Here is a 144179-nt window from a genome sequence, read left to right on the forward strand (position 1 = left end):
ATTATGGATACCATGCACACATGCATGTAATATGATGTAGGAAATCACATTCTTAAATTTTAAGAAGAGTAAATGCATTTCTATTAAAGAAGAACACATTGCAGCACAGCCCTTTTTTAAGGTAAGAGGAAAATAGACAGGCTTTATTATCATGAAAAGGTCACAAGTGAAAAATTGGAGTCATGTGTCAAAGCGGCCTTTAACACACCAGTGTCCCTTTACCTGCCCAGTCTGCTAGGTCATTCTTGATAACAGCACCTGCTCTATTCTACATTATAATGAAATCCCTGTGCATTGAAATTTGCATCATAATAGTCTATAAATGAAGCTTTATGAATTAATTTCTCACTTTAGTTCTATTACTATTGAATCTCTGCTGTCAGAGCTCATTTATTTATAGTCTCGGCAGAGGCGGGGGTTATGTGATCGCTGGCATTGGTCCGTCCGTCCATCAATCTGTTTTTTAGCAAGATAACTCAGAAAGTTCTGAACGGATCTGGATGACATTTTGAGGAAATGTTGGAAATGTTACCAGGAACAGGTGATGAAATTATGCTGATGATCCAGAGGAGATCCTGGATTCTGAATCACTAGACATACAGCTATTTATCGATCTATTTATCTACTTAGAGAAATAGAAAAATGGACAGAGATGGACTGACATGTGGAAAGATAGACATGCATCTGACATGACATTCTGAAATCATTGAAATATAAGTGTTTGATCATCATGTGCTTATGAATGAATTTGGCGAAAGTGTTTTTTTTTTCTACTTCAATCAACTTTATTTTCTTCAGGTATGTGTAGCTCTGCCTGTGTGTGTGTAAAATGTCCCCTTAAATTTGCATACGTTTGTGTGCATATTTGCATGCCAATAAAGACAGTGGATCAAAGGCCCGCTGACCTGCCTGCAGACGCGTTGACCTGTGTGATGATCTGTCAGAGGTCTGAATAATCCAGGGCAAAAATCTGACTACGGACCCTTCAGAGAGGGTTTATTAGCATGAAGAAATGCATGCACGCATCAACCTGTAGGGGAGATACGACTTACAGTCAATTCATATCTTCCCAGAAGCTTTTGTTAAGAAAGGCACCAGAGAAAGATGAGGTGACTTATTAGTGCTTTGAAACATTTATTTCCTGTGGAAAATAAGTTTTATATAATAGTTTTTAGTGGAACCCTTAGGTAAAGGCATTTCCATATAACTCTCAATTGATCATTTTATATCATCTACTTCAATTGAATATATTCTGAGCCAATTGCTCCCTTGGGGCTCAGTTTTGTCATTCAGCTGTTAATTATGCCCTCTCAGATGGGGCATGACTTGAATCGATCAGAAGGTTTAATTAAAGCTCTGCATGGAAAAGCTAGTTTGTTCTCTGTTAATGCATCACATGTGCATTCGGCGTTGGATTAGTCCAGTCCAGTAATGGCATTATGGGTTTGCTTTCATCATGCAATATGTGCCGAATCCAAAGTAGGTAACATGATAAGATTGAGAGTTTTGTAAATTTACAAGGCAGGAATTACGGGGTGACGTTTTTAAAATAATTGATGTAGAGATCATCATAATTGATCTCTACACCCGTAAGACTTTACCCTGGTGGATCGTATGCTCTTCCTTCATGCTGCTCATGCTTGTGGATGCTGTGGGGTTTTTCAGACAGCTTGTATCAGGCCTAGAATTATAGCTGCTTTGAGAGAAAAGGAAGGGTAAAACAACTACCTGGAGCGCTCCCAGCTTTCACAGCACATAAAGATACATCTCATAAACTACTGCTGGTTATTGCCAAGATGCCTGTTTCCCAGGGACTTTCAAGAGCAATATGTTTGTCTGGTGTGTGTGGTTTGCCATCAGGCTAACAGACTCTCTGATTTAATCAATCAGAGAGTCATGTACGAAGGACTTTCAACGGAAACAAGCCCGCAAGGGCTTTTTTGAAATGCTCCTCTTAGACAGGATGTTTGACGTTATTTGTACTGTAATACATGCTACTGTTTGACTGTACTTGTACTGTAATACATGCTACTGTGTGACTGTACTTGTACTGTAATACATGCTACTCTGTGACTGTACTTGTACTCTAACATTCTATCTAATAAATATATTCATTCATTCAGGTGGAAGAGGTGGTCACTTGGGAGGTGATTATAGATACTGGATGTTAGAATATTCTTTTTTCTAAACAGTTAACAGCATTTACAAGCGGATCACTTAGAATACAATTCCTAAGAGAAACCGATCAAGAAGCCCGCCAGTGTCAGTACAGTCAAAGTACCCACTGACCAGAGACTTAACATATCAGCAAGTATCCGGTGGCTTCCCTGAACAATCTCGAAACAACTTATTCACCCTCGACTCTTTATTCTAACTATCACTAACAAGTACTTCGATTTAGTACCAAAATAGTCACGAAAATAAATGACATTGCCATTTATTTTTTTAATGTTTAGCATATGTTAGCATAATATGCTACAATGTAAGATGATTATAAACAGTAGACCAGCAAACATACTCTTAAGCATAAGGCAACATGAGATGAAGCAACACAGGGTAAAATATCAGGTGCTGGATGAACGAGATAAACATTGCAGCTGGTCGATGCTGTGGGCTGGATTGGTGTAACAGGGTGGGGGGGGGGGGGGGGCATAGATCAATGCCCAGCTGGAACAAACTCTCAAAGTGTGGAGGAAGAGCCAGGGCCCTCATAAGTCGATGAATCAACAGTACTTTCCAGTCTGACCAAGTGGTCATCAGTTTTTAACGACACGAGTCAGCGGTCTATGAGGCTTCTTCAGTTTGGAAATGAGAGCGAGAGAGAGAGCTCAACATAACTCGCACTCACCTATTCACACTAACATTTACACAGTGGTAGCAAAGGTACTGGGAAAAGAGCCACCTGCTTATCAGCAGCAAGCACCACTGACACAGCAACGGACCATCCATCGAGAGCAATGTGGGGCTCAGCGTCTTGCTCAAGGAGTCTTCGTGTAGACTGCAGGGATCTGCTTGCAGGTATAAATACGCCTGATCTCCTGAACCACTTCCCTGCAGGTTATTGCAAATGAGCTGCCAGAGGACAGGTGTGGAGTTCAACCAAGTGCCAGGTATCAAAATCAATGAAGCACCTGAGTCCAAACCGGAGCTGTGACACTGGGAATGAAGGCGTATGTTCACGAGCATTCAGCTCACAGTGCCGCTGTGCCATTCTGTAGCCTCAGACAGTAGACTCCCATCTTGTGTTCATGATTCAATAAGGCAGCCACTTTGTTTGTGTGTGTGTGTGGGTAAAATGGCAGAGCGTACTTAGAGATGCCCCTCACAATATCCCAAAGGTGTGTGTGTTATTGTATCAAACTGCTTGTCCTGACCGGAAAACCTGCAGAGAATCTGTCATCATTGTTATTTAGGAATTGTTTTGAATTAACACTCAGACAAATGTAATAATTACAGAATAAGCACCATAGTGAACTTTCATCCATCTGATATAAATAGCTTTCTTCTCTGTTTTTCAAATTGAACATGCTACACCTGCTTCCGCTGAGGTGAGCTGCTCTGGACTCTTTGGGTCAGCAGCTTCAATCAGGTGAGTTCATCTTGATAACAGGGCTGAATGCTGCCTGACAAGCTCCAGCAAGGTATGCAAATAAGACCTTTGGTAAGTGCACACCAGAGATGAGCTGCAGCAAGGTATCGTTAAAAGTAAGATGCGTCTCACTTTTGGATTTGTTGAATATCATTACAACGTTTTGACATTTCCCTAGTGGGAAATTCATCCGTTTTATTTATTTATTTATTTTGCCCATGCGCCTCGCAACGCGGGGTGAGCTGCAGCCTTCGCAATAGATTCCAGGCACAGGTACTTTACAGTATTTTCATTTGTCATTTTAAGTCTGAACAGACTCCCACCTCAAAAGACATAGGTGTGAATCATGCTGCTTAATTGAGCAAGATTATTGAGATCGCCTGTCAGCCACTCATGCCACAGGATAAAGAACTCAGCTTGTGTGAAATGAGGCTGCAGTTATGGCCGCCAGTGGCAAGTCATCCGCCATTGAACAGCCTGGATAATCTCCTGTCTCCCACATTTCCCAGCACACATCCGTCATCTTCAGGATGTAATCATCCCTCTGAGGACACCACTTCTACGGGATCTCAGGAATTAACTCATGTGCATCCAAAATTCCGCAGGTTAATTGCTTAGCATGCATCTACAGTAACTCTGTCCCTCCCAAATCACTTTTCCCACCAGAACCGTAAAGCAAAGATGAAGGCTTTTGTTTTGGGATGATTTCCTGTGGGTGAAGTCTATTGAATGCTGCTCAGCCATGTCTAATGTGTCTGGGAAGGTATTCTAGAAGTGCTCAAGAATGTTACATGTTCATGTTTAGTGGCTTGTGAACAGATACTTTCATCTGCTGAATTTATCCACGGCCCCAGGATTATTTTGTTGATGAGAAGTTATGCTGCCCATGTCCCCCGGTGCGCTTCAAGTCATTTCTTTATTATTCCTTATGCTGCTGGATGTATGAAAAAATGTTTTTGTACATGTCTTAAAAGAAAATGAACAATGCATCAGGCTGTAGGAGCTACATCTCTCTTAAAGGGATTTTCCTGAAAAGGTTCCTGTGTTGTTCCCCCATCTCTAAAATTGAATTAGTTCAAAACACAGCACGGCAATCTGAGTATCAGTATAGCAATTATCGATCAACCTTGCCTATCAATATTATTTGTCTGTGGTTGCTTCCAGCCAGTCTCCATCGATGATGGGAGTTGTGCACAATACAAATATGAAATGCACAGACATTTAAGAGAAGAGATACCATTCAGTGCAGGGTATACTCATCTATTTTGTCTCTGACATGGCATGGAGTCAGCCTGTTTTTGTGTTGTGACACATCCACAGCCAGTCCCTGCTGAAGCATTAACATGACAATGGCCGTGATGCGAGGAGCCACTGGGTAACATCTGTGATTGTTTACACTACAGCCTCCCAAAATTGCAGTGCAGAGTGTTTCACTAATAAACACCCAAGGCGCTCTATGCCCGTTTACAGCTCCCTGCTGCTGCACCATTAAGCAAAACTCCCTTTCTGGATTATACTATACATGCCAAAGGCCTGAAAAATGTCTTCACCATCCACCATAATTCTTGCTATAATTGGCTGCTCTGTGACCAGCTTTTAAATTGACCTAAGTCATGTTATCATGCACCAATTTTTTTATGTAGTGGGAGGCAATGAATGTGAGTGAAAATGTCGAATGTTGGCACTGTGACCGGTGACTTGTGTACCCCACCTGATGCTCAGTCAGCTGGGATAGACTCCAGCATCCTCACAATGCTATAAGCAGTTATTGTAAATGAATGAATGAAAGAATGAGTGCTATAAATGAAACATGATCAACACAATAAACATGTTGTTGATAGGTGAGTCGTGAAAAAGAAATACAGTATACAGGATATAGATATACAGTACTCAATCTTGTGTATTAGACATTTTTAACCTTTAAATAAATTTCAAAATAGACTCAATCAATTTTTCCTTCACATAATTTTTTTTTTAATCAAGTTTCAGACACACACACGAATACAAAATAAGGTATTTTTGAGACAAGTGTTTATTATTATAAAAGGTCAGTTTCCTCCCCCAGTTGGAGACATGAGCCATTTTAATTTTGAAATAAAAGAATAAAACCCAAAAGAAACTGCTCTGGTTAAGCACACATTGTTTCTTGGCTTCTGGACTGAACTGTCCCTCACCAAAAATGCTGTGAACTAAAAATAGGTCCATATCAAACACCAACCAAAGGCCTCCTTGACCTGCTCCCTCATTTGGAGGAGAAGAGGCCAAAGTGAGCGTCCCACTTTGCTCAGGTCACACTGACAAACCTCTTGTTACCTTGCCTTGCTCAGGATGTATGCTGAATGGTCTGCTCCAATTTCAGAAAGGTTTTGCAACATCTTAAGTATTCCAACTTTACACTAAGATCCCAGGTAACAGGAAGGTTTCTATCAAACTGGCTGACATAATTAGTTTAGGGTTCAAAAGGGTGAATGGAACTCATCCTTTCCAACACATTTTAAGCATCCACTGGAGAGTGACAGAACGAAGCCAGTAATAGATATTGTGAAACCTCAGACACAGCACCTACATAATAGAGTACTACAAGTTCCATTGTTACATTCTGTTAAAGCTGCACAAAGCAAACAGGAAGCAGTGTCCATAGACGTGTGATTTAATCAGACGACTGCCCAAAGCAAAGGTACTCATCCCACTCAACCAACATGAAACGCCTGAGATTGGATCTATTCCCTCGCTGAACCATCCTGCAGATACTCTGTGAGACTGTGAGCGATAGTTCTTCTTATAAATCCACAAAGCTCCATAAAAAGTGGGTCATCTCAACCTGGATCTGCACTAAGCTGTGAGTCTGACATATAAATCAAAAAGCAAATATCCCAGTCCTTCCAGATAGCAGCGGCTCTGATTTTAATGAGTGTGCAAACCTCTGGCAGAGATCCACCACTGCTAGTCAGCCGTCTGTGCTATAAGGCTTGCTGCATGTACCACACTTAAACATACAAATGGTACAATTAATTTAAATCCTCTCTAAGGAGGTACGAAAGCATGTCATTGGCTTTCATTCTTTTTGTTAAAGAAAAATATCAGTTTCATCGTAGGTCACGTTCTGGACACGTAATCACACCCAACAATGTAACATATAACAAACTGACTCAGAGAAGTTGACATCAGTACATTTTACAGTATATCTTAAGTCATCAGTATGATCACTTATACATTTATGTCTTTTCTATTTTTACTTCGATTGTTATCTAATTTTATCTTAGACTATGAGGTAGAAATACGGGAAGAATTTCCATCCAGAGATACTTTCAAAAGAGGTCAACTTCACCATGTGGCAAATGCACTGCACCTGTTTCCACTGTCGCCATCATAATCCGTATCACAATGGTGAATGTTAAGATCAAACCTACCTGCATTGTGGCAGACCACACACAGATCAGATTAGTAATCTGTCCTTGTCCTCTTTCACAGCAGAGGTGCATATTAATACGTAATTGCATCTCTTCAGCGGCGAGCTTTTCAGTATCAACCTGCAGGAGAAGGAAGAGAGGAATATATTTTAAGATCCTGGCCTGCAGCTTGATTGACAGGCATGGGAAAACAAACAAAGCTATGCAGTCAGACTGACGGAACGGGATGCATTATGGAACACAAACAAAGAATGCGTGGGATCATGGAACCCCACAGGGTAACGTTGCTTTATTGCAGAACAGCAGGCAAAATATTAGATAGTGCTTTTTGTTTTGTTGTGATAACAGTGCCTTATAATTTGTGCCTTATATGTCCCGTAATTGTGTCTTACGTGTCCGTTATATGTTGTGGAAAAAGTGTGTATATGCTGTAAAAAAAATTGCCCTCCGAGGGACAAGTAAATAAAAGTGAAGTGAAGTGAAGTGAAGTTTTAGAGTAACTTCTGTTTTGCATGGCTGATGTGTGTAATGTAATATCAGCCACACACTTTCATGGTGTCATGAAGGTACCACGTAAATGTATAGAGATCATATAGAGGACAAGTGTCCTTCTTAGTCATTAGAACTCTTAGACCAGAGGAATCCATCCATGTTCTTGTAGATCGTCTCATCGACAGCAGTTTTTCTCTTTTTCATTTGTTGTGTCCATCGAGGAAATGTCCGGATGTTTCAAGGGATGCTGTTTTTGTCGCAGTTGGTACCCCCACCCCTTCCCAGCACAGTGGTAATACAATATGGGAATACTAGTTGGACAAACAGCAAAGAACTGTTTAATAAAGATGAGAACACTGTTAGTTTAGAGGGGAAACAAACAGAACTCCTACATGTTGACTAATGCAGTGGTAACTCACTGTGTAAAAATAGAGGATTAACATAGACATTGATATTCACAAGAGACGTGCTGTGATGAGTTTTGTTCAGATTCTCATCAGAGGACATTTATGTAGCGTTGCCCTCAAGGATAGCTTTGATATATTCTCATAAATATCCTGATGATTGTTTTGCTGGCCCCTGCTGTCAAGTCATTTCCAATAATACTTGAAAAATCGTGAGCTAAGATATTTTCAAAAGGAAACTGGGCATTTGACACGTCTGGCACAGCACGCCAAACATCTGGGCTGCACAGCAGCTACTGAAAGCACCAATGTTCACTGACATCCCCGTGACTGACACACATGAGAAGGCAGTTTGTTTCGAGGCTCGCTGTCTGTTGATGGTTTATTAATTCGTTAATTCGTAACTTATTTGGTTTTAATATTTATGTCTGTGAGCGGTTTTGTCTTTTATTTATGATGTTTTTAATTTGTCCTGTACAGCACTTTGGCCAGCTGTGATTATTTTAAAGGTGCTTACAAATAAAATTGGATTGGATAAAGTGGAGAAGCAGACGTCTACAATTTCGGATAATCATGACAAGCCTATATCAAGCCAATGGTCGTCATTTGTCACTGCGGCGCAGTTCTTTTCTTTTACCCATTATATGTATTTCCACAGCCATTTGACTGTAGGCCGCGTGGCCTAATGGATAAGGCATCTGACTTCGAATCAGGGGATTGCAGGTTCGAGTCCTGCCGCGGTCGTCCTTTAAGGACCCTCAATGGAAACAAGACCGCAATGGTTTTTTTTGAGATGCTCCTCTTCGACAGGCTGTTTGACTGTACTTGTACTGAAATACATACTATTGCTTGACTGAACTGTAATACATACTATTGCTTCACTGTACTTGTACTCTAACATTCTATCTAATAAATATATTCATCATCATCATCATCACTATCACATGATAAATAAGAAAACCTGAGCAGAATCTTCTGCATAAGTCCCCCCCCGGTAAGCAATCTGCCTGCACAGGCTACTGAAATGACTATTTGTACCCTACAAGGTGCTAAAGTACAGGATTAGCTTTTTAAAGGGTGTCAGTGACAGCAGCTGTATAAAGCTGGTGAATGCATCTTAAACCAACGATGATGTGGGTCATGCTCAGCAACCTAAATTACATGCCAACTCTCACACATCACATGTCTTTGTAATGCCTGCATGTACTCTTTCAGCACCTGAAATATTCATATCACATCCTTCGTACACTTAAATGTGAGACCGTGTACACAACAGTATGTATATTACAGACTTCATATTGCGCAAGCTGGAGCCGTCCTATTTTTTCTTGTTCCAGGAACTGGTTTTGTGAGAATTGGGAACCAAACAGACCAGAGAGTAAACTAAGGACCATCTTAAGCCTTTTAACCATTAATGCGTGATTGTTTTTCTTCTATGGAAGCTTTTATGCATGATGCACTCCTTAAACGGATTAATGTATTGGCTGTGAGATGATATTATTCTAAAGTGCAAGGAAATTGCACTGGTCAAATTTCCATCTGTACGCCCAAAGTGCAGCGATGAGATGACAGGATTACAGGAGAGAAATAATTGATTTTGTTTTCATCTCAAAAGCATCTCCCAAGGGCCCGTCAGGGTTCAACTCTGATCCGTGCGCTGCCACTCGCTCAAGGCTGTGAGTGTGGTGCTATTAAAAATAAATATTGCTTCATAAGAAGAGCCAGTGTGCTGCAACAATGACTCCGGTTAATGCAGACTGTTGCTGTCGATGTCTGGGATGGGAAATTGGATTCTGTTTTCATGCATTGTGTGATTAGAAACGCAGTTTATGTTAAGCATGAGAACTCATGACCCCGAATGTCAAAAGAGATTCAGAGACCCTTCGGAGAAAAATGTTGCTGTTGCTGTTTCGAAGATTTCACCTCAAGGATTTCTGTGTGAATTTAGAACACTGCGCAGTGGAGGGCAGAACATCTGTCGGAAAGCAGTTCACAATAAGAACTGTCTCTGCAGTGGCCATCTGGACAAAGGGCAGTTCACCCTTCAGGGGGCAGTTCACCCTTCAGGGGGCAGTTCACCCTTCAGGGCTTCTTGCATATACAACACTGACCTGAGGGGCTTTCTGGGGAACAGTCTGAATGCTAAATTCGTGATTTATTTATTTAGTAATTAAAGTAATTTTAATACATTTGGTAATTTCATCCATCCATCTTCTTCTGTGCAGGTCACATGATTCGTTGGAGCCAATCTCACCTACCTTGCTATGGGCGAGTGGCGGGACCACACACAGAGACGGACACACACACACGCACACACTCACGCACACACTCACACACAATTTGGAGTAATCAATTCACCGAACCTGTTTTTGGAGCTGCGAGGAAACCGGAGAAAACACGCGCCGGGACATTCAAAATCCGCACATCTAGGATTCGAACCCGATACCTTCTAGCTGTGAGGGAATCGATCCGTTTTTTAGTCTGCGGATTTGAGTCAATCTGAGTAGAATACACTCAAACTTTAGAATAAACACGTTCCCATGAGCCACAGTGTGTTATTTATTTAGAGTAGCGGTCTCTCTGGAAACGAGAGGAACTTCTGTTATTAAAGCCATTTATTATTCTTATATTAAGAGCGTCGCTACACATTTAGTAGCTACAAAAAGCACCAGAAGTATTCAGCCCGATGGGAACGCCGCTCATTCCTCTGATAGCTGCGGTGGATTCACGCACCGGTGACTCGTGTTTACATGAGTGAACAGCCGGAGTTCCACAAGTCCGGTAGGTGGCGGTGAACGTTGTCAGGTAGGGCGGGCAGGTTGCGTGTGTGTGTGTGCGTGTGTGTGTGCGTGTGCGTGGGGGCGCGTTCCTCTTGCGCAACAGCTCCCGTGTTGCGTAGTCTGGAAACCTGACGTGGGAAGCAGCCGAGCAGAGAGTGACAGAGTTACGAGCAGGGTGGACGAGAAAGTGCTTGTGACCGCCCCCCCCCCCCCCCCCCCCTCGGCGCGCACGCTTCTTTACGCACGGACGGAATCGCACGACACGCCGGTCGGCTGTTCCGCCGGTGACCCGAGGATCCCACTTTGACGCACAGACTCGGGCTCCGCCGTCAGGAGAGGCGGGACTCGGACTCCACTCACCCGGACCTGAGAGCGATGCGCTGGCAGCATGGCCAAGTGGTTCAAGGAGCACCTCGGATTCAAGACGACCAGAGCAGCCCCCCCGGCGCTCCCGAAGCCGGACTACCGGTACTGCCACACCGGGGTTCCCGGTGCGCCCGGTGCGCCCGGCGCGCCCGGCTACCAGCAGCCGAGCTTCCCGAGCTCCGCTCCGCCGGACATCCTCGCTGCCTACAAGCTCCAGAAGGAGCTGGACTTCGAGGACCCGTACAGTCCCGGAGGGAACGTCCCGTTCGGCCCCGGCCTGAACGCGGTGTCTTCACCGGACATCAAGTACGTGTCTCCGAAACACCGACTGATCAAGGTGGAGACCGTGGAGAAGAGCAGCGCGGCTCCGGGCGGGGGGGTCGCCGTCACTCAGGCTGCTGTTAAGTCTCCGAGCTCCCCCCCCGCGGACCCCGACAAGGACAAGGTGGGTCAAAGTTCACCTTGAGACATAAAACAAATACAATGTTGTTCTCTCAAACTCGCTCAGTTTGCCTTTTAGCTTCGTGAGACAAAGTCGCACTAACTAGTCTCTTTGTTTAATAACTTGGTGTTTAATAACTAGTCTCTTTGTTTAATAACTAGTCTTGGTGTTTAATAATTAGTCCTGGTGTTTAATAACTAGTCCTGGTGTTTAATAACTAGTCTCTTTGTTTAATAACTTGGTGTTTAATAACTAGTCCTGGTGTTTAATAACTTGGTGTTTAATAACTAGTCTTGGTGTTTAATAACTAGTCTCTTTGTTTAATAACTAGTCCTGGTGTTTAATAACTAGTCTCTTTGTTTAATAACTAGTCCTGGTGTTTAATAACTAGTCTCTTTGTTTAATAACTTGGTGTTTAATAACTAGTCCTGGTGTTTAATAACTTGGTGTTTAATAACTAGTCTTGGTGTTTTTAAGTCGAGGACTCGAACGCGTTCTCCTGAACCACGTGACCTGCTCCTGTTGTGAATGACTCGTTACAACCGGCAGGACTTGTTGAGTTGCGACACGCGGACACGGCCCCTCCGTCTAACGATGACTAACCTCCTGCAGGAAGTGGAGGGAACGTTCAGTGTGTTGCGCGCGCGCGCACGGACACGCACACACACTAGGTATAAAAACTACAAATGTGTGATCTTTTCCATACTTTGTGCAGCAATGTGATCCAGACTTATTTATAGTTCTGAATACATTTTCGGTTTTACTGAATCTTCTTTTTGCTGCATAAGGAATATTTATTTGTGATGGGTTTATGAATATAGGGCTCTAATTTGAGCCAGAGATTCCTGATTACCACTTCATGTGATCTGTGTGTTTCTATTCCACATCGTGTCAGTGGATTTGTGCGCTGTTGTCTCACAGCAAGAAGGTCCAGGTTATAGCCAGGGTTTGCACCACTTTGCGCCACCCCGTGCGTGCGTGTGTGTGCGTGTGTGCATGCGTGGATTCCCTCTAGGTGCTCCGGCTTTCCTAAAAAACATTTGTGATACGTGAATTGATTACTCTGTGGTCGTTCGTGTTGATCCTCTGATAATCTGGTGACCAGTTTTGGGTGTAACATCTGGATTGGGTGTAACATCTGGTTGAAGACTTTTATTTTATTTCTGTCTCACACCATCTGCAGCCTGCAGCAGGAGTTTAGGTGTCGAGGAAAGAGCACACGTTTCCACCGTCCTTCACTCAGAGCTCATGAAGCAAATGCAAAGCTCATTAAGCTGTCTCCCGCACAATTGCTTGTTTCTCCAAACTGTCATTTTTCTCTGTCCGACGGCCTTCACGGACTGGGTGTGCAGGTTTACTATATAATCCCCTACTTGTCATCACTAATTCGAATGCAGAGCAAGAGCTGACAGTCTTTTTTGGCTGCTGCAGCTGTTCAAAGCCAATTTAACAGATTATTGGTTGTCTCGTGTTAATTTGAATTTATTTTGAGCTCCACTGGCAGGAATACAGTTGCATCTGCCCCTCCTTTTCCTCTGTTCATGCATGTGGCTTAAACAGACAAGACCGCACAGCTAACGGTGTGAGCGATGAGCTAAATGACTGCACCGCTGGTGGCCTTAAGCGACATGTGGAGATAAAGGGTTTAAAAGGGTCTAGTCGAGCGATGACATTGATTTAGTATCGGAGAGAGAGGGTTGATAATGATAACATGTGCTCCTTTTTATATTGATCATCTCGGGAAGATTTACCACGTGGAACGCACGAGGCTTCACCCTTAAAGTTTCTGCCTCTTTACTGACAGAGAACCATGACTTGATTTTTGGGGTCTGTGCAATAATAATTCTTTGCTGTCGTCAGTTCATCCTTTTTAGGGTTTGTAAAAGTTTCTGTTTTACACTTAGAGGGCCAAAATCAAGTTTGCAGCATGACTTGGAAAGTCTCCTGGCTGATCACCTCAAATTATGTTTCCAATGGTGAAATGAGAGGAAGAATTCAAAATGCCTGCTTCTCACCTTGGAAAAGAGAGAGAGAGGCCTTACACATAGCTGTAGTTCGCATCACAGAATTCAGACTGCGCGTCTTTCAGGCTTCCTCTCACTGTTTCTCGGAGGACGTCGTCAGGCGGTTTTCCAGAATGCCCTGGGACACATCTGTTCACGTTGCCTAAAGAGTTCGGTCACGACTCTGAATGTGGTCTGAGGGATCGAGTGTCTTCAGTGCATCGTGGATGAATGTACGCCTCCACTCACCCTCTCACTGGACGTGAGCGTGAAAGTATCTGCAGCCTCTTTCTGGGACACAGATAGAACGCTGACTCCTGGAGACTGGAAAGTGCACATAGGTGTCTTAACAGCACTGCTTGGTCACATTGATGTTTTAATTACTTGACTCATGAATGCTAATTATATCACTACTTACCCAATGCCTGGAACGCCGATACTGGCATCAAGTGAATTTTCTCTTGTCCGTTTTTATTCACCTGATTGTCAGCAAAGACAAAAACCAAACAAAAGAAACAGATGTTACACATCTGCTGCGGCAAACGTTTCTGATATTTAAAATAAGTGTATAATTTCACGCATTTCAAGGCTTTGTGATGTGTTTTGTCTTTATTGATGCAGAGCCCTTTCACGGTAGAGTGAATTGAGGGAGATGATCAATTATCATTCTGTCTTGGAGCTAATTAAAGGCCTCGTCTTTCAGCTCATTGCTCCACTCAGCTCTCGCCCAACTTCTCTCAAGGACGCAGGAAAGTGATGACAAGCTCAACTCGGGAATGTGTAAACAAAAGCAGCAAAGCGTGGTGACAGGTGGTAGCAGTCATGGCCCTCCCTCATCAGGCTCTCTTTGTGTACCTGGGTACCTGGTCCAATAGAACTCTGGCTCCCTGTCTGGTTTGGGGTGCAGCTTTGACTCAGAGAACCTGATCACTATCTCTGGAAACGGATCGGATGTCTAGCCAGCGGATGGGAAGTCAACGGAGGGATCAGGATCCACACATTTCCTGTTTTGTTCCCCCACATCTCTTACATGCATCATTGAGCAGCATCTTTATTGATTATGCTGTAGGTAGAAAACCCTAAAAAAAAGATTCCACCACAACAGTTTTATTTTTGATCCGGTATGAAAATGTGTTTATGTAATTCAAAAAAAAGTTGACATTATAGAATGAAATTCAATTAAAAGTTAGACCTCAGGTTAAGGAAGATCTTTCTTGGATTGTATTTTTATTTTGCCACCACAAAGCACTTATGAGGCTGATGCAGTTATTTATGTTTCCAACATTCTGATTGAGTCCTAGAAACAAACTTGTTTCTGAATATAAGACCTACTCTTTGTCGGTTAGAAACCTTTCTAGGCGTCGTTAACTCGTCTCAACTTCCATGGCTGCTTTAAGGATTTTAGATTTTGTGTTTAATTCGTGAAGTCAATTCTTCTTCTACTTGAAAAATCTAGACAACCGTTCCCAGTAACGAAGCATGAAGACATTTTCAGCCATGGGAAAATGCTTTCATTGCCATACCAAGCTCAAACGTTTAGAATAATGATAAGAATTATGCATGGCCTATTGATCAGTTTAATGACCAATTAAATAGAAACGATTTCCCCAAACTGGAAGATCAGTGCGTCTGATATTATTTTATTTTTCCAATGAGTAAAATGTACTTTATGTCTTTTTTGTATTTGCTAGTGATTATATCATCGGGGCCAGTATCTGAAATGTTCCCTGAATTCGATGGAGGCTGGCGGTGTTGCTCTATGGTTATACCAGCCTGATTTATGTGGTTTAATAATTATAATAAATTGTGAAAAATTAAATGTGTTGCTATGGCTACTCTTACTTGTGAGAACAAGACTGTTATTTCGTTGCAGGACCATGATTGTGAAATTTTTATTTCCTGTTTTATCCACATTGATTTCCATGACTGCTTACTTAAAGGCTAAAGCGTTTTGTCACCCCAGACGAGTGAAGCCGAGATCTTTTGATTTAATTTCTCACTGGCCAGAATGCAAAAAAATGTGCTTTGCATGCCAGACACTTTTGTTGTTGTTTTTTTTCAAGCCTTACTGTCCGTAACAAAAAAGCAAAACAATGGATTCCTGTGACATGACAAATAATCCTGGAAAGGCTCTTTGAAAGGAAGGAAGCACCAGCATGTTTAAGCCGCGCCTCTCAGGGATGGGGATGAAGTCATCCTGTCGTGGCGGACACACTGGAAGTCATAATGTAATGCTGATTTAATGGCATGCAGAAAGGTTCAGCCTCTCATCAAGATATCGTCTTTGTGAATTTGCACATCCGATCACATTTACATGACAGCACTGTCATCCAGTTTCATTGAGTGTGGCCAGGGTTGGGTCTTATACACAACCATTCTACCGCATGTGGTTGTAAGTTACAGGTCTTTGAAACGATGGCCTTTAGTCATTGTTTGCTTCCCTTCTTTTTGCCATCCATCTGGGGTTTATCTTTGCCATTTACAGACTCCCGATGGGTTTTTGTTGTGTTTGCTGCTCAATTTGCTTTTTTTTAGCTTTTTGTGCAGGAACATCGGTCACATGATTCGACCAGGTCACAATAGGCCTGCAGACGACTGCTGCAGCTCTGGTCCCAGGGGTGTAGTGGACACATGGATCTGTTTTGTGTAATGACTGTGTGTGTGTGTGAGAGGGTCTAAAAGGAAGCAGCGCTGGTGGAGAGGCAGATCGTGACATACTGATTAGAAGGGAACAAATTGAGCCCCAAGCCTAAATGACATGATAAGCAGAAATCGTGTTGAATAGTGTTAGAATGGGAGCTTTTGTTTTGTGCCACACTGCAGGAGGCCGCCAGACTTCCGTCTTGCAAACAGAGCTGGCCTCTAATCTGAAAGCACTCCAGGAAGCCGGGCACTTCAATTTATTTTTCAGTTAGAATCCAAACTCGCATTTCATTTCATTCTGTGAAATGAGTCCAGCAAATCATTTCCTGTCTGTTTTAAAACATCTGCGATTTACAAGAGGTCATATTTTGTATTTATTTTTCACAACTAACATAACCTGTTATTTTGGATGGTACGTGAGAGAGAGAAAGAGAAAGCTACTATCTGCAGTTGTGTGGTGGTAAAATAAGGAATGGTTTGGTTGCTCCAGGATTAAGGAAGTGCTCCCTTCCTGACAGGAAGTGTTTACAACTTGGTGACATTCCCGCTTAAACTTGACATGTTTGTGCTTGCCCCTATTGGCCGGTTAACTGCTTGCTTGCAGGGTTATCAATGTAATCATACAAGGCGTTGGAATTCTGCTGACATGAAGCAGTTGGTATTCCATTGAGAACTCTTTGTGGACTCCTGCCGGTCCCTCACTCCTCCTGCTCAGCTGTGTACCAGCTGTGTACCCTGTGGGACGCCACCCCGAACACTTGCTCTGTTGTTGGTGTGTAGACGACATGCAGGGATCCCGGCCTGTGCATCTCCACCACGTGGAGCCTTCCCGAGAGTTCAATATGTTTTTGTCCTATAAATTGCCCTTCCACCTTAATGGTGCTCCTCAGGCTGTTTCAAGAAGCTCTCCTTCTCTAAGAGTGTCATAAAACATAGTATTTGCCTGTGTGTTATTGTGGTAACGTGATACAGGAATGATGTGCGAGTATGTGTCTGCATATTTTTTGTAGTTTCACTCTAATAACTCGCAAGTAAAAATAACAGAAGTGCATAATAATTGTAAATATATTGACGAGGCAAGCTGTTGCAGGAAAATCGCTCTTTTACATCTGCTTGAGATTTTCATTATTGTAAAATTACAATGCTGTGTGGTGGCACCTAAACTACTCTGAACTCTTGTACTGCACCACTAACCACGTTTAGCAGAAACACTGCCAATAAATCTATCAAATGGGGATTGGGGCAGAGGAAGGAAATTGGATTTGGTCAAGCGTGTCCTAAAGTAGTTAATCTTGAATATCTGTTGCATATAAAGAACACCTCCATAGGGTGCAGCACACTGGCTCCTCCCCTTTCTCCACTGGAGGTCCAGCTGTGTGGAATGTGTTTCCATGACTTGGTACTGATGCAGTGAACCCATTTGGACACAAGGGCAGTGGAAAAAAATATGAAAATGGTTAAAACCGCAAGGTGATTTGTTTAGTCACAGTAAAGACACTTTCACATTGAAGGTCCAAACCTTATTGACTACATTTGATCTGTTAATTCTTTTTGGCTTCACCTTGTAATTTTGAAAGTTCTCCGGAGGAAATGTTCCTGTCATAGAATACAAGGCTTGATTATGAATAATTGATTGTTTGGCAACATTGTTATCATCATGTTCCGTGGTTTTTAATCAGTGTAAGCCATGTTTTAGTGAAGTATTGTTGCAGTATGACATTAGATCGGTTCGGGTTTAGCAGTGAACCAATGGGCTTCTTTTGAAATGTTTTCTGTCTGTTGATGTTCCTGAGGTAGAATCGGGGGGAGAGTCCAGACTTTATTACTCCAGGATTTTCTGCTTTTCGGATGTCCCACTGAAGTGCAGTGCAGGGTATCAGTCGGGCTGTTGCTGCATCTGGATGCATTCCTATGCAAACTGTGACCAAACAGTCTAAATCAGTTGTTGCCAAAAGAACTGGCTTCAGCCCAGCTGCCCAGCAGAAGCCGACCCACATGGAAACAGTGCAGGGATCTAAAGATCCAGCATTTAATGTGGTCTGAAACTTAAAGGGATGTGTGTGTGTGTGTGTGTGTGCATGTGTGTCATTCTTGCTTAATTAGTTGCGCTTCGGGGGCATTTTGCTTATGTTCTTTATCGAAAATGATGGCCAAGTAAATAGCACACAGCAACCATCCATCCGTGTTTATAGACAAAGATAAAATGGAGGCGCGATCAGCGGCAGCACTTCAGTGATGCTCAATTTGCTGTGTTTGGGCTTTCATGAACTTTTGAACATCTTTTCATCCATCTGGAGGAGTAAACATGTTTTATGATTGGCCGCTCTGTCTGTCCTCTCACTTTGTTGGTTTCCTCTTTTTATTCAAGAGGCTTTCAGTTCTCACTGTTAGTGGCATGTCTTTTTTTTTTTTTGGTTACACTAAAGAACAAAAGAGCAGTAGCAGCAAAAAAAAGCCTTTCGAACGGCCTTAATGCAATTGAGCTGCTAAGCACTGGATTGTATTAGGTTATCAGTGGCTGCAATCCCTTGTGGCGTGAGACATAAATCACACACGTCAGTCCTCTTTCCTTTTTTCCCTCCTCCCTCATTCGACAGCATGCCGACTTTTCCAGCCGTCTCAGGGAGGCTTCAGCCTTGACATATTGAATCCCTCCTGGACCAGCCGTGGCAAATAATATTATGTTCCTGTCTACACTAATCAGCAGGAAATCTGATTTTTGTGTATTTTCATTTCTGTGTATGTCTAACATGTTTGTCTAGTTAATATAAATGTTCTGTTTTAATATTTGCTTAAGGTTGTTTATTTCGGTAAAATGCCAACGCCAAACGCGTGGCTCGCTCAATATGTGTAAAAGCAGAATGCAGCTAACCATTTTCCAATTATCATAACTAAATTTGCGTCTATGCTACAATTTCAAATAATGCAGTCTTTGAAATTCTCAGAAGCAAAAAGAGCACCTGATTATGCGAAGACCTCGCCGAGCATATTCCCTTATCCGTTAAGCGTTTAAAAGGCGCTCGTCTTAGAATGTAATCCTGCAACCTTCGTGATCTTCGACGCCGCTGTGGCAGGCGCTTTTCTCTGGGCCAATGTTCCCTGCTGTTCTCACTGATTTGAAGTCATTGCCTGAGAGCTGCATTGCATTTCAAGAAGTCCGCTGCCAGATGCCAGAGACGTGGCTCAACTGGGAAAGAAAGTTCCGGACCTAATTAATACGGAGCCATGGCCTAAGCCTGATGCGACATTCATATTTAATTTTAGCAATGACGTACTGAGGCACTGCAGTCTTATGCTGAGGAGGAATTTTGCTTTCATGGCAAGCATACCTTGGCTGCAGTTCTGACACACCCTTGCATGCCAGCAGGCAGATGGTGTGTCCCCCCCCAGGCAAATGCAGCCTCTCTCTAGCACCCCTCTCCTCACAACCGCCAAGCACTTCCTGTTGTCAATTAGTCATCGGCTCGGTGGGACAGAAAGGACACATTGGAACAATTTGGCTAGATTAACCACACCCTCCTCCTTTGAATTAACCAAGCTGCAGCAGCTGGGTGATGACACCTTCCGGGGGGGGGGGGGGGTGCTCGAAGTAGCCCCGACGCCTAGGAAGGCTTTGTGTCGGCAAAAAGTAATAAGATTAATGAATGAATGAATTTTGCCTGCTAATGTGTGACAATTCCTACTGTGGATTTACACATCGCTGAGAAGTTATGAATGTGATCCTTCGGGCGGAGCGCTTCATGACCTTGAGGCTCAGGAACTCTCCCCCCATTAGAAAGCTTCACTGTAGCACATTTGCATCGTCGTGCTGCCATGACAGACATGCTTTTGTTGTACTGTACATCATTCAAATGTTGTTGGGCAGGTTATTGGTTCTTCAATTAGCGATCAGAACACCAGCCAGGTGCTTAAAAGCGTGTTCAACCCGTGACTCAGAGTCTGCAAAATGTTAGATTTTGAAAAGCTTGTCAGGGACTTATATTCTAGTGACATAGGCTGTGAATAAGGCATAAGAGAATGTGATATGCTGTATTCGGCGTGTTTCAGCTCATTTGTGGTCTATGGTCTCAGACCTCGCGCCTCCCTGCCTCCCAGACCGCATTGAAATGCGCTCTGGCTTTAAACCCTCCCATTTAGGTGATTCATGTTTGTAAGGGATATTTATTCTCGGGTTTAAGCTGTGTTGACAATGACTGTATCCGAGGTAGGTTTGGCTCACGTGACTACCGATTGTTGCTGTTTTATGAAACACGGTTTGCAATGGCAATGGCACTTTGGCTGCGATGGACTATTTGCGGAGTTTTGTGGTTGGGTTGGATGCTGCCTGTCTGACTTTTATGATTCTAATTAAACTTGCAAGAAAAATCGGAATAATTGGGATGCACGAAAACAATCAGGACAGTGTTTGTATTGGAATTTTCCCCCCTGCATCACAGAAGCAAAACATTCAAGCAACCTATAATTACGCTGCGGCAGAAAAAAAAAGTTCTATTTTTTTCCCGAAACAGATGGACAAGGACTGTTGAAAACGGATTTAGTATACAGTAGCTGCCGTGGAACATGTGTTGTTCTGAATTCCTTTGCTCCTACTGCACAAATATTTCATCGTGGAAATCTTCCATGTAGGAATTTGATTACACTAAACATCATAGAAATGATCACCTTTATGGGGACTATCCAGAATTTATTGCACCACATTATTTGTATTTATTGAGTTATTTTTTTCAATCTCAGATAAGAGGGTGAGATATAGTCCAGCAAATCTCACAAACAACTGTCTTCACCAGCCTTTGTACACACAGTATGGCGATCGCGGTATCGAGTTAGGCCTTTCCTAATTTTGAACTTTCTACAAATTATTATTTTTTGTGTAGTTTCCATAGAATCCTGACTTTTAAGATGTTGCTAAGCGGCGCTCATCTTCTCTAGACTAGAGCATGGCAAATAAACTACCGGTAGATATTCTACCTTTTTTCATGTTAAAAACAAAACAAAACAAAACAAGATATTTCTTAATATTCTCAACTGGCCTATATCAAAAACAGTACACTTCTTTATGCTCACCAAATAAATTGTATTTAAAATGTATTTTCTGTATTTTCTGTTTTCTGTACAGGTGTCCTGGGGATATGCCGTCATCTCTGGATGATTGTTGTTTCATTGTTTGTCACACTTGTCCTTGATCAGTATTGTAAAATGATTTACTCTTTTCCAGCCAAAGAGAAATCCCCAAGTTGAAAGAGAGTATTGGTTTCCATTTGTCTTGCTTTCCTGAGGCTTGGCAAGTGCTTGTGGGGACGTCTGTGTGTGTGTCTATGGCGCTCTCATGGGTGGCCCTGCAGTTAGGGTTTGCCGCTGGGAAGCGGAATCTCACTGACGGACAGACGGACAGCGGTTCCTTACAGGATAGTTGGCTGAGCGGAGGGATGACGAACGCTCAGCCGATCTCTAGACTGCCCCACCCAATCCCGTCAGCCAGACGAGTGATTGTGTGTTTACACATGACTAGAAGGGTGTAGTGGTTTGCTTGCTCTTCTAGGTGCATTCTTAATCATTATCTTATTTGTCTGAAACCTGTTTCCTAAAATGTGCTTTGCTCTTTTCCTCCTCCCACTGATTGGCAAGACTAGACTGTCAGGAGAGAAAAAGTTATTTCAGTCCGTCTCACTCCCTCTTCAGATCAAATGCCCAGGTGGGCAGATTGCCCGCATGGGAGTTAATGTTCTGCCAAAGAGACAATCTTTACTGTTGAATTGGTGTCCTGGCAGATGACACCAACAATTCAAGAAAGAAATACCCCCCTAAGGCCCCACAGACAGGCACTGCTGCTCCACTCCCGAAAGGCTTGAGCTGTGTTTCTGGGTCTTAGTACATCCATCTAATTGCCATCTTCTGCGCAAAATGCTCAAAAGAGCAAGACTGCAATTAGCCGTGGCTCACTGCCAGTTCAGTATAAATGTGCCAAATTGTTTCTCCTCAGAAAGTTGTGGTCTTTTTTTTTTCCTGCTTTTGAAATCTAGGCCTGTCACTTGGCTATCATGTAATTAGACAGGCCAGCAGGAGCAGAGGGGGGTGCTGTAAGGCTCAGTACGGAGGCATTATGGTGGTGTGCTGAGGCATGCAGAGCTAAGGTGATATAGTTACGTGTTTCTCCCTTTATCTCTCAGCATGCCTCGGTATCGCTTTGTCCCATCCTGAGCAGCATCAGCCACAGGTTTCTATTGACACCTTGCCCGTGTTGTTGTTGTGTTCAGCAGAGCAACAAAATGAATCCCCCTTCTTGCTTGTTCCCTTTTTGTTCCCTTCATCTCACCTTTCCTCATTTTCTTCTCCCCCCTCTGCAGCTCATTATCCTTGAAGACTATGCGGACCCTTTCGATGCTGAGCAGGCCGGGGGCACTCAGACCAGTACAGAAAAAGTGACGACAGAAAATGACGGCTACATGGAGCCGTATGAGGCTCAGAAGATGATGGCAGGTAGATACATTTTTACGTTTTCCAGCTCCTCCTTGCCACATTTGCTTCTTATTAATGACAGGTTTCAAGTTCAAAATGATTGATCTGTCGCTTTGGATTGTGGATTGTTAAATATTACAGTGTGATGTGGTCTGTATTTTAAAGATTGGCTCAAATGTAAGCAGCTCATGAAAGGCATAGGAAAATCCAAATCATGACCTGTGTGCCATAAAAGAGATCAAAATATTTTCAAAAACAGTAACTTGGCTCCGAGACATTATGCACGTCCACAAACCTGTAATTGTATTTTATTTTACTGCTTAATTGTGCACATGTGGAGACAAAGTCTTGTGATTTCCAGGACGTTTTTCCTTTTTGGAGACGACAATAGCTGCACGCTAACATGAGCTGAACCACATCCTCCACACAGTTTTGAGGCTAAGGGGAAACATCAGAGTGACATAGAGCAGAATTTCAGTTTGACCTAGTTTGATGGAGTGGATCTGCCTGTAGTTCATTTCTTATTTTAGCATTTAAATTACACTTATTAGTTCTTTACCTCATTTTAGTGTATAATTAATGCCCTCTGCGTATGCAGACATTCAGTTACCTCTCCTCTTTCTGATTTTCTCTTTTTGTGTCTTCTCTGTTGACCATTTCGCCCTTTAGCAGTATTTAAGTCACATAATAAAACACAATCGCATTGTTTTCTTGTTTTCATTCTTGATTCTATTTTCACCACAGCAGACAGATCTTGTGAAATGATCAAAACCAACTTGGAATGTCAAACAACTTGCAAGCTTGAAACCGTGGCACACAGATCCACATTCAACAGGTGGATGTCTCCTAGGTCTTTCGCTCATGCCGTAACAAATGACTTACAGGAAACCCCTCAATTTGCTGAGGCAGCGATGAGAGGTGGACATTCCTCCTTTAAAACCTCGTCTAATTAACAGAAACAGACTATGAGACCACAAATGGGTGTTTCTGGGTTTTAGGTGACAGCAAGATATCAGTATTTAAGGTTTGATGCATTGACACCGGGGTATTGTCGAACATATACTCACCCTCCTGCACACGTTGCACTCTGTTCTTATAAACATACATTTTCTCCCTTTACTCCCACAAAGACATAAATATCTGTGTCTTTCCTCAGCAATTTTCTTTTAACAGGGCCCCCAGACAATCTCTTTCTTTTTTATCTGTTGTACGGGTCTGACCTCTGGCCCCAGCCATTGCCTTGGCTCGGTGCAAAAACCCAAGATTTATTTCCTCTCTTAGGTTGAAGAAAGAAAAAAGCAACAACCCCATGTGAATGACTTTTATGTATCGATTCAATCTTGGACTAATTCCAAGTTCTTCTGTCCTCTTCACATTCAGTTTCATTCAGTTCTGCACTTTACTATCCTGCCATGAAACCTTGCTTGCAGCAGTTGTTATCTTGATCTATTGAGGTGTCTTTTTTTTTTTCCTTGTTGTTTTTGGTTGCTTTTGTCTTTGATATCTGATACGTGGTATCATTTACAGGCTCCCTATCCATTTTACTTAAATGACAGGACTTTATTTTTTTATATATAACTTTTATTGGAGTCCTTTTGGCTTATCACAAGCATGGTCCATAAATTATTTCACAACCATGAAATAATGCACATCATTTAACACAAGCAGTGAGGTAACGCCTATGTCAGGCTCCGGCTGCCTTTTGGCTTTTTTAATTGTGATTCTACCCCAACCATAAATAGAGAAAACTTGTTTGGCACTTGGGTTGGTACTGATGTTCGGCCCAGTTTACCCAGTAATGTGGCATTAACAGATCTAGTCATAAACCACTCCATCCGCTTGCAGATTAATCCGGGCAAACCCAGTTAATGTCAAATATGTTTGATGTTATATATCAGGGGGGATTTTATTAGTGCTGGTTGAGCATGAAGACAAAGGAAGCTAACACTATCTAGCGTGACACTTCATCCGGACACAGCTGCTGCTGTTACATCTTGTCAAGTTAAATTTTATTTACATGTACTTCCTAATGAGATTTCATGAATGATCACTCCCATTGACACACAAATCTAAAATGATGACAATGTAATCTTATAACATCCTTTAAAAAAAAACATTTGTGGTGATTTTGTTTTAAATTTGAAAGATAAAAATCTGTGAAGCAAGTACATTTCAGATTGGGATTTTAAGCTATTTCATTATAAAGTAGTTTCTATTTCACTGATGTGCTGGGAACAGGAATGCTGTGTTGAAACAATACCTGCTCCAACTTTGCATTGCAGCACACTTTGGCACTTGAATGGAGCGCAGTTGAGCCACATCTGCATCTAATTCTGAGAGAGCATTGGTCAGGCCGATCTGCACTCTAAAAACCAAAGAGAGGAACCTTTCAATCTGCCCCAATAAACAAAATTCTAATTCTAGACTTTTGCCTATCTCTCTGTTGTATTCTGTCACTTTCATTTTCATTTTCTGTTTCATTCTCAAGACATGGTTTCATGTTGATTTAATTACTTTGTTTTGCATCATAATTTATGGAGATTAAATGCGGATGAGTCAGTGGGTGTCCTGTTGTTGCATTTATGTCATTTAGCTTTTCCGTTAATCATTTCTTGGATTGAAAATTCTCCACAAGATTGCCAATTATTTGATACCCTGAAGGCAAATATCTTGAGAGAATTACATCAGTATAGCATGACATAAATAATCATTGAAGGAGTCACATCACTAGCTTGCATGATTTACATGCTCTATTAAATTTTTGCTGTTTTTGGTCTGAGTTCTGTTTCTCCCAACACTTTCAGACAAATCACTTACCAAAAGATAATTTCATTAACGGCTGACACTCACTCATGAGAATAGAACATTCTCTTCAGTGAATAACCTTGCTTGTAGGAGATCCTTTTACATCGAATTACTGCCGTAGGTCATGCGAACTCTTTGGAATGCTAATTATTTAATTCAAACTTGAATATAAAGTAGCTCAACTGTTGTGCATGAGTGATGGTGCGTTGTCACACTCCTCCCAACTGTAGTGCATTTTGCATTTTACTAGCATCATGTCATTGCAAACCTGATTGATTAATGATTGCTTTTCTATTAACAAAGAAGTTACAGGAAGACCATTCCTTTTCTATGGAGATGATGAGCTGACAAAAAGCATGTTGCACAAGAAAAGCCTCTATTTTACATGGCCTGCAACCGTACCGCCTCTATATGATATATTTTATTCCTTTCTTGGAATTTATATTCTACAAAGTCTCATTATGTATAACAAGAAAGTCCACAGAGGAGATTAATTTCAACATATGTTTATTACTCACTTTGATCTGTGTTCTGAAACACTTCTCCCTTTAATTAGCTGTTTATTTTGAAAGCCTCCAGACCAGTAGATGCCATAAAGCTCCACTCACACACCTACATACTGGTATACAGTATGCCAGTATTTATACCATAAAGTTGCAATTCCTTCACTACACAAACAGTCACACCTTAAACACACAAACACATGCTCCCAAAGTGTGTGAGGGGTGTTGCATGGAAGGGACTGAAGTGCCACAGCTGTTTACACAGCAGAGTGTGCATTCCTGGTGTGTGTATGTGTGTGTTGCTAGGCATGCCATGTGTTTGTATGTGACTTTTTTTGTGTCTGTTTGAGGGGAACTTGCTGGTGCCTATGGCCGAGTGTGTGTGTTTTTTGTGTGTGTGTGTGTGTGTGCTGCGTCCTCCAGGCCTTTCTGTCTCAATAGCCATTCTTAGCGAGGTTGAGCCGGCTGATTTATGGGCCCGCTGGAGGGGCATGTCACGACTTCCTTAACCTGCAAAGCCAGCCCCACCTCCTCTAAGCCGCTCCGCTCTGGCTCCCGGTTGGTGTTGACTGCACCACCTGCACTTGTGTGAAGACATACGTGTGTGCAGTCGGACCGTCTACTCTGTGTGTGTGTGTGTGTGTTTCCAGAGTGCCTCGAATGCTTGTCATGTCCACACGCGTCAGCCATTGCATGTGCTATCTTTGTATCCGTGTGAGCCAGCCGAAGTAACAGCTGGCGTGCTGGCATGTTGAGTTATTGTCTTGAGGGTGTGTATCTTGATTGTGGGCGCAACTATTTTAAAACTATGCAAGGTCACACTGATATGTGACCTTGCATAGTGAACACCCCCCCCCCCCCCCCCCCCCGCACATGCAAACACACACCTCCGCACACTTCAACACAAGGAGCAATACCTAATCACAAGAGGAGCTGTCAGACGGAAGAATGGAATCGTGAACTTTATATTTTCGTCCCTGTTCCCTCATACATTATCACAGCTTCAAGCCGTTTCTTAATGAACCCTCCCTCCCTCATCATGCATCCCCTGTCGGCGAGGCGGGGACATGAGCGTGGGAGAGATTTCCCACGGTGCAATGGAGGCTTGTTGTACAAATAGCTTACATGATTAACTTCTCTTCAACAACTGCACTTCAGCCTCCTCCACACTCTGCTCCACAACGCCTCTAGCATGTGGCCTCATGACCTTAAAATGTTACTTTTGTACTCATGATGGCTCAAATAATTGTTCATAATATATCCATATATGACACACATTGTAAAATTGTAAGCTCAGCCTTGTCAGGTCGTGATGAGGATTTATTTAGAGACGAGACGGTTGTGCAACAGGACCAAACTGCCCGGAGGAAAAATCCCAGTTTTCCGTAAGTGCTGACTCATGTACGATGGGTGTTACATTTTCTCTCTCTCCGTTTGGGAAGTGTGTTGAGAAATATGTCCCAGCCCGGGACCTTCAGCACTGCATCCTCAGTCATGTTGAGAGTAGCATCCAACGCCAAGGCGATGAGTCATTAGCAATGGAGTTGATCATTTCAGTTGCTCATGATAGTGTGGTGCTAAGCTTTGCTGGCTCCACAGTGTAAATTCCAGGGGCATTAACAGTTTGATGGTAGCAGCGAGAGTGCACATTCAAAGGGTGGGAGACTGAGGGAGGGATGACGAAGTGGTAAAGTTGAGAAAGAGGATACAATAAAATAAGCATGACAGAGAGAAAAGCTGAACAGTAAAGAGTGGCTGGAGAGAGACTCGGAGGCAGTGACAGTGAGAATAAATTCATATTACAGCCCCCACGGGCTACTTCATGGGGGTAATTTAAGAGTGAAGAATGGGGGGGGGCATGGTGTTCTGAATAGCTTCCATGTCATCCTCATAGGGGTGAATATACTACCCCAAGCAGTGGCAGGTAAATGTGGCAGCACTTTTCTTGGCCTGTAACCTTGGTTTTATTACCCTGAGTGTAACTAGAGTCGTGGAAATCTATAATATCCAGGGCTTGCAGAGGTATAGTGCCATTTGTTACAGATTTAAAAAACAGTTTTGCCATTAATTGTGATAAAAAAAAAAAATCTGGATTGTTTCACAATAATTTGATCTGGGGTTTTATACACTTTACAGTATGTCCCATCTAACAATGGTAAAAAAATATACTTATTTATTGTTAGCATTGGCGCTATTGTTGAAGACGCACTTTAACATTTGAAATTTATCAAAGTGCACAGTGTAAGAGATGCATGGACATGATTCTACGGCAGTTTGGTGTTGAGAATTTTGTGATTTCAGTAAATCATAATTTCCTGACCAAGTTATGAAGTGCAGCCTGATATCAATTATGGAAGGAACTAGAGAAAAGTCAAGCAGTTTCCATGAACTATTTGGATATTTTTTGTTCTTGCTGTACTAGAAAATACCACTTTAAAGAGAAGAGCTAGGACGTGTATTTAAGCTTAGTGGCTTGAACGAGAAGGCTGACGTCGTACAGAACAGATTCAGCTTCTCTGTTTTGCTGCAGAACAGAATATTCTTGGCAAAAATGTTCCCTGGTTTAACTGACGGCTCAGAAATGGTTTGTGTTGTTTGTGGTTTATCTTACTTTGAACTATTATTGGAAATGTAATACAAGCACACACACGGTCATTCAACGCTGACATTATTATATCATTGTATGACATCAAGTCTCATCCATGTATTGAAATAAACTTGACAAGCTCTGACTCCTTTCCTCTATACTGAGTCTTTGTGTTTTTTCTAACAATCTTTAGAGTGCAGCTGTTGGACACATAAGCAGCAGATTCAGGTGTGATGTGTACTGGTAGGATCATTATGGGGTTAAGGGAAGGACTCGCCACTTGGCAGTTATTCTGGTGCGGGTTGGAGGTGCTGAAGTCATTAATTTTGAAGTTAAGATTAATAGAACCATTTATCCCATGCAGTCTGGGCAACTGCAGGGGAGGGGAGGACAGAATTCATGCCTGCTGCTGGCTGCCCAGGAAACATAAATAAGATAGTAGATTGAAGACTTGTAGGTTATTGATCTGATTTTACTGGTTGGGAAAAGGTAGAGAACTAGGCTGAGCAAAAGAGATTATGTCAGTGACAGCCGGAGATGCACCTTGCACCAATATGATAATAATCCTGTTTTTTTTCTGTCTTTTTTTCTTTGTATTTTTGCAGTGGCTAATGTCAAGCTGGTGTGGCCTGTTTAGACTCTGGCGTGAGCGAAAGCTTTTTAGTTGTGTGAGTGTGAGGCTCGTATTTTGCAACCATTGAAGGACATGACAGGAGCAGATGGGCATCAAAAAAATACACAGGATCACCAGATGAATACACACAGGGACACCAACACACCCAATCAAGTGGAAATCAGATTTGACTATGATGTGTGGTAGTTTAAGTCACGAAAGGCTTCATTACAGTGACTTGTCGAGGCATCGTTACATGTCAGCTGAAGGTTTTGGTTGCATTAGGATACTGTACTTAATTTCTGAACTATTCATAATCTATGTATAAGAAAACAATGTGCCTTTTGTGCACTCTTAAATAAGAGGGTTAGCTGTGAAGGTATCAGGATCAATAGATCTGTTTAAAGTTTAAATATCAATCATGTAAGACACTACTTCACATCTCCGGATTTAATAACAGAAACCAGGTTTCACATTTACATGACATTTAAGAAATCATGCATCCATCGTCTTACTTGAGATGATGGATGAGCTTTAACTCATTATTGAGGTGAATGTAATCAGGCAGACTAACAAAGAAAGAGGAATAAAAAAACTGACAGAATCTGAGAAGGACTTCAATATTAATTTTAGATTACCGGTATCTTTTATTTAAATTAAAGGTAAGATAGCTTTGTCTTTAAGACGTCATTCAAACTTGATCCATGATATAATTGCCAGGAAAATATTTTTTTTGGAAAATAAGGTCTCAATGGAACCTTCTGACAAAAAAAAAAAAAAGAATATATGTGCTTTAATTTGTATAATTTGTTTTACAAAATACAGAATTCTTTCACATGTAATTCTCAGATGCATGTGTCTGATACTTCAGGTTTTTCAGTGAAAAAATATCTCGAAAAAATATCCTTAATATGACATACTTCTGTCACAATGATCAATTAAATATTAATATTTACAAGCTAATCAATCAGTCAATTTGATCTGAGTCACAATTGATATGTAGCCAAGTGCATGTCTGTGTTTGTTACCGTTCATGTCTATCTGTATGAACTATAGCACACAGCAGTCCAAGGAGAGTAAGTTGTATTTATTGTTGCACTGTGAGTAATGCATCGGGGCAGGCTTGTTTATCATATCTTTATTTGCCGGCGTTCTGCTTCTAACTCCGCACTTCCACCTATCTCCATGTATTTTCTATATAATCGAATTTTCTCTTCTGCCTGAATGTGTCTTTCTCTTCGTGGATTTCTGGTCAGCCATTCTAGCCAGGAGGCAGTAGTTCGGGGTATTCCTGTTTGCAGTGTGATAGACTATAGACTACCGGTAAGCTCTTTTATGTGAGCCTTGTTGTCTTGTAAAATAAGCCAGAGGTCTTTTTCTCTCTCTGTTGGAACCAATTTATTGGTGACAATTATTCAGGAATGACCTCCTCTGGGTTCGTCTACCAGAGACACACAGCGTTATCTCTCCTTGCACTATAATCCTACTATTATTGTAGCTTTTTTAATGTCTGTAGACATGTCTGCTACAATGAAGATTACTCGGATGCATTTTATGACTTCACTGCATCTGCTTGCCCATACTGTCGGGGTTCACACCTTTATCACATTTATTATTGAATGCTAATCTTAAAGTTAAGGTGACTAATTAATTAAATAGTGAGCTAGAATCAGAAGGGCACCTGGGAGATTTTAACCTTTTCCAAGCATATTTAGTAAGCATTTCAAGATTGTCAAGATCCAATTACCCAGATGGATGGTTAAATTATAACCGTCTCAGCTTTGCATAAATTTTCTCCAAGCAGCCTGTTGAGAACCTGTACAGACATTTTTGGTCGTTTCCTCTGCCAAAAATATAAGAATGTATAACCATTAAACATAATAATTTGACATCCAGCTTTCAAAGAGAGAGAGAAAGATATGTCCAGATGACCTTTCTGTATTGTATTTTTAGTATTTTAGTCTTAGTCTATTGGTCTAGACTAGAGACCCTGAGAGTCTGACAAAAAGCACGTTTGCTATACTGAATAGAAAATGGCTATTTTTCATCCATGCAATCTAACTTCTTCCCTCCCATTACTTATTCCATCAAGAGCATAACTACTCACAAGGAAGGCTTATATATTTTATGTTCAGTAACAATTCAGATGTGCATAGAATGCTTTTAATTTAGGTCCTTTTATCTTTGACTATCCTTGTCCTATCTCTTCTTCTGTCGCCTGCCCTGCTGTCTTTGTTTGCATCACGTCCTATCAGTCACAAACTATGATCGCCAGTGCAATGAGGTGAGGCGCTGGTCTGCCTGCGGCCTGGCTGGGTGGTAATAGGTTGGTGCAGCCTGTTAATTTGATACGGTGTGTGGCTGAGGAGCCTCGTTAGGAACGGCATCTCACAGAGGGGGACTTGGCTTTCCATCACCGCCCAGATACCACTGGCAAGAGCCAAATAGGATGGAGGAGCTGGAAGGAAGGTGATGGAGGACGGGAGAGGATAATTTGGAGGGAGGTGGAAAATAAATGTGAAAAAAACTACAGTTTTGTCATCATTGGTCAGTGGATTAGGGGACTGAGGGCAAAAGGAAATGAGCAACAACAAACCAGACGTAGATGTGTAACTTTTTTTTTTGACCTGAATAAGGCGAACCTCTGCATCACGTGGCGTCATACATTCTCCTCCCTGGGTAATTGACTTGTCCACAGTATTGACTTTCTGGTCGGGGTGATTAAGGGTGCCTTGGCCAGAGCGTAGCCCTAAGTATGACTCTTCAGGGTGGCTCATTGGACCTCAATGTGAGCATATCCTAGGAAAACTTTGTTTAGAACATGGATCACCACTTACTCCTATCTCAGTGACATATTTGAAAACTCATTTATGTTTTGATGTGGGTTATAATGCGTGTGTGCTTTTCTGTCTTACTGTTGCTTCATTTTCTCCTTATGCCAAATTTATGTTTTTTTCTCATATGTGGCATTTATTCAGTGTTCAGAATCAATGTGAGGCTTTGTAAAAATGACATATCATTAAGTTTAGAGGTTGGTATGGTGGCGCAGTGGTAAGCACTTAATTAAAAATAAATCCTTTGGAGCCTCTAAATGTGATGCCATTACTCCATTACTCTCCAACCCTCCACCTTGTGGTTGACCCTCTACTGCCCCACACAAGCACCTTGCTTCACCCTCGTTGCTATGCCTGCAAGTCCACATGTCTCCGTCAACAGGCCAACTGCAGGGTATCTTGGCTTGGATAACAAGGTTATCAATAATGCCCAGGGTGCCCTGAGGTGACCCACAAGCTAACTGCGCTGTCAGGCCGTGCCCATCATAGGGTTGAATGTAGATGGATGTCCAGAGAAGAAAGACTGATGGGATAGTTCTGCCCAGATTCAAGCACATTGCCTTCCCAGTTATCTGTGAGCCTCACAGTCACCGCTGAATGGACCCTCTCATAATAAAAAGCACTGTAGTCAGTCTGTGTCTGTCCTTCTTTCTGGCAGAGCCTCGCAGCTCAGGCAGGCTCTGGGACACCACAATGAATGGACAACAGCCGGCCGGAGACTGAGCAGACTGTTGCCCCACAGGAAACGGTCTCCATGTCCTTCCATCCTCTCAGCTAGGTCATCAGCACCCACAAGCACATAGAGAGGACTTGGCTTGATGTCCTTATCTTCTCTTTCCACTGTCTATTGCTGCCAATGTGTCCCCTGGCCGGCTTCTTTTTTTGGCTTGAGCAAATGCAATCAATGGGACAGGGTAATTCTCTGCGCTTCTCAACACCAAAATCTATGTGGGGTATTGTACATTTCTTTTGAGTAGAAGTGAGAACTCACATTGTGCGTGCGATTTGAAATAATTTGTGAGATAGCTTCTAACAGTCAGTGAATGGAGAGGGTGAATTGTGGACAATCCGTCTTCCCTTTGTTACTTTACATTGTTAATTAGTCTGCTCAGAGTCTCTTCACAATGTGTGTAGGAATGAATGAAGTGGACTAATGTGATTACACTAATCGAACAAGAAAAGAGACTGACAGCAAACGTCTAATGCTGTGGTTGTTTGAGCCGCTATTAGAGCATCTGGCCAATTAAGTTTGACTTCTGGTTGTGATGCTCATTTAAGGATGCATGTGCATTTATTATGTGCGATGTATTCGTTTCTCTTTGTTCTCTTTTTCTCTTTGTTTTTACATGGCGGAGTTACCTTATAGGCTGTCACAGCTGCTGCATTGGTGTTTAAAGCTTTTTTTTTTTTGACTGATTTGGTGAACAAAGTAGCTGAAACAGAAGAAGAGTTCTTGGTTTAACATTTTATTCTGGTGTGATACATGGCAGGTAGCAGATACAACCCATTCTTCTTTACATTGAGGGTGGTCATCCTTCCACATAAGATAAGGAATGCGGACCTCTGGAATAAGCCAGGAAATGTTGGTTTCAATTTACCCTCCACAGGGCAGGGCAAGATTTTGATGGACAGGTCTCATTTGTCTGGTGGAACCCTGAGTCACACAATGAATACCTTCGGGTCCTCCACCAGGAACTGTATAGAAAAGAGAGAGGAGCCCCCATGGTTCCTTTAATTAACTTTCCAGGCCCTTTAGTCCAAAAACAGAAGAATTGTATGTGTATGTGTGGCACACATTTTCTAGTCTTTTTATGCAAGTTGCTGCTGGAAAACACTGTACTAGGGTTCTGTGTACGTCTCAACTGAGAGAGGGTTGTCAGTGGAAAAATGTTTCTATGGTTTTCAGCATTCTGTGGTGTTTGCTGTTTCTAGATGAACTATTGTAGATTTTTACTATTTTTCTAAAACATACTTTGCACACGTAATTCTATGAGGTCACTTCAGAGAAAACCTCTTTGCTGTGATGCTGAGCAGCATTCTGCTGCAGTGTATTTGCTGTTTCATTTTGAGTAACTGGACTCTTTGGGTTTTTGCGGAGCGATGGCGTGCCATGCACAAAATCCCAAGACGAGCAGCCTGAAGCCTATTTCAGACTAGTCTCGACTTGCATTTCCACAAGTGGTTATGCATTCTGAGGCTATTGCGGCGCCTTGGACAAGGTTATGTTCAGCGATCACATCAGTTTTACTTTTTTGGGTTGCTTCACACATGTTCTTTGTTCGGTGAAAGACATGGAATTGTGATGTCAAGTGGACTGATTGTGTGTCAACCTGCTACCTGGCATGATCAAGAAAGCCATGTTGACAATGTAACAATGCTAAATAAGTAAATGACTGATGGAAGCAGTCTCGTTCTCTCTCTTCCACACTCCTATCAGATGAAGGAAAGCTACTCACTGCTTCAGGTGGTGCCACACACTTGAGAGGATCGTCCTTCCTGCACGTCTTTCATTCCTTCCTGTCTCCTTCACCTCATCCCTGTGGCACTGAGCCTCAGTGTTTTAAGTGTGATTGCATAAATGTTGGGCTCCTCTTCCTCCTCCGGTTTAACTTTTGTAAAAGTAGGTTTGACTTGTGTAAAGCCTAATTTTCACCACACAGTTCGGTTCATTTGAGTTCAGTTTGTTGCATATTACAATTGATATTCTTATGTTTCTATTTCAAATTGTTTATGGTAAGGTGGAATTGAAAATCTTGCAGACCACTGATTGCGTTTTTTGCTTCAGCAAATTATATTCTCCTTGTAGTCTTTTTTTTTAAAGTTGCATTTCTATGTTGCCAATTTGGCAATGATGCAATGTAAAAGATGCTATGGGCCACGTGTCTTGATACATGATGGAAACACAAAACAGATGTCGAATACATGTCCATTCATTATGGTCAAAGACATTCAACCAATGAGCAATTGGCTGAAGTGCACACTGCTGTCATTACACCAGACATTTCAGTATACAAACAACTCAACACAAACACATATCTATGACTAATGATTTATTCAGAAGGCACTAAAGGCCTTACAAGGTTAAGAGCCACAAAATCAAAAAGCCCATTCTGCATATTAATTGCCTTTGATCAGTTGTTGATGTATAATTAAAATGGCATTAGCGAACTAAGCCGAACCCTAAAAGGGTTTGAATCAGATAGATGCTTTTGCACAGAGAGCAATATCGAAATTCTTTACTAAAATATCAATTAGATAAGAGAGCAGAGATGCGAAACGGACATCTGGATACTTTTATTCCTTGTTTATGAAATTATTATAAAATTCAGCACTCACTGTTCAGCAGGTAATAAATGTTCATGACATTTACTGTATTTTAACTCAGTTTGTCGTGCTACTGTTACCCTTGTGCATTCAGCTCCCTGAATATTCTAGTATTTAATGAAAAAAGATCAATAACATTTTGTAATAATATGATAAATAAAGATTCTGTTCACACTACAAATCAAGCTTTTTGTTGACAAGAGTGTTAAACGAGGTTTTTCATGGTTGAAAAATTTTATTTGATATAATTCTTTTGTCGAACTGAAGTGAACAGAAAAGTTAAATCATGTAAGTCAGCATTAAACACATCTACATGGTTGAAGATGACATCTCCCCATTTAGTGCTGCATTATTGTGCTAAAATGTTGCCTTTGTTGACTTTGCCTGACATGCAGCTTGTATGTCAGGCAAAGTCTTCACTTTAGCTTAGGTAAAGGGTGCAGTTGAATTGGCTAAGGTAATGTGACTCATCTATTATTTTACTTTGCTGTACTTGCACAGCATATTGAAGGTATCTATCTGTATTCTGTTCTTAATATCCAGTTTGGTAAACTTAACTGGATTCAATAAGCATAATAGCAACAAGAGCAACATGAGCAGGGATAGCAGATCATCTTTGTAAGACCACATCTGAATATGAAAGGTGTCACAGCAGAGCAGCAGGGCTGTTCCATTTCAAAGCCTCTTTCAAATGTTGCCCAACATGCAGCCTTATTAGCAAAGGCTTTGAGGATCTGTCAAGTGGATCCTTTGGGGCTCATTCTATCCCACGATGCATTGTGCAAGGATGATGATTGCGTGTTTTTTTCTTCTTCCCCAAAACAACATGAACTAGCATAATGGATTTCCCGTAGCAGTCAAGAAGTGAAGCTGAAACATCTCAAATTCCTTTAATAATTGGCTATTATTGGCACTTGATAAAAATGCAATAAAAAAAAATGTAAAAAATGTAATTATGTTGCATAGTTTGAAGGTTGCTGCCTCTGAATTGAATATAGCTCTACAATGACCCCATGAGTTGACCTCACCCTGGGTCATCAATGCGCTTTAGTGCCATAACTACGTGTAGACTTGTGGCAGTAGTAGCCTTGAATCCGAAATGGAAATTGTTCTTTCATGCTGATATATGTGCTCTTCTGATAACCAGAAGTCAGAAGTAAAAGGGTGTAAGTGCTCTTATGCGGTCCTGAAACAATGGATGGGCGCATCCCGCTCCCTCTTCACTATGTGAACAGTCAATTCTGCTTGTTGATTGGCAGCTCTTCTTCATAGTTGATTTATATTCATTGGGTTTTTCTCGCACGGCCCTGACATGACCTTACACTTCAACTTCAGATTGTCTCTCTTGTAGAGAAGCAGACCACCGATCCCTGTGCTTGTTTAATGTTGTTAGGCCAGTGGTCCCCCATGCACTCTGATGTAACAAGCATATTAATAATGGAATACACACTGCAGATGCTCTAAATTAATTAAGCTGACCAATGGAGTCATTTTCCCTTAACTTTTTGTGCCCAAGCCTGATCAGCATTTTCTGACCAATTGAAAGTAAGAAAGTCACAATGTTGTTTTCTTGATCATTTCCCCCCAAAAACCCTAAAACTAAAAAAAATCTATAAATACCCAGTTAGAATAGTGAAGCAATGCAAAGCAGTGGGGTTTTTTTTTCTTCTTCTTCTGCTCTTGACAGTGTTACCAGATACAGCTAAGTATTTGTGGAAGGACAGAGGCAAAACAAGTTGGTAGAAATACATCAGTTTGTCAAGGATGATGACAGCGATGTCCCCCATTCAAGGCAAAAACTTCCAAAATCCCACTGATGTGTTTCCAGAGATCTTTGTATCTACCCAGTCAGACTCAGTCATTCGGAGTCAAGTCAAGACATTTATGATTTCACATCTGACTGTTCTCTAGGAGTTGTTTGTTTCAAGAACTGATGAAAGTTACTCGCTCTCTCTCAAATGACTTTATAGAAGGAATTTTTATGTGTCTTTGGAACTATTGATATAAGAATGATTCTCTGCTAACGTGACATTTCATCCTCAGAGGAAACTGGTATGAAAGCACCACCATCCAGCCTGGCTTTGTTTATCTCTACCAGATTTGCATCGCTCAAAATGCATGCGGAGTAAACAGACCACGGGACACTATCATCCTTTGTGGCCGGGTAATATGATAAACCATTTTGGAAATCAAGTAGGTTAAAGACCAGCCTGCAGATCAGCACGGCCTGTTTTTATTTGTTTACATGAATTAAATGGACATTACAGAGGACTGTTTTTCTTCAAGAGGCTCTGGTCACAAATTGTCTGGAGGAAGGCTGGACTGTGCGTGGCAGCAGGCTGGATGGACAGGCTCGGATGGACTGATGCAAATGAATGAAAGTGCATGCGATTCTGGACAATCGGGAATCACCTTGTTGGACTGCAGGATGTAACCGTGTCCAAGATCCTTTGTCCCCACAGCTATCAGATTATATGACCTCCACAGGAACAGTTAAAATTCTCACTTCCCCACACCCTGCTTAACCACCCCTCCGGCAACAATGCTCAAACACATTTTATTGTTCCTCTTTCAACTGTATTTATTTATTTATGATGATCACTTGTGTTTATTGTTCCCAACTCTACTGTGAACTCTACTAATTATGGGTGGTAAACACAATTTGCTATCCAAACCTCACACCCCTAGGCTGTCTGACCACCTCGACGGCTTGTTCCATCACTACAGGCGTCTGTTTGCCGCTTTTACTACGTCTCCGGTTCGCTTAGAAGTAGCGGCATCCATTCCACCTTCTAAACTTTATGCATAAAAATGAGGCACAATACAGGCACAGTGGTACCAACAAAAACACTATTAATAGAAGCGGCACATCTTTTGGGTATCAGATTTCAAACAGCAGTTGATGAAAGCAGGCTTCTGCATTCTAATCTTTAATCCCCAGTTTTGCTTTTTTTGAAATAATGACGGTTGCAAATTGTATCAACTGGCATGAAAGTACAACTCAACACGATTCATGTAGAAAGAAATCATTCTATTTTATGCTTTTTGTACGACAAGTAATCATTGAAATTGCATTGGGTACAATATCTTGGGTAATGAGTAAAGTGGAGACACTTAAGTGACGATTTCGTTGCATTCAGTAAGGAGCAGTGTAATGTTATTAGAACCAGTCCAAAGGTTGACAAAGCGTGCACTCTTGGACGGACTGTTTGTGAGGTGGTCAGTCGGCAGTGACACACATGTCTTCTGATTGCATTCAGTTTCTCCTCCCTGCATTTCTTTAGACCCAACCCAGACTGCACCCCAGCTGCAGTTTGAGGTTTAGTGACACCTCCCACTAACCAGCTCACAGCAGGAACACACGCCCTCCCATTGCCGCTAAGAATCCGACTACCTTTAATTATTGGCTGCTCCCTCCACCTCCTTTGTCCACATCCTGCAGGCACAGTCTCCTGTACTGTTACGCTGCAGTTATGCCAACTGAGACCTATTTAATCAAGACTTTCTTCAAAGGAAATGTTATTAGTGCACAACAATATTCTGATTTTACTAGTGCCATAGTCAAATGGATCATGACAATTGATTTGTTACAAGTTGGCATTAAGAAAATTAGCAGTAGTAAAGTTGCGTAAAAGTAGCGATCATGTATTCTTGGTATTGACCTGTTAATATTTTAGTCCTGAGATGCATGTGATTTAGATTCTGTACATTCAGATGGATATTAAGAGCTCTATTTGATTTCTGTTTTTTTTTCACTCGGGATGAGGAACAGCCTGTTGCAGCTGCGAGGTCGAGCAAGCAAAGCTTGTAGAAACCTCCTACCCTGCAGGTGCTCTCTGCCGCCAGCACATTGGCAATTATTCTGTTCATTGTTTAAACGCAATGCTAATGAGTTGACATACATATGACAGCTTTTCTCATGATCACTTGTGTGACATTAGGTGCCTCTTTCATAATTGCGTTTTGTACAACATTAAAGGTTTTAGTTTTAGCATTTTTTTTTTTCTTTTATAAAAGGTAACCGTGGATTATCTGTCAACGTCCATAGATTGCAGTAATGGTGTTCATTAGCAGTGTGACAGGACGATAAGACACCGGGCTGTGGCGAGCAACGCGCCGCTGTTTGGCATACAGTCAAGCCGCCATATCTGTGACAAAGATGACAGCAGAACCGAGACGCAGCTGCCCCTGTCCATTACTGCAATCAGCAAGTCTGTGAATGTGCACATGTGTGCGCACTTTTCATTCTCTGAAACATTTAGCGGTCTGGCTTTTGTTCTAATGGAAAAACGGGCTGAGCTTTTTAAAGCGCTCAATTAAACCCAATTGAGAGAGAAGGAGGGAAATCAGCATGTTACTTAGTGAGTGTCAGGAGACAAGTAATTATGACATGTCTGCAGGATGTGACTGGCATGAACATGAGCTGATCCAGACTAATATATTAGTGAGAATGAAGTCATCTTCAGGATGTACCCAGCTGTGGAGCATGACTTGTGAATGGAAATGAGCTGATTTATATGGTCTTTGCTGCAGCAGAGTGAGATGGTAATTTGAGAGGCTCCCATTTAAGCAGAAGGTCACAGGTTTGACCGCTGCAAACGGTAGATCAGTAAGAGCTTCAGAGAATGTCCTCTTAGAATTGCTTACATGGTTTTATATGCATGGAGAACAAGTTTAAAATTCAATACAAAAATGTTCATGCAGTGCACTCGGTTTAATATTCACTCCTGCCTAACAGCGGCTACCTTGTACCTTTAGCTACACTGAATGTAGAGAACTGACCTGCTTTAGGTGTGTTTTTTATTAGTCCATAGTTTCTTTTGATTTTTATTCTCCCTCATGGAATCAAACAGTCAGACTTTTCCACTGCTGCATCAGTGAAGAGAAATAATATGCATCTGTGTGATATCAGGATCAACGTAGTTAGATTCTTGGCCAATGGAATAGAACCATTCTAAAAACAAAATCCTCCACTTCTCTCTCCTGCTCTCTTTCTTTTAAGAATCTTCACTCACCAAGTCACCGTTTTTCCAAGGTCATAAATTCTAATGATTAAAATTTGTCATCTTACCTTTTTGCAAAGATATGAGTGGAAGTAATAATTTCCCACTCAAAATGTCAAAATCAAATTATTCTGTTTAAATCCATAATAGTAGGTCTGTATTGATTCACCTTTGAAAAGGCAGCAGAGCTAGTAACAATCAGACATCTGTATGGATGCAAGCTGGAGAGCTGCTAACTGAATATGCAAAGGAGATGGCGTGAAGTCCAGGAGCTCCTTTGAAGCAGATGATCAGAAGATGAGATCAACTGATGTGTAACAACAAATGTAAATCATTGTTTTTACCATGGCGTCTCCTTATTTAAGAAACTGCTGCGGAGACATATGTAAAACACCACAACGCATCCTGTCGCAGTTAACCTGACACCAACAACTCTCTAGCAGAGTCTGAAATGGAACGGGGTCCCTCCTTCCGGCTTTCATCTAACCCCCCTTGGTGTTCATTAGTTTTGTTTGTGGACCACTGAAGTTGGAGATGACTGTTGGCCCACTTAGACATCATCTCTGTCCCAGTGCCAGCCATCAGACTTGTAAACAGAGTGCCGCTCCCTGCCAAAAGCACTTCCACAGATGGCTCAATGAAGCACTCTGCCTTGGTGTTCCTGTTTATTCAGCATTGCTCATTCCCATAATGAAATAGCTTCATTATAGCAATTTGCACTCACTCAGCATTCTAGGAGAGTGTGCAGAGGCTCAAGTTGCAGTGGTAAGCACTGAGGAAATGAACTAGCCCCGCTCCTTAAGAACAACGGTGTCATTCAGATGACACGGGGAAAAATAAAATCTATCTAATATTGGCAAATGACGTATTTAGGCAGCCGGTGGCGTTGCATTTCAGTGATCGTCTCCGGATCCAGCAGCAGTCACTGGCTGGTTGCTCAGTACAACCCATTATGAAAGTACTCTCGTGTTTGTCGACGTTTTAAACCAGTAGGTCTCAGGTTGTGTGCAGTAGTACGGTGCTGTCAAAGGGAATACAAGAATAGTTTAAAGAAGAGTCTCTCTCATATGGAAAGTGAGTCATTCTCTGGATTTGTCATCGCTCTGTTCCTAGCCTCCCTTGTCACCTGTTCATTATTGTTCTGTTCTGTACAATCACCGAATTTAAGTGCAGTGCATGTTCTTTTTTATCTTTAAAATAATATTTTCATGATACGCCATGTTGCATGTATTGCATGTAGACTACAGGAATTAGATAACACACATATATTTTCTAATGTTTTTATGTTCTGTTCTGTTGCAAGGTCGGGCTTCCAACCTGTGTATTTTGAGCGTACATGCATAACTCAAATATCTGACACCTCCGTCTCGCTATCTCTGGAAAAGAAAAAACAAATATGAAAGTGTATTTGTTATGCAGAGAGTATGGATTAGCACCCATGGAATTGTAACTAACAGTTGTTGACAGGATGTGAAAATCTTCTGCTTTCACTTCTCCGAATAACATTCACTTGTGCTCAAGTGGGTTAGACAGACTTGTTTTTACTGTTTGTATTTGAATATGAATCATTCACTGATTAGTGTGCTGTATTTTTCATCTGGAAAAGCAAATGCGCTTTTTCAACATCGGAGAGTTATAATAGTATTAGATCGGAGGGACTGCAGTGAAGACCCAGTCTGTTGATTGCCCTGCAGTTTAGTTGGAAGTTATTCAAACCACAACAGTGCAGTGTCTCACAGGTCATTCTTCTGATATAGCTTAAAGACAGTTTCATTTTCCTGGGTCACAGTTATCCAACTGGTCTACTCCCAGCATAATAATTCCAGACATTGCTGAATTTGTAACTGTAAAAGTCATTACAAAATAAATGCTACTGATAGATTTCTGCACCTCATCTCTAGTATTATAAAACACCTGACATGTTTTGAGATCATCCATATAGTACAGGCATTTTTAGAGATTAATATTATGACAGTGCCCTGATTGAGTATGTCGTGCCGTTTTTGCTCCCTCTGAGAGCTACTTGGACTCTATTTTTATGTGTTGCATATGTTGAACATTGTGGTCCAACATGACAACGTGTGGATGAGCCTCAGGCCTTGCACAGTGCAGCAGATGGCGAATTGTCCAAACAAGTGGACACGAGACAAGAGGATCCTCCCTCTGTGACTGGACCCTGTTGTGAGCAACAGCGGGCCCAGCGAACCAGACCTGCCAACGATGGGTCTCTACCTCCATAGAGGGTTACTTGGCATCTTCAGTCCCCCACTTCATTTCCTTTTGTTCCCATTTTTCACTCTCAAATCCTACTCATCCCTCTCCCGCTTGGCAAAGCCTCAGTCAGCACAAATGGATTTTGGAGGGTTCTTGTTTCATCACAACTTCTCTTTGTTTCGGTGGAGATTGTTCTTGCCCTTGATTCAAGGGTAGAGTCTGCAGATGAGCACATTTTGATTTATTTCTTCTCCCTCTGTTGCTCCCTGCAGGATGCACTGCAATTATGATTACAGGGCCAGCAAATGGCCCACGTTTATCCCTAAACTATTGTGGAATGAACAACAACAAAAATCCCAAGCAAATCAGTGTGATTTGTTCTGCGAGTCTGTTTTCAGGAGAGGCACATGGAAGACGAATCGTGTTTACCGCTAGTTCTTGGAGGCGGTGTGTCACCTGCTATGTTAAAGACACCCACTTTACCATTGTCATACAGTAGACCTTGATTGTGATAAATTATGCTTTTAGAACATGGGTCGAGAGTCTTAATAGTGATCGAATGCCATTTTCCTAATTGAATTGTCCTGCAGGCATTACACAGTCCCTGTAAGTGTACAAGGACTGGAGACAGGGAGGCTTCTTGGTTCTCTGTCCAAGCAGACCAGGAATTACTAATGACTGTTAGTAATGTGACCGGCTAATGCAAGCAGACAGTCATTCAAATGTAACAATTTCAAGGAAACAAAAGTCTTATGATGAAATAATCCAGCTCTTCTAGAATAACTGCATCATCTGTTTCATACATTTATTCATGAGCTCTTGGAGTCGTCAGTATTTTTCACCGACATCTCCCACTCCGGTTCTATCCAGCCTATCTAGTCAGCCGCGCACCCTGTTTCTCAGACTGCCAATGGGAAGGTCAGCCGTCATTTAACCAGCGGAAAATGACTTTGCTGGCGACACATCCTACTCAATGTGTCCGACAGAGTTCACGCAATCGTGGTAGAAAATGTCAGAACACAGAGCCATTATTCTTTTCTACCTCCCTGTGAATTAGACACATTAGCAACGGGAGCTTGGCAACAAGTGCCAGCAAACAGAAAAGCATTTTTTCTACATTGATCGTGCTGTGGATGCACAGGAACTGTTAATAATGAAGGAAAGGCTGACACTTTCTGGAGAATCTGAGTCAGCCCCTCCTGTTCCTGACAGGATTCTGGTAGCTTCCTATGTCTCAGCAGGAAGTGCAAGAAATCAGACTTCTCAGTCTGTCATCTCGACGCCCACAGGACTGGAAACTGTCTCCTCCATATGTTTAGTAGGCTGTCGTGTACTCTGCTGGAATATACTGCCTTCATGTTTGCCTCTCAGATTGTTTGTGTCCACACACACACACACCAACATTTATAGCTCAGCATAAAGTTTCTACACACTCCTGAATTTGGCATAAATTGCTTCTCCCAACTCTTTCAACACTTTTTCATCTGCTTGATTTCCTCAGACCCTTAGAGACTCAGCTAAAAAAAAAAAAAAATTTATTCAATGCAAAAAAAAAAAAAACAGATGTCAAGGTAGAGTTACACTTGTCAGGGGTTGAGAGGACAACTGCACATACAGCAGAGAGATTACTGTTCAACATTCAGCTACCTCACCAGACTGGAACCCAGTGTGTGTGTGTGTGTGATCCCTGAAGTGGGTGGACGAGCAGCAGTCGAGTGGGAGGCAGCAGGTGCAAGAATGCTTTAGCAGATCTGAGTGGGATGGGTCTCGTCAGCCCGCCTTTAGCACGCTGTAGGAACGAGCAGGGAGGTTTATTATTCTGAAGCCTTGACGTACACCTATGGGTGTGTGAATGATCGTCAACCCCTGGTATGCCGAGCGTGTTGCATCTGTGGGAGTCATCTGTGTCGTCTGTACAGTTTAAGGCAGCTGACCTTTCTTAAACATACATTTTTCTCTGACCGTAGCTGCCCACACAGCTGGAGTAGGAGTGAAATCCAAACGCTTTCATTTGTGTGAGGGCCTAATGTGGTATTTAAGACCTCGGTAAGGGATAGTTTTAGTGGAGTTTTTTGATGTGTGTGTGTGTGTGTGTGTGTAAATAACAATGATAGGAAATGGTGTGGTGTGATATTTCTACTGAAAAGCATGACGTATAGATGGAGAGGACTAACATTAGTGTTGGCATTCCTTTGACACGCCCGTCTGGAAGCCATTCCTAAGTCCATGGCTGGTGAATGAATGAACTTCCCCCTGTTCAATGGTCTGGGTGATTTTCATGTTTTGCTTGCATGCACATTTTGTGAAAGTGATTTTGGCAACAATGAAAGGCTTTGCTGTCAGGGGGGGTTGTAGGAGGAGGCCAAACAGCACGGATGATGATTGCACTCTTGAGGGAATCAGCGGATGCAGTTGCAGAATGCAACCTAGTCTGGTATATCAGTATTGTGTTTACTGCCTGCGTTACCACCATTGCCTACTTTCAACTGCAACTATAAAGAAAGGCTAAACGTGTGTCGGCTAAAACTGCCGATGTTATGATTCTCTTTTCTAGCCCATTCTCTTTCTGTTTTTAAAGATCTAAAAATGCTTTTTTCCAACTAACTCCTTGGCTTTGAGAGCAGTTCTCTTGACATGTATGTAATCTTCTGCTGCTGCGTCAGAAGTGTGGTGCATAGCCTGGCATTTTTATTAACCTCCTCCTGCCATGCATTCCCCTCACACAATCGCAGTAGCACTTTATTAGATACGGGAAGGGATGAGGCAAAGATTAGTCACTCAGCATCATCCATTTTTTATTGGCTCAAGTGTTTTTACAGAATTGGCTTTGACTTTTCTATCTGCGGGATTCAAGTCTTCTCTATGGGACATTGCCATGCAACTCCCAAGTCTGATTCCATTCACGTAGTAGTACCCTGCAATAGTGACACTGCCTTTCCTAAAACAGTGTGCAGGCACCGTTCCTTCTCAGAACGGCATGGCTTCAGGAGTGGTGCGTTTGTGACTCGGGCTGTAAAAGTCAGCGTGACGCTGATTGATGGTTCAGGGCTTTCTGAACGACTAGTGTTGCTGCTGGCGTGGTTGGAAGTGAAGCCCATGTGGCATATGCTCCAGCCACATGTCTGGGATCCAGCCCTAAAGTGAGAGCCATAAAACGAAGGTATGCAGCCTTCATACCTTGACGCACTATTATTACTGTGTAATCCTCGGAGCACTAATAGCTTGGTTTGTCTTTTAAGGATCTTCGCTAAAGGATTATGATTTTGTGAATATAGTTCTTATGTCAGGTTGGTTTTTTTAACGGGGATTATTAGTAGTGTATTAACTGACATGCCGTTCTGACTTTATTACACAGCACATAGTTTTCCCTCAACATTTCTGCAAAATATATAAAAAGAAAATGAATGGTAGTAAATTTGTCTCTTTGTTAAATATTGAGCAGTAAATCCAGAAATGTCAAAATGGTGACAAAGTGAACATCAGATGGCCTTAAATGGCTTTAGTTTTGCATCCTTGTTCGTTCGGTCTATGGCTTCATCTTTTTCATGCTGTATGTTCTCATCATATTTCATAAAGCTTCTACAGAGTATCAGCTGACTTATTAAGACATTCTTGTATCTCTGTGACCTTTTTGCCACGACACAAAGTAATGAAAATAAGGGACTGTCATAGACTATTAAGTTTTTATGCTGTCACAAGATAGTGTTGAAAACAAAACCGGGATCATCAAAAAATAAATCCAGCATCAGACTTCTCCATTTTCAAATAAGTTTTTTAGAAAAACCTGTGTGTGTAGGCAGGATTATGAATAGTGATTATTATTACAGTGTTATATCATTGTGTCAATAACAAAAATAAACTAAGGTCACCGTGGAACAGGCTAAAAATCTTTAACACTAATTCCCAGACACTATCATTCAGCAGCCTCAAAATCAATCCAGCTCCTGCCATGTGTAGGAACGGCAGCAAGTGTTGGACTTGGAATGCTCTCATTACCCAGCAGTAGAACTAACAAATTCAAGGTTTACATTTTTCCCTTCTGGGTAATCAGTTTTCCACAGTGCACCCTTGGGGACAGTTTGCATTCATTGTTGAGTCTTCTGGAGTTTTTTGTTGTGTGTGTGTGTTACTCATTAAAGAAGAGCAGCTTGCCGTTAGTATGAGAGTATAAATAAAGATAGTTTGAAATAGTGACTTCATTTAGTGTGGGACTGAAGTGATGTTTGAATTTTCTTCCATGCCGCACACAGAAAACTTGATGGCATGATTTTTGTTGCATTTTATTGTCTTGTTTTTATGTCTCCATCAGTAAACTTTTGAGTAATTTCAGCCGCATCCGGCCAAACTACATACATTTTCACTGGAGTGTAAATGTATTCACGACCTTTCAGTCAAAATGACATATTTTTCTTTTTGCTTGCCAGTGTGTTTTGTCACTCCTCAGGGATAGATGCTCAGCAGTATTGATATGTAGGCTCTTCCCATGAATTTTAAAGCCCTTTGATTAACAAGTCATCAGGAAAGCTACCGGTAATTAAATTTCAGACACTGATGCTATGCAAAAATTATGCATCATCCCGTGTAGCGCTGTCCCAATATTTACTCAAATGTCATCAAAGGGTCTGGAATTCGGGTGTTTTTACTGAATGGCAAATCAATCAAAAGTCTTATTAGAGCCATTAAAAGTCAGAGACCAGATGTTGTAATAAAGTAACATACTTGACAACCAATTTGAATTAGTAAGGAACTTCATTACATCCCTCCTGTAATATTTGTGACATCCTAATAAGCTGCATTTACCACAAAGCAGTACGCTGATTTGTATTTTTTTAATTTATCAACAATTTTGAAGAAGAGAAAAATATAATTAAATGAGTTAATTAAAGAAAAAACATGCTAACATTTTGCTCATGCAGTTTTTACAAAGCGTCCTCATAGGAAAACCTTTGTCCCACAACAATTGACCATTTGCATTGACTGCTTTAATTGGCATCATATCCTGAGAGCCACAATGTTGCAGAAGAAAATTATAAAAATAACCATCTGCTAGTCTGTTTTTACAGATGCTAATGCCACATGGATGGCATGTGGGTGGAATAGATGAAAACTGGATTCATTTCTGGATTAATAATCTTGAGATTAATTTCGTTTGTATGCGAAAGGAAACTGGCAGCCATCACGTTGTCTCATATCCTTCACACCATGTATTCTTACCTTAATGTTATTAGTACAGCTGTTGCTTTACAGCTTTTCATGTCTCCCATTCTCTGGTGTGTCTGTGCTGTCAGAGTGAATCCGGTTGGATGGAGGTGACTGGACTCCAGAAGCTTCTCCCCAGGCTCATTGATGTCTGATCTAATGGCAGTTTAACGGGACAGGCAGCAGAGACACTAACACACTGCAGACCTCTGCTGTTTAGCTTGCTGATCACAGTTCAAATGCACAGAGGCAATGACTGGGGTGGGCAGAAAGTCCAAAAAGATACCCCTGCAGTCTGCATGCCAAGGTTTTCGTTATCAAGCTCCCAATGGCTGCTTTGATGTTGTGTGAAGTGTTATTTCTCCTGATCTGCAGGTGGCGCCTTGCATTGTATCCTATTCCATGTGTGTGTAAATGTGTGCATGAATGGATGAATACTGTTAAGTGAGCAGACATAACAGAAGCGTGTCGTATATTCAGTCCATTTACTCATCCTTCACTAACTCAAGAATACGACTATAAAAACGTCACTCTGAGGTGTGACCTCTCCGCCTTAAGTGTTGTTTAATCTGCGGAACACACACAGGCATTGAAACACGACAGTGGTAATCTATCCTTGCTGTATTTACCCTCTCCACAAATAGTCACGTGTGGGGCGTCTACCAAGAGCCACCGGACTAATCTGAAGGACACAACAATGGACACGTAGAGAGCGTGAGGTCACCACTGTGTAACTATTTGCATTAGCAGAGCCTGACTAATGAATGTTTTCACGAGGACGTGCACGTCCTCTGGATTGGTAAACAGGACGCGGCGCTGCTGCAGCTCAAATAGCCATCTCTGATAAAGGGAACTAATCAATACTGTGCATTCCAATGTCTCCATAGCGGCATCACTTTTGGTCCAAAGACACAAACCGTGATGAATTATTCCTGCTTGTCTGTTGGACTACTTAGATTATTTAAAAAAAGAATTTGCTGCAGTTTCATCATCATTCATTATATTTTCATGTAATGATAATGAGCCCCTTGATTCTGAAGTTCAGGAATAGTGCGAGTGCCACTATGCTTCATTGCTAAGTGCTCATGGGGTATTTGTAAAAGCCTCTACAGTCAAGACTTGCTAGCATACTGAGAATAGTCAAGCTGAGGTCATGTAGAGTTTAGGCGTTTGTAGCGCTGCCACATGAAAGGATTTGCTGCTTCTCTGTTTGTAACCCAGTTTGTGAGTAAAATCTGCCAGTGTCTCATCCATCTCGGCTAATAAGGAGAATGCTCTGACTGTCGGCGTCACTCAGCGGGGATGTGATACAACTTCATTTCCAACAGATGTCTCTTCTGTTGTCGTTGTTGCCATTGTTGTGCTACAGGGAGAGATGATTGGATTATCACACAAGGGACAATGTGGATAGATTTAAAATTATTAGATTATTCCTACGCATAGCAAGGTGGTTATATTAGTGTGCAGCTGTGTGTTGGCTTTTTTTGAGACTGAGCTTGGGGATGGTCTCAAATCAAATCAACACCCTGCAAAATGAACCCATGTCTCGGTTGCTGAAAGTTCTTTCATGCACAACCTTTGTCTGACCCGTGCTTTTATGATAGTAATGTGCATTGCTCTTCTGTTGCTACAGTCGGACTTTCCATGTCATCTCTACTTTATTTTGATTCTCTTTCCAGCGGGGAAGTATATATCTTGACATTCCCTGAGGGAATTTGATCCGGTTCAGGAAGTGAAGTGGTGGGGATGCAAGTGTGTCTTTGCTGGAGGTCCATCACTATTATGAGATTTCCCCACCCATAAGAAGGGGGGGGGGGGCATGAAGTTACTGTCCATCACACTCATGTCCATGTGTCAGGAGAGTTTCCTTTCCCTCTCTTCTGCAACCACAGAGGCATCACGGCCAGAAGCACTTGCATCACACGGCGGGATCCTGTCCTTTCCTCTTTCCTTGCCTCTGTTGATCTCCTTTTCCATACTCAGTTCTGTTCCTCCAAACAGTTCCTTGCCACCGTCTCTTCCTAGCAACAATACACAGACTGAACTCTGGGTGCACTCGCCTCTAATCCACTAACAGCCTTATCTCCGCTGTGGAACAATAGACGCCGAGCGAGCACAGCTCAGATCCGTAGCCTGCAGGAAAACAATAGCTCCGCTCCGCTCTCACAAGGCTCGAAGTGCGTCCGCATCCAACAGCATCAGCCAAGCAGTATTAAACTGCTTCTGATTAAAGCCTCTTTTTAGTTTCCAAAGTAATAATAATAATAAAAATAAATAAATCCAGCATCTGTGCATTTGACTATCCTTCTGAAGGAATCTATTAATGCAGTGTAACACACAACAGTAACTGATGACCTGTACTTGGTGTGGCCTTGTCAGTGTGCTGATCTACCGCCTGTCTTTATGTTTGCTTACTGCTGAGATGCATGAGTTAGCTTTGAGGGCTCTTTTCTTATTCATGCAGGACCACAGGCATCCTGCCCAGCTGCTGTTCCCATTCATCTCTCATTAATGAGCTTTCACTTCTGTAATCAACTGTGATTGCAACCAGGCCTTCTACCTGAACAATGCCGCCATACATCCATGCAGTGGCCCTGCAGAAAAGCTAAAGAGTATAGATGAGACTTTGAGGTTGTCACATGGCAAGGCAACATTTTCAAGCCATTGGAAAGTCCCTCAAGGCTGTTGCATCATCCCGTGTTGAACAGCAACTCAAACTGACGGCTCACTGGTACATTTTGCTAACACAGAACCCTTTTCCATCATGTCAGTCTTTAGGAGTTGACTTCCTGTTTGCTGTCCTGTTTTACTGTTGAACTCTGATATGTTGGATCTTTAATCGGTTTTAGGATTGCAGTGTTGCTCTGCATCACTGTGAGGCTGACATTTATGAACGTTTGGACAATGGACAAATATTGACATTGCATTTACCATTGGATATTCAAGTTCCCTCGACAATAGTTTGCTATGATTTAGGGATATGACATTGATCATCCCTCCGTTTTGCTTGCCGGAGGTCTGCGCTCTCTGAGTGCTTTTCTAGTTGTTGTTGTTATTATTTTATTACTATTATTATTATTATTTAAGCATATACCTCATCATTCATAATTGTTCTATCACTGAATCCTATCCCTCTGAACCAAATCTTGAAGTGTCTATAGATCCCCTCCTATTGTATACTGTCAGTTTTCACCAACCAGTGATGCAGTGACACTTGATTTTCGCCATTAAATAGGAAGATGGTGTCAAGAGCCGAGGGATGTTCAGAGGTGATTAGATTTTTGAGGCTTATCTGGAAGATGGTATTGATCTGATTTTTTTTTCTAAAATGAGCCCTCCTGAGGCAACACCATGACCTCCCCGCTCCCCCCCCCCCCCCTTTGTCTGTTATTGGCTTGGTTTGGTGGTGATGTTAATGTAATACATTTTCTTTCAGTTAGTGGCTGTGTGAGAAATGTTATCGACATGCCAAGCCAATCAGAGGCAGAATGGGGGGATGGGTAATTTTCTTGGAAAGGGCATTCACTCTCCAAGTGCCCTTCAGTTCTTCCCACTTGATCTTTCTCTGTCTTCCATTCTCTCTTTTCAACTTACGTTCTCATTCCCTTTGTTTATTTCTCCCTTTGTGACTAACTTGCATCACCTACCTGTCTCTAATTTCACATCTTCCCTTCTTTCCCTGTTCACCTGCTGTCATGCTGTTTATTATTATTTTTTCCTTATGTTCCCACTCTCTCTTTCTGATGCTCTCATCTCTAACTCTCTCCTCTATTGTGTGACTTACTTCTAACATCGCCTACCGCCCTGTTGTTTTGTTTGGGCTTTCTCTCCTGCTCCAGCAATGGAATGATTCCTGATACATAAAGACAGTCTTCAGCTTCTATTTGGGCCATCTAGTGGAACAACACACCAGAGTGTCCTGCCTTCACTATGATACTACATGTCACTGGTCACAGATTGACAAGCTTGTCATGTTCACAGAAAAGCAAGAGCAGTGCTGTAAAAATCAAAGCTTATTAATTGCAGACACTTTGCAAATTGTCCATAAAAACACTGAATCAAGGAATGTTGAAGTTGTGAAGAAAGACTGGATAATTTGCATGCATACTATTTTTTTCCTTTTGTCATGGCTGCTTTTGTTCCTTCAAAATGGTAAAGAATACAATTGTACAGCAGCTCAAGGCTGATACACTTGTTTTGCTTTTGCTTACCATGAGCATTCACCCAGATAGCCTCCTCTCAGATCCATTCAAAAAGCAGAGAGACACTCAGCAGCAGGTCGCCACGGGTCAAGACCTAAACACCTTAACTTGTCAGCCAGCTCTGGCTGACGCACAGTGCTTCTGGGTGGCCCACAGCAGGCATCGTTTCCGTGACTGCTGTTGCAGGATCAACCACATTTGGTCTTTACAGACATGGACAGTCAGACGGAAGTAAATCAAAGGAACAGAAAAGTCTTTCTTCTTCTCTGCTTTTAACCATTAAACAGTGCGTCATATTTTTGCTATATTACATATTCAGTCACCCAATTCCCTGCTGATGTGTCGTCATAGATATCAGATGCACTCTGCAGCGATCTGTCTTATTTGCTGGATCAGGTTAAGCGTATGTGAACCGGCAGAGCAAGCCGAGCAAACGCCTGATCCATGGATATGTTCTGGCTGTTGTTTGGTTTGTGTGTACAGTAATTCCTGTTGAATCCTTCTCTCATGCATCAGACACCCCATCAGTCAAATCACTAGCACATTGCAGCAGCAAATTCTCTCTGGCTCAATTAGAGGAGTGGGAGTAGGTGGGTGGCATTCACCCAGGGAAGTAGATAAATGGCACTTTACTGAAACTATTTGGTGCTTTTGCTTCGCAATAACTGCGCAGCTCTGCCATTGTTGTGTTTTTTTGTTTTTGTATTTTCTTGCAACTGCAATCCCTTTTGCTGTTTGATGCTAATGGACAAGGGGACGAATACGACAGGATCCAGCGCTAGATGGTTTGGTCAGTCCTTTATGTACTGCAGGATGTGGCTGCCAGGTTGTTTGCGCTTACCGGTAATCTGTTTTTTTGATTTAGCCTAGAAGATTCTTCCCATTCAAACATCACCATGATAATACATCCACAGGCTGCGTCTGTACTACGTGGAACTGGAGGCTTAGATATATTGCAAGATATTCTGTTCTCTCCCTTTGGATTAATCTTCCTACTTCATGAATCAGCGAAAGTGACCATATCAAGTTGCTGGCTCTGCCACATGTTTGAAAACCTTTTGTTTCTCCTCACTGCTGCAGATATTAGAAACCCAATATTGAACTTCCTGGTGATGCTTTCTGCATTTTTTAGGACAGTCAGTATTCATGCCTTCCCTCATTAGGAAAAAAAAAACAGGTTTAGAGTTTAAATGTCGGCTTTTAGTTCCTAGCGGTAGGCTCTCCTGTTGCCCCACACATGTCTTTAGTGGCATGAAACAGATGGTTGTGGTCAGTCCTGCTGCTGCATGGACTGGTGGAACACTGTTAAGTATGGCACACTGTCTTTAAGTTTGTTTCTTAAAATACTTGTGGCAATAGATTCTGTGGAACAACAGCATGTTCTTTTTAGTTCCAGGGATGACCTTGAAAAACCTTGTTTCCTTTACCTCCTAAAGTGCATCAGTGACAAAAGAAAGACGCTTTTTAGGATATGAATGTAGGGCTTGTGATGGCCAAGTGGTTAGCATCAAACAGCTAAGAGGAAGTGCAGAATCTGGACAGGAAATCCGACATCCGGTTAGTGGTAGGCACACGGTATAGATCAAGGCAGGGTGTGGTGGCTGACCTCTGACCCTAAAGGGAGAGGTTAAAAGACAGAGATGGACTGCTGCCTTGTTGCAACATGCAACCCCACTTTTGCGCCAGTCACTGTAATTTGCTTCCACAGACACGTCCACACCCACTTTGTGAAGCATGCCTTAACAGGAGCTAGCAGAAGGAAAGAAAAGAGGGAAGAGTGTAAGGAAATGAGGACGGAAAAGTGGCCGGAAGGAAGAAAGAAAGTAAAGAAGACGGTTAGAGGAAGGGGAGAATTTGTAGATCAAAGACAATGAGTTTGCCTGTTGCAGGACTATGTTGAGAATCTGAACCGGGCAGCCTCGCCTCGCTTTGCCTCGCTTCGCCTCACCCTTCCACTTCTACACCATCGGCATGTAGCTCCTTTAACCTCAATGCATTGCTCATTTTTCCACAAGAGCTCCCTTGGGCTAAGAAGCAATTATGCAGTAGTGTGGCATAATATTTCATTCTCTACACATTGCATTACTCTATTGTGGTGCCGGCCACTAACAGCTTCATATTGCCCATGAGGAAGGGTGTAGGATGCTAACAACGTCATATGATAGCGACTGGAAAGGACAGGACATTTTTAAGCACCTTATGCTTCATTAGGAGTCAGGTTCATTTCACCTCCTAACATGTCTACTAAAAATGGTTCATCATGCTTAATTTCTTTACTTTGTGTTGATGTGATATTCAATTTTATTAATTTTCTCTAAGACGAGACAATCCATAATTGTCTCTTCTTAATCCACTTATCGGACTCACGGGTCACCGGTTTACTGGATCCTATCCCAGCTGACATTGGGCGAGAGACTGGGTCCATCCCAGCTACATAATATATGTTTGGTTTGAATTAATATTTTAACATTTAAAGGCCACAGATGGGTTTTTAGACCTTCATTTCTAATTTGATATTTTGAATGAGCAGCATAGTGAGAACAGGGCCATCAGTGGTTTGTCTTTCTTTCACTTTGTCCTGACAGAGACGGGAATGTGTGACCCGGAGAAAGACTGGCCTGGAATGTTGTATTTTATTGTACTTATGGAGGATTCTATGCATGCATAAGAAGCCTCAACCTGCTTTCCCCCCATATTTCAGCTCTCTCTCTCTTTTGTTCTCACTTTTGTTACCAGTTCAGCAACTTGATATGGATGTCTGACATTGCATTGCCATGTATTAATTTTAGTTTTGCCTTAAGGAGGTGTTTATTTTACTCTTTATTTAACCTTGTGTCTCTTTTTGTGTATGCTGTCTGTGTGTCCTGCAATCAAAAGCCATTTCTTATTACCGTCCATGAAAGCTGATTGGGGTTTTAAGCTGGTGGTTTATTTTGATTCAGGCAGCATCAGTTGAAATCATCAATCATCAATGCTAAATGAGAAATGTGTCGGTCAAACGTAACGAGATTTGTGGCTGTAACATTTTGTAAGTCATGGGCTGTCTGATTTAGAAACTTTGTTCTATAAATGTTAAAATGTCAACCTGACATTAAAGACTCCCTTTGTGTCGCAGAAATTCGATCGGGTGGACGGGGACCTAAGGAAGGATCGGCGAGGCAGCTGCCGCTGTACGACACGCCGTACGAACCATCAGAGAATGGTGGCGACTCCGACCCCGAACCCCTGCGCTGCCCCAGAGAAAGCCGCCTGCCCCAGGATGACGAGCGACCCCCGGAGGAATATGACCAGCCTTGGGAGTGGAAGAAAGAGAGGATTTCAAAAGCCTTTGCAGGTAAGACAGCAAGTACAAAAACACACTAGTTTGAATATTACATTTGTAGAAAAGAGGTAACTGAAAGTTGAAGAAAATAATCGTTCAGTTACAGTCAGTATACGTGATAAATTCAGAATACTTGTATTAATCCCAAAGGACACACATCTGAACATGTATACTAATGCAGTTTAGCCAAGAGAGCATTTCTTTAAGGGTTGCTTTAGTTAAATTTCAAGCTTTCAATTTAGTAAAATCTCTGTTTTTCTTCTTCTGCTTAACTAAACAAGTTGTCTGTTTTCCAGCTCTAACAAAGTAGACTTGGGCTTCCGTCGAGGTTTTGAGCTGCTGCTGCTGCTTTAAACTCTATTAACACTCCTTTGTTAAAGCGCCTGCTAAATTCATGTGCAGGTGTCCAGTCTACTGTCAAATGCTGTCTGTTTCATCCGAGATGATTCATGTGCTGTTTAGGCTGGGTGGTTGGGGGATTTTGCGGTGCATGATTTGTTGAGCAGGTGCATGTAGTTGAAGGGGAGTTAAAGTTCGAGTGCTTCAGCACGGCTAACACAGCCATAACTTAAACAGGGCTGTTCCACGACAAAATACGGCTTTGGAATATAAATGTGCAACCCAAATTTCTAACCGAAATGCCACTCAATAAATCACATATCTCTGCCGCGTCTAAATAATAGTACACATGGCTGTTTCGCTTTCCTGGATGTTATCCCAGCCATCCTTTAAAATAGGCTCAGTAGTAATGTAATTGAGGGAAAATCCTGAAAATACAAAAGAAAAATTTATATTTCCACCAAATTGCATAGAAACCTGTCCTGTAGTTTTTGTGTAAATGTGTTATAAACAAACCAACAAACAAGGGTTATAACCTGAGTTCCTTGCTGGAGGTAGAAACAAACAGCCAGAACCATACAGCTGATTTTAGAAAGAAAATCAGCAACCCTTGACTTTACTTTTCATCGCCCCCTTTGTCTTCATATTTGTTCTTCTTTTTTTTTTTATCCTTGAACAGCTCTGCTTTGTTATGACTGCATTAGCTACGAGGCCTCTGTAACTGACACTGGATCAGGTCCCCATGGAGGAAAGGACTGCACCTCTAAATCTGTCACAGGTACCAATGGAGACGGGGCTGGGGAGTGTCTCTTGTCTGTTTAGAATATTCAGCAATGACCTCAGGAATCTTTGCAGTTTAGAGAGTAATTAATTTGCTTAATTAATTTATCCAAAGGCAAGTTTAAAATATATTTAAAAATCGATGCTTCATACAAGCGTGTTTTGCAGATTAAAAGCAGTTCTAAACCAAACACACAAGCATGTGATACGACACTCACACATTTGCAGTGAAATGCATGACACCTTGCTTTTTGACCTCTTCTTGATTCAAATTACACCAGATGTGTGCGTGCCTTGTCCTTGAAGTGGGCTACAAAGGCTCAACTACTACTGACATACTCATCAATTTAACCTCCAGCCTCCAGTGGGCCCATCAATCCAACAAGTGTGATACAAGTGCCGTAACAACTCTTGGTGCTCCGAAGAAGTGCTGATGCAGTACATATCGGCGTGTGTGAATGTATGTTGCGTCACACACATCTAAGGCTTCTGTCAGAAGCGCGTAGCCCGGAGCAAAATGATCAAAACACTGAAATACTAGGCCAAGCCGACCAGCACTAACGCTGATGCTTTCACAAACAGATATCCGTCAGTCATGAGATTGTCATTTACAAAGTACTGTGCTTCCACATGTTGTTTCACATTTAAAATCTGAACAACAGTTTGTTCTATTTGCATATTAATAACAAATACACCTTATCTCACCTGCCCTGTTGTGCTCCTGTCAACCGCGACATCTGAGTGATTTGCCACTGACTGCTTATCATGCTAGAAAATGAAGACTGATAGCTCTGCTGTCCTCAACAACTTCCTGTGACGCATCCTATCTAGATTTGGGGCCTTCTTAACAAGATGCTGCGATGGCCCTGCTTCGCAGCCCATCTTAAACATCAGTGCAGTGTGCAAAACGCACTTTCAGTGTGTCAGATGTGGCATTTCATGGTTGCAAACTCATGAATCTCATTAGTGGAGACGGAACGTTTTCACTCTAAAGGGCATGCTCGTGCCCACTTGCACCAATCCATTGTATATCCTGATTTCAAGGTACTGTCACTATTTTACAAGGAATGGACTCTTTTTTTTTCTTCTTTTTTTAGACATCATTTTTTTGATATTCTCTAATTTTCTATGACATCATTCCAGTTTCTTGTTTAATTATGCCGATTCTAGACACTGTCAACTTTGGTCAGTGCTTCGTTGAACAAGGGATGGAGCGTTCTTAATCACCTTTCCTTCTCTTGCGAAGCTTGGAGATTAGTTTAATTTATATTGGTTGTCAAAGTTTTGGCTGGTAATTGAGAAGATAAGTCTTTAAGTTGTCCAAGACGTACTTTGACTTATTACACCTGGGTTCATGCTCTGTTTTGCTTGATTTTGGCAGACATCATTGCCCACTATTTGCAAGACGTAAAATGGAGAAATGGTGAAAAAGATGGGACAAGTCTTGTCAAAGGTGTTTGCATAGATTGGCCTCGGATCCAGACATTGATTTTATAAGTAGCGAGGTGCTGCCTATTCCCTGCGACCAAAGAATGCATTACTAAATCCTTAAAATGCAGTTTGACTTAATGAATGAATGAAGGGACAGGAGCAGGTATCAGAATAATCCAGGCCTTTACCTCTGCTGTCCCTGTCGCTGCCTGCATTTCTGTCACTTCAAAACAGGCGGTCACTGCTGGCCAATCTCCTGACAGGTATGCAATGGAATGTAAATGTCCTGTCTTGTTAGGATGTTGAAAGGCTGTGTACTCATGATTTGGTTAATCGCCCACACAGACTCACAACAGCGTCTGTTCTACCCTCTTCCTTGTGGTGATAAGGTGATGGATGAGCCTGGAGGTGAAGAGTGAGGATGACATGGTCGAATTTGTCCAAATATAAAAAACGCTGTATTGTGAGGGCAACAGAATGTGTCCATCAGTGTAAGGCCACACGGCCCTCTCATTCACACACCCAGACGTGGACGCGCCATTGGAAATCTGAGCGCATCACGGGAGCGCTAGGATTAAGAGCCATTTCTACTTAATCTTTCGGCTTTACGTTGCCTACTACTGACTCGTTTTGCTTGGGCCGCAGCCAGCCGGGAGCCGTGCGTTTAACGCAGGAGATAAAAGAAGGCACTGTCGCTTTTGCTCCCTCAAGTCTGGAGGAGCTTCGTGTTTATTTTAATGAATGAGTTTAGTAGAATGAGTAATGAGTTTAACAACCCAGAAATGTCTAATGTCCCAAACTAAATCATTGATTCAGTTCATACTCTGCATGGGCTAAGCTTAAGTTTACTTGCATACCTCTCTATTTTATTTATTGTGTGGCGCTGTGGTTTCTCTCCGTCTCTCTGCTCGGCTGATCCCCCCCCTTGCCGGCTGTTGCTCTTGTGTACTGGCATGTCCTCCTGGCTTCTGCTGCAACACCCTCCTGATAACCTTCCTCACAGACCTCTTTCATGAGCCTCAGATGTGTCGTAGCCATCTTCCACTGAATGCTGCCACAGGTCTTATCTTCACTCACACACATTGGCCACACACACAACAGCACGGCATATGCTCCCTTGGAAAATACGGAAGCCGTTTTCCTCAAGCAAACCGCCCTTGAAGGTCCTACTGGCCTGCTGTCACTAATGAATCTTGTGCTTTTTATTTATAGGTCGGATTTAATGCAAACATATACTTTAAAAATCTATATGTGTGCTTCGAGGCAGAGCTGGTTAATATAATATTTGCCAGATACAGTTGTCAAAGAAATAGGAAGTGGCATTTCAGTTTTCCCAGAGCAGACACAGTTGTAATGACTTGAGGGTTGTTGGTAAGCGCATCTTCAGAACCGGCTGGCTTTGTGTTTTAAGCTCATCTGCTCATAATGTAGGGCTATAGTATTGGAATCTTCCAGCTAGTTTTGAATATACATGCAATTAGCCAACCAAATTAAGCATAACTAAATTAAATGCCATTGGTGTAAACGAGCATAGCTGGTGATTTATAGTGGTGCACCGTTAACGGTGATGAAGCGCCCAGGCCTAATGAAAAGCATGGGTAAACAAATACCTGGCTTTAAAAATGGATCTGCTACTGGATGAACAAAAGGGGGGTTAACACTGATAATATAAAAAGGACCCTTGTCCATTGTTCAAGTACCATCAGGTTCTTTTGATGAACTGTGTTGTCAACAAAGCATTGCAATTGGCCAGCACCTCCCACATCCAAAAACATGCAACTTTGGTGAATTGATCACTTCAAAATTGTCCACAGTATATGAGTGTGTGCATGAAAGGTTGTCTGTCTCTGTGTGGCCCTGTGATGCATTCGAAACGTGTCCTAGATGTACTCCACCTCTCACCCATAACAAGCTGGGATAGGCTATAAAGCAACACGCGCCGCCTGCAAAGCAGAAAAGCACCTGCTGATGAAACGATCGAACGGACTCAATGTTGAGGTGTCAACTTCATGGTGATGGACACATGATATTTTTACTCGTATAAAATGTCAGATTTGTAACAGGAAGGCTGCTTGGATTAGATTGAGGATTACGCAGATGAAAGATGGCATGTTGATTAGAATGCAAGGCAAATATGGAGTAATCTATGGATGTATTTACAGTTTTTTCTGTAGTTTCCGAGTTGTTTGCTGCAAAGCGATACAAAAATCAGCTCCTCTCAATCATATTTAATGATTGTGTTTTAGGGCTGCAACTTGTTCTGCTGCTACTAGATGTAAAGATGCACTCGTCCATGCAATGGCTTCAAGGATTATACAAGATGGCCTTCACACTGGCAGCTTTCTTCTAGATTTCAGTAGTAAAACAAAACACATAGCTGCTAAATTGGTTTACCTTGATTTTTCACAGAGCTAAATGCTATCATTCAGCTGTGCAACCGAGCACATCGGAGCCGCGCTTGCCCCAAATCGTCTTTTCGCTCTCTCGCCGATGCCACGGAGTGCAGGCAGCTTTCTGCTCCCCAAATAATTACACGCTAATCTGCAATGTGAAATGAGCATTAGGTTTTTAATCTCAGAGGAAGAGAGTCCCCTATTTCACCCCAAAGTAGTGGAAGTTATATTATCTTGCGGAGGCTATGCCGCCCTGTCTCCATTCCCCACCCCCACCAGCCCACCGGCCTGGACCGCTTCCATCAGGATAAACAGCAAGCAGCTTCTCCTTCCAGCCAGGTTTCTCCACATTAGCCCCCTGACACCAAGGGCCCAGCTATTTTAATAGCTTGTTGGATTGAATACTCTGTAGTTTCCTCTATCACCCCTCCTGTAGATATTGCTTTTCATTAACTTATCATTGCTGCTGCAGCTCCCTGCATGGCAGGCAAGTTCATAATGATCATCCTACCAGTGAAAAACATGTTTACTGACCAATACACAAAACAGTGATGGGCAAATGAACGTGTCTGCATGCCTCTTATTTTAGGTAGTGGAAGTAGCATCTGTGTTTACTTGTGTCATGAAAATGTTATTCTAGCGTGCAGTAGATGTTACTATAAGTGATTGATGGAAAAAAAAGGGGCAAAATATGAAACCCAGATTTAAAGAACATAAAAGGCTCTCAAAGGAAGTCCTTAATAACTTCTTGACCCATCCTAAAAGAGGCTCTGCTGGTTGATTTCATCTGTGAATATCTCAGAGCCAGGGCACCACTAAAAGGTCTTATCTGATTTATCAGAATTTGGTGTAATATAATATGTAAATGTGAGAACATAACCTTATTTTAATTGATTATATTGTAATCTGCATTAACTTTCCTTAAATTTCAAACAATTCTCTCTCCACCCCATTTAGTCCTCTCAGCTGTTTGACAAGTGTCCCCCAGTGACAGATGTGCATTAGCGAGTGCGGACATGCATTTTTTAAGATGGGCAAACCTCAGGGTGTGTCTCCAATGAGAATGGATTACGGTACCCTGAGGTGCATTCATTCAAATGGATGATGCTGTCTGTGTTGTGTTTGTCTTAATTCTGAGGCCAAAGCTCGTTTTCTCAAGCACATTAGTAGCAATAGCAGCAGAGTGTATGTTAATGATCTGGAGCTGAGATCGATGCAACTTCATATTTTATTGTCTCCACTCTCAAGGCACAACATTTTTTTAAGTCTGCCTATTTCTGAAGTTTGTCGTTAAACATCGTGTATTACGTGAGATAGTTTGGGTTCTCTGAATTGAGAGACCAGAGGGTCTGACTTTTCAGGAAGGGTTGGAGTGCTGTAATTTGTTTTCTATGGTCAGTATCCAGTATTAGAACTGATTCTTAATGTTTTATATATAAATATACATAAAGTAGAGATTTGAATTCTTGAGCATACCATTTCAGCCAAAAACCTCTTTCGGGAAAATTAACCGCACTTCTTTTCCAGTTCTACTAAATTCCTACCCTTTTCTAGTCCACAGCTACTGCTGATCCAGGTCTTTACCATAATGTTGGCATCTTCTGCTGCTGCGTACTTTTCACTTACACCTTCTTCCTTATCTCTTTATCCCCCCCTCTCTCTTTTCTGTCATTACTTGCTCTTCCTCACTCCCTTTGTGGTTTATCCATTTGTGCTTTTCATGGCTGTCCTTTACTACCCTTCTTCTCTCCTCTGGTGATTTGGGAGACACTTGCAGTAGAGATTAAAGTCATCAAGGACCTACCGTGGCCCCCTCCTGTCGGGCAGCTCAACACTAGCCCTCCTGTGGTGGAGGAGCTGGATTCTCTCTGCCAGACAGCTCAGCCCTCGTCGGGACAGACGAGTTGTGACCAGCACCACCATGGTGGGTGTTGGTGTACCATTGTCCAGTGCCGTCCCTCCCCTTCATTGTCTGTCTTCGTCCATCCTTCATCCTTTTCCTATAGCATGGTTATCTATCGATTTCCTTGAGTGGTGAGGAGGACGTGTATTACCACTAAATCGGTATAGCATTAAACACTTTTACTTCCTCATTTTACAGGAAACCCTCAATAAACACACATAACAGCAAAAGGCATTATCGTTAGCTTGCAACATTTGTCCAATATAAGTCGAAAATAATTACGACTACAAGTGGTCCTCACTTAACAACGCACTCGTTTAACGACGGCGTTTAGAGAAAGGGAATCACTGTTACGACGAGTGGAATGCACTGGCTGCGGAGTTGTGAGTAAGTACAAACATATGTATAGTATGAATGCTCTATACGTATGGAAATATTTTGACTACACAAATTTCGCTTCATGACGGAATTGTTTAGCGACGGGGTCTTCAGAACGTAACTCCGTCGTTAAGCTGTATATAAATATCTACTCGCACTTAACTGGGGCAATAATTAGGAGAGGACTTTGCATCTTTTACAGGTCCTTTATTATATCAATGCAGATGTTAGTTTAGGAAGGACAATACATTTCCATTTGGATTCTTTTTAACAGAAAATCTCTAGTTAATGTTGGGATTTTAGGGCTGAAGGCTCATTAGTTTTAATTGTGCCGAACTGCCTTCCGCATACGTAATTGCTTTTTGCTGTGACCCTCATTTCCTCTTGTCAACACACTCGTAACCGTTCCAGATGTCCCTCTAGCCTGCTGTTCTCTACAAGTGGCTTTTACACAAAGTGGAAAAAAATCTAAAACTCATTTGAGGCAATTTCATTTCTTGACTTGAGTCTGTTCAGATGAGGTTTAGTCGTAGATATCAGCAATAGATCTACTCTTGAACAAAAGTGCGGAGTTGATTTTTGAACCCCCCCCCCCCCCCCCCTCCACAGACTCAACCTCTTCCTGCTGTAATTACCCGGGTAAAAGATGTGTAGCAGAACTAATGCCAGGAATGGGATTTCCCCCGGCAGAGTGCGAAGATGCAGAGTGAGCGCGTGTAAGAAGACACCGCTGCGTGCTGAAGGCGAGGACAGGGCAAGGAGTTGATTTATGTCCATAAATCCATGGGAACGGTTCTGGTTTCCTCTCTGATACGAGTTGGTTTAAGATTGGCGTCCAGATGTAAAGTGATCCTCTCTCTGTCTGAGCAGTGTGGCCCCTCTCTGCGTCTTTGGGGTTAGAGGTCAGTGTGGCAGACATGAGGAGTGATGTCCTCCATAACCCCTGTGAACACATTTCCATTGCACTCGCTTGACCTCAGCGTAATGGCAGACTCTTAGTCACACACCAAGACATCAGTCATCTGTCCATGCACAGGATGGCTTTATACTCCAGGTTGGCTCAGCCAGGGTAAAGGGCCTATATGTTCTTGAAGGATCTTGTCGTTTGGTCTAATGCAGACTAGGAGGGGAAAAAAACCAAGGTTGGGGGAATTAATTTTATCCATCCAAGCTATTATCAAAATGTAGATGCAGCTTGACAGGGTAGATATTATATCTACATATAAACAGAGGACTTTTGTCTTAAGTATAATGGAGGGCTTTTTGCTTTTGTTTTGCACACATGAATTAATTATTCACATGACACGTTCCTCTTACCTTTTCTTTCATCCAAGCATACAAAGAAAGCAAACCAAAGCAATTAAACTATTTGCAGATTTCATTATTCACGAGCTGACAATTTGGTTGCTCATTCCCTTTGTCTTGGAGACCCTAATTACATTTTAATTTTTTGGGTATTTATATAAAACAAGACGACAAAATAGAATCTCTTCAAATATATTTTTTAAAACCCATCTAACAAATCAGTATTGCACATAATGTACATACCGGTAATCAATATGAACAGAAATGCCGTTTTCCCTGGTGCTATTTGTAGAGTGTTCAGCTCATTCTTTTGAGGGATGCAGACACGTTACTCATTTCACATGTTATAGCTGTAAACCATCATTTTCATTCTCATAGTACAATGATCAATAACACTGTTCAACCTACAGACTATTCATCCAATTGATCGGAATGCCGTCAGTAAATGACTATTAATTAGCCAACTTAATTGGAGAAATCTGCTGGACACCCTGGGAGAGGTTAACATTTCACTTGATGCCGTTTCCTTCTTGATGTTCTTAGTGGCGCTTGGACGTTCTCATAGTTTTGTCTTGTGCTGAGGAACATCCCGCTTGTGGATAAACCGCCGTTTGAACTTGGAGATGTCATTTTAACCCTTGTCTGTATGTGTCCTATACAATCTGACATCCTCTCCATCCTCTGTGTGTGTGTGTGTGAGAGAAAGAGAGAGAGAGAGTGAGTGATGGAGGAGGGGGCATGTCTTTAAGCCATCAGTCAACATGTAGCTGACAGTTCGATCTGATACACAGATCCCATTTGCCGTGCTTTACGACAACGGTGATAACACACATATGCCCCTGCACACTTATCTATGTGTCTTTGTGTGCATGTGTAGACACATCTTTTTTTTTTGTTTTTTTGCCTGCATTCGTCCTCTAGAATCTCTTAAAGTGCCTCCCAGAGCTTTTTTCTCCTCTGGGCCTAATCCTCCTGCCAATCTACTGTCAACCACGTCTCTGACTGTGTGATCAGCGCCTTAAAGCAGAATGAGTTTGGCTCCGTTCCATTGATGTCCAGCCTTCAAATAGTCCAGAAAAGTTTGAAACTAAAGTTGTGTAAGATGATGAGGTTTATCAAAGCATTTGGACATCGGTCCAGTCAATCATCAGCAAATTAAATTATACCTTGTGTTTAGTGTCCGAGGCTATCTCTTCATAAAAAAAAAGTCTGAGCTCTGACAGGAAAGGTTGATGGACTGAGTTCAACTTCAAATAGCCACTGGCAAGTCTTTCTAGGAGGTGGAGGGAAACTAGTTTAATCACGGTCAAATTAAGCACTGATTGTGCTGAATCTGTGAAAGAGTAGGAAATGGCATGGGCACCGGGAGAGGAGAGTAAATGTGAAGAGTTGAGTCAGGCCTAAGTGTCTAAGTGGGCTGTGGAGAAAAACCAAGATGGCAACATCCATCCTTGCCAACCCAGCAGATACTTTTGTCAGCCAAATGCATCCAGAACACCAGGAGGACAGAAAATAATGCAATGTTTAAAGTGAACTGTGTAGATCAATGTCAATATAATGTGTTATTGAAATAGGTAAATTTTACACTATTCTGTTGCAGAGTTGGAGATCATCATGCACCTGATAGCCCTGCATTATTATCAGTGGAGTGGAGTGGAGATTAAAAAAAATAAATCATAGCTGTTCCTCCACTCGATGAGAAGAAATTCCTTCACAATCTATTTCTACTATTTTTTTCATATACACAGAGGAGAGAAAAAGATACCAAGGTAGGAATGGAGTGTACAACATGGAATGATCAGAAAGAAAAGGTCAGGGGGTGAAAAAAAAGTGGAAGAGACGGATTTATGTAAAGAGGAAAAGCGAAACAGAAACCGGGAGAGAGCAATTGGCTGCATTTTCGTGTTGTGATCTGTCAGTGTTGACAGGGATGAGTGGAGCAAATGTGCATCTCCCTGTCCCCTCGGTCAGTTTCCATGGAAACGCCATTTCTCACCCTTACACATGTACAATATCGTCATCTCACCTGCCATGTATTCCCAGCATTCAGCATGTGGTTCAAATGGACTGCCTGAAACAGTATGTCTTTAATGGAGACTATAATTAGCAGAAGGACATCAGTTTATGACACGTGTTTAGATCAGCATATTCGTCCTCACCTGAGGATGTGAAGCTTTAGCATGTGTGCTTCCACCAATCTGAGGATGGAGCCCCAATTTACCCCGCTGTCATGCAGCGGTACAATCTGACTGTATTATTAAGACCAAGACATAATCCGGCAGTGAGGAAAACGACACAGGCCGAGGAAATGAAGGTGGTTGTCATTTCTAATAATCATTTAATAAGTTTATGTTTCTGGACATGCTCACCTGAGGTCTCGAAGTTCGGCCTGGATTTGACTGGAGGTGAAGGGGAGCCCCTAGTGGTTGGAGCTTAAACAGCATCACTGTGTCCCCCTGTCCTCACCCTCAGCCGGGACAGTTTATCACAGATTCTGGTGCAGAAATAGTTTATTATAAGAATATTGTATTCAATTTACAACAAAACATGTACTTGTTTTATTCTGTACTTGAATGATTGATGACCCTTTGGCTGTTATATTGTCATCGAGCATACGACATCTCAACGACGGCTCTGTGTAAACAGCATTGGACTGTTGTAGTTGGTTGACAATGGAAAATAAAATAGCTGCTTTATTTCTGTGGGATGTGAATTTAAACCAATTGAAATATTTCTCCATTTTTCATTGCCGTTGACAAGAAACATGAAATTGAAATCAAATGGAAGGGCTTGGGTTAACGTTCAGTGCTGAGAGGAGTTTATTCTCCGTGGATCAACGTGAGCACTGTGCAACTCGTCGGGAGGCAGCGTGTCGACAATAATGTCACAAAGAGCTAAATGTCACGTTTACAGTATCTGCATGAGAACATCTGTTTCCCCATTTAGCCCCACTTAGAGGCGTCGCACAAGTGCAATGAGATTTGCCGACACGGTGTCGTCTCATGTTGCCTATATTGATTGATTGATGCTGTCAGCTCTTCCACTCAGTCTGGCGCAGGCACGCTTGGCAAGCTTACAAAGTGTAATGGGACTCTCCTACTGGGATGCAAAGACCAGACAGATGCAGATCCAGCTCAGCTGACATGCTGTGAGGATCATAGAGCCTGTTTCGTCGGTACGGCGCCCGCCATGTTTAGTCCGATTAATTAAACACGATCACGCTGGCTATTAGTTAATGCCAGCGCCGTTGGCTTCGCTCTACATTAACTCCTTTCATTAAATGCTCAGCTGTGCTGTGCTCATCTAAAACCTTTAAGCAGCCGACTAGCTCCGGCTCTCGTTTGTCATGTCGCAGTTTCTGCTGTGTGTAAATTGTCACTCCTTCACGTCATGCTAATAGAGGTCCAGCCATAGAAGATGTTGCTGTTGGGGCTTGAGAGGCATGACATTGGTTCTAAACCGCTTTCTCCAAAACCAAGTGCGCTGTGACGTCACTTTTAAACCGCAAAGACACACACGTGACCCCAAACACAGCCGGCTTGACTACGACGTTGTTCATCCTCAAATGTTGTATTTTTTTTTTTACGCCTCCAAAACCTTCTGACCCCTTCGTTTGTCCTCGTGGAGATCTACAAATGTTGTTTTTTCTGTGTGCTGATTGGCTGTGAATGTCACAAGCTCAGGTCACCTTCAGCACGCTCACACATACACACATCATCATCATCAAATATTGCCATTCGAAGTTGCCAAGACAACTTATAAAGTCCACAGTTGTCAGGAGTTATGGAAAGCTAGTTTAATGTTTAACATGCAGTTTTGTGTGTGTGTGTGTGTGTGTTCATACGAGACTGCAGATTGTTTTATTTTTGTACACGACACTCAGCTGTGCTTGTTTGAATCGATTGGAGAACGCCGAATGTGTATTTTCATCCTCTGGACTGTGTCCAGTGTGGAATGATTGATTTGCTCTTCTTCCACCTTGTGTGCATGATGACACTTTACTTCATGACCCTCTAGTATTGACTTCCTTTTAAGCATACTAGCTTCATAAGTGACCTCATTAGAGATGCCAGTGTTTTAAAATGCCAAATCATATTCCAGAATAAAGTGTTTCAGCTGTTGACTGTCTATTTCCTTTTAACACAGTCCAGTTTGACGGCGTGGAGAAGTCTCGAATGTCGCCTACAAAAGAAGGGAAATCCCGCCCGCTGCAGCGACACTCCAGCGGCTGTCTGGTTAACACCAAAATGGCTTCAATGGACCAGTGCAGTTCCTCTCTTGGGGAGCGTATTGACCCCACCATGCCCCTGGAGAACCAGTTGTGAGTCGGCTCTTACAGCTTTATTACGACTTCTTTTGTTCATTTATCAGTGGGTTTCATCCACTTGTGTTTAATTTCCTTCATTCTGCTCGTCTTCATCCCCGTTTCCCGTTTTTCCCGATGTAGCTGGTACCACGGAGCGATCAGCCGGACGGATGCAGAGTCTCTGCTCCGGTTGTGTAAGGAGGCCAGCTATCTGGTGAGAAACAGTGAAACCAGCAAGAACGACTATTCCCTCTCGCTCAAGTAAGGACAACGTTGTCATTTTTTAATTTTTACAGTACATCAATCAAGAGTTGTGTAGGTTTACTGCAGTCTGTGTGTATATAATCACATTTGCAAGTTTGCAACATGTTTTGAGATTTGTAATTGTAGACAAATCTGTAAATACCTCATGTGTCTCCTGACGGTCGCAATCAGTTATTTTGAGATTCTATCTATAGATTGTCTCCATAACACAAATATATTAGAAGGTAAACCTCAGCTGCGCCTCTCAGACTGTCTGCAAACAACTCTTGCTGCTCTTCTGCTGTAGCAAATCAGCAAATATGCATGGGGATTTACATGCATGGAGATAATCAGCGCACCCCAGGCCTACCAAAGAGGCCCGTTGTGAATTTTTAACTACTGACTTTTATGCATTTCCAGCTCGAGGAGGAAAATATTTTCAGAATACTTTGCAGGCATTAATATCTAAGCAAGTCTTGTGTGCATATTTATAGTTATATTATATGTACATAATTTAAATCTTTTTTTTTAGATCCACTTGAATTCAAGTTTGTTTTTTTTTTTGTACATTTGTAAAGGTTCTTTCACTTATGAATGCTGAACATACATTTATAGATTTCTCTTGTTAAAGCTTGCTATATATATTTAGAGATGGTTTTCACTCACTCACACATACAGACACTCACACGGATTAAAATACAGTTACAAAACTCGATGTACATTTGCAAATCATCTTACTACACGAGTGGCTCTGCAAGTACAAAATGTAGCCGATACACATCCGTACTGGTTGGCTTAGCTTTTATTTGTTGCTTTTATGAAGGCCCGTGCACGCCTCTGCCCCAATATTCTGCTGAATCTGTTCCTATTATGGTAATAATTTTCACCTTTCAGCCCTCTGCCTCCTGCCAACATCCTGCCCTTTCTTTGTCCTTCACTTCCTCCTGGCGACCCCTCTGACACTGTTAGCACTTGATATGCTGATGTGCCCTGATGTGCCCTCGACTCAGTTTAGCACTGCCCTTCATCACCCGTCGTGTCCAGCAGGGGGTTCAAAAGAGCCAGTCCGATTGGTTTCGTCTCATCCGGCATTTGGTCACGGTGCCGTAGTCGCTTCCCATCCCCTTGATGGGAATGTGCGTCTCCTCGTGGATTAAGTTCAGCGTCTAGCCTGAAGTCAACTTTGGTAACTTGGCTTGTGTCATCCGCTTTATTTCTGGTATCTTTTGATGATAATTTGATATGTCTTTTTCACATTTCTGTTTTGCGCAGTCTGTTTTCGAGGCAGCCTCAACCATGTGATTCTTACTAGAGTGTATCTTAGCAGGAACCATGATGCTTTCAAATACTCCAAGTATTTTTATGCAACTACAACAGTCCGTGAAACTCTTCATCCTTCTCAGTGACTGCTTGCTCAAGTGTGCAAAAAAAAATCTGTCTTTTTGTAATTGACAAAAAGCCTGACTTGCTGAGTAATAACAAGTTAACTAAAAAGTTTAAGTCAAATAATATACATTTAAATTAAAATTAGACGAGAGTAGCACAGTGTAAATTCTGTCCACTGTTCAGATGAAGAATATTTTACCTTCTGGTTAACAATCATGTATCTCTACTAATCACATCCCACAGCTATCCAGCTGATTAATGGGCTCCACTATCAGAGCTGATGACACACACACACACACACATTTGTTTATTGTGTGTGTAGATTGTGGCATATTTGTCTGTGGTCATCGGCTGCTCTCACTGACTTCCGGATGTTGTGCCTTTGGCATCAATCAGTTGAAGCCCAGGGAACAGTCAGTAGGCCGTCTCTCTCACGGGTTCAACCACAGTGCAGACGGGGTTAACTCGGGTTCAGGCCACTCGCACAAACCCATCTCCCCTGCTGCCACTGAACATGAGTGGAAACCTAAGGTGAAGACCCTCTATGTCTTAGGTTGCTGAAAAATGTATAAGGCCATGAGGTGGCATGTGTGTGTATTGCATTATTTATAACAGAATTGTGCAGCCCTCCAGCCTCAGAGCCCCCCCTGGCCTGGCCAAAAGCATTTTCAGCATGTTTTGCCCCCCCCCCCCTGTACCTTTTTTATCTATGTTCCCTTGCCCCTCATCCCATCCCTCAAATCAAATTCTTCACAAATCTTATTTCTCACCGAACATTGCATGCTTGCAAGAAATCTAACCCGCTATAATTCTACTCTGATAAAAACTAAATAGGACATTTACAGAGCAACCAAAAGGTTTTTTCCACTTGGCCTCTAAAGACATGTCGTGCTTTTATTATGTTTTAGTACTTCCAATAATGGGACATGTAGAGCTACCGTGTCCAGTGGGGGATAGTCTGTCCACATCTCCTATAAAATATTGGACAGAATTCAGTGAGGATTCTTGCATGCTTTGTATCTTTGTATCCAAGTAGAAGTTATATTTGTGTCCTTGTAACTTTTGGATTGTACTTAATCTGAAGCATGTATTTCACCTTAAGGTCCTCTATCAAATAGACTGAATATTGATGACATATTCAGTTTTTTCAAATTCTTAGCCTGCCTGAACTTCCCTGGCTTAATGAATGGATGGATGGCAGCTGACCTCATTCTCTCATAATAGGCATGAACAGGATCTGATGCCCATAATGCTGCAAAAGGTCATCTCTTCAGCCATGGACAATTATCTTTTAGCAGATGGCTTTGCCTTCTCTGGTGCCACTGATTTTATAATGCTGAGAGCGTTCATTAGGGGCAATCCAATATGTAAAAAGTGGAGATAAGCAGCGATTGCTGTCAGGCTCTTCCTGCTCTGGGCGCCAATCAAAGTCATAAAGCTCAATAAAGAGGACAGGAGACCTCCCCAGTGAGATTAATCCTGATTCGACAATAGAAGGCCTCAAACAGTGATATGATCACACCACAAAGACCTGTCTCATCAAAAATATCCGCATAGTCATTTGTATCTATATCCCTGTTGTCCTGGTTTCAGTCTCTGCAGGACTGTAAAGTGATAAGCAGACCTGAACGCCAACTGGAAAATCAGTTGAGAATCTAAAAGAAAAGAAAGAAAGGATGCTATTGATGTGTTTGCCCTTTTAAGGGTGGGTCTGTAACCGGGCACCTGCTCCCAGCTCTCCACGTGAAGATTCATTAAATGCAGGTTGCAGGGAGACTTTATTTTTAAAGTGAGCTCTTCTGGCCCTTTTGTGCAGAATGGTAGAATTATAGAGACCTGCGCCGAGGGAAATTTGTCCTGCTGCCCTGAAATCATGATCAACCTTTTAATAAAAGGCTCAAATATCAAGGCCTGAGGCAAGGTAATGGAGAAGTCTCATAGTCGTGTTGACTTGGCTTGTGCAGCTTGGCATGCCTGTGGCTTTTTCTTTCTTTCTACTTTATTTAAATACTCCGCAGCTCACCTATAAAATGATTTATTATCATGTCCCTGTGACATGGTCTTCGTCACCTGCCATGCATCTATGTGGGTTCATCTGATTTCATCTGTATCAGCAATAATCATCACAGCAACAACAAAAGGGATGGTAAAAATGAACCTGTTGATTCAAGCATGAGGCTATAAAGGAAGGAGTCGTCATTTATCAGCTTGAATCTTTGCATATTGTCGACGAGTCTCCTCAAACTGAACCCTGTTTTGTTTTGCTTTTATATTTAAACTACTTCAGTGTTATTCTATGCCTGGAGATATTCTGTCATGAGGGAGCGCACACATCTGCAGGCTTTACACATACACAATTATAAGATAAGTAACGAACGGACCTGCTTCATGTTTCGGGTCCCTGAAGCGTGATTCTTGCTCCTGTTCATCAGAGATAATGAGTACATCTGTAGCATGTATGTATATTGACACTGGGAATATATTCATTTATCTAGATAACACTATGTATTTTTATTTGAAAAGCCTTCTTTGTCTTCCTGACAATTTGTGGACATATGAATTAATCAGTATATGTTGCAGACCTCCAACACTCTTGACTGCCCTTCCACAACATTGTGCATATGTCTTGTTATTAGCCCCGCCTATGGCCTAATATATCGCCAACATTATTATGGTTTTTTTTGCAGTCCACTGGTTCTGAAGAACTTGACTGAACTTCATGGATAATTTCCCTGACAATGCTTAGAGCAAAATTACAGTGACATCTCCATAAGGTCTACGTCTCATTAGAATCTAAATCCAAGGAATGTCCTTAATTTATGATCCAGAATGTTTACATTTATTTGGGGAAAACTCAGAAAACTTGCTGCTTTCCAAACAAATGATTATTTTAAAGACCGAAGCTTAAATTGTAGCTGAGACTAGGCCGATTCAGTTTGGTGTCAGAGTTTATGTTTTTCTACAAATACCTTCTTAGAACCAGGTCATCACTGTAAATGAGAAGCTGTTCTCAATTGATTTATACCTGGTAAAATAAAGATGAAATAAAAATAAAAGAACATGAAGAACATTAGTCTCAGCAAAATACTGTCTTTTTTAAAATTAATATTGATACCAATTTGAATCCAAATTCTAGGGTTTGGTTTTCATCGACAAGGAATCGCATTATGATGGCCAAGCTGTCATGGGACTAATGCATGTATTTTATTGTACTGGCTATTTGTCACTGTCAGAGTTGGTTTCTTATTGATTCTCACAACAGTAAGTGAAAACTTTATATTCTCCATTATTCCACTTGCCATTTTCCTTAATAGGGTTAGATGAGGGGAAATATAATAACATGAAAAGATGGGAGTTTAGTGAGCTGCAAAGAAATAGTTCACATTATTATGACGACCGATCATAATGTCCGCTTGAAGGCGCTACATGCTATTTTGGCCCGTGGCAATCATAACCTGTAGGAAGCGTTTGCTGCTCGTTGCAAAAACTGTTATGCTAATGAATCTCCATGAAGACGAATTATGAAAACGTTGTATTTACAATCGGCTGTAGGGACCATTAGTTTTGTATCAGCGCCTTGTTAAAGCCACTGTTGCATTGCCTAACTCCAGAAACGGTCATTTTCTATGTTAATGCACATCATTACCAGCGAGCTGTAAAACACATTGATCGAAGGCTCCTAGGAGCGTACAGGGAGCTCTGGTGTTCTCTGCATTTATTGCTGCAGCTTAAGTGATTATCCTGGGGTTAATTAGCCTCACACTCAGGCTCTGCGTGTGAAACCCGGTTTCCTTAAGCAACCTGCCTTTTTGTCTCCTCCCTCGATGTCTCCAAAGTGATCAGAGGTAATCCAGCTTTCGGAACGCTGTCGCTTACTGTATGAAGCAACGGTTGTGGAAGTAGAAGTGAAAGTGAGATCTGTGGCGGCTTCGCATAGGCCTCATTTGATTTAAATCACTTTTGAGCCATTCTCGTGACACAACTCTCTGACCGTTACTTCATCCACCACTGCAGTCCAAATTAAAATATGTCAAAAACCATTGATTACTTTGATTACTGTGTGTTATGTGGCCCACTCTTCGTGTCCATCATTGTTTCCTTTCGCGATCACGCCGACACAATCTTTACTTATTATATAAACATTTCCATATTATAAACGTAGCATTTTCTGGCCTTAGGAACATTTTACAATCAAAAAACCAAAACGCTTTACAAAGTCTTTCCTTTTTGGGTCGCAGGGGATTTCTTTATGTGGCTCCTAATGTATTCATGGTGATAACATTACCGTTTAGCTCACAGCCATTACTGTGGCTGTGTCAGCTTTAGTGTAGGTTTTTTTCACCTTATTTTACTCCAAGGATTTCATTTCATTTGCTGTTAAAGATGTAAATTGTCATTGTAGAGAATGTTATTTAAATTGTTCAATCTTGGACTCAATTTTTTATTAAGCCAATAACGCGTTTGCTGTCCTTCTCTTTTGTGTTCTTCTATCCCCAGGAGCAGCCAGGGCTTCATGCACATGAAACTGTCACGAACGAAGGAGAACAAATACATCCTGGGTCAGAACAGCTGCCCTTTTGACAGCGTCCCTGAGATAATCCATTTCTACTCCAGCCGCAAGCTGCCCATCAAGGGTGCTGAACACATGTCCCTGCTCTACCCAGTCGCCATCAGGACACTATAGTCCTCCGGCCCCTGCAGTTCTCATTGGGCTGGCCTGTTGCCCCACAATTCTCATGCCTCTGGCCGGAGCCCAGTAGGGGAAGACGAACTGGCATCTCAAAACTGTTGATCCTGACACCTCACCGGCCCAACAGATTACAGAACTGTTTTTAAGGCCGCATACATCCAACACAAGCGGACTCAATGTTGCAGAAGTCTTTATTGTTTTGATTTTATTTATGACACACACCCACTTCGTTACATTGCAGAGTGACTATCTAAAGAACGTTTCATTGTTTCTTGATTTCCCACTGCACTTAACGCTCAAAGACAAATAAAGGTACAACACTGTAACATTTGTCACTGGGGGGTGTACCTTCTCCTAAGAGTGTGCATCATTAAATTGTGTATGTTTTACTCATTTGGTTTCACTCTGTTGACACTATAATTGTTTGTGAGGTGGACTTGAAAATTGTATTAGCTTGTTTTGGAGAAGCAATATTTGAGTCATGTTGAGGGATATTGTCCACATGGGCCCCATAGACCAGGCAGGATATTGAATACGCTGGTCTTGTATGAATAGTGTGTCCCCAGCTGCACGATAATAACCGGCTTGTGAACATTGCAGTCTGATCTCTCTTTCTTGTCATAGCCCATGCTGTCTGCTATCCATCACTGTGTGGGTGCATCACACAAATGACATTGTAAGTACCATAGTGGTAGGACAGGTAGAAAAGCATGATGGATGGGTCAACCCGTCTGACACAGTTCAATTGGCCAAGACTGGAGACCGGAGCCCTTCTAAATGGGCCGCATTAGCTCTGCTATCCCATTTTTTAGAATGGCTTTGCATCAATGAGTGAAATATGCCTGCATTGTCTACCTCAGAAAATCAATTTCATTTGCCCATCTGCGGATCAATAGGTACAATGGGAATGCAGAAATTGATCTGTCCTCCCTTTGACATTCCCAATTCCCTTGAAATTGTATAATTAGTTTAAAGAATATGTTTGTTTGTGTTACCCATGAAAACGCAAGTGGATTTTTTTTCAGATCAACACGTGTGTGTGTGTGTGTGTGTGTGTGTGTGTGTATAGTCGCCAATATGTGATGTCAGTAACAAAGGTTTGGTTAATGCCTTATATAATGCATGGGTCAAATCAGCCAATGTTCACGTCCATTTCTAGTGATTGTTCTGTGACTAAGTTATTCTGGGGTAATTATTCCTGGCGCGTCGCCCCTCCCTGTCAGCCCATCGGTGCCCTGGCCCTCATTGTCCTCCGCTGCTGTGGTCATGCTCTTTTGGACTACGCTCACCTGTCTTACTGTGGTGCTTTGCCGTTTTCTTCTACATTCTCCTAAATGTTCGTTTTCCCTCAGTGGCCTGCCTCTGGGACACGAGTCAAGGTGCCTCGTGCAGACTCTGGATTCCCGCGTTGGTGCATATGGTGTCGCATTAGTTTTCATTTCTCCTCCCGTTCTCTCATCCAACCACATATTATTTCTTCATTGTTCTAGACCCAGTGATATTTCAGCCCACAGCATATCATGTTGATGATCAACTACATCAAGAAGAAGCTGATTTTGCCACAAGTATTCACAGCAAGAACTCGCACTAATTAGAGTGCCTAAACCTCTACGATCCAGCTGCTTAGAGGAAACTTTGATTCTTCGGTGTGGAAAAATTATGTTGCATTCAATGAGTATGTTATATGGACTTCGTTGAAGGCTGAAAATGACTGGCACTAGGAATTTAGAGAGAGTTACCACCATATACACAATGTTAGATATATTTAGGCTATCTCTGCTGCATGCTATGCAATTATATTGCAGTAACCGAAGGGGAAATGTCTGTATGCCTCTGCTGAATGTTTATAGCAAATGTGATGGTGCACACATTGACGGATAATCAACTGTATGAGCTGATAGGTAAAAAGTTTGGACTTATACAGGTGTATATTTTATTGGTTCAGTAAGGAAGTTTTCAGATAAGTCGTATGAGGGTGTCTGTACATGTGATGAAACAACCTGAGCAGCTTTATTAAGAAATAGTTTATTGTCAAAGTGGACCTATGTATTTCCTTGAGAGAAGATCTCATAAGAAGGAATGCAATTGAAATGAACCGAGTGAAATATGCTTTATGTTCAAAATGTTCCCTGTTAAAGAGATCAAATATCGACAGTATAGGATTTAGTTGCTACTGCTTATGAGTATTAATGGAATGGGGCCGCACTGCCTGGAAAGAGGCCTTAGCTCTGGAAAAGAAAAAGGGAAATTGGGATTAGGGGCAGTTGGAAGAGAGGGTCTTGTGATGCAGACACTTTCCTCATTCATATTACTGTATTTCTATCATGACAACATGAAAGATCCCTTCTCCTCCCTCAGAAGTGTCTTAAAGTGTGCATGTATGAAACGGTGTGTGTGTGGATGTGAGTGAGAATGAACTGATGTAAGCGACCATCAGCCATTGACGAGCCCTGTGTGTCACTTTACTGTGGTAGAACGACATGAGTTTCCTTTGTGTACATTTTCTTGCCACGTATGTATGCACTACTATAAAAGATCTCTTATCAGTCCCTCACGGCCAAATGTAAATACTGAATGTATTGTATGGGGACATGGAGGCATCAAGGTTCAAAATAAAATAAAATAAAAATGGGTTTATTAATTTGTGTGTGTCTGAATGTTACAGGAAATTATTGTATTATTTTTTTTCCTTTTATACCTACACACCTAATTTAGATTATAAGATTAATAAGAACATCTCCATGTGTACCGTTTCCGGTTACCATGGTGAAATCCTTCAATAAATTGATGGAGAGCGGCCATTGTGTGAGTCAAGGACAGAATGCTGGAGCCGTTGTCAAGCCAGTACTCCAGCGCTTGTCCTCGATTGATTGATTTTGTTGCACAGCCTTGTATTTTTTAAAGCTCCTTTTAACAACATTATAGACACGATTTTCAGGCCATGTGAATGCAGAGGCTTAGAATTTCTTTTTTCTGTGATTGCGCCTGCTTTTTAGCCACAAACATACAGTACAAACTCTCTCACCCCATGTGGAGTTACTGCAACATGTACATGTAACAGCAGTTATTTGTTGGAGTCCCGCGTTCCAAAGCCTTTCTGACAAACTATTACTTTGTAACAAAAAAGAGAGATGACGCTGCACATGTCAGAATCCAAACATGTAGTAGACACTCTATAATGTAGGTTTTTAGCTCATCGAAGGAAATACTGAACACTTAGAGCCTCTCATGTTTGACTTTTGAGAATTTGTAATGCACACACCTCAGGCTTGAATTTTTTAGTAGGTGACAGCCAGACAGCGTCGACTTTGTCTCTGCAACCATGACAGTGAAACAGTATATGTAGCTACACTTGTCCGTGAGGGAGGTAGAACATTGTTAAACAATATATTTGTTGAATAAAGACAACTGAACTTGAAGGAAAAGCTTGGAAGACATTTTTCATGCATATTTGTTCTGAGTATGAAAACCGATTAAGACAATTTTCTTTGCAAACATATGTAAAAAAAAAAAGAGGATACACAATTTGCTGCACAGATAAACATCTTCAAATATCACTTTTGATTTAAAAGTAGATTTTCTGCCCCTTTTATTTTACTTGACTCACTCAACTCCACAACAAAACAAGGTTTGAAGTTGCTATTTGAAGTTTCCATTGCAGTGGTAATTCTCGCCTTTCCCACTGCAGCTCTGTCTCCTCCAGAGAGGCGGGTTAATGCTCCTGGGATGAAATGCATCAAAGATGGTTTTGTTGAATGCTGGAAAAGAATGAAAGCGTGGCTTGACAGCAGTGAATGACCCACAAGTGGATGAAATGGTCTTCTGTCTATCAGAACCTCATTTCATATTCCACTCAGTCACACCAGGCAAAAAGCAATCTCAGGTAACAGACCTTATGTTAATAGTGTGGGGTGCCTCCTTTCAGTAAGACAAAACTGGATGGTGGGGGGCATTATAAGGACTCCATCCTTTCCTCCTCCTGGGGCACGTCAGAGGATTTCGAGAGAATAGGATTCCTATTGTTCCATTTGTCTGTGACGGCTTGATTAGAGGGGCTTTTACACCATTTCAAGAGGTCTGGCATTGATGATTTCTATTGGCTTAGCATATTGCCTCTAATGATATGGTGCAAAACCGTGCTCATTACCTGAATCCCCCGTCAATGTGGGAGTAATTGGGTATATTTGTGCCAGCTCCAAAGCTCCAGGCTTGATTCATCTTCCCGGCTGTTAAAGTCATTTCCTGTTCCTGCTTCAAAGCTCTTTTTCACAGATACACATCCGCTGTGGCAGATTGAAAGACTCAAAGAAAAAGTAGAACGTACTCTTAAGGAATAATGTGGCTCTTTGCAGGACTCTTCAGCCATGGGTTGAAGCACCCTGCGACAGACTGACTGGAACAGAGCCCAGAGAAAAGTGACTGCAGCGATTCAAATGGTAGCATAGACACACGGGTAGAAACAACAAATTGTTTTCCTTCATTTTTCCTTCCTCTGTGAGCTTCAAAATTGGTCGTTCACTTGGCTCTGATGGCAAATGTCACCAGCAGGCAGTCTCCATAAAAAAGAAGTACACAGACTTGCAGCCATCGTTACTTTATTTTTTATTTGCTGTTGGAATCCCCTCGTGTTAGACTGATGTGGAGGTGATGGAGAGGGTCGACCAGTGTAAAACAATCCCATATATATCAGGTCATATTGTGAATTGTACTTTTATTTTGATATATAGCTGAAAATAGAGTTCGATGATCCTCCAGGCAAGGGACAACACATACTGAATCTGACTTTACAGCTTATCCGGAACTACCTTTCCTGTATTGCACATATGCATTTTTTGTTTTTGTTTTGCTGGAATTACATTTTTATTTACTGTTGTTTTGCTGAATATGTCTCAACACTGTGGAAAGGCTTTTTTTTTTTTTTAAATACCCTTGGAAGCATTTGGAGGTGGAAATTGTCCACAGGTGTGCATGCATATAAAATGGTAATGGAGACAGACAGACACAAAGCACTGTTTGGGTGCAGTGCTCAGGAAAGGGCAGTCTACTGATTGAGCCGTCACATTCACAGATGTGGTCGTAAAACTAAGCAAGGCAATTACTGTAGATGGTGAACGGGAGGTAACAACGCAATATGTCCTCCACTAAAATACCCTGATGGGAGACAATGAGACAAAGCAAATGTATCCCTCTGTGATAGGACTTAGTGGAAAAAAGGGGGACTCAGGCTCAGCTAATGGTAGTGGTGCTCTGACAAGCACAGCAACATCATGCGGATGCTAAGAAAATGCCTGATCCAAACATATCACTTTCATCCAAAAATGAAATCTCAAATGCCACTAAGGGCAGATCAAGAACCCGATTTTAATGAAATACAGAAACATGAGACCTGGCTTGGGTTGAAGTAAATTACAGCACTGCCCCCTAGTGTACAAATAAAAGAAGTAGCTAGGCTGTGCAGACATGTCGAGTAGAGCATATTATTTCTACTGCAAACAAATACTTGTATGATTATAAATGCTTGTGTGTTTATACCACGAAACAGGAAATCTGATAAACCTCAGTTTAAATTTAAACTTGCACACAAGAAATTAAAGTATGTAGATAATTTAGACATTTACATCCAATGTCATTTTATTATGGTAAATGAATTGAAGACAGGCATATTAGTTGAAGTTTTACATTATGTAAATGGGGTAAACATGTTATAAATTGACTTGCTATATGTCTAAAGACATAATCTAGCAATTCTTAACAGCATAAGGCTTTTTCTTCTCTTTACTCAAAAAAACAAACATTTTGTCCATGGGGTCTGGGCTCAGAGTCCTGAGCCTCCAGCAAAGATCAGCTCCAGTGCAGCCTGGATGTCACCATCTGTGGCCTGGAGCACCCTCAGCATCAGCTCCTCATCCTGGATCCCCATGTCCCTGAGCTGCTGCATCTGGGACTGCCAGCGCCCCTGGGGGGGGGGGGAAACAAAAACAAAAAACTTTAACCAGAGACCAAACAACTTCATCAGAGTCAAAAGCATGTATCATTTTCATTCCTGCTTCATTTGATCTATGCATAAACTACTTTACAGCCACAGTGCACACCTTACACTGAGGCCACAAAAAAAATCACAAATGTTAAATGACCAGTTTCTAATCATTAATATAAAACACAATTGTTCTCCCTTTGAACTGAATATACAGCATTTAATCTGGGTTCACCTGTAGAGCAGACATGCTGGATGCTTGCAATGCTTGCTGCAGAGCCTGGCTAAAGAGGTCGTTACTGACTGGGGTCCCTGCTGGCACTGGGGCTACACTACCGGAAGGGTCCGCCTACATCAGATAGAATGACAGGACAAAAACAAAAGGCTCCTGTAGTTGTGGAAATATAGTAAAGTTTTCCAACAAACATTAAGCTTTTAATCCATTTCTTCCAGATGTAAGGCTCACCTGGCTTGAAGTTGTTGGAGTAACTGCGCTGCTTTCAGGGGTGCTGGCGAGAGCCAAAGCCGTCGCCAGCTCGCTCTGCGTTATTGGTCGAGGGCCGGCCGCTCCGCTGTGGTTTAGAGATACTGGACGCATTCCTGCTGAGCCTCCTGTTCTGCTAGAGGGACCAGCTGGACTCCCCTGTTCCACACATTTAGACACGCACAGAAGTAACATCATTGACGTTCCCATAAATGATACCTGTAGTTGTAGTATCAGCAAAGTGACTCACAGACTGGAAATCCTCATCGTCATCAGACATGCCCTCAAACATGAAGCCCCCTACCAGATAAAGATCGTTATTTGCACATTTGTCATGAACATTTTTTGAAATGCCTCAAAACAATAACAAAGTAAAACAACAAATATATATAGTTGTATAATTTAAAGGTTGCCTTGTTTTTTTTATTAATTATTGTCAGTAGCTTCTTTATAAATTTGATTTATATTCTCCCATCCACATCTTGCCTGTTTTTACTTGGAGTATTTCCTGCTCACCTGGCATATCGCTGTACGAACTGGAAGAGACATTGCGAGTCGAGCTGGCACTGGACTGAGAGGGCATACTGCCTGCCACAGAGTGAAGGACCAGGATGATAGCATTGACGAGGGCTGGGTGAGAGCTGATCAATCTATCAAACACAAAGATTGAAGTTGAATTCCACTCATAGGAGGGCTGTTAACAAACGATCAAAACACACTCACACATCCAGCATGCTGGGGTCTGTAAACTGCACAAAGAGATCTTTGTCTTGGAGCACCCCTGAAAGAGATACGAGGTGTTTGGAAAATGTTCACATTTTCATCGATGTATATAATATAATGCGATGCCATGAGGGTATTTACTGAATGCAGCGGGTCTTACCGAGGGCAACTGGGTCTGATCTGAGCCCTGGTGTAGCCACAAGGATCTGATCCAGAGACTCTTTATTTGTCAGCATTTTATATACCTGTGTGTGGGGAAATACAGAAAATCAATTTTTTATGTATGCCCTCCACTCTCCAGTTCCTCTGGACAGGGATATACCAGCTAGTCAGGCCGCTACTGGGTTCTAATTCTATCTGTGCAGAGTTTGTATGTTGTCTACGTTGGTTTTGTCCGGTTTCCTTCCACCTCTAAAAACATGCAAGTTAGGGGAACCGATTACTCCAAATTGTCCACATGTGTGAGTGTGTGCATGAACGGTTGTCTGTCTCTGTGGGGCCCCAGGATGAGTCTGGGGAGAACTCGGCCTCTTGCCTGTAGGCAGCTGACCCGCTGATAAAGCGGCTGTAGATGAGATGGTTGAGGTCGTCTCGTCTACAAGAACGTGGTTGGATATTTGTGTTGTCTACTCACAGAGTCTCTGTAGGCAGAGTTTAGAGAGTGAAGCGCAGCATGAAACACCCTGAACTCCCTGGCAGCAGTCGCTCTGTTCACAGGCTCTAGAGAAGACAAACACAAACGGACTCAGGTTCATACTTTGCTTTTGATTTACAGTAAACCTTTTTAATTTATTTAAATGAGAAACACAAACCTGGACGGCTCTCTGGCTCTGGCCAGGTCTTTTTGAGTATGTGTATGGTGGATCCCGACCGAATTCCACTGGCATCCAGTGTTAGGTCATCCTTTAGTTTCCGTCCACAGTGGACCAGCTCTGATTAAAAAAAATTACAAATACCAGCAGAGCCTGAGAAGATTTGAAGGTAACATAACACTGATATACGTGGACAGAACAACAAACACCTTAATGATGATTAGTGATGAACATTTAATTCATAGATGATTAACTACCTATAAGTTCTGGGTCTGGGAGAGAATCGGGAAGTTGCGCTGCTACAAGCTGTTTTAAAGTAGCGACTCTGTATCCTCCAGGTGAAACATCCCCGGGCATCATTTCTGGGAAGTGGAAAATGGATTTCGGCTGGTCCACCAGCTTCAAGGACAGCTGCCATTCTGAAGAAGCCATGCCTGTGTTTTTTATGAAAAACAAAAACACAGTCTTCAAACGGTGGTTTGGGCAGTTACGTTTCTGAAACTACTATAAATATGATCAGGAATGACTCTTTTTATCATTCTGTGAGAGCGATAACGTGTTAAATTTAAGCTTTAATTGTAAGATAGATTGCAGGCACTAGTTTAGATCTACTAAAGCACTGGTTTTGAACACCACCGTGCCAGAACCTTGAGATTTAAATTCAATAAATCTTTATTTATATAGCACCAGATCACAACAGAAAGTTATGTGAAGGCACTTGACAGGTGTAGCACAAAAAAGACCTGCATGGAAAGCTAGAACGCAACTTGTCCCACAAGAGCAAGCATTTGGTGACGGAGGCAAGGAAAAACCTCCCTTTAACAGGCAGAAACCTTGAACAGAACCTAAGACTCAGAGTGGGCGGCCATCTGTCTGGACCGTTTGGGTTGAGACAGACGCAAAAACAGAGAGCTGGAGAGAGACAGAGAGAACAAACAGGAGTGGTTCACAGCATGTCGATAAAGCTGAGGAGCAAACCAATGACGAAAGAGCTGCTACACGGAAACAAAAATTATTGCTGCTAACGCTAGCCATGTGGATATAAGAACAACGTTAAAAAACAACAGTTCCTTTGTAGAGGATGAGCCTTGAAACAAACGCATCGTAACCTTCATGTTTATCTTTTCGGTCAGCTTTTAGCAGCTCTACTTAGCTGTTAGCTTGTCGTTCAAACGCAGGCAGCATGTAATAAAGCGTTGACTGATCTGCGTTCTAGTCTGTTAGCACAAAGCGTGATCATTTTAGAAGAAACAAAGAAAGCAACAAAACATGTTATAAACGTGCTGAAACAAGTCTGCTCTTTGCAGGGAATAACGCACGCTCACCCTTTATTGACAACCGAATTACTTCCCGGTTTAATCACGTGGTTTACGCCACGTCATTTTTAACTGGCCCAATCAAAGACGCTCTTTCTCCCACGTGACCTCGCTGTAGTTTTAACCACTGATGGTAATCTTACTGTTTACAACCTCAACTCTCTGCTTATTTCTGCAGCACATCGTCGAGTCTTTCCTCCGGCAAAATTGATTTCAAAAATCGATCGCCAATCTAACTCCATTTCTAATTCTCATGCTGATATGTGCGTGTTTGCGTGTGCATAATTCCTAACTAAGTAACGCATTAGAACGTTATCTCATATGTAAGAGTCAGTCCAAATCGAATAAACAAAGCACTTGCATTGCACAAACTATGTAAATAAACAACCTTAATTAAATAAAAACCCGATATAAAGGTGTAGTAAGACATTAAAATATGATATAATAACCATTATTGTGCAAATATTTCAAACGTAAATGATCTTTGCCTGCGAACGGAGGCAGTATGAATCAAGGCTTGCATTTAATGTGGCATGGAAAAGAGTTAATGTGAAGCTGCGCTCACAAATGGTTAACCTGGGGGGGGGGGGGGGGGGGGGGGGTCGAGACCACTTCCCCTCTCGAGGTGACGTCGCAGCAGGACAAAGCGAGCAAGGAGTGGTGTCTGTGGACAGAACTCTCCTAAATCAATGGAACAGACCCCCAGACTCTGACAGACAAACATCCCGGCGCGTTATTGGCGCCGGCAGCAGACACGCCAGTCTTTCTGTTTCTGTTGCGAGGGGAATGAACTTATAAAATAACGTCTGCTGTGTTGGTCAGAGAAGAGTCACCGCCGCTTGACGCCTTTTTATAGTTTCGTCCTCCTAACATGGTAAGAACTGCACATGTTTGAGAACAGAACACGAGTTAACACACTTTAATGTTGTATTATCATGTAATGGTAATGAAAACAAAAGATGACTTAACATTCAGTGCGAGGACAGCTTTTATTCTTTGGCGTCAGAGACAGCGTGGCAATGTGGTGCGTTCTTTATTAGTTCTATACTTAGGTCTTCTATTTATTGTTCTTATGTTCCACTCATTTATGTTTTATTCTGCATATGTACAGCACTTTGTGTCAGCTGCGGTTGTTTTAAATTGCCTTGTTAATAAAGTTGAGTTGAGTCAGGGGCAGAGCTGACTGGAAATAGAAGAATCCCCTGAACTCCAGGGTAGAGAAGTTGACGGAGTTAGAATTGCGCCCCCTCTTGACAAAAAGTCGACATTGCACCTTTTTAGTCAGCGTAAAGTTAATTACCACAACTCAGAATGGGAACAAAAGTAACAGTGTCTGCCAGTCTGTCGTCGAGATCAGCTGTTCTCATTTCCTTTTAATATTAGCTTATTTTTCCTCTGGTTTTTGGGTTACAATGAAATATTTTAAGAAAGTAAAAATGTTCAATTCAGACATGAGTTTTAATGCAGTCTGGTAACCGATCATGTTGGTGGGGGTTATCAGCAAATCAGTGACTGTTCAGCTTTCAAATATGTATTGTGTTACAGTTTCAGGTAGTTAGCTAAATTATGAGATTTTCTAATAACGCTCTATAACTGAACTTCCCACAAAATCAGTTTTAGGATCTGTGCTCATTCTGATTTATTAAATGTGCAGACACATTTAGCACCAAATGGCCCTTTGTGGTGGTTACGACATGTCCAGCCTCCACTTTACAGGACTGTGTAGTATAAGTAGGCATACGTATGCAAAAATGAATTGCCTGATTTGGGTTGGTTCACCTGTCTCTCTCAAATGATCTGCTTTGAAAACATTAACAGTCAAATGCAGAGGAAAGACGTGCAAGACTGTAACATCCATTTGTGGATTTGTCAGCTAGTTAGACAGTCCCACTCGCCCACTGACAGATGTTTTCTCTAGTGGAAATGTTTTCCTCCATTGCTTTGACAGCACACAATCAGCAGTAGATGCTCGTGGCATGAAAATGTGATATCTGATTCAAATTTCAATGATTAAACCGTGTGTGTGTGTGGGGGGGGGGGGGGGGGGGGCAATAGTCAAATATTAAAGACACATTTGGAAGCAACATAAGCTGTGCTGTGCTTTGCTGACTGGCTCAGCTTCCGTAGGAGGAAACAGTATTTAATATTCAGACAACGTGGGCTTTGATGTTCCCTGTGATGCGCTGGCAACACAGCCGGGGTGTAAACCTGTATTTTTTTGCCCATCGAAAGATGGGATAGGCTCCAGCAACGCCCGTGTGAACCGCAAAGCGGAAAAGCGGCAGTAGATGAGACTCATGTCAAAATGAGATGAGTCTCATCTACAAGACAATGGATGGATGGTCTCTGATTTGGTAGCAAGCTAATGATTTTATATTTGATCTTATGCTTGATGCATGTGAATGCTGCCATAAGAAAAATGAAGCATTTTTATTGATATACATTTATATTCAGGCTATTTGAGTGTTTGTCCCAATACAAACCAATCGTATAGGATATATATGCTCTGACATTTGTCACTGCCTTGCTCCTTAATTATCAGCGCAATAAAAAGAATATACAGTCTAGTTCTATCTTGTATCATTAATCCCACAGTGCTGCTGAAGCGTGGCCTGATTTGAGCTATAAATCACAGGACCACTAGTTGCAGGAACATTTGGCTGCTGCAAATAAAACCTTCGTACATCTGAGCTATAAAACTTTCTTGAGGTTTATGGGGCTCTTCTTTCTTCGGTTTGATGAACTGATGTGTAATTAATGGATTCATTGGCTTGGCTGCGACAGGGAATCTGTCCCTGGATGAAGTGAACTCAGTCGACTTTTAGCACGCTTTGCTAACTCCTCACTGCTGCCACCATATGGATTTGAAAGGCTCCCTTTCATCTGATGATGTGGCCCTCGATGGGACCGGCGTCTTCCAGGTGGGAAATGTTCCCATCATCAATAGTTGAAATGTTGCCAAATGGTTTGAAGTGCTTGGCCGTGACGCCAGCCATATGCCATTTAGACATTTGAAACCAGGGTCAATCAGATATTATAACGTCGTCATCGGGAGAGGGCTGGACTCAGGAGTAAAAAGACAAACTGTTAGACGACCACTTTCTTGAGAATACTGCAGTCACTTTTTTGGGCTTGTGTTCTTACGTCCGTTATTAGTCAGCCTTCGATCCTGACTGAGGAGTTAGAATGAATAAAATGTGGATGACAACGCTAGTTACAGACAGCAAGAGACAGATTTGTCTTTATTTCCGTCAGTTTGTGACTTGCCAGTTCGTTTTGGTCTCTGACACCTGGCAAAACTCCCCTTGTTTAGGGTTTAAGATGAATTTTGCTAAATGGATGGATCTAAAACAAAAACAAAATAAGTATCTTTAGAAGAACACAGTGATCATGTCAATATTTGTCACTGTAGTCTGAGTCACTGAATGATTTCATATGGAAAAAGAGTAAACAAATAAAAATAAAGTGTCAATAGCAATAACTAAGTTTAATGTATACAACACAAAACTAAACAACCAAAGCCGAACTGTAAAAAAAAATAATTAACAGGATTAAAGCAGGATAAAAACCCCATGCATGCTGGCATGGGATCAGTTAAGTGCTTGAGTCACTCGGTAAAGAGGCTCTTCCTGCTGCCTGCACAACGTAGACGGGGCAGGCTGCGGTTTGATGTGTCGGCACATTTCAGGTCTGGCATCAGGAGAATCAAGAAATACTGTGTAATTACAGAAATCTGGTCCTTTTGGAAATTATGCATGTGATGTAGCTGTTCTTGTCTTCATTGAGTACCTATTCCCCTATTTTTTTCTTTTTAACAGACTGTACTGCCAGCAGATCATAAAAGCCTTGCTTTCAGATCAACATCATGGCTATTTCACACATTTACCTCAATGACGGAAAAATAATTCTTATATGAAATAGGCATTTTTCAAGGACAGGCATTGGGAAAGTATTGATTAAACTAACTGATGTGATGTTCATTAAGTGGGAAGAGGTTGTGAAAGTGACTTTATTTTGCTCTGCTTGCTGGAGTGAGTTTTGACTTATATTTAGATTGTTACAAAGTGGGCCAGAGTGCATAGAAACATACTAAAATGTGGATGAAGAAAAGAGCTCATATGGGCATTTGAATATGTATTTATTGAAAGTTCCCTCACCATTGCAATATTAGATCATGTTATTGCACGCAGTTGTAATGGACACACATTCCCAGCCTCTGAGGATAAATGATTTGGGCGATTCGGGGAGGGGACCTGGCAGGCCGTTGCTGTCTGACAGTGGATGAGTGACGGGTATCCTGGTGTGGAAACCTTGTGATGCAGCTGCACTCTCGCCCCACATCCTCTCTGCTAAAGCCATAAAAGTCACCTAATTAAAAAATGTTTTGGGTAAGCCGTGACATAGCGCTGGAGCTGAGAGCAGCATGTAAACCTTTCACACAAAAACACCACAGTTGATCTGCCACCAATCATCCAGTTCCGACGTATGTAAGAACAAAGTTGGCTTGCCTCAAACACAAGGTTTCGTTTATGCTCGCTGGTGAAACACCTTGAACAACATAAAGTATTTTATTACACATGAAAGCTGCCAGTGCAACAGTAAGCAGCGACAGCACAGTGAAAGAAATTAGTAATAATAGATTGAACCAAAAACCTTCAGTCTTGAATTGAAAGAACTGATAGTCATTGCAGCTGCAGCTCCAGAGATGTGGAGCGTAAAAGCGGCTTCTCCAGATCTAACAGGAAGCAGAACCGTCCCAGATGACCTGTGGGTAACGGAGCTGTGACAGATCAGAAACCATTCAGTGTTTTATATATACATAAAAAAATAAAAAAACAACTGAAGCATTGTCAGATCATTTCTGTAACAGTCAGAGAGAGTGAAGATCTGAGATGTGGGCTAAAATAATGGCCTTACTGAGAAGTGGGGCAGCAGCGGTCCGAATCGGCTGCGGCTGCCCAATCGATTTTATAGAGACCTGTAAACACACCGTTGCAGAAGTTGAGTCGCCTGAAGATGAACGCGTGGACAGGTTTTACCAAATCCTGCTGAGACACCAGTCGAAGTGTCCAAAGGGTGACTCAATGTTTGTCTAAAATGTTAAAGTTAGTTTAAAATGCACCAGCGTTTGTAGTTTCTGAATTTACTGAGTGGAGATGACCTCAAGAACTACATTTCTTCAAAAAATTACTTTGTTTAACTGAAGAAAAATCTACATTTGTTCTGCCAAATTAAACTAATTCAACAGACGTGGGCCATTTTAGAGCATCTTCAGTTCCTCAATTGAAGGTTCAGCATATCGTTGCAAACTTTACCGCTGAGCCTAGCTGTTCTTGGATCATGTGACTTTATGGGATAAGATATAAGAATCCTTTATATTGAAATCCTATAATAGGATTTCAATATAAAGTGAAAGAAATCTATTTTTTTTTATCAATCAGTCCTCATCCAGCTCACACACGTTATCTCTGGGAAAACTTGGCTACAGGGGGTTAAATCAAAATAGGAAAGAACAGAGGGCATGAGCAGACAGGAAGCTGCAAATAACCAACCATGTGGAAATGAGGTAAGGAAGCAGAAATGAAACACAATCATGTGCCCTTTCCTTTCTGCTATGGCATGAAATCAGGCTAAATCTGTTACTGACAGGAGGCTAAATAGTGTTCACTGCTTTAAAAATAACTTCAAGGATGCTGAGTTTGTAATTTTGTGTTCTGTCATTTTTTTAATTAAAATGAATGTCACCTCGTTCTTCAACTCTTTGTTTTGGCTTCTTTTCTATTTATTTTCTACTTAGTTTCATGTTTATCCACCCATGCAGTTAACTTATTATAATAATGTATTATTATAACAATTATTATAATGAGCTGTGATACAGGACAGATTTATTATTTATTTATACAATACACATACAGATACTTTTAATCTTTACAAATACAGATGCAACTTTTTGACATTGACTAATGTCTCTGAATATTCCATGCATGGCTGACTTGAGGTGGACGGCGGGGGAGAGGATAGATTTGCCTGTCTCTGCTCCTAACGTAGTGTTTTCCCAATGGAAAGCAGAGAATGACTCGGCTGCTTCCTGTCAAATGTCAACTTCACTCCCTCTGAGAGAAAAGTGCCCCCCCCCCCCATAGAAAACACCTTAACTCAAGACATCCTCTCAGATGCATCTGGAAATCATGTTTAATGTTTGTAGACTTTAAAATTCTCTTTGTTCATAAAATATGCTGGCTTGTCTCCTCCCCCACCCCTGATAGATGTCGCTAAGCCCAAATAGACAAATCATTCTCTTTTTTTCTGGGACAGGTCTTAATTACACCTCCATCCACATGTCTTCATGTTGCTTTTATTACAGTCCTCATTCTCATGTCCTTTGTGTTTCTTCCCCTGCAGTGCTGTCTCTGAAGTCAACCTGCATTCCAGTCCACCTTGGAAGACCATGCTGTCCCTCCTGCTGCATGCAGTGTTGGCCGTCCAAACTCTGGGTGGGTTTTGTTAGATCTGAGTCACTGCAGAGGGGAAATTCCACTTTCTGTTAAACAGCATGCCTCGCAGGCCCTATTAGTCTCCTTCAGAAGCTTCACTGGGCAAAATGAGCAGTCCAAATGAGGCTTCTTAAAACTTCATGTGCCCCCCAGTGGTGGATGAAGTCCAACCAGATGAGCAGACAAAAAATAAAAATTCTTATTTTTACAGATATCTTCTTTCAGGGTAACATTTATTTCAATATTTCCTTGTGTGTTTCCAAGGATCGTGTTCCTCTTACCGTTTAGCTCTAACAGAATACCTTTAATCTCCTTAGAAGTGAAATGTTCTCCTCTGTGACACGCAAGTCATCCTCAGATACAAGAGAAAGGAAAGTGGGATTCGTTACAAGTTTTACTTCCGTAGAAATGCTCCCAAAACGTTTTTGTCCTCATTAAAAAAACAGCATGTGCAGGCTTGATGATGTCTCTAGACACAGTAAATAAAAAGAGAAAAGGGGGCTGACAGCGCATATATTTGAACACTAACCTTTTCCCGGTCTGCATTTACACAATGTAAATTAAAATCGCATAATGGATAATGCTGCTTTGCCTGCAGCTCTAAAAAGGTTTGACGTCACGCTTAATATGGACTCAGCATACTTTCGCAAACCCACAGATTTTACCAAGAACTTTTATCGTCCCAGAAAACATCATATAAATATAATCGAGCTCCTCTTTGCCATTTTCTGCTTTCTGGTTGAGCTCACGCAACTTCCTATTGGCCGTCGGTGGCACATTTCTCTCGTGTCTCATTGGACCTAAGTGTCTTCAGTTGTTCATGAGGGACCTATTCTCTCCCAGCACAAATGGGCCCGCGGCCTGCTCATTAGCGGCGGTGTGGCATCCAGCGCCGAACGCGCTCCTCTCACCGGGAGGGAAGAGGAGGGAGAGGTGTCTGGGACTGATGGAGCTCTTTAACTCACGGGTAATGGGCTATTGGAGCTCACGCAGTGATTCCATCTCTTTCTGCTAACTGGAGCACAAAGGGAATTAGCAGAGTCTAGTTTGATGCTACGCTGTGCGCACGAAGCACGATGAAACAAAAGCGCTGCATGCTGCGTAGAGCTTACTTGATTTATTGCAATGTTTTAATAACTTCAAATAGACGAGTCGCTTCATAAGGACAATGATGACATTTGTTCAATAAAACAATACAAAGACGACGATTCGTCCAATTCAGACAGATTTGTTTGAGGGTCTCTGCTCTCATCGAGTTATTATTCAGTTGTACCACAGACTATAGTTATATATACCGGTACCTATACCTTTACAATGCAATATTCAATTGAATTGTGGTCCTTTAAGGATTAAGTTTTGAATGGGTGGATATCCTTCTTTTTAGGTATTTCAGGGATTCCAAGTTACACAGTCTGGGAGTACCAAGGAATTTCAGCTTTAGAAATTCCCACCAACGTCTTAATAACACAGTAATAGCACTTTCACAAATGACCAAAAATACACGTGGCCTTCGTGACTCTTTTATAAAGTATAGCAAATGAGCTATTTCCTGCAAAGCTATTCCCATCTTATAGGGGCAGTAGAGTTTCATTGAGCAAGCCAGTCTCTGACAGTTTAATATTAAATTCTGACATGTTTTATCTTACTTTATTTATATTCTGCGTTTATTCCGATATTGCATGCAGTAGCACATACTTAATGACACTCCAGCATAGCAAATTAATGCCGAGTCGATCTAATTTTAACCAGCATGGTGCACCAGTATCTGAATAGAGGTTAATTACGTTGCCTTTGATTCATAAACAGCCATAGTTTGCATATATTGACAGCACAAACATAAAGCCTACACGCTCGGGTGATTCTATGAGCGACTGTGTGTGTGAGTATTCATGTGCATGCCTAGGTTGATATGATTCAGGGTCTCTGAGTCTCTCGGTGGGATTAAAGGTTGGAGTATTTCTTGCATTCAACCGTGCCGTTGCTCGATAACTTCAGCAAGTGCCCCTATCTGCAGACACAATGATGCTTTGTGATCCCTGCCAACAACCTCCCGATCATAAGAACAGTGTCTGTGAAAGAAAGACACAAGGACAGCACATAACAACACTGTCATCTTGTCCCTGTAGCTCCCATGATGCATCATCCTCAGTGAAACCTCTGCCTGGTATTACCTGGGCCAGTGCTCATGTGTCACAGGATCCGTGACGAGGCTTGCGTGTAATGAGGAAGAAGGAATGAGGAAACAGAACCCTGCCACCGGTCTGGCCCTGACCCATTAACTTTCTGGTGGCTTAATCATTTTAGGGTTATTTTTGTTGCGCTCATTATAATCAATAAGGGTTGTAAATGTATAGCTAAAAGCATGAAATGTCAATTTATATATCCATTAATGCCAGTCACAATAGCAGCTGAGTGCAACAGCGTCCTGGGCTCGCTCCATCACAGCACACAGCAGCATCGGCCAATGGCAGAGCTGCTGTTGTCGTACTCGCAGTTCGCTTAGCAGAACGACTTGGATGCCAGATCCCTCCTCCGCGCCGCCCTCCTCATCCAAACAAAGCGAGTGAATGATATTCACTCAAATGCAGAAATGGAAATCCAACTAGATGTGACTCAATGATTGGAGCTTTAAGTTCATTCAAATTAATCAGCATAATTGGATAGAGAGCATCGCCCATAGCAGTCAGCAGGCATACATGGGAGGGGTGTGAAAGCAGCCCACTCATGCCTCCATCTCTGCTGCCCTTTTTAAAAGGGGAAGAATGTCCTCTTTCTGTCCTCCTTTTCTCCTCAAAACAATTGATTCTGCAGCGAGGGGACACTTTAGCCGGTGCAGAAATTCAATTTAGGGTTATTACCCCATTTCAGGGATGGTCTTGCTAATTTGATTGCGTCCAGTGAAGTATCCTTTTAAAAACAATTGAGGACAGGCCCAACACAGATTGGCTTCGCTGCATTGCATACATAATGACCTGTCTCTTTTGGCTCGACTCTGCCTCACAGGTCTTCTTTTCACTCGGTGTGGTCATTGCCACCGGAGTGCATTACCAACTAGCACCTCATGATTATTTCAACAAGTACTACAAATGCTGCCTTATGGGGCTTGCTTAAAAAACGATATGGCTAATATGCCGAGATTGCACTTCTGGAGGGGATGAAGGGCCTGGAGCCATAAGTGGGTCTGCTGTGTGCCGAGTGAGCTGAGATGAATGTGGCCAACAGATGCTGATCTGTGCTTGGAAAGCACCGCTGATTTGCTGAGGAAGCAAACCGCCAGCTGACACAGGGAGACACCCACCTCTTGGGTGTTGCCTCGGTAAAGAGGCGGGTGGGAAACCCTGTCACTGAGACGACACTCAGATGGTGACAAACTGCCCTCTGCCTAACCTTAAAGCATGAACTCATCAATCAGCAAAGGATATGAAGCCAGAGAAAATGGCATTTCATGAGGAAACTCTTTCTCATCAACTTTTCCCAGCTCCTTAATAATGATGACCTGTGTGCCCATACCTCCGTGTGGCTTGCTATTAGAAATAAGCTGTCTTTAAGTTAGATCTGACCTCATGACCCTCATCCATGCCCCTCCCCCCTCCCCTCCCAGCCTGCTCCTCCCATTTCCATCACCATCTTCATTCTCATCAAAAGCTATCTGTCTCTCTGTTTCTAACCCTTATCTGCCTACTTCTTCAGCCAGGACTATTATCTGACTGCCAGAGACCATTACCAGGTTATTGATGGGATATTAGATCACATACATTTATGAAGGGAGCAAGACAGAGGCAGCAGAGACACAGGGCAAGAAGAAGAGTGAATGAATGAGAGAGCAAAAAACAACAACTAATGAATCTAATTTTGATTTATACTTTTAATGAAACATAGCAAGTCAGAATCCTTGTCTGCCATCACCTGCATTTGTCTGTGAATGAGGGCAGCCAAACTGCACGAGTAGTTCCTGGAGAAAAGATGGGAAAGGAAGAGATTATGCTTCGAGCTTAATGTTGAAAGTGACCTCGTTACACTGCAGACAGCTTTAAATCTTGCCTAATCTCATCCATTTTGTGGCTTTTTCACCAAGAGGCTATTTGAAAAGTGCTGCTCAAGTCACGGGCTCTTTTTTCAAATCGCTAATTTCAAACCAAACTGTGTTCAGGATACACACGCTCCCATTTCTCCCTCGACATTTTCCAAATGCTGTTTTTATCTGAATGGACATCTGCTCCAGACAGGATGAAATGAAAAGATAACGCTCCCCTCAGACTTTTACAGTGGTTGGATATATCATAAGAATAATTGGTATGAAAGGGCTTAGGGATCTTCGATGTGTAGGCGGTGCAAAATGCCCAGAATGAAAATGTGTGGCGCTGCAGTTATACTCATCAACAGCGGGGGGGCAGTGTTGTAAAAGCATACTTCTTTTGTCTTGCCCTGCTTTCCCTGCAGTCTGGTTACTCTGCTGTGCCTCTATTTCACACACCCCAGGTGTGTTTTGAATTTTGCATTTTAAATCTGTACATCCTTGCCTTCGTCTTATGAAACACAGATTGTAAAACTTAAATAAGGTAATTTAATTCTTTTTTTATATATCCCTTTACAAATTCTTTTTTTGGGGTACAAACTATAAGATAAAACATGGATCATTAATTCTTCAAATGAATGGGTGGGTTAAACATTTAGATTTGTTGGGATTGGGCAAGTATCCTATAATTAGGGTGAGACTCCAGGAATTTAATCTACATTAGAGGGACAGCCTGAGATGAAGGAACATGCTTGTTTGCGTACGTATGTGTCAGGGACAGTCCAGGGTCCTTGACACTTGGGTACTTGCCTTTGTGTACATGTGTGTGTGTGTGTGTGTGTGTGCAAGCTTATGTTATTGTTTCTTGTTATGCTGATGGGAACCTTTCTGCCCCAGAGCAGCTTTGTAACAGCGTCTCCATTGTAGTGTCTCATGTCCAATTCCTCAGACAGACTGTTGCCGTGGCGCTGTCAGGAAGCATACAGGTGTGGAATAGCAATATGTTCTCTGGTCTTTGGGTGTCTGTTTCTACGTGACGTTGTATACGGATGTGTGTTTACACCTGGATACTGCTTGGATCATTTTTAAGAATACTACAGATGCTGCTTGTTAATACAGCCTGGAGGAAGACCAGGGTGATCCATTGTGTTATATGTCTTCTAATTGATGCAATCAATCAGCTTCTTCAGAAGAGGTTTTGGTCTAGTTGTTATATCAATAGACTTCAGCAGAATTGAAATAGCTATTATTTAAAATCTAACTTGGGCTGGAGAGAACTGATTATTTCTGGTATCAGCATGATTTGTTTTTTATGTATTTAAAGGAGTATTTGACCCAAAACGTGACAAGCTGAGTTTTGTATTGATCAAAAGGTACTACCAGATCATGTCGTGAGTCTAGCTGGGCTTGTGTGTTTAGATATAAATAAATAAATATATAAATAAATAAATAAATAAATAATAATAATAACAATGATTTCAGCATCTGAGAAATAAGACCGGTTTACAAATCAAACTCACACTCTTTTATACATTGACAGAAATGCACTTTACGCTATGCATTCAAGTATGGTTTATTTTAATATGTGATTAAAAATGACTTTACTGTTTTAATGGATTTTAAAACGGCCCTGATTAAAACATTCAATTAAATGTCATTAGATAACAAATGATGTGCACATTAATTTCCGCAGACTCTCCTTGCTTTGCATGTGCGAACATGTCCCAATTTTATTGTAGACAAAAAAATATTTAAAGCATAATAAGCCCAAGCAAAATAAATACCAGTAAAACTGAAACATTCTTATTTCCAACCGCTTATTCCGTCATCGGGTCGCGGGCTGAAAAATTCTTATCTGGATCTAAATTGAGATATTTTTGGACAACCACTTGATACGGGAACTTTAATTCAAGTATTTGTCTTTACTGTTGGTTTGAAATGAGATGAGTTTGAATTCATGTCAGTCAATGGTGAATTACTGCTGTTAGATATTTATGTCAGTGGAAACTGACCATTATGCAATTCTCTGCAGTCCATCTGTGTCCTCAGTGAGTCCCCAAACGCCATGTTTTGACCCAAACCCTGCTGAATGGGCACATTCCAACTGTATTTAAAGGCAGCAGTCAGCTTGCGAAGAGTTGCCCCTATCTTACCTCATTTACTTTTTACCTTGCAATCTTGTCAATCTCTGAGTCTTTTGGAATTGTTGTGGGCTTATGCTCCACGATAAGGAAATGCGAGTGCAAATATATGATGATCAGCATCCAGTGTCAAATCTGGCACCAAAACCAAACACCCACCCCCAGCTCAGCGGACACATGTTCTTATTTATTTATTTATTTATTTATTTGTGTTTTTTGAAGCGGCGTGTGCTCGCAGATGCCTAAGTCAGCTTTTTGGTTGACTCACTAATAGTGCTGCAGGATAGGAATAACAGGGACAAGAGGGTGAGAAGTTTAAACGAGCATATGGCGAGAAGTTTTCTCCAAAAGTGACATACATTTTTCTGATTATAGCACCAGTTACGTTTCTCCAAATAAAGTATCTAGTTAAGAAATAATATTTCATATTAGTCATTATGAATGCAGTTTTGTTATTCCATAAGGTCTGCCACAAAGAAAGTTCTGCTATTGATCACTAATCACTAATCTTGTATATCCACTATGCAATGACAATAAAGGCTTTCTATTTATATTCTAATCCATAGTTTCTTTGAAGTGCTGCGTCTAGTATCCATCTATCCCATTCATATTGATGATATTGATATTGATTTTAATGTTGATATTTATGTTTATGCCACAAAAGAGAAAATCTGAAGTGCACTCTAATTTTGAAAATGTTCTTATCCCTATAAATTTAAGTTTGACTAAGGACAAAAGTAAAACAGAAGTGGTGGGTGATCTGCCAAAAAAAAAACTATAAATAAAATGTACTAAATTACAATCCCATTCCTTGATTTTGAGACTAGCCAATTTGTGCATTTCCCACCTGCACAGGTATCACCATTAAAACACAATGTTGTTTGAAAGACAATCTACCTATACTGTTTGAGAACAGTAGGAGGTGATTTCATTGACTTGTTAGGCCCCAGCGCCTATCTAGTTGTTATTTTTTCTTTGTTTGTTTGTCTCTGTGTGCATGTTTGTGTGAATGTAAGTATGTTTTTTAAGGAGTATGACTTAAAAAGCTCTGAGTGGAAATTTCTTTGGAAATGTTGTGCCCTGGAGATTGGAACAGGTAAGTACCGGTAGATTGATTATGAGGTTTGTCCAGAAGATGGCATTCATCCAGCCGAGGCACTGACCCGCCTCACTGTGCCTCTAATTGGCTCTGTACAATAATTTGACTTTTCTCACATCAAAAGTAGAAGTAGAAGTTCTTTCAGTGAGGGGCTGCATGAGAAACGTCTGTGTCATGCAGAGTCAATCAGAGGCAGAGTCAATCAGAGGCAGCTCTTGATGTTACAAGTAGAATTTGTAAGTTTGTTTGGCAGAGGTACGGCCTCTCCGATTCCCGTCTGGTTAGCAATATGCCACCCAAGGAAGGCCGTGTAAAAGAGTTCATCCAATCGTGATTGCCATCTAATTGGCTACATGACTCTGTTAATGCCACCACAAAGCCTAGATCTACTAATCAATGGCATTTTGCTTTTAGCTTGGAAACAGCAGTCAGACAGTGATTGTGGACGCTCCAAGATGGATTACGATCTACTATCATCAGATCCTCCGCTCCTACAATGCAAGAATGATTTGGATTATTTTAATGATCTAGTTATTTGGTTTACTTAAAGGCATGTGTGTTTATGTGTATCATTCACCTGCGTGCAGCTGATGATAAGGATGAATTAATTTGAGATGCTATTAACAACAGCTTGCCATCACCCTGCAAGCACATTTTCAACAAAAGCTGTGAACCACCCACTTCCTGTCTCATGCTCAGCTTCCATGCTCATTTGCCGAACCAGCATCAATAAACCATACAAATGGCATAAGAGCTGGGAAATCCAGCTGCACCCATCCCACTCACACCTGAGGAAAGCATGATGGGTGGAGGTGTTGATAGTGATTGGGGCATTGGGAAGTCTTCAAAGAGGACTGGAGAGCAGTGTGAATATCGCTCGCGTTCTCCGCCAGCCATCCCCGTGCCTCGCTGCTGAGCAAGGCTCATTGCCAGCGGTTGCGAAGGCTGTAATGAGTTTATTTCATGTCGGCTGTGAAACTGCCCGTCTCTGTCTTGCAGGCACTCAAACAGAGCAGAGGCCCATAAACACAAAGTGAAGTTCGTAAATCCCCACTGGCTGACATCTCCCAGTCTGCCTTCTATAGCTCCTGAACACCTCTTTATCAAGAGGAAGAAGGGAGTGCCGAGCCCCCCCCTTTATCTCAGAAGGCGCCGTGACCTTGGCTACAAGGTGCAGCCCAGCCCCCTCGTGTTACAATCCTAGACGACTACTTACACTTGTCTTCCCAGAGAATGCGTGTTTTTTTTCATGTTGAGAGGCGATCAAACAGCCATAAAAAAACACAGCCATGTGCACAGTGATTCACTTTTGGCTCGAAGAATCTCACCTCTGAAGATCAGGACATTGGATGACGTCAGCTGACCTAGCTTGTCATTCGCTCCTGAAATGCTCCCCTTGTATTCTCCTCCTGGTGGGGGTTGGTGTTGATGCATAAGGTCCCTGTGCAGAGCTGCATCCTCCTCTTAGGGCCTAATAGCCAGCCAGGAGGCAGAGAATGAGACTACTACTAACCCCCCCCCCCCCTCCCCGCTCTGACTTGGCTTTGGTCAGTGTTGAGGGATTAGTGTGTGAGGCTTCACCACAGCCTCATCCTTGGCTTGTTCGCAGACGTTATCTTTAAATGTGAGCTCATCACAGGCTTCTTTCTCGCTCGATCGCTCTGTCTTCGCCGCCCCCCCTTCCATATGGACTTAGTGGTGTGAGTCATCCCAGGCTGTTCAGGGAATGATTTAATTGCTCTCGTTCCCAAACTTGTTCAACTTGCATGTCTTAGAGAGGCCTGTCACTGACCCGCCACTCCTACTAATAACACCGGCAACCTATTCATTAAAGCATTGGTGAGGCCACCTCCAAACACAGCAAAAATACACACTGGAAATGTACTTGGTTATTCCCATTGATGGTGGTAGAGTAGGTGCCGCCTGCTCCTGCCACGCTTTGCCCTGATAACTGTGTGGCTGGAGGATTTGAATTTGCTCCAGGTCAAAATGATGGAGAAACAGTTCCATTCAAAATTTCAACCCAGGTCACAGGCATGGAAGATATATATATATATTACACAATACTGGAGGAATACAAACAAATATGTCTAATTATTACATTTTATACACAAACGATTAAAATGCCATTCTCTATAAGGAACCAGCACGGGACAAATTTTCATTTCTAACCTCTGCATTTGTAAGTGTAGTCAGTAGGTGGCAGTGTTCCTGCAGATGAGCAGGGTATTTGGGGGGGGGGGGGGGGGTAACCTTGCTGATGGTGGCTGGATGTGATTGAAAATAGGCCTGCCTTGGCTTCCAACAACGCCCATCCATGTATGAACCCCGCAGATGAAAGACTTGTTTGTTGTAAATAGGAGAAGCAATTATTGCACCTCCGCAGCAGTTTAATCTCCTCCATAGCAGAGTGATACCACGTCGGAGTTGGATGTGTGACAGACAGAGCTCAAAAAGGGGGCAAAAAGGCTAAAATGCCAGTGTGATTATTACAATTAGCGCGGATGATCATAAAGCAAAATGTATTGCTCTGGGGACAGAGTGGCTTCTTCTCTCCCTTGTGATGCTGATGAGTGTCTCAGACGTGTGTGAGAGCAGACGGGGATCAATGGAGTATGCTGACTGCTTTGGATGTTCCTTGGGCTGCCTGAGATGGCTTCTAATCCATGATTATGCAGTGTACCCTTCGCTCTTGCTCTAGTCTAGACACAAGCTGCACACAGATACATGCAGAAAGACGATCTGCAGCCTTTGAGCTGAAATGTTTGGCAAGAAGTAAAAACAAAAAACCCACTTTCATACCCTCAACAACAGACTCGAGATTTCTGCTGCAGGTTTGCTCCTCCCTCACCAGATTTCTCTTAGATTTAACAAAAAGCTGTACAGATGTTGCTGAGTTGGAGCGCACTCAGCGATCGCCAGGAGGCAAAGCCTATTGGAACACAAAGCGTTAATGCTTTTTTCTCGCCTTCATCCTGTCTTGCTTGCTCTGCGCTACCATGCTGCACAAACAAAGGGGATGTTTCTCAAGCAGCTGCAGCGTATATTTCAAAATTGTTGCATTGATTTTTTTTACAGAATTTCAAATTTGACACTATTGAATACAAGCAAACTGACTTAATGCTGTGATTTAGTGAATGCAGTGGATTTACACTAGATGGGGGGGGGGGCAAGCAGTGTGTTCTATGCAGTATGTCGGTAACGGGGACTGTGTGGCATATCGGAAACAGTGGAAGCTATTATTTATGTGGTCAGCAACAAAAAACCTCTAAGTATGCTTAAAATATATATATATATATATATTTTTTTTTTTAATTGACATCCCTCACATGTGCCATGTTCTCTATTGCAGCTGTGATGGAAGTGCTCGTCCCAGAGCAGCCTGTGGTGGCGCTGTACGGAAGGGATGCCACACTCAACTGCTCCTTCAGCCCCACTGCCTCCTTCAACTTGTCCGATCTGAGCATCTTCTGGCAGCTGACAGACACCAAACGCAGTGTGCACGGGTACTCGGGGGGGCGCGACCAGCTGGTGGAGCAGGCTGCGAGCTTTGCCAACCGCACCAGCTTGTTCCCCACCCAGCTGGGCCTGGGCAACACTTCGCTCCTGTTGAGGAGGGTGGCAGTGGCCGATGAAGGCAGCTATACCTGCTTCATCAAAGCGCAGGACTATGGCAGTGCCGCTTTTTTGCTGCAGGTGGCCGGTGAGTCAAGTTGTGGAAGCAAACGGATGATTGTGCACATGGAACGTAGATGGCGTTGGCTTTAATTAGACGCCCTATATATCAATTAACTTGCATTGCCGTTGCACTGCCCTCTTTTCAGGATGGATAATTTCCTTCAACAAAATTGGAATGAAAACGCAACGTCACATTTCACAGTTTAGCTTTTATGGATGAATAATACATTGAGTGATGCAGTGATAACACATATTGCATGCCTCACTAAATATACACACTTATTTGGTTGTTTTCCTTACATATTGGAGGCTGGACATCTGCTGTAAAGTCGGGGCCTTCACAAGTGACCCGATTAAGCATCAAAGGGCTGGTAATATATCGTGACTTAGTCTGGGATGGGGTCTTACATTTCCTGTGGTGCAAGATGATAGCATCTTTTATAAGTCTTCATCTGTTTGAGAAAAGCTGTATCTTTAATTCACCACATCCCTGCAAACCCAAGCTTAGATATCAGGGCTGATTGTCATCTCTGTCATGGTCAGTATCTACTGACTTTGATTATTAGCTTTCGTTATAGCCAATCAGTCACTGCTAACATCCTTTCTGCTGGGTGACTGCATGGCCCATCTTCACAGCTGAGAGGATTTTATTTATTTATAATGATACCGCGAGCCTTTCCTTCCTTCTCCCATTTCTATATCTGCCATGAGATTGGTCCTGTATCTCCAAGGATGACTGTGCATCAGGCAATGTTAATGAATAAAAAAAAAATGTCCCCTCCTTGCTGGGGAGAAGAAAAACAACAGTGACAAATTTGTTTCATTTTATTCATCAGGTTTATAGATGTTCTATGTTCAGCCAGTATTTACAGTTAACATCGGAGACTTCCTTCACGCTGTGCTTGAAGAAAATGAAAAGAGCCCCCCATAGAATTCTGCCTGTCTGTCAGGTGGACAGCTGAGGAAGTTGGTGTGCACCACGTTAAATCCGTCTTTGTGTTCAGAGTCCATTTTTCAAAAAGCAGCTCAGACAAACTTATTTCATCTCGACCTCAGCTCCACACGATTGTTTGCTGTGCAATGATTTGTTCTGGAAATGCAGTGGCATCTCTCTGCGCCACCGCTGTACTCCTGTGGTAGCTCAAGGGATTGGAGGAACGTGATTTCAGCCGAGGCCGGAGATTCCCCTCTAACCCCCTCCACTCCAGGCTCGTTCCTGCGCCGCAGGTGGAGTCTTCCCGAATCTCTCAGCCTGCCAGTTTTCTTTGAGCCTCCCCTCTAAGCCATATTTCCTTTCTGAGACTGACCCAGCGGTTTTCCTCTCTGGAGAGAGAGGTGCTTGATCATAGAGATGTAACATCAGGATGTGCTGTAGATGCTATAGTGTCTATGGGAACTTAAGCACTGTGTTATGCTAAGCTTGTTAAATATCATTAAGAATTTAATGGAAATCATGTCAAACAGTTCCCACAGTGAGACTCACTGCAGAGAATCTAAAATCAGTATGTATCGGATGCTCCCTAATCCTCCCCCCCATCCCCGTCACCCACCCTTACTCACCACATACCTCGTTTTGTTCTCCCCCACCCCCTCCTCTTCCTGTATACTCTTTCTTTTTCAGGCACTTATTCCAAACCCATAGTGACTTTGGAGCCTGAATCCAATCTGCGACCAGGTGATGAGGTAGCCCTGACGTGTGTGGCCTACGGTGGTTATCCTCAAGCTGATGTGATATGGCAGGATGGGGGCGGATGCAACCTGACAGACAATATCACCAATTCAGTGGTGGCCAATGAGGAAGGGCTGTTCACCATGACCAGCGTTCTGACAGTCGTTCTGGAGCCCAATAGCACCTATGGCTGTCGGCTGATTAATCCACTGCTTGGCGATGAAGGCTATGCCTCTGTCACAATCACAGGTTGGTGAATGTTTCTTCTGCATAAGGAGCCATTTGGCCTTTCAGACACCATCATGTTATCACGTCCGTTCTGCCCCAACGCATAGAAGATAATATGCACTTGCTTCCAGTATGAATTTAACCAGCTAAAATAAATTAACTTTTGCTGCTGATCCAAATCATCTTGATCCAGAATGATCCAGATATTGGAACAATGATAAAAGGTTTGGTTTCCAGCTCATATTAGCGATGCTTGGACAAAAATAACACAATGACTTCTCCAGAAGAACTACCACATAGCAAAGTGATCTTCATTAAAGTAACAGTATGGATTATGTTCATCTGGAACGTATACATTTCTATGCCTCTCTGAAAATGTGCTACTTTAACATAAGAACTAAGCTCGGAAAGTGCAATCCATTGGAAGGGTTTGTGGTGGAGGTTTATCTTAATTTTTTGAAAGACATGCGCTTTGAATAGCCCAAACGTTGTGAGCCAAAATGTTGAAAACTGCCCTATCTCACAAGAATCTATAAAAAAAGAAAAAAACATTCCAGCATCCAGATATGCTGGGCTTCATCTTTCGTGAAAATTTCATGCAAGTGCATAAGAGGTTTTGTATAATCCAAAAAACAGTCAAACAAACTGAACCAATCACCTCCACCTCCGCTCGGTGGAGGTAATGGTACCAATGTGATTCCAAATCCTAAAGGCAGCTGTTTTGGTGGAACATCTGATGGCTGTCTAGTGGAAGTCTTCATTCATTCAGCCAGTCAGAGTTATGCTGTTAAATATTTGCTTTGCCAGGCTTTGTTTTTCTGTTTTCTGCCTCGAGTAATGTCAATGTCAAATTATGCTTCAGTTAAGCGTAACCATCGGTTATTTGTGTATCATTGAAACAGATCAGTGGGTGATTATTTCCCGGAGGAAAGTCAAATAACTCTTCATTACATATTTCAAGAAGCAATACATTAATAAATACAACGTGTGCTGGATGGAGTTTTGTGCCTAATCTCTCTCTGAAATGTTTGCTAACCAGGATATATACTGGCACATTTACCCCTTTTACTGATTGTTTGATGTAATCTTGTGTCATAGCACCACTGAAATATGTCTATGTCATCAACCTACCCAGCACCCCCCTCCACCCCATAGCCCTGTTGGTGTACTCTATGTGTTAAGTGCAGAGAGAATGCTGTGCAAGGTGGACCGAGGCTGGGTCTCTAATGGGAGCAGCACTGTGAAATGGCTCATAAATAAATAGAGGCGGCCTGAGCCTGCTCTGTAGGCTCTGGAGCTGGCTGTTGAGGTGGGGGTCAAGGCAGGGGTCAGGCAGTACTAGTCCGCTGGGCTGGGAAATGACTGTGCTGTCTGGAAACAGGGCGGTTGATTGGCAGGGTTGCAAGTCTGAGGTAGGGCGGCCTTTTTCACTGTTCGGTTGGCCTCTTTTAAACAGGACAGACAGCCAGTCAGAGGGACCAATGGAAGAGAGTAAAGGTGCTCAACACATGCAGAGAATGAAATGTGACTTCAAGGTAGCGGTGTTAAGCTCGTCTGTGGCCGCTATTACACTTCGACCTTTGTCGGATTGATGCACTGTTTCAGGTTAGGCTGAAATAGATCTGATAGTTAGTTTTATGACATTTGATACAACGTTTTGTCTCTGCTTTTCCGCTTCATCAGACAAGAGTCTTGCATTTCGGAAAATGTTGATTGAATCATCGGGATTGGTCATTTAGATGGCAATTTATTTTTTGTAAATTTACACCCCATAAAACTTTTAAATAATGGTGTCAGTCGATTAAAAAATATAATCAATGTAATCATAATTAATCTAGTTTCCTGGTGTACACTGTTCTTCGGCTGAGATGTCTATCTTTATTATTGAAAAAGTAAAATTCATGTTTAGACACCATTATGCTGTCGTGTTATGTTTGTTTGTTTTTATCACCAAGCACCACAGCACTTGAAACTATTATCAAACTTTGGTTTGACAAATGTTGCTATAAACATTGACACTAACATTCCTTTGAGAGTTGGACAATACCAGGAGGGGTGACAGTTTATGAATGTTGTTGTTAAACTTTCGTAATCATAGGACTGCTAGTTTTTGCTCCTCAGGCACAAACATCTATATAAATGAAGACTGAGAGGAAGCATGAAAGGGAGGCTAAAGTATGAGAAAATGGTCATCACAAGCCGAGGGGTGGAGAAAGTTTAAAATGTGCCACAATCCCATCTTATACGAGGTTGTTTTGTGTTACCCTTAACGTAACCCCTTAAGTTGCTTTGGTTTTATGTATCTTGAGGAACAAGGCCCATAAGATAACCAGACTCAGAAACCCCCAAAAAGGAGCTGCAGTACCATTAAGAAATGCAATTCATTCGTCCATTCACCCACCCATTAATTCATTGGTTTTGTTAGTGATTTTGTGGGTTTAATTTTACAAAAACTGCTGAAAAGCTTTTATGAAAATTGGTTGGGGGGGAAAATGAGAATATTACAGGAAAGAAATTCCCAATTTCCCCGCAGAAACCTCCAAAGGGATCAATAAGGTAGCATATCCTCTATAATATAGAGTCTATATTATCTATCTCACTTGGAATTGGATCGAGATAAAGGGGTAAATCTGGGAATTGTTTTCACTTTTCTCAACATTAGGAGATGGACCTTCTGGTTAGCCCTCACAAACTCCCTGACACATGGTTTCAGAAGGTAACAAGGAAGGTGGAGTCTAACATTTCCCCCTGCCTTTATGACTATCAATATAAGGGTATTTTGTTCACAATTACACTGCTTAATTACCTTGAAACGCCCAGGTTTCAGGATCCGTGTTTTTCTTCCACTTGCATAACAATTGCTACAACCCTGAGGCAACCATTTCACTCAAAATGAGTGAATCAAGTTTACATGAGATGTTTGTTGGAGATGGGTGTAATTAACATTTTTCTGCCTCAGAACAGGAAACGATGACTCTTCTGTAACAGTCATTTTCTCCTATGACCACCTTATAGATACGTCCCACTTCTATATGTATGATTTCATTTGTTTGTAGCTCCTTAAATGTGAGGACCTAATGGGATTGTTTTGCATTCATGGTAGTGAACTGAATATTCTTAGATCTTGAATCACTAATATGACAAAACAAGACTTGTTTTATTTTTGCCTTGGTCTGTAGGGAATTTGTAGATCATTTGTATTGAAAATTACTTACAACCCTTATAGTTGGCAGCGAAAATATTATAGCAGCTTCTATTGTGGCCCTGGTTCCTAGTAAACACAGGAGATTGACAGTGTTTTGTGTGCAGAGATTCAAGGAGCTTGTTTGAAATTAAAATGTATTTGCATTTGTTTACAACAGCTGGTGTGTGCTTAGCAGCTTCTGTAATTATTTCTGACCCCACAAAACTGCACTGCCGGAGCAGAGTGTGGACTGCGCTTGAGCTGATATAGGAAAAAACGCTTGCTTGTTGTGAACACACTGAACGCCACACGGTAGAGTGGAGAATCTTATTATGAGAATGGATGAAATTTGCACAAAATGGATAAATAGTGAGAGGAGAGAGAGAGTGAGAAGAAGCATGTTCAAATTTCACACTCTTCTCAATTTCTGATTGAAAAATTGCAATACTAATACAACTCTCCCCCAGGCAGAACAAGAGTTTGCCAAGGTTAATAATAAAAAAAAAAGGACTCTTTACCTGCATTGAGCGGCGCACTACGTGAGCTGGCTGGAGCTATGCGTTGGGATTCTGGGTTAAGTCAACCGAACTGCTTTACAAGTTGACATCAATTTCACGACCCAACTACAGATATCCAAACTGGTCAATACATATGCACACAGTAAATGCAAACTATTAGAATAGAATAGAATAGAAAGCCTTTATTGTCCTTGCATAGTGGCTACACAATGAGATTAGGAGCGCTGCTCCGTCTGGTGTCTAATAACAACATAATATTATAAGGCATCATTGTTTGTGTAATTGTTTATATAACTGTTATGAAAAGAACAGCCCCATCTGGTGGGCAGCGATGTTGTGGGCTCTGAAGGTATCGTGATGACACTAGGTCAAGGGGTGGAGCAATGAACTTTGTAAATAAAGTAAACCGGGAAACGGAAACGTAAAGTAGCAAGATGGCGCCGGGCCAAGATGAAAGGAAAAAGAAACCTTGAGTCTGCCTGTTTCATTTCGGTGCGTTTGAAAATTAAGAACACGATGTTAGAGACTTTATCCCTAACAGCATCTCAGACAAAAAAAATAATTTCCGTCAACACCCCCACCAGTCAGTTTATAAGGTGGTCTCTGAGATAGGAAATGTGTTTGTGTTGCTGGCATATTGATAGATTTTGCAAAGTGCTGGAAGGCTTAGTTGCAGGGAGACCCATAGGAGCAGCTGGTATTAATGAAGAGTCGAATGATGGAAGGGTGCAGCTTCAGTCCTCAAATGAACCGTGGCCTATCTGACTGCTTGGCCAGCAAGCTTGTGTACCCTACTCCCCCCTCCCTCACCTGGCTTACGCTGTCTCACAGTCCTAGTCAGTCCTGAATACTTTGTCCTCCTAAAAAGAATTATAATTAATGTCTGGGAGTTTTTGAAGCTCAAGAGGATCATCCTATCTTTTGTTTTTTTTTTGTATACCTTTTTCTGAATTTGGAGCTGCTTGATTGCTGTACAGTGTTGTCTGATGGCTGGTTTTCAGGGCCTGTTACTAACCCCCCCGAAAGAATAGTCTTTATTGTCATTGACAGCACAGTACAAGTACGGTAAGACAACAAAATTACATTTGATGAGTGAGCAGTCAGCAGGATTAAGGAGATCCTAGAAGTATTCTTTCCACCACCCAACAAATATCCCCATCTGAGTTCAGCAGCTCCCCCACCACAATAACGTGGCAGTTCAAGGGGGGAGGCCTGTATTATATGCAGTATGTCATGGAAATGCGTTTGTTTTTGTTAGCTGTTGCATTATGATGCTGATTGTGTTATCTACTGGCCCACCCTCTCCATGAGACTGTTTGGCTCATTAATCTTCTTGGAAGGCTAAAAAATCCACATGGCTGATTGATGATTGGATTATAACATGAAATACACATTGTCAACCAAAATGAACACTGCAGTCCTCCCCCCCAAGGCTTCTATACCATATTCTAAGATTTCTCTCTCTCAGAGTCTCCCAGTTTTGTTCAGACCTGTTAGTTTCTTCCAGAGAGTCTGCTCTAATCCAATTTGCTCTCTTCCTGGCACAACAGCGTTTCTGGGGCACATTAGTCTGGGAGGATATTTTTTTTACTGCATGATTGTGAAGCACATGGATGCATGCTGAACCAACCTTCACTGGGCAAATCAAGGTTGAAAAACAGTTTTAATTGCTGTATAAGCATTGACCATTTAACACATGCACTAATAATACGGGGTCTGTGTGAAGCGATCCCAAACACGTTCCCATTTTTTTCCTTCATGATTTGTGTGCCAGGTTGCCTTTTCCCCTTTCCCTTGTTCCCCAACTGCGTTATTATGTCTTCAGAGCTTGATCCTAACATCACGTTGCCTTCGAAATACCCACCTGCCACATTCTTACACTACACTGCATTCCTCTGTTGTTTCTTAGAAAGCCCTCCTTGGGTATTTTCCCTCTATATTTTCAGATGCATGATTCTTTCTGCGATAATCTACAGTGATGTGAAAAAGTATGGAACCGCCTTCTGAGTTTTCTATTTTTGAGTGTCGCTCATACTAAACTGTGTCAGATCTCCCCCCCCCCCATCTGCCCTCTTACTGACACACCAATGGAACAGCAAGGGTTCTTTATTCAAGGACACTTCGAACCACTGACCTTCCAACATTTGGACTGTCCCACTATCTCCTCATCCACAACCCAAAAGGGACATAATCTGAAAAGATGCAGCTAGCTTTTTAATATATATATATATATATATATATATATATTATTAACTATGATAGCAAGTATTCATAAAATATTTTACACTCATGATTGTCCCTCTCTGGTCGGATCTTTTAACATCAAGCTGGCCGTCTGCTGAATGCTTGCCCCTGTTCTGCACTAAGCAAGGGCTGCTTTAAATGCCTTCAGAGGAGGAGCAGAAAACAGCCGGATAAATGAATCTGTTGTCAGCAGAGCAGCAAGCATGCAACTTTCCTGACAGAGCCCCATATTAATTAGTGTTCAGTGCACAGAGGCCATCTTTTTCTTGCTGAATGTGTGCTCTGTGTTATCAGGAACACAGCCAGGGCTCGCCACCAAATAGACAGTTGAAGTAATATAGGCAATCTAAAATAAATTCAGGTAGACAGCAATGGCACGATCGTAGGCGCATTAATTCCTATTAGGATTATTAACTGGGGCTCCTCCCTGCTGTTAGCAAATGTTTGAATGGCCCCTTCTGGACCTTGAGTATCGGAATTTTTTATATTAACAAATATTATTTGTTATGCGCCCCCAGTCTCAGCAGCCATGAGGAATTGTTAAGTTGTGTTCACTTTATTGTGTTGGTGACACATTTGCTCTTTTAAAATGATTAAATTCTCCAATTTAATTCTATGAATGTTCCACACTTTTTGACTCTGAAATATAAATACTTTCTTGTTGTCCAAATTCTGCGATCTTTACATCTTAATGTTTTTTTGTGGATGCCGGTTGTCAAAATGGTATTTTTGCCAATTAAAAGCTATTTAGTTAAGGTATCTTTCCTCGGCGTTTACATTTTTATGTGTGGTATTTGTTCTCTAGAGAAAAGGTCACCCTTTTCTGTTTGTACAATATGTTTGAATGTGAATACATTGTTGTTTTTTGTGTCTGTGACATCTATAATCTTGAGTTTATTCTTGGTTTCTGCGTACCAGCAATGATGCAATCAAAAACATGGTCTATCCTTGTTTTCATACCCACTGCCAAACTTCCTCAAGAGCAGTCTTTATTCTCATTCCCAGTCTGGTTGAAACCTGCCTCTTTGTGTTCCCTCCCCCTCACTCTGCTTTTTGGGATGGATCATAGTAGGAAACATAACAAGGTCCCTCTTTTGTTGTTGATCAGCTTCATTTTGATATTGATTCATAGGAACAGCTGTGGATAGGACTGGTGGGAACATTTTCCACAGCTCTCACTTAATTCCTTTAAGAGGTATATCTCTGGCCAAAGTTTTGGGAGAATTGCATCAACAAACACCTGGGCACACCTTTAAAGTTTGCTATTTAGATATTCATCCCCATTTATTTGATGTGTAAACTCTGCACCTGATTGCACCATGAATTATTGTCCTGCAAAAGGATGTTTGCATCCGTAGTAAATTGCTTTGTTCGGTGCATGCAAACAGTCCAAATTAGTGCCTGGCTACACACAAATAGCATTGTCTAGCGGTATAATTTGGTTTCAATTAGGCGGCATGGAGAGATTTACTTTATTCTCAGGGTAGGTAGTTCTTTTCTTTGATAGCTCTAGAGACCAGTAATTGATTACCGAGTGTGACATGGAAGTTAAGAAGCCTGAGTGCCTCTGTCCCAGAGGAGAGAAGTTTCCAGCAGGCACAATGCCCAACCCATTCACCTCCCTCCACGGTGACATCTCCCACTGACTCACTCTGTGATAAGACACACATATTGTAGAGTCCTTTATTTCAATCAAAATGTCAACTATCACAGTAATCAGTGTGAATAAGCAATGCTTGTCGTGCTACCAGTTTGACTGGGCACCAGCTTGCAGTGACTCAGATCCGCATCAGATTGCATTAGTGTCTTCCCATTGGCTGAGAGTACTCTGTGGCCACGCCTGTCGCTCCAGAGCCTGCCAATGTGAACTCAGAGAGCAACTGTCCACGAGGACACCAATTCACGCCTCTTATCTTATTAATATTGTCAACTGTGTTTCATTTGATAACTTGCCCTTTTCCCACGTGTTGCCGCAGTAGGTCTGTCAACAGCGTTGGCACCTCGGTGACCCACACCACAAGAGTCTGTCGTTTCTGTAATGCATCCGTCTGAATGCTTTGAGCCACTTATTCCTCCCAAGGAAGAACGATGCCATTTGTAATATCGGGCAGCTTCCCTCATGTTGTTGTTAGAGAGCCTAAGAAAACCAATTATGGTTGAACTACTAATCGTGTTTCAGTGCTATTTACATGCTGTGAAACTGATACATCTAGCGGAGATCTACCAATCTCATATTTCAAACTTCAAATAAGGCTACGGGGCAGCACGCTGGCGCAATGGGTAGTGCTGTTGTTTCTCAGCAAGAATGTCCTTTGTTCGATTCCATCTGATGCCTTTCTGCGTGTTGTTTGCATGTTCTCCCCGTGTCAGCATTGGTTCTCTCCAAGTCCTCCCGCTTCATCCCACCTCCAAACACACGTACACCATGCACATCTGGATCATCATCAAAAGGTTGTAAATTGTTCTAGATATCTTTATACACCAACCATGAAAAGTAAAAGTGAATCGGCAATAATCAACCGAGATATTGAAGATTTTCTTTTTTTGTTCCATTTACTGAAATGTTACAATTTCAAAGTGATCCAGAATCCAGGATCTCTTCTGGATCATCACCAACATATAATCATTTGTTCCTCTTAAGATTCCCAACATTTCCTAAAAATTTCATCAAGATCTGTACGTAACTTTTTGAGTTATCTTGCTAACAAACAAACCAACGCCGGCGATAACACAACCTCCTTGGCGGAGGTAACAATAAGGCTCCATATGAACTACACATTGGTTTAGTGATGTAACGTGGCCCATATACTGGATGCCCAATTTTAAATGATATATCTCGTTTAGCATATCATACACGCTGAATGTATTATTGCAGGTTTTGTCGAACCCACTGTGGGAAAGCAGACAAATGATGTCCTTGAATTTCAGTACTTCACTGCCTCTCTGTACTGCCATGTGACATGTTGTAATGCTATTGTGGGTGCGATGATGTAACTCGTTATAGGTATGAATTATGTTGTGCTTAAGCAGAGTGATAACTTTCATCCAGAGAGGAAAGTAAGTGTGTCCTGTTTCGTATTGTGCCCCACAAGACGAATTAGTCCTGGTACAGTGGTACCTCGACTTACGAATGTCCCTACATCCGAAATTTTCAGGTTACGAAGTTTCTGAATGGGAAAATATTGCCTCTTGTTACGGAAGCATTTCAGGATACGAGGTGAACTCTGGGAGCGGCGAATAGCGCTATTCGCCGCTCCCAGAGTTCACCGAACGTAAACAAACTTGTAGCTGCTCTGCCATCTGCCTGGCAACCCGTTGCGTATGCGTGTATCCCAGCACGCTATTCGTGTCCCCCTCGTGTCACCCGGAAAAAGTGTTGACAAGTCGGGCTATTGCTCATTATGATGACGTCTGCCTCGCACATTTCCGACGGATTGTCAAAAGCCGGCAAAAGCAGACGTCATCGGATCAGTTTTTCAAGAAACGCGAGGCAGAAAACACCGCAAAGGACCAGTAAACAAAGAGGACAAAAAGTAACAGCTAACAGGTAGATTAATATTTTAAAAAAATATCATAATGTAGCGTCCGTCGGACGCTGGAATAAGCACACGACGGGTAACTCTCTGTGTGTGTGGGTGCCGCGGGGAGGAGGAGGAGAACGGGAGAGCTGCGGGAGCTACGCAGCTCTCCCGTTCTCCTCCTCCCCGCGGCACCCACACACACAGACCGCCCCTCCTCCCTGGATGCCTTTGCGGACTCTCTGCAGCGTAGGAATAATGAACACTCCTAAAACATGAACCGTTACAATACTTTTGCGGGGCTTGGAACGGATTAGTGCATTTACATTCAAAATGCGTCTCTACTTACGACGTTTTCACGTTACGAGGTTAGTCCCGGAACGGATTAAATTCGTAAGCTGAGGTACCACTGTACTTTAAAAGCTGAACGAGAAGCTGTCAAGGTTACAGAGTGAAATAGGATTCACATTTTAATCCTGCACATCGTAAATCTGCCATTGATTTATAAGAATGCCTTAAATAATGTTTCTCCCAGTATTATCTTGTTATTCATCATGCACTTTCAAGCAAAGGGGCAGACCGCTTCAAAGGTGGCTTCAGTCGGCATCATATCGGTGTCAAAATATGATAAAGAGGGCGGAAGAAGAGGTCAAACTCATTTTTCTTTTTGCTTCAAGGTCTTGCTGTCATTTCTATGAAATGAGGCTCTATTGTGTAACTTAAAAACGAACAATAGAGAGTGCCTGGAACTAATTGCTTGCAGAAGTAATCATCACCCACTCTGTTGCTAATACTAAAGTGGGTCTATAGTCTGCATGTCATCCACTGGACACATTGACCATCACAGGTTGAGCATTGTTATTAATGTTCTTCCTGAGACAATGACGAACTGGCAGTACTGAGTGCAGGTGGGAATGTGCCCATAACACTTTGAACTTAACATGAAAAACAGTATATTTAATTTGTCTTTTTAAAATGTGTCCATTTGTTACTGCATTACTGTCTCAGCCTGTTTGCTCATCCATGTCTGAAAAGCATATTGTGTGAATCAGTAGTGTCTATCTGGTTTCCTTCTGGTGAAGGACACCAGATCAGAAGATCAGATCATATTGAAAATGTAAAGTTGTGTTTGGTGTTCCTGGTTTGTCGTTGTCTTCACCGAGCAACAGCGTATTTGGCACCCATGCAGACAGTGAGGACTAACCCATGCTGTCCAATCCTGCAGAAGGACTACTGTAGCGCAAACTGTTAAAAATGTCCATGCTGTTCCTGATGGACAGGTGTCAGAACACACAGAGCATCAGAGTTTGTTGTGTCTGGAGCTGCATGACGGCAGACCAGTCAGCGTGTTCATGCTGTTCACTGCCAAAAGCATCCAAAACAGGCATGTGAGCATCAGAACTGGACCACCAAGCAGGTGAAGTCTGATGAGTCATACTTTCTGTTTCATTATCTGGATGGCCAGGTGCGTGTCTGTCACTTACCTGGAGAAGCGATGGAAGAGATGGCGGAGGCAGTGTGATGTTTGGGCTGAAGCCTTGGGTCTTGTTAGTCATCTGAAGGCCGCTTTGAGATGTAAACATTACCTAAAGATTGTTGCATGCCACTGGCAAATAAAAAATAGTATTTGCCAGTGGCATGCAAAATGGTTCAGGAATGGCTTGAGTATAAGTCCTTACCGCACAACATAAAGGCCTGAAAGCGTCTGCTGCTAATGTTGGTGGAATCAGCATTGTGAACAGAAAAGCAGGGCTTGAGCCATCTTCCAGTTCTGTCTGAGAGTTGATATACATTCTGATATAAATGTTTTTTTTCCCCAGTTTTTTTTATTAGGTTTAATTAGTTAAGCCCCTCTTTACATTTTGGATGTATTTTTGCTAATTAATTCATTTATTCTCAGCAGTAAAATGTTAATTCATGTACATATTCATTGATGCCCTCATTCCTTCTTGCATTCCCATGTATTCATAGGATTCTTTATTGATTCAATAAATATTTTTTATTTAAATGATAGTGTTCCTTTTACAACAGGGATGGAGTTCAATGTCATCAGAATTCACTTATAGATGCAGGACCGAATCATTTTTTCACTTGAATGTTGTTCATTCTACATAATTAACTAACATATTAATTGATCTGTTAATTATCCCTACACGTTTCATTGAGTAGAGAATGATGAGATGCAATGAGTGTGAAGAAATCTCCTCATTGTACATTGTATCCATGGCAACTCCAAATGTGTTTGGGGTTGGGGTCAGCTGAACTCCGACCTCCCTGAAACAACAACTGTGTGTGGTTTTAACAGTGTTAATATTTATTTGCATTCAAACTAAACAAATTATAGTGTAATCATGTGAAAATGTCTGGTTTGAGCTCAAATGATCTGACCTGCTCTAAAGTCTGAGGTCATCTTTGCTTGTGTGTTTTGAGAATATTCATCTGTCTAGAAAATAACTGTAGCAGAGGAACACGAGAATCACTGTTTTATAATGAGAGCCTTAAGCGACGGCATACAAATACATGTATTTTATTTACTTTTTATTGTCTTTGTGTATTCTCTTGGTTATACTGCAGTCTGAGAACCATGTTAACTCTTTGACGAGGCTGAGTTAGTTCAATAATGTTTTAGAAAGAAGGTAGAGGACGTCAAGTACCTCGGGTCAGCATTGCAGAGTGATGGAGAATGTGGAAAGGAAGTGAAGAATCGTGTGCAGGCAGGCTGGAACGGGTGGAGGAAAGTATCAGGTGTGCTCTGTGATAGGAGAGTGTCAGCGAGGATAAAGGGAAGGGTCTACAAGACAGTGGTGAGGCCAGCCATGATGGACGGCTTAGAGACAGTGGCTCTGAGAAAAAGACAGGAGGTGGAGCTAGAAGTGGCGGAGATGAAGATGCTGAGGTTCTCCTTGGGAGTGACCAGGTAGGACAGGATTAGAAATGAGACAATAAGAGGGACAGTGTAGGTTAGACTTTTGGAGATAAGGTCAGAGAGGACATACTTCAATGGTTTGGACATGTCCAGAGGAGAGACGGGGACTATATTGGTAGAAGGATGCTGAGGATGGAACTACCAGGGAACAGGGGTAGAGGTCGACCCAGGAGGAGATACATGGACGCAGCAAAGGACAGGGTGACGTGGAGAACATTTATTTGCTGTGGCAACCCCTCAGGGGACAAGCCGAAAGTACAGTAGTAGTAGTTTCATTGCTTTGTGAATATTGTAAATATTACATCCCATCATTTTGCATTCAGAGATTTTATCCTGCAAGCAGCAACCGTTCCTATGAATTTGAACAAGGGCTTTGTTTTGTAGTTAACAGTCTTTGATATTTAAAATCACACGGAACTAACAATAGATAAAAAAACAACAACTATAAAACTAGTACAACGTGGGTAGTTCAATGAGTGCCATGTTAAAGTTTTTATGCTGGGCGAAACGTCTCACTCACTTTGCACTATACTAATGGAACATAAGAGTTGTTTCACAGCAAACTGTCTGCAGTGTCGAAATGCATTTGGTCCTTAGTGCAATGAGCCACTGGAATCAGCGCGATGTCGTTTTGGTTCATCCATCATGTTAGTGTAGATTCTCATCGTATAGGGACTTGGTATTATTTCCTATTTGTCTCAATGTGTTGCTGAAATATTCCATGTGTAATGAGCCCTGTTTATGCTTTCTGTGCACTTTATCACTTATATAAAGTCATTTCCCACAAGCAGCATGTGAATATGCACTGGTAAAATAAGCTACACACAGGAGCAGAATCACAGTGTGGGGATACACAAACCAGTATTTTTTATTTGGACGATACAATTATTGAATAAATATGAATGTAATTCACATAAAACTATGTTCTGCAGTTAACCTTAACTGTGCATGGGATTTTAATGTATTTTACCTCATTGCTTTATTGTGCAATATTACTTCCAGATGCAGCTCAAATGAGGAGTTAAGTTTGTATTAGCTTTGCCTGCACTTTCTTTTAAATTGCTCTTGAGTTGTCCATTTCTATTTGTTCTTGTCACTCTGTGCTTAGCTCCTCTCTGTGGCATTATCAACTAGCCTGATCTGTTTTGGTGCTGATGGCTGCCACTAGTGATTCTCTTCTACACACTCTTAGCATCTCACTGACAGCTTATTTAAAGCTAATTAAAACCAAGTTCCGGCCACATTGTGAAGATGGCCTGGTGAAGAAATGGACAAACAGAGGAAAAATGGGAAGAAAATCAATAGTCCTCGCTGCCTCTAACATCTTAATGCCACATTCTGTGGAGAGAGATGTGTGAAAGTGTCCCTGCCACTTACTAGACATCAGGGTATTTTTTAATGGAGGTCCCAGTGGGACTGGGAGGGACATGGAAACGTTGAGAGAGAGATAGCTGGGTTGGTGGGGAGACCAGTTGTGAGACTACACTGGTGTGTTCCTTAACGCTATTATACCATGGTTGGGTAGTATGACACAAAATCCATGTCAAATTACATTAAGAGTAATTACTTCCACCAAGGAGGTTGTGTTTTTGTTGGTGTTTATCTGTTAGTCTTTGTCTGTTGAATGAATGAATGAAGCAACATAACTCAAAGAGTTACAGACGGATCTTGATGAAATTTTATTTTCATCAATGTTGCAAATGTTACCAGGAACAGATGATAACATTTTGGTGATGATCCGGCTGAGATTTTGGATTCTGGATCACTTTGAAATTTTCATTAATATTGCAGACAATGGAGCTTCAAAATGTGTTCCTCAATATCTTGGTGGATTATTAACCGATATCTATGGAATTTTACACAATCTTTCCAACTGTTTTCATCAGGATTGGCTCCAGATTGCGGATAGTATTGAAATGTTTCAAATCTAAACTATCAGGAATTCCTAATGGGAAATTCCCTGCACTACAAAATGTTGCTGGTTTTCTGGCAACAATGTGGCTAAAATAAATGTCTGACAATATAGGGATACTGAGGTTATTGGCAGGGGTCTGCACTCTCCGAGTGCTTTTCTGTGCAACACACACACACACACAGACACACACGCAGCCACACATGCACGGTGGCGTTCCAAGGTATAAACGCTTAGGAATCTTGTGTCTTTTACATTCGGACCTTAAAGGCTTCAGAAAGCATACTGGACACAAATTTAGGAAAAGTCGTGGGATGAGAGGCTTGTAGTTTTTATTTAAACAGAGTTATTTGCATTATACAAATGTCAGACCGCCCCGGTGGTTCAAGTGTTAAAATGTCAAAATGCCACAAAGAAAGGGACTGAGCTGACTCGATGCAAAGCCGCTTGTTCCACAGTCAATTTTCCCCCATTGAAAGAAATAGCAAAAGGTCATAGCTGAGACTGTGTATGAGTATGCTGTATTAATCTGCTTAACAAAAAGGTATTGCAGTGGGAAAATGCGTGCAGTAAAACTAGAAGCTGTGTCTGTGTGACTGTTATTCATACATGTATGACAGAAGCTGTGGGCCGGTGGAAATTTTAACACGGGACGCATGGCCCGCGGGCCGCACTTTGGACATGCCTGGTTTAGAGGGACCCGTTGTAGGGCGTAAATGCTATTCTGGTGTGTGTGTGTGTGTGCGTGCGTGTGGCATGCCCAGTGACACAGATAAAGATTCCTTCTTCTGTCTTCTCTTTACACCAGTACAGTGCAACTTGTACCAGCACCCCTCATACTCTCTGACATGTTTCCCCATGGTTTGCCGCCGTCTCCATTGTGCTGTCAGATTCAATTTCTGCACCTGCCCTTTTCTTAGCATGCAAATGTGCATTTGTTTTAGTGTTAAAGGGAAGGGTATACTACTTACTGGTTAACATGCAAGTAAGCCATTGCTCGCAGTGAAATTTAAAGTCCATTCTATGCAGGAACAATTGTAGCCAGATCTGAACACTCCTTTATCTTTGTGTAGTGTTGTTATTTTTTTTATGGTTGCTCTATCCATTTCATCCAGGCTGTCATTTATATATTCCAGCACATACATATTGCAAGCCTTTCTGCCTATAGTTTAGCTTCTCTTCTGGCACTTGGCACGAGTTGTACATTCAGTTAATTAGCCAGTCTACTGGGTATGGGATTACATTCAACTGTAAAGATGGGAAAATTCATTCTAACCTTGCCTCTAGCTAATCTGAGTAAGACCCGAAATGATCTCTTTGAATGTACCTGACTTGGCTTCCTTTCCTTTCCTTTCCTCCCGGACAAATCGGCGACTGTCATACTGTTACACAAAAAGCTTCCTGCTGGTAATTGAGGCCAATTCGCAGGCTCAGCTTTGCTTGTCTGCTTTAATGACACTATGACATTTTAAAATAATCAGATGACATCATGTGAAATATCGATGTCCCTCGTAAATTTGCATGTTATCGTGTATTGCACAGAAATGGTAGCTCAACATGCAATGTGTATTTAAAAATAAGGCAATTTTTGGTGAATCTTAAAAGAATGATCCACCCAACACCTGTGTTTTTGTTGTTAAAATCTGAAGCCTCACATTGACCTTGTCCATCGACATAATTTGTTTGGCCATTTGTTTCTTAACCTGATTTGTCTCTCACTGTTCCTCACAGCATACTATAAACAGACACATAACATTCTGGAGGAGACCATAGGGCCTACCTCACCACACATAGCACAAATGATGGATTTAAAAGGTGATCTTTGCAGTAAAGTTATGTTTGGCAATAAAATGCAAGCTCAACTAGCTTACTAGCTCAATGTTTTTGTTTTGCTGTGGTTTAAAAAAGAAAATTCCCTTTTAAAAAAAAGAAGAAAAAAAAGAAATTGGGTTACGTGCACCCTTTCTGGAAAACCTTAAAATCTGACTTGATAATATAATGGTCCCCCCCCCCCAAAGAAAAAGCTGTAGATGTACGTAGCTATCCCTATATAACCCTAACACCCTACTGTAACTGTAGACGTCAATGCACACAGCATGACAGTCTCTCAGGTGGACAGGAGATAAAAACTCACAGTATCAAAAACTGAGTTGATTGTAGTTAAACGTTAGTTCTAGCACTCATCTAGTTTCCAGTATGGAAATGTTCAGTACAAACAATAAACATCAAATATATTTCTTATTTTGTTTCTTGTTAGCTAATATTTTTGATATTGGGCCATTTATTCAATATATTCTGAACTGTATGGGAGATGGGCATGGACAAATTCTAAAACGGAAATGGTCAGTTGAAATAATCCTAAAGTGACATTCGATAGCAAGTTAGTTTTTTTTCCACAGACATCCAGATATTCCTCTTTTGTGCTGTCACTGATAAGAAGTCACATTTCTAGCAGGGCCCTTTGTGTGAGAAAACCGCTGTGATCTAAATCCAAATCCTGCCTTGGCCTGCCAACTGAAAATCAAGATCCGTCCAACTCCATGTTGTCGCTGTAACCATTCTAAATTGTGTGCACACATTTGAATATAGCGTAGATTAGAATATAGCAAATGCGGATTGTTCCAGCCTTCACTGACTTACTTTACTCACCCTCCTTACCCTCATGTCCATCTTCCAATGTTTCCTGCACCCTGACCAAATGGTTTAATGCAGTACTCCCAAACAAAAAAAGAGTTGTTACAAATTGTATTCCAATAAATGCAAAACCATTATTATATTTTAAATGAGCACGTCTGCACATCATACTTCATCATGTTTGCCACAAATCCATGGTGTCAGGGGAAAGGAAATAGCAGCAGACATACAGTGTAATTAAATAGCCGCTTGGTCATCGTAGAGTACATTGCACTCCTGCATGTCAATAAGACGGTAAGGTAGCAGCTTGCTGAAGATAAATGTATTGAAATACAGAAATAGGAAAGAAGACTCAGAGTAAAGATGCTGACTGGACAAGAACCTGCCACTATCCATCTCAGTTTGTTAAGTTTTCTCAGGGAGCTTCTTGTATTCTCCTACAGATAAGAGGTCCTCCTTGGGAATATTGCAAAACATAGCTGATGCCTTGCACTCATGCTGGGGCTGAATGGGGAGTGTTTTGATGGACAGAGTTTAGTTTGTAAGACCGGCTGCTAATTGAAACTGAAGATGAAACAAATTCAAAATGATTCTTTCTTTGTGATCCGAACATTCATGTTCCTCATTCTGGCTAATTCCTCTGATATGGAGTCAATCTTTGTTCCATTAACAATCTTGTTATTGTGTCTGTCAATCTCTTTCCTGTGACATTTGGCAGTGTTAGACAGAGAATGAATAAAGAAGCTTGCATCACCAATGCTGGAGAAGCAGTTTGCACTTGCTGAGGCGTTTATGCATCATTCATATCGCCAGTATTGGGTGAATTTGATTGAAGTGCGAGGTTCTGTTTTCTTTCAGTGACTTTTACATCTCAATCACTTTACTGTTTCTTTCCTGCCTTGCTGCATTGTGTGTAAGGACATCTTTAATACTTTCATGGCACTAATTTTTAGAGATATATTATTAGCCTATTTTGAATCCTGACACACATATATATGCCCTATAGCAGGGCGTGGCCCCTGCTGCTCCTCAGGCCATGGGTTATCTCCTGACCTAGTCCACTTGCTCTTCTGTTATCAGCATATTTTTTTTTTTACAACCAGGCAGAATAAGGCTAGGTTGTTCATCCTGACAGTGAAAAGAAAAACCTACGGGTAATTGACTCTTCCTCATTCCTCCAGCCTGTCTACAATGAGCCTTGAGGCGTTTTAGCCTGAAGCAGTCCTTCTGTCAAGGGACATTATTCTCCTTTGGTCACAGCTTAAGAGGCTAGGTTTCTTCTAGGAAGGTAAAACTGGCCTGACAGTTGGAGAGAAGGCAGCTTTCATCTTCACTGTCTTCACATGGCACAACCCAGATGACAGGAATGGGTTTCTCTGGAAGGCTTTATTCCAGCAAAGGTGGTGGAGAAAATACACCCAGGCTTGCAAAAAAAAAAAAGGACTGAAAACCTTGGCTCTCACATTCACCGACGTCCAAACGGCACATAAGCTGGCCCCTTGCCAGTCCCATACAGTGTCTTCCAGAGACGAAGGGGGCCTCATTTCTCACTGGTGATGTGCCCTGTGTTAGACACTCCATATGGAGGTGGTGTTTTATCATACTCTTGCCTGCCCCCATTAAATATCTATTTATACCTGAGCACACTGCAGTGGCCGCCAATGATACGCAAAACACCAGTTGTACCATCTTAAAAAAGTGTTCCACGTGTGCTAAATATAATTTATAGAAAACTTTAAAAGAAGGTATGTTTGTTGCTACCTGTAGTATCTTTTTTATGGCCTTTTAAAATACATTTTATAGTGTGCAACAGTTACAAAGCTGCAGTGGAAATAACACATCACATTATGTAATGTGTTTACAGCATTTTATAGCCTGTAAAACTGCCATTGTATGAACTCAATGCCTTACAGATGCAGTTTCAATAAAATCTAAACATTTAAGTAGGAAATCATATTAAATTAGCATTATTTTATGCAGGTATTCCTGAAATTGTGTCTATGTATTACCGTGTATCAGCAGTAAGTGAGATAGATGTCACAATTGACAGCTGTGGGGTGTCACCCTCTCGAGGTTATGGATAGTGCCGTGTTTGACTACAACATGACAGGGATATTTTATAAATGAATTGCAGGAGCTAATTTGACCTTGATCTCACAGTGCAGGAAGAGAGACTGCAAGTCAGGTTCAAGATAATGATGAGTACAACTTGTTTGCTATGTCTTTGCAAGATAATTAGTTAGACATTTTACAAGGACAACATATGGACACATTCATTGATGATGTCACTCTGAATTATCCCTTCATCCATCCATTTTTTTTCTGTTTGCTGGTCACGGGAGTTGCTGCAGCCTATCCCAGCTTGCTATCGGGGTGAGGCGGGGTACACCTCGGACACGTCTCCAGCGCATCACAGGGCCCCATAACCATTCACGTGCACATTCATACACTACGGACAATTTAAGTAATCAATTCATCTAAATTGCATGTTTTTGGAGGCGGAGAACCAGGAGAAAAGCAATGCGGACATGGAGACAACATAGTAGAAACTCTGCACAGACGGGATTCGAATCCGGTACCTTCTTGCTGTGAGGCGACAGCGCTTACCACTACCCCACCATGCCACCTACACTACATCACTGGGTTTGAATTCATGGGATGAGGAGAGAGTGAACTTTACCCAATACTCCATGCAGCATCAAAATGCGAAGACATATCAAACATATAGAATTCAATAAAATCTAAATTTATCAATGCTGCAAGCAATATAATTGTCCTGAAATACCACAAGTTTTAAATGTGAAATATTTTACAAATATGATAAGAGCGTGACTGTGGTATCATTTTATGTGCAGTGATAGGGTGCATACATTTTATGACTGCTACTCAATGGAAATTGAGTTAACATCAGCAAACATGGAAGGATGTGGCGACGCAAGCCATGGTGGAGTGCCAATCATTTTGGCCTGTTGTCTTCTTTCATTCTCCATCATATAATATCGGCTTATTACAGACTCACATTTTCTACTTTTTAAAAATGTATTTTGATGTGCTGTGCACATTCATAGTAAAATGCCGAGAAAGTGTTTCCCATTCCGTGCAGCCCTGAAGAGTGCAGACTCTAGGTAATGTGACATTGCAGCCGATAGCACTCCATCCACACCCTTCGCACAGAGGGAATAGTGAAAAGGGGAAAGAGAGGGTAGGTAAACAGAGCCATTAGAGAAAAATCTATTTCTGAAGAAAACAAAATCACATCATCAAACAAGAGAAAAAGAGAAATGTGATCCTGCAGCCCTTTGGGCCCCGGCGTAGCAATGATAGCGGACTATGGCATTTGTCTTTATCAGTCTGCCTTGAGGGAGAAAGGAGTGTGGTGCGATGGTGTGAGAATAAAACGAGAATGAGAGAGACAAGGGGAAAAAGAGCATTGTGTCTTCTTTACAAAGAGTGAGACATATTTTCTTTTCTTTACTTGTCTGACTTCATGAATACTTGTGTGTGATTATTATTCCTCCTTTCATACATGTATCTCAGTTTCATTGTTTTCAGTCACTTTTTAAAATATAACACAGAGAATGTCCCAGAATCCTCTTACATCAGAGGTAAAACACCTTCAACCTTTCCTACAAGTCCAATGGACTTTATTCAACACAGAGCTCTACCGTGACCAGGATGACTGGAGAAGCTGCACAAACAACAGAGTGAAGGGCTCTGTGGGCAGCAAGCCGCAGTGTCATCAGTCATAACCAGCCTGGAGACGCGTAGGCAGTTTCATCAAAATGACAGAAGATTGACTTTCCAGATTTTATCCTTTCTCTGTGACATTTGGTTGTTTATCCTTATTTTTAATAGCAGGACAAGATAATCTTTGCATTTTCTATTGAGGTTATCATATTGTAAAGAAAATAAAAAATATATACGTTTTTACTTTTCTGTACCAGTTCTGCTTTGCTCATTTTCAATGGCTTTTTTTCCTGCAGTACATGTTTCTTGTCTACCTCATATGATCCTCTTGTGGACAATGAAAAACAAGAGCTCTGAACCTCCTCAATCAACCACAGTATGGGTTTTTCTCCTTGTCATCTGCACCCAAGTGGCGAGTTGAGCAGGCACCGTGGAATGACAACGCACGTATGATGACCTCAAAAGTTGATGAGAATGACTATTTGAAATGAACAATGCATAATAATATCTGCCTCAGCAAAGAATGCCTCCATTGTAACAGAAGTCGTGATTAATTCGACTCTGTTGCTTCCAGCTCATTCACAATAGGAGTTGGGACAGACCTTGTAATAAACGCTTCCTTGTAATTAGACTTTTCACTCAAAATGACAAATGTGAGCCTCGTGGTAGAAAGTAAGGAATAAGTGGCCCATAACACTCATCAAGCTTCACCCCCTGCAGACCATTAATGCATGCTCAAGATCATTGGTGGTCCATCCAACAGATGCTGAGATACTGTAGTCTGGACACAAGTTGCAATCTGATGGACACAGTGACATTTTTGTCCTTGGAGCCATGCTTGCCTGGCATGGCAAGAATAAACGCTGACCCACCATTTTTTAAATACCCTCCCTCCTTATTTATGGAGACTTGTCCCGAGTCCCTGCCCCCCCCCCCCCCCCCCCACCATCTATGCCCCCCTGATGTGTTTTATTAACTATATTTTGTGGAACAATGAGGTACATCAATATTACATAGATTAATTTCCATTTCAGATTGCATCAGCCTCTGTTTGCCTTCCCTCTTAGTTTGGCTGTGTTATAGCCTGTCTGCCAGTCTTCATAGCTAATGCCACATCCTTACAGATGCTTCATCATTTCATCTTCCTAATGCCAGTCATTTTTTATTTTTTTTATTTGCTTTGCTGTATTTTTTTTTTTTTTAATATCTGTCCAAGTTGGCACTCTCTGATGGAAGCTTATTTGTGGTACCGCCAGACTCACGGCTATTTAGTGCTTCTGCTGTTTTCATTTCTTCTCCTTCTGTTCAGTTTGAATACCCCAGGGAAATCTGGCTGTGACTGTGATTTCTTTGTTTTGCTGACCAGTTTTTTTTCTTTTTTCTCCAACAGTCTGCAGTTTGCAAAGATGCTGCCACTCATTTTGATTTCTAATTGTCTCCAAAGTGTTTTTAGAGTGGTGCTGTCTGAAATCTATCTTTAGCTTTGTACTCATCAAAAAGTATCTAACTTTTATGTTGAAATATGTATAACACATTTGTTTTGTTATTTATTTATTTTTAATTACCGGTACCTTCTTCATATTTGCATGAATATATTATTGCATTTTGGCATTTCCTCACAGTTAAGAGTGTTCAATGTAATATTGCAGTCATGAAGAATTTAATGAATGATAAAGCAAAGGATTTCCGACATCCGAGCAATACGTCGCAGAAGGAAGAGAGTGGGACGGATAATGCCAACAACCTAACTCCGTGCCAATGCTATCTGAGTGACACAACAACACAGTCTTATGCACGTTGCCATCCATCTGCCATCTGGACTCAATTATAAGATGAAGTGTCTTCGCTGGTAAAAAGTAAAGAAGCTCTAACTCTGTTCGCATACGTAATATGCAGAGATTTCCTTTCACTGGAAGTCAAGTGTAATGCCAAGTAAATATGTGAAATCAGTCAATAATGAAGGGGATGATGATAATGGAAATAATCATTAATCACCATCAGTGTCAGCACACTCTGCTTTTGTGCATCTGCAGTCTGGACAATTCAGGATTCAGGGACTCAAATATTGAAGTTGTCAAATCGTGGAATAATGGTGACGGATACAGAAGTGCCAGTTGCGCTTATTTTAGCTCTGCAACAGTGAATAATGAGGCTCTTCCTTCTCTGCCTCTCCTTCTGCCCTTTGTTTCAGGTCAGAACTTTGCATTTCCCCCAGTGGCTCTGTGGGTAACTGTTGGCCTAGCTGTTTGTCTGCTTGTGCTGCTTATTGCCCTGGCTGCTGTGTGCCGCAGGAAGATCAAGGAGAGCTGTGAGGAGGCCAGGAGAGAAGGTAAGGGGAATAGAGGAGGCTCATCACATTCAAAACTAGCACAGATTCTTAGAAAGAGTCAAATTAATTGACCATCACTCTTGGAAATCCATGTTCAAGTCTCAAAATGTGATAACTATATGTGTTTGGGTTGTATTGTTTTCCATAAAGGGGATATGAAACATTTATCTCAAAGCAGTACAAAAAGATGAAGTAATAAAATTGTTTTGTACTATTGCAGACACAGTCCAAAGACTCCCTAAATAATGGATGCTACCCTATCAGGCTAGCAGGCCCTTTCCCGGAGCTTTCTTTCAAATGCATACACTTTCCTGCCAATTTTCATAGTTTCACCCAGAAGATGATGCTGTATAATCTCACTTTTTCTGCATCACGTGGGAGGTGCAGTGAAAGTGAGAAACATAGCACATAAAACAGTGATGAGATGTTTACCACTCAATGAAGTTTGACGATCGAGAGGATGCACCATTTAATTTAAAGGCATGATCTCCAATGGTGGTGGGACACCTTCAGTATATTCAGCATTACTTGAGGCCTGCAAGTAGTGGTGCGGAGTAGCTGAGGGTGCCTGCGAGTGCAAAGAGAAAAGTTTTGAAATGACATAGATTGTACTGGGCCAGCAGCTCTGCTGTAATGAGATCGGCTCAGAGTGGAGGAGACATTAAAATAAAGGTCAGCCTGTGTCTGCAACAGGGCCCAGAGGTCTGAAAATAAATACGGAAGTCTCACAGACTCAGAGTAAAGAGTAAATAGCTCCATGGAACATATGAAATCAAACGAAATGGAAAGGTAGAAATGTAATGCAGGTCCTCCCATGGGGAAAAGGCTGCAAGATTTGTGGTGTTATTTTCTTCAGTGCAGCGGATGAGGAGCTGCGTTTCCCATCTGCAATGCGAATACCAATGGCAGGACTGATTATGTGGTCATCTGTTGTTAGCCTTGTTGAATGTTAAATCTTATTTCTGCCTCAATGCTTCTGTCGTCTGCGGTGTATCATTCAGACTCTTGCGCTTTTTTTTATAGCTTGATACTATAAAGAATGTGGATCTGGAAGAGTTTTAAAAAGGTTTGCTCTGCCTGTACCCAGAGCTGCGTCGAGGGCAGAAACCAGGGAAGTGCAACCTAATTGCGGTTGTCTTATCTTTTATTGGTGTTCCAGGGTATGGCCAAATTGAAGTTGACTCTCTTCGCAGAGTCCGTGCCGTGAGGGTGGAAGGGTCAGTTGAAGTGGAGAAAGGGAGTAAGTCATTTTTCTTCCCTGTCACAATGTATGTGGAGAACAAGAAGGCGCGGCGTAACAGGGCAGAGCAGGTTGCGGCTTAGTGGCTGGAAATGAAAGCTAGGTTCCTGGAACAGTGGAATCTCTCAACACCAGCATGGTGCTTTGTTTCTCATCTTTAAAGAAGAATACGTGTTTTATATAAGCTCACTGACTATCCTTTATTTACTGTTCTATTTCTCTAAAGCTCATTTTACATTTAGATAATCATGTAATTCAATCAGACCTACTCTTGAATATCACTACACTATCATGTAGACGGAGGGGGGATGGATCGCCCCATGTAATGAAATTCATGAGGGAAGCACGTCTCACCCGGGTTAATTCTTCGGTTTACCTTGGGCACAATACTGGGATTAATTGCTGTTGTGTGCATGAAACCCTGCAGTGAACTAAACCCTCCCAAACAAGCAAACACTCTTACAAAGGCATTATTGTATAAATCTCTGAACATAATGTTGGAAAAAGGACTTTATGATTGTTTAATAAAAGACTTTCAGCAGCATTGCTGCACTGTCTCTATGAACGCAGACGGGAGGATGATGAGAAACAGCAACACCCTTCTGAATTCACAGATGAGTGATTTCTGACCCTGGCTTTCTTGTCTTTTGTGTGGCGGTCCAGTTTTAACACTAAGGTTAGATCCATTCTTTTCACCCCCACACAATTGGGATCCAGGAAATAAGGGCATACAATAGTAGCGTTTTCAACAAAGAAAGCAGTTTTTACTCCCTGCCCTGCGGATGCCCTCATTTTCACCCAGATTGTAAGTTGCCTTAAAATGAGCCCCCCCTCTTGTGCCACCAAGGTATTTTGGCCTCTGTCAGGCAGTCATTTGGAAGTGTTGAGTGAAGCAGTGGAGGTAAACGGGCTTGCACAACTTTGTGGATGTTTCATCACAGTTGTGACGATGAAGTTACTTTCACGTTCACGTTAGTTTCACTCTCAAAGTAGGAATATTATTTACATGTTACGGGAAATTTTATTCTGCAACTTTAGTGCAAAGTTCTCACCTACGCCAATCTGGGAAAGAAAGGGAAATACATCATCAATCACCGAAACCAAAGCCACATCTTGGATTTAGGAAGGATCATCATAATATGTGTAGGACTGCATGTGAATAATATAGTAGTTTGCGTGTGAGACTTTTGATTCTTTTGAACTTGGATGTTTCTGTAATAATCATTTTATAGAATTTATTTTTATATGTGATTTCTTTCCTCAGAAGATTAAAACTCTGTGGTCAAAGTTGAGGAATATTGAGACTGTTGACATTTTATTATTTTTATCAATTCTAATTTTAATTTTCTGTATTCAAGGTTAAATGGTGAGTCTCAGGCTGAATCATGCTAAAAACGGTGTCAAGGAATTATTGTCAGTCGCCTCAGGTCTATTTTTAGCCTGTATGTCTATGCACACGAGTGTGTCACATGTGTATTTCAGTGTGACGGCGCATCACTGAGTTGCCTGTAACTCGGTTGACGGTGGGTTTTCAGAGAACCAGCCGTTAAAGCCTAATGTGTTTACGGTCTTTGTGAAAAGGCTCGATAAAAGGTTAAGGGGTGTGAATGTCTCTGCATCCACGTGTGTTTGGACGAAACGGTTGGGGTGCCATTGTGTGGATCCTCGTCATCACACAGCCCTCACTGCAGCTTGTCCTTTGAGCTCTGGAGAATCAGCTTACCATGGGCTTGTGATGAATTGACTGCATTGAGCGCTGCCTCTGCACCGTGGCTTTCTCTGATAATGACTCTTCTGTCTTCCCACAGCTGAAGAGGCCAAGGAGCTGGAGGAAGAGGAGTCAAAAACAGGTCAGCAAATCAACACCTGGTCAAGCCTGTGTGTGTCCAGGGAACACTGCATGTTTTAGCTTGCAGTTAGTTAGGAAGCTGCATTGCTTTAAGAAGGATTTCACATCATTTAGCGCCAACTGCTTTTGAGACATTACACCTACTTCAGTTTTCCATATAGCGCTTTAAGCCGTACAGTCGTGCAAAGATGGAAACGCTGTCAGGAATCTGTGGGCAACATTGAATTTTATCCACTGAAGACAACTAGAAAAGAACATAATGCTGTATCAACTGAGTATTTGTACCAGAATGAGCCTGTAAACAGGTCAATTAATTCTTTACATGTGTAAAATAATACCTGAACCTTGAATATAATAAAGTTGTACTGTAAGACATCTACGGTATTAAAGCATTACAATGACCAAAAAAAACAACAACAAAAAAACTGCTTAATCGGTGTTCAGGAAATCCACGTTTGTTTACTGAAGTGTGACTGAATGCCGATGAAGCATGAACACGTGAGACAGGAGTCCAGCTCTGGGCACCAAATCCTTTCAACAAAGCAAACCACCGGCATTATTTCTCCGCTGTGTGTGATTTAAGCCGAGAGAAAGAAGAGTGTGCTAATTCTGTGATGCCAACAAGCCGTTTTACGTTACACATTACCCCACAGCTACAGCTAGAACAGTCTTTAAATTAAATGCTAACAAGTCCCATACGTTCTAAGCTGCACCCAATGCAAGAGAGAGACAATGGCTTTGCCATGTTCACTGCAAAGCTGGCCTTGTACCGAGCCACACTGATTTTGCTTTCATTATTTTAATCTTGCTGGAAATGTAAAGGAAGAGCTGAATACCCCCACCCCCAACTTTAAAGATGTTGCCATTTACTAAAGAGACATGTGACATCTGTTCAATGCAAAGCATTTGAAACTGGTTACATGAGCAAGAATAAGTGTCTGCAGTAAGACTGGCGCTTTAAATTGAATGCTGATGACATCATGCGGACGTGCAAGTAGTCGTGGCAACATCATAATGACATAGCAGCCGTGATGTTTCAGAGAAAGGAATAATTGGGCCTCGCACTGCTATTTAGACTGAATGCTATATGCTATACATACAGTATATATATATATCATATGGATGAATAATATTAGTGTGAAATGTGTGCCCCTTTGTCTATGATAAGAGTGATTTGGAATTGATCGACTGTATGATTCGTGAATAAATGGCTACATTAACCAGCAGAGTACTGTGAGGTCCTTCTGCCTGCCCAGCCACTTGACTGCCCCTCACGCCTGAACAGTTCTCCCTCTAGTGTTAAAGGCATTAGAGTTTATTAATTTAACTCCTCCTTTAGTCTGATTGAATTATTCCATCTTTCTTTTGAACAGCAAAGTTAATACCATGTGATTTTTAATAAGATGTGAGGTGAAATAAAGTGAGGAGGGACAATGACCTTTATTCTCTAATGCCCTGCTCATGAATATTTCAGCAAGGTCTGCATTCAGGAAAGGGGGTCAGCAGTTCCGCCACTGGTGAAAGTCCATATTCCAGTTTTAAATAAAGGTGCAGGGCAAAGAGTAGCAAAGCTTTGAGACAGTGATATAGCCGTGCTCCATTCACAACACAGCAGCCTCCTGATGTCGTCCGTGACACCTGGGTGATCCAGGTGGATGCTGTGGTGGAGTGAGCTGTCGAATTCAAGCGAAATGGCTTTGCGTTCTGAGATCACTCTGTAAAGCGCTCCAGACGGGCAGCTTTGTTTTGCCATCTGGCTCCAATTGTGCTGACAAAGACCAAGGTTCCTGCACGAGACAAAGGAGCTGAAATGAGCCCCACTTTAATAAACTCAGGATGATGGGGAGCCGCGTTTGCATGCTATCTTAATGAGCTGTCCAAAGGAGAGCGCACCCCTTCAAAACCAGCCTGATTTGAACAATGACCAGCGATAAATAAGGGCTTGGACATTCATTTGTGGCAGAGTATATGATCCTTTGTTGCCTTTACAGCAAAGATGGACTGCATAATGTTTAACAAACACTGGAGCTCAAAGTCTGGATGTAATTTGTAAGAAGAAGTGTTATCAGAATCAGAAGTAGTTTATTGCCATTGTCAGTGAGGGTTCACAGACTAGGAATGTTTCTCGGTGAAGTCGTGCTACATCTAACAGTAATGACAAAATACAAAAAACATACAAGTACAGACACATCAGCAGCAGCAGGAGTGGATACACAGATGTGTACTAGCAGCAGTAAACACGCGTAATCACGCAGTGCAAATGGAACAGTGAAAGTTGTCAGTTATGAGATGTTCAGGAGTCCGGGACAGAATTATTAAGTCTTACGGCTGAGGGAAAGAAGCTGTTTTTGTGGCAGGAGGTTCTGGTCCGGATGGACCGTAGCCTCCTGCCTGAGGGAGGGAGGGACACAAAGAATCTGTGTCCAGGGTGAGAAGGGTCGGCTGTGATCCGACCTGCACGCCGCAGAGTCCTGGAGACATACAGGTCCTGGAGCGACGGCAGCTTGCAGCCGATCACCTTCTCCGCAGCACGTACGATGCGCTGCACTCTGTGTCTGTCCATGGTGGTGACGTATGCATGCGTGCAGTTCTTGCTGGCTTTGTCCTTCATCTTTTCCCAACTCCACCCTGAAGTCAGTTAAGTAAGCTTAGCTTGATGTGGTGTTTAAAGGGGACCATAATCACGCAGGTGCAGCGGATCCTTTCACACTCTTGCTTTAGTTTGTGTGCACTAGCCCCTGTCTGCCTAAATCCTGGAGCCCGAGGCCTCAGCCCCAAAGCCCCCCCGGAAGGGACCGTTAGTCAGTGGCCCAGTTTTTCCTCGAGAGAATCGTCAGAGAGACCGATTCGACACATCCCCCTGAAATGGGAGCTCCATGTAAAATAAGGTTTTATTAGCCCTTCTTACCAGAGTTGAGTCCCTTGAAGTGGAAGAGTTGGGAATATCAAGCCTATTAAAGTTGATGGAGAAAGAAGCCCCAACCTTCACCATCCTATGACGCCTTCGTACCAAGGCCACCACTGAAAGATTGATGACAGTTACTAAAATCACATTAAGAGCCTCAGGTCCGCTAGCTCATCGTCCTAAATGCGTTAATTTTAAGAAGCTAGCTCGCTGAGGGTGTGTAAAGGTGACTCTTGAGCAGACAGACAGAACCAAGGACGGCTGTTCCAGTCAAAGTCACCTCGGGGCTCATTATGTCCCCTCCTGTCCTGCCTAGTCTGTTATTTGCATAGCAATGAAAATACAACATGGGCGATCAATGTTGGCATCCTTTTTGAAAGGATCCACTTTGACTCAAAAGCTTGACATTTCCTACCGCTAACAGTTGCCCTACTATAACTGTAGCTTTCTAAAGTGTACAAACGGAGACCCCCCGAAAGATGCCTATCGTACAATTTGACACTATCACGATTGAGAACTGATTCTTGAATTAATGAAATAGATAAGGGGGAACTATTTTCAGTGTTTTGCTCCGGTTGACAGATAATTTACTAGTGTCCTACATCCCCTGGCGATATGGAAAATAATTGGCAGATAAGATTAACCCTCTGCAGCATCTTAAAAACAGAATTTTCACCGCACTGCTTTATGTATCCCTTATGTTGAAAGCACATTTTAAGTCCTCCTGTCTATTTGAGAGGAACAAACGAGGGAGAAGCAGAGTGCTCTGCTCTGTTATTAGCACGATGTCTCCAGCAGGGGAGTGCAGCCTCTCCAATACACTCTTAGCTTCAGGGAAACCCATCAATGTCCAGTTCAACATGCTTCACTGTTGTAGTTACAAATTGAGTAACATTTAATGTAAACAAAGGTTTTTTTTATTTTTACAGAAAATTATAAAGGGCACTATTTTGTTAGTTGCTCTTTTTGTTTAGTCACTTCACTTAATTTACAAGCTCAATTTAAGCCACATATTGTAGAGGTTGTAGCTCATTTTATTAATTTATTAATTTCCTATTGGAAAAAGGTTATTTGAAAGATCCATTCCTGCATTCTTATAACATAACCCAGTTTAATAGACCTGCAGGTCAAGCACATACCACCCCACACCCCACCACTGGAATTGAGAAGGCCTTGGAAAACAGCCTCAGGCTGCTCAGCTTGACATGCTCTCTCTTTTCCCTGGCACCACATACTCATCCACTGGGCTCTCCCAACGGTCACACATTACTGACTAAAGATATGTAAATAGAACATTCATGTTGCCTTCATTATTGGATGTGGGTCACTGGATAACTTCAAGAGCACTAATTAAAAGAGCTGCATGCACACAACTGCTTAGTAGATGTGCAGACACACAATTCAAGCCCAGCTCACAAGCTCCTCGCTGGTTCTGCACCGTGCAGTAAGCTGCACAATGTCTACTGTTTTCTTCAGGGATGCACTCTGAGTCGTATTACTATGTTGTTGAAGGCCAACTATCATGGTGACATCTTGGATAATAATGGGAATCGTAAACCTCCTAAGTGAATAATGATGTTTTCACATCATGCTGTGTATTCTGTAATATTTTTCATACAGATATTTTCTGTTTGCCTCTCTCTCTCTTGTTATTTGTATCATATCATGCTTCAATATTCGGAAGAGCTAGAACTTTTGCTATCCTCTACCCTGGGTTTTAGAAGGAATTCGTCAACAAAGAGGCTGCACAATGAGTCACTTTAGCAATCGCTCAGAGGTTAGCTGCTGCTCTGTGAGGAAAAGGCAAGCTGATTATTGTCAGATGTGATAGCAGGAGAAATAATGACTCCTAAATAATTTGAAATAATGAGTGTTGTCACAGATAATAAAATCAGTCAAATCACTCTGTGCTGTGCATCACAACAATAGGCCACCCCCCCCCCCTCCCCTTTGGCTGGTTTGCATATTAGATAAAGGTAACAGTGTAAGGAAAGTTATTGTGAGAGAACAAGGGTTCTTTTGGGCTGAACGCAATCAGCGTCCTGGGATGAATCCCCCTGTAAAGACATTTACATCCTCCTCCCTTCTTCCCCTTCTGTCATGTAATCTACACTCCTCTGACAGCACAAGCAAGACCCGATGGGAGAGTGCCTATCCATCTCACTTCCACAATCTGCCTCCCCTGTTTGGTTCCACATGAGCACTCGGCTGCTGTGACTAATTAAATAAAGTGCTGTGCCCTCTGCTTCCTGTTAGCCATGGCAAGGGTGGTGATGGAGCAAAGGAGGAGGGTGCTGAGGAAGAAATGATAACAACTAATCTGCAACAATGATGTGCTCCATGAACAAACACTGTATAGTAGTAGCTTGTATTCATTGCTGTTGTTTTTTTCTTTTTTCTTTTCTTTAGCCATGGCACTGCTGCAAAGCTAAGTTCAAGAGAATGAAGGTGAGTCTACATCTTTTTGTGTCACTTAGGCATCACTTCCTATTTCCTCTCATCACGATTGAGTGGTATCGTCAGCAGTAATGCTCGGGAGGACACAGATTCTCCGGAGGCTATGGATAAGTGCTGCTCTAATCAGGCTCGGCTGCATTAATTCAGCAGACAGAAGTATTCGAAGTCTTGACATTTGGTTTGCAGGACTGACAGGGATACTTGCTGATGTGTCTATATTCTTTTTATCTGACATGCAAACATAAGTTTCCCGGCCCTCGAAAAAGCCATTGTATGAGTATGACTGTAGCAAACATTTATGCTGTGAGTCAGGCAGCCTGTCGGTCTTCTGTCACTTTCATCATCATGAAGATTTCAACCTACCATTTTCATCTCGTGAGAAGCCACATCAGAACACTTTAGTGTTAAGTCTTACACAGTTGTCTTACAACAATATCCATCCACCCCCCACTTCTTCTTATCCCTGCGCAGGTTGCTGTGGCAACAGAAGAAGTAGCATATTACGAACGTAATGTAATCCCTCCAAAAACCTCTGCGTCTACCACATGCCTGGAAATCCTCCAGAGGGAGGCACCCTGGAGGCATCCTTATCAGATACCCGATCCACCTTAAGTGGCTCCTTTCAATGCGAAGGAACAGGTGCTCTACTCCAAGCTGCCTTTGGACGGCCGCACTCCTCACCCCATCCTACAATGCAGTATCATCTGGCCGCTTGTATCTCTAATCTTGTTTCTTCAGTCACTACACACAGTTCGTGACCAGAGTAAGGGTTGGGGCTGATCGTCAAGGTAGAATGGGAGTTTAGCATCACGGCCCGGTTCTCTCTTCACCATGACAAACTAATGCAGCTCCAGCAGCACTGTCGATGCCTCACCAAACTGCCACCATCCATTTTCTCATCACTCGTCAAAAATGAGTGGGGAACTTCCCTTGTGCCAGTACCGTACATCCTGAGGATCATGCACCATTCTCAAATATTGTTTGCATTTAAAATCAAACAATAAAATTGAAGCAGTCCTGGAGGAGATTAAAATGTTTTCTACTTGAAAGGGATGTCTCAGTTAATGACAGGAACTGTACAAACTGTATATTGTTAATAGAGATGTCCACTTCAAAATCACACGGACTACTCTTGTAGAGACAATTAAACAATAGCTGACCTTTTCTTCCTCGTGCAGCTGGTTGAGCTGACAGTGTGACTAAATGTATTCCCTGCTAAAATATCACCCCCCCCCCCCCTTTTTTTTTTATTTTTACCTTTTTTGTAAAAGAAGAATCACACCTGTAACCATAACCTCAACTTCACACCCTATCATTTCTTTCATGAAAATTATGTAACACTTTGGAGCTGCTAAATTATTTCATTGAGACACAAAAATACATGAGATAAAGATATGCATATTCAGACAAAGTATAAATAAATGGTCCCTATAGCAACACAAACATGTTGGGAGTATCTAATATAGCAATATGGCCAAACGTATCATATTTGATACACTTGGCCTTTCAGGATTTTGAGACTTCTACTTCAGAAGTTTTTTTCCAAAAAAAAACATTTCCAGATTTAGCAAAAGTTAAATAAATTATAGCACTTATATAAAAATGTATGATATTTTATTTTTTGACAAATTTGTAAGACGGTTCCATTAGGACCTTATTTTCCAAAAAGTTTAGTTTTCTGACGATTACTTCATGATTCGGGCTTTAAAGGGTTAACCTTGGATAGATTAATGGAAACCGATATCGAAACTATGCACAGCAAGAAGGTCTGGGGTTCAAATCCACCTGAGGACCTCAGGTGGATTTGAAAGGTTGTCCAGGGTGTATCCCACATGCTTCCCAACATCAGCTGGGGTGTTCGTCAGTCCCTGGTTGGCCCTGCACTGCATTAAACGAGGACTGGAACTCTCACTGACCTCTCTTTTATTGGTTTAATGGATGACTCCATATAAACGTAGGATGGAAAATTGCTTTGATAACATGGAACAGAAACAGATAATCAGAACACTTTGTTGAGCCCAGTGGGAAATGATTTTACTCATATAATATATATTCTTTTTAAACTGGACTCTCTGGAGTTCACGTGGCAAATAAAAGTAAAAGTATTTGTCAAAGGATGAGTCACACACTCTCAAACATCCCTCGAATGACCTGCATCTCACTCTGTTATGTGTTATTTTCTGCTCTGTGTGTGATTAGGTGGAGGTGTCGCACTTTGCTTCAGCTTAGACTGACTCTTCCATGAAAAGAACCTGACTAGTAGAGACTCACCGCACCACCTCCACTCACTCCAAATAATTTGAGATCAGGGTATTTGTATTTCATACTGGGACAACTCCTCTAGACTTATTTAAATATATTATTTGAATAGAGTGTAAGGATTTAGACTCCATTTAAGGCCGGCTAATAGCTGCATTCCCTATTTTGTAACGACTCCGCTCTCATAGCAGGGTGTCCCGGAGCAGTAGCGGAAATACAGTGGCATGCAGGCGATCGTTAATGATAGTGATGGGAGCCACAATGCCGGCCGTGTTGGACACTGTGACCCTTGGGAGCAGGAATAAGACACTCCCAGCACTGGCGCCGTGTTCACTCAACCGTGACTAGCCTATGTCAGGCATTATATCCCTCTCTGGATAAAACATTCTGACCGCAAACAACCAGGAAAGCCTCAGACCTTGGAGCTATTTTTGGGAAAGTTACAGCGTGTTCAAAGCTCTTTTTTTTTACATTCTTGTTAAGACATAGTTGTGTTGATATTTAAAGATGAAATTTCCAGCGGCGATCATCATTTTTGATTTGACAGATATTGCGCTTTTCTCTGCCACAGTCTTGCTGGAGCGATAAAACAAAAATGTGGCCGTCTTGTCAGAAAATGAGATGCAATTAACTCTTAATTATTGAAAATGTCCTGCTGTTCAGGATAAATTGACAGGTATTCTTCTAATAAGGGAAAGCCGCAGGCGTAGGCTGTACAACGTCAGAAACGGAACAGATTTGATGCGCTGTGTTGATTTGGTCTCCATGTCTCTGCAGAGTATGAACATGCATGTATTACAGGGACGCAGGGGAAGACAACCTGAATGCTCCTCTGTGAGTCACAGTTTCTTCACTCTCAAATCAGCATAGGGCATGGACATGCCCTGCGCCTGTTCTCCCCTGTGTCACTGTATTATATTAATAACCAGCAGTTTAGTGTCAGTTGTATGGGTATCTTTTATTGCAAGGTTGGACAGTTAGCTTGTCTTTATTATACACTGAATGATCATTGCCATAAAGCTGCAGCATGCAGAGCAAGTAAAAGTTGATGAAAAGTGCAGAAAGTCATTTCCTGTAACTCGCTAAACTAAAGTCAAACAGCAGACATTTGTCAGGAGTATTCACTGACCTTCACCAAGGCGATTAATGCTAAGTAATATCCTTCAAACCCCCGGACTGCTCCACCGCTGAATCAATGATTCTAATATTTGTGTGCCAGTTTTAGTATTGATGAATGCATTTATGCAGAGTGTGGCATATCTTGTTTAATAAAGCAAGGCTCTGCTTTTAATTAAGTCATTTTTAACGTCAGATGACGCTTTCTTTTCATAAACATTTGCCTTATCGATACATTTGTTCATTCGTAACTTATGTTAGCCTCAGTTTTATGGTTTCATTACCAGCAGCCCAGCACACATCACATATTATTGGGCTATCTGCAGCACACTCAATATCTTGTAGATTGCACTCATTGCTCTGTTGCCATCTTTAGTGCCTCAGAATGACTGTGTGTTATCATAAATACTACATAGCGATCATTGCAGCTATGAAGTATATGTGGAAGCATGCATAACAGTAAAAAAAAAATAGCTTTTTCCACTTAATACTTGGAATGGGCATTTAAGTACTGTACTTCTACAAATCAAAAAATATCATAATTTTGTTTTCCTTCTTGAATTTTATTTCTAAATCACAAACAAAAGAGATGAAGATAATCGTTAGTACTATATTATTGAAAACAGTAACTTCAGAAAGTAAAGTATTTGCTATTTATAGTGTGTGTGTGTGTCACACATACACTGATACTGAATATGCCCTCGTTGTATTTCCCAATTTACTAACACACAGATAGTTTTGGTTTGAAAACAATTCTGGTTCCATAAACTCATCTGTTATCAAGAAGAAATCGTACAAGTGACATTATTGTGGAAAACTGTGTAACTTTCAAGGTACAGTTTTCATTTGGAAAGGTTGACCTCTTCTCAGAATCTACAATGATTTCTAAGTCGTTCTTTTCGTGTAAAGGGGAAATAATGACTAGTATTACGTAGAACAAAAAGATGTAGCCAGAGATGGCTCTTAATGAGAAGAGAATAAATATCCAGACACATAAAGGGAATAAAGAAAACTGAAATGAGGACTCGTGGTCATCTACCTGACGGCTTTTCATGAATTCCAATGAGAGTGCAGATTACATTTAAAATTGGTACTACCTGTGCAATTAGTACTATGTAATATCATTGTCATTGTTCCCCCGGCACAGTTGTGAAATATTGATTTTATTCTCTCTTATATATTCACTTAAACTCTGCACTGTCTTGAAGTCTCATTGTTATACATGTTCAAAGTAATAGCTCAGGATTTACAGTGCGGATATGGTGGGTCTATTCTGAAAGGATGGGGAAGAGAGGCAAGGTAGTAAAATATATTTAAACTTGAAAGGAGCAAACTAGTCTAAAGGTATTTTAAAAGCTTGGTGCAGCTAGAGTTATAAGATGGGATGTCAGCTCTCTGTTCTGTTTTCTTCTATTTGGTAAAAAGAAGAAGAATCGCTAGCAGAGACTGAGGGCCTCCAGTTCTTCGCTGCCTTATGAGGTGGGTGAGGCCCGGTAGACGTTGATGATGTCAGACAGGACATTTATATTGGCTTTTCTCCAGGGAGGTGTCTTGAAGTGGAGTTTGACACAGTTTTCCCACTATCTCTTAACTATTTATACTTATTTTTTTCAGGTATCTACCAGCAACTTTATATATTGCAGCCTCATTTGACCTTACACCTCCTGTGATTGAATGAGGGGCAGCAATGATAGCCCCAGAGGGAAGCCAGCAAGCAGATAGAGCAGCACATATTAGCAACAGTAAAATTAAACTGTAGAATATAATAGAAGTCTCTGCACAATGTTAATGTTAACATCAAAACAGCGCCTTGAATAATGAAATGCAATGATGAAAATGCTCTGTTGGCTCCACATCCTTACCTTTCTATTAATTTTTATGACATGAAACTGGCTATGTGTGAACTGTGGTAGAAGTTGCACAGCAACTGAGCCACTGATCAATGGCAGCTAATGAACAGCAGGAGTTTGCTGCTGTTTGCTTCTGGACAGACAGCCGTCTTCTCCAGAGAGCTCTTTCTCCTCTGTTTTTGCCAGACAAGCACAGGAGATGCCACTGAATCTAACTGCCTCTGGGCTCAATTAACTACTATAGATTACTCGTAATGCAGATAAGAGACTGTGAGAAAAATATCAGTGGTGTGGAGATGAGAAGAATCTGGATGTGGACAGCTGGGTCATTATGTGCCATGAATGAAAGTATCATAAAAATAGATCCATAAAAACATCTTTATAAACCCCCCAAAAATTTATCGTACCCAATAGCTTTAAATTAATAAAATCCATGAAAGATAAATACAACTGTATGCCTAAAAATGTGTATGAACATCACATGGAGCAATGGAAACTGTAAACAAGGCGGCACCAGATCTGCTATCTGCTGGATAGATATCCTGTGGTTCTATTAAATGTGCATACATGTGGATTTTTTTTCTAGATGGCTGTTGATAGCTCCATGGCAACAACTTGGTTTGCTTTGTGTTTGGTGACCAGGATTCAGAAATGCATGTTCACTGAAACCAAAAATACAGAAGAATAGATTCCAGACTCTAGTTTACAAATGATAACTGTCAAAGTGAACCTTCTGCACTAGAGACATTACAGACGACACAAACAAAGCGCTGCATTCCCCAGTGACTTCAGAATAAGCTGATATTTTTACCTTCACCAAGAGGCCTATGCAAACCCAAAATCTAATTTATTCCATCTGTCCATTAACCAGTTTGACATTATCAATAAGAAGTTATTGGGCACAGCACAGACTCAAAATCTTGCCGTTAATGGCTTGTTGTTATAATTACAGGCAGCTATAATAATGTGGCGAGCAATTTTTACACATTATGGAACAATGACATAGTCTTATGTGTTGGTAAAATGAATGAAAATAAATAAATAATGGGATCGTGATCTCAGTTCCAAATATAACATGTACATAACAGACAAAAATAGGCAATAGGATGGAATGCAAACTCATTGAAGTAATAATTTCACAGTCCTTCAGACATTGGTCAGCTCTCATCAGCTCAGCCTGAAGGTGGCAAGGAGCTTCACGATGCATCAGGGAACAGCGCAGCGGGATTATGGTTACGTGACATGTCATCCTTTGTGACTGCTTTAACATAATATTATCCCTCCAGATTAATCTCTACCAGCAGATGCCTATATATGAATGCAATAAGTGTGCAAGTTTCTTTGGTTTGGAAGCCGGTAATATTGACCAATCATGTCTGAGCAGCTTCTGGTTGCTGAGAGCTAAACAGCCCATGTGCAAAAAAAAGTCAGTTATGCGGACGCCCAGTGACTACACTGGTAGCCCTGGAACAGTGACCGCTGCTGCCTCGGGGTAAACTGGCATTGACAGCCTATGGGTTCGGAGATTGCCTCCATATTAACATACTGAGAGCACAAGCGTTGGAGCGGGAAACGACTTGCTCGCCTTCACAGGTGGTTGGCATCTGTGTGAGAACAGAGAAAAGTGAATTCCTTCCCGTCTACCAATCTCCTGGTGCTGTGTGGCTTCAAACTGAAGTGAATAATCAAGATTAATGCACTTCCCTCGTCCCGCCCAGCCTCCGGGGGAGAAAGTCCTGTAATTAACACTAGGGGGGCTTGCAGGCTGCTCTCAGATACCGCTTGAGGGCGGGCCACCTCGACCGCAGACAGAGACCTGATACAGGTGTGATGTTCAGCATGTCGCTGCTTTATTATAATAGTGGAGCTGTTGCAGAATGAACTGTCAGACGTCTTGTTCCATCTTATTGTATTGGTACAATGGTGGGGCCTGTAGCCAGAGCGGCTGTATTGCTGCATCATCCATGGTCATCACTTCTGTGCATGAACATTGTGACCTGTGAAGTATCACACAGGCAGACTGCACTTCTGTGATGCGAACACACACCACATGGTTTAAATCAGAGGTCCCCAACCTTTTTCCTGCCATGGGCCAGCTTCATGCCGGGCAATTTTTCCACGGACCAGGGGATAATTAAAACAAAAAAGAGGAATGTAAATGTAACAACTAGACCTTATATTATGCACTTGTAATAACTATTAAACAATCATTACACAAATACCTACTCACCATATCGTGGATATTTGTTGAATTTGTGGTCTCAGTAATTGTTTCTGTACTTCATGTTCACATTTCTTTTCTTTCAAAAAGTTCCAAGGGCTTGTCTTTTAATCCACGGTTCTTGATCTCTGTGCCAAAGCAGTTCTCAAGGCTCTGTTGCCTCGTTCACTAGCTTGCCACATATTATGCAGAGCGGACTTGGTGCATGAGTCTCCTGTTGATAAACCCATGTTTTAAGCATGACTCATGACTTGTCTGGTAAAAGAAGCTTTCTTTCTTTTTCTTGTCTTGGGCAGCCAGTCCTCTTCTGGCGGTTTTTTTTTTTTTTACTTATATTCACTAGTTTACAGGCTTTTTTTTTTATTATTGAGTAACGCATCATGTGACCAAGACAAGCATCTCAACGTGTCAAGATTCGCAGGCGAATGTTACGTTGGAAGAAAATCCGGTTGTTTTTCAAAATAAAACACCTGTCAGACTACCAATCAATACAGAAACAGAAATTATATAAAATATTATTTTCTTTTTCTGTGGCTTGGCAACTCTGCCTCATGGACCGGTACCATTATTTGTGTTTGTATGTTAACGCAGAAGTTGTCATTTTGCATTTAGTGATGTGGTAATGATATTTAAATAACACCAAAGTTTAGCTGTGTCCTCATTATCCTGAATACTTCTGCAAGGTCACGCACAAACATTTACTTTTTATACCCCAATGCCTGGTGTTTGCCTTTGAGAGTTAATCTGATTGTTGTTGTTTTTGTCGGTGTCAAAAAACAGCATGCAAAAAAATAGAGCCATACTCACAGGGAGAGTAGATGCCGCTTACATGCCAATGTAAATGAGTAAAGAAATAGGAGCACTGTGTATTTACAACGATTGGATCCGCTCTTATGCTCTATCTCTCACATGAACAATCTCTTATGGGATGTGAATTAGCGTGCAATCTCCTGTACCTGCTGTAACTGAATCTGTCCATCAGCCTGTGTCTCAGGTGTTGAAGTGGAGGAAGGGTTCTGCCCTGCCAGGACTGGTTTGGATTCTCAGACAGAGAAGGAGTTTGTTAAACACATAATGTGGACTTTACTTTTTGATTTGCCAGATGTTTTGAAAGGTTTTCTACATTCTAATTGACTGTAGCTGATCACCCAGTGTCTTTCATTTAACTTCTGACCTCTGCACTCGCCATCTATCAATGTATCTTCTTCTCAGGTCAAATGGAGAAATTTTAATCAAATGAGAAAATATTTTTTGGAAAATTGGGTGGTGGTAAAATTGGCTGACATTTTTAATATGTTAGGGGGTTCATTTACAATTTCTTCACATCTCAACAGTCTGTCCTGTCTAAAACATAATAAAGGAATGATGACGACATCATTGTAGGTGCAGGAGAAGCTCACTAACAGATTAATTTTGTACTTTCTGGGATGAAATATCATGATGGACATGATGACGGCTTTAAATATGCAAATACATGTGCACAGAGTCAAACCTAGTCAAGCTGCAGTCTAATTCAAAAGTAAATTCATGGTAGTTTCACCTAAGGGCTTAATGGAACGCAGTGTTTCCGCTGCCATGAGAGATTACTAGGTCCTCTCGGGTTATTAATGTTGGATATCTCCCCAGGAAAGTCAAATTAAACGATCTGTCCTGATGTGTGAGTCCACTATTTTCATTCCCAAGTCCAGTTGCATGCTGATGCACCTGACTGACTGGAATAATGTATCTAAAAACTGAGGCTCCAGGCATATAGGCAACCTTGTTTCTTTTAAAAGTTGAGAGTGGGATAGCTTCATGTGTGACATAATTTAATTCCATCAAGTTAATTCAAACTGTTTAATGATGCAGGGAGAACAATTCCATTTGCTGTGGTAGCAGTGGGTGGTCCAAGGCGGCTACAATAAAGTAGAGGCATTGGAGGTTCTGTCTGTGATGTAGAAAGGAGGATTTTCAGATGAAAACTGATTTGAAGGTGTTAAAATATTTGCAAACCCATCTTAGTAATGGCACGAGTGTTAAATGATGCAAAAGGTTTTTACCTACGATTATTTCTGATACTAGGAATAAAACATATACACAATTATTAGCAATACTACCAGCCTGTGTTACATTACTGTTGAACGCTAACACACTGTCCTTTGGTCAACACTGTGTGCATTGTGTTATGTGTCTGTTTCCAGGAGTTGTGACCAGACGGCATGCAGGAGATGAGTCAGGCGGGTAATCCCCCCCTCCACCTATCCATCAGCCTGGAGATTATTTACAGCATCCCCCTACAGAATGTCAAGACCTTGCTGAGCAGAAGATGAGTCCATCATCTTCTTTCCAAGACTTTCCCTCGAGTTTTCTTAA

The 144179-nt window shown here is 41.8% G+C and overlaps 3 protein-coding genes and 1 non-coding gene across 4 annotated transcripts in view; 3 read left to right on the top strand and 1 right to left on the bottom strand.

Moving 5' to 3' along the window:
• The first annotated feature begins 8566 nt into the window (after positions 1-8566).
• Positions 8567-8639, top strand: trnar-ucg (transfer RNA arginine (anticodon UCG)). The gene has a single exon. It is a non-coding gene; the product is annotated as a tRNA-Arg (tRNA).
• A 2424-nt stretch (positions 8640-11063) lies between these two features.
• Positions 11064-74956, top strand: LOC137910289 (SH2 domain-containing adapter protein F-like). Its single transcript, XM_068754767.1, has 8 exons — positions 11064-11486; positions 22474-22606; positions 54985-55203; positions 56210-56308; positions 61912-62058; positions 67867-68041; positions 68168-68287; positions 74153-74956. The coding sequence occupies exons 1-8, from the start codon at positions 11064-11066 to the stop codon at positions 74337-74339; spliced, it is 1503 nt and encodes a 500-aa protein (XP_068610868.1). The 3' UTR covers positions 74340-74956.
• Positions 74957-78947: 3991 nt separating this feature from the next.
• On the bottom strand, positions 78948-83677 carry LOC137893192 (ubiquitin-like protein 7). The gene is made up of 11 exons (XM_068738643.1): positions 83664-83677; positions 82596-82772; positions 82339-82458; positions 82161-82246; positions 81687-81771; positions 81527-81584; positions 81320-81453; positions 81054-81103; positions 80786-80962; positions 80555-80668; positions 78948-80301 (listed from the first exon to the last, which is right to left on the bottom strand). The coding sequence occupies exons 2-11, from the start codon at positions 82768-82770 to the stop codon at positions 80161-80163; spliced, it is 1140 nt and encodes a 379-aa protein (XP_068594744.1). The 5' UTR covers positions 82771-82772; positions 83664-83677; the 3' UTR covers positions 78948-80160.
• Positions 83678-100739: 17062 nt separating this feature from the next.
• cd276 (CD276 molecule) overlaps positions 100740-144179 on the top strand; it is a 44035-nt gene continuing 595 nt past the window's right edge. Inside the window, exons 1-6 of the mRNA XM_068741303.1 lie at positions 100740-101106; positions 102703-102999; positions 125793-125930; positions 128979-129020; positions 134334-134372; positions 144008-144179. The exon at positions 144008-144179 is cut by the window's right edge and continues 595 nt beyond it. Coding sequence (XP_068597404.1) covers positions 100740-101106; positions 102703-102999; positions 125793-125930; positions 128979-129020; positions 134334-134356 — 867 coding nt within the window. The 3' untranslated portion in view covers positions 134357-134372; positions 144008-144179. The remainder of the gene's footprint in view (positions 101107-102702; positions 103000-125792; positions 125931-128978; positions 129021-134333; positions 134373-144007) is intronic.

This window comes from Brachionichthys hirsutus, chromosome 1, assembly GCF_040956055.1.
Source record: "Brachionichthys hirsutus isolate HB-005 chromosome 1, CSIRO-AGI_Bhir_v1, whole genome shotgun sequence".
Lineage (NCBI taxonomy): Eukaryota > Metazoa > Chordata > Actinopteri > Lophiiformes > Brachionichthyidae > Brachionichthys > Brachionichthys hirsutus.

Bases quoted from the DNA above. Each gene is read 5' to 3' on its own strand.
- LOC137910289 (XM_068754767.1), top strand. From the start codon at position 11,064: ATGGCCAAGTGGTTCAAGGAGCACCTCGGATTCAAGACGACCAGAGCA. The intron at 62,059-67,866 runs GTGGGTGTTGGT...CTTTTAACACAG, and splicing joins TTGTGACCAGCACCACCATG to TCCAGTTTGACGGCGTGGAG. The intron at 68,042-68,167 runs GTGAGTCGGCTC...TTCCCGATGTAG, and splicing joins ATGCCCCTGGAGAACCAGTT to CTGGTACCACGGAGCGATCA.
- LOC137893192 (XM_068738643.1), bottom strand. From the start codon at position 82,770: ATGGCTTCTTCAGAATGGCAGCTGTCCTTGAAGCTGGTGGACCAGCCG. The intron at 82,459-82,595 runs GTAGTTAATCAT...TTTTTTAATCAG, and splicing joins CCCAGACCCAGAACTTATAG to AGCTGGTCCACTGTGGACGG. The intron at 80,669-80,785 runs GTGAGCCTTACA...TATCTGATGTAG, and splicing joins CTCCAACAACTTCAAGCCAG to GCGGACCCTTCCGGTAGTGT.